The sequence below is a fragment of the Mobula hypostoma genome, chromosome 16, assembly GCF_963921235.1.
Source record: "Mobula hypostoma chromosome 16, sMobHyp1.1, whole genome shotgun sequence".
In the NCBI taxonomy this organism is placed as follows: domain Eukaryota; kingdom Metazoa; phylum Chordata; class Chondrichthyes; order Myliobatiformes; family Myliobatidae; genus Mobula; species Mobula hypostoma.
The window spans coordinates 27,862,053-28,006,231 of NC_086112.1; positions in this window are offsets into that span (position 1 = coordinate 27,862,053).

The following is a 144,179-nucleotide window of genomic DNA, read 5'->3' on the forward strand; positions in this document are numbered from 1 at the left end:
TAACCCTCCTGAGCAACTCTAGCAAACCTATACACAAGAATATTGGTCCCCCTTGGAGTTCAGTTGTAACCCGTCCCTTTTGTATGGGCCATGCCTTCCCCAGAAGTGATCTCAATGATCCATAAATCTGAACCCCTGCCCACTGCACTATTTCCTCAGCCACGTATTAGCCTGCCAAAACATCCTATTCTTACCCTCACTGGCACGTGGCATGATCCCCAATCCAGAGTTTACTACCTTAGAGGTCCTGTTTTTCAGCTTTCTACCTAGCTTCCTAAAATCTGTGTTCAAGACCTCCTTACCTTGTCTATCTATATCATTGAAATGTATAAAATCCTAAAGGAATTGGACAGGCTAGATGCAGGAAGATTGCTCCCGATGTTGGGGAAGTCCAGAACGTGGGGTCACAGTTTGAGGATAAAGGCGAAGCCTTTTAGGACCGAGATTAGGAAAAACTTCTTCACACAGAGAGTGGTGAATCTGTGGAATTTTCTGCCACAGGAAACAGTTGAGGCCAGTTCATTGGCTATATTTAAGAGGGAGTTAGATATGGCCCTTGTGGCTAAAGGGATCAGGGGGTATGGAGGGAAGGCTGCTATAGGGTTCTGAGTTGGATGATCAGCCATGATCGTACTGAATGGCGGTGCAGGCTCGAAGGGCCGAATGGCCTACTCCTGCACCTATTTTCTATGTTTCTATGTCATTGGTGCCAATATGTACCAAGACTTCTGACTGCTCGCCCTTCCCCCTTGAGAATGCGAAGGGCCCGATCCGAGACGTAGGCACATACGAGATTTAGGAGGCAAGGTGGTTTTTAACATACAGAGAAGAGTTGATGCCTGGAATGGCAGAATTAGATATGATAGCAACATTAAAGAGGCATTTGGACAAGCACCTGAACAGGTAATGGATGGAGGTGTATAGACCATCTGCAGGTAGATGGGATAGTTTAAGATGGCATCAGAGTTGACACAGACATTGAGCACTGAAATGTCTACATAAGATAAAGAAAGAGGAGGCATTAGCAATGGTCAGGGAGTAACTCCGTGAAAAGGTAGCACTGTTAAAGAAATCTGGAGAGAGCGGGAAGAAGTTAATAATTATAACAGACTTAGAAAACATGTTTCTAGCGTATTGAAACCTTAATATCTGTTGTAGAGAGCTTAATTTTTTCTTTATTATATTCAAGTTCATTTAATTTCATTAAACAAAACTCTGAATTTACTAATACTAGAAGATAAACAATATAACATGACTGTTATTGTTGAAAGGTGTTCATTCTTATATAGTGGAGAAGATTGTTTGAGTTCAGCAATATCGCTATCGTAATGATGAAGCTTTCCTACATTTTTAAATAGTGATTAAAGGAAATTATTACATAGTACTGTAATATAAGCTATCTAGTTGTCTCTTTATCACCAAGTGTCAAGGACCACCTGGATACAGTTCACAAAAATATCTGATGGAAGGATTAGAGAGTGGATTTACCTTCTTCGATTTAAAGAGAAGGAAAATCTGGCAAACCCATACAGGCATGAGGTCCACCACATTAAATTTCACCTTCTGTACTCTGCCCAAGTGAAAATTAATACCCATGGTGTAAAGCAGAAGATTTATCACATATCAGGGAATTGTTTCATAGAATATTATTTGTGTTTTTGAAGTGACAACGCAGATTATGATCTACCTGTGGTTTGGCTCAATGGTTAGGAAATCAGACCCGTTTTGGACTTATAGTATGACTTGTTATGCTCCAGATGCTCTTTTCATTTTACAGAGTGCTCAAGGTTTATTGGATTTATTCCCATTCTAAATTGTATTCAACAAATACTAATCCTTCCAGCCGACACATAAAGCTGTGCAGCTTAGTCCAATGGACAACTGTTAAGTCACACATGCCATCTTGTATGAATGTCATTTGTTTATGAACTTTTAAATATGTCAAACACCAAAGGGGATTGGTCATTATTTTTGGAAAAAGGCATCTGTCAGCTTGTGTTGCAGCTGGAAGATAAACAATTTAAAAAGAAACAAGTTGATAAATTTGTGGAGGAATGACAGTAAACAATAGTGTTGAGATAAAAGATTTCAACAGCATTTTGAAGTTTGTGATGAAAGAATCTGCCCTAGCACTAGTATCAACCATGCATGTCAGATAGAAAAATAATACTTCAAGAAAATTGTTCATATTTATCTTCAAAATGATGAACTCATAATTAAAATCATACGTGTTCACTTTCTTTTTAACTAAATAAATTTAATTTTAATGCTACAGAGCAACATGTCAATGTAGAATGCATGAGAATATGAATTTTTTGACTGAACATTTTTAAGTAATTTCTTTCACAAAATATTTTAAACCCTACTTTGAGATTATTTTCACAAAATTAATTCCTTTAAGGTTTTGTTGAGATAGGTTTCATACCCAAGCATTACTACAAGATGTTAAAAATTAGTCCAGAATAATGCCTGTTTTTTTATTCCCTTCAGCCTCTCTAAGTAAATATTAAACTATGCATCAGCATTTCCATTATGGTTAGAATCAGATTAGGAATGTACCAGAGACATAATCAGTAGTTCAAGTCCATATTTTGACAAGTACCAACTAGAATTTCACTGTACTTTAGATTTTGACCAAATATTAAAGCATATTTGTATGCTTTATATGTATCAAACTTCAAATTCCTTGGTGTCCACATTTCCGAGGATCTCACCTGGTCCCTGAACTCCTCCATCCTGGTCAAAAAGGCACAACAGCACCTTTATTTCCTGCGGAGCATCAAGAGAGCTTACCTCTGTCCTAGGATACTGATGAACTTTTACCGCTGTACCACTGAGAGCATACTCACCAACTGCATCTCAGTGTGGTATGGCAATTGTCCCGTATTGGACCGCAAAGCACTCCAACATGTGGTGAAAACTGCCCAGCAGATTATCGGCACCCAATTGCCCACCATTGAGAACATCTACCATAAACGCTGCCTGGGCAGGGCAAAAAGCATTATCAAGGATGCATCTCACCCTAACCATGGACTTTTTACACTCCTCCCATCCGGTAGGCGATACAGGAGCCTCCGCTCCCGCACCAGCAGGCACAGGAAGAGCTTCTTCCCTGAGGCTGTGACACTGCTGAACCTCACATCACAGCGCTAAGCAGTATTGCACCTACATTGTACTGTCTCAGTACTTTTATATTTGTGTGCTGTAGCACTTACTTTTTTTTCACAGTTATTTTGTAAATAATACTATTCTTTGCATTTCTGGACAGATGCTAACTGCATTTCATTGGCTTTGTATCTGTACTCGGCACAATGACAATAAAGTTGAATCTAATCTAATCTAATATTTCAGTATTGCAATAATCTCACTGGAATATTAGTTTATAATACATATTAAAAATATCAAAAATGCAATACTTTAATGTCTTTTTCTCCATCTTCATACAGTATCTTATGTGTTACATTTTTCTCTAATTGGATTTCTAACTTGAACTTAAGAAAAGATTACCATCAAAGATTAGAATTGCCAGTTTTATCCATATTTATTGAGCCTGCAATAATTTCAGTTTTAAGAATTAATTTCAATTTTATTGGAACAGGCAGGGTTATACCTGACTTCAAAGAGTTAAATTATAAGATCTATTACTTTCCAGTGAACTGTATCAAAGACTTCATTAAAATCTCAGTATCACCCTAGCAAAGTTTTTGGTTCGTGTTAAAGGTGTGATAAATCTCAAGTCTTGCTGGCTGGAGTCAGCATTTCCATTCGGAACTACCAACATTGAAACTATAGCATTTCTTAAACTTCCAAAAATACAAATCTGAGATTTGCAAAGTGACAGATGGTACCAAATCAATCACTGCTTAACTGCTGGACTCCCCATGGAATCCAGTGGCAAAGGCCTGTGTTGTCTGTGTTGCTGGTGCTGGTTGCTTGACAAACAGAGAAGGCTGTGGAGAGAGTAGGATTCATTATTGTGGGATAAGTAAATACGTTGTGGACAGGTGAAAGCATTAAAAGGAGCAGAAAGTGACAAGGGTTTTGGAGAGGTCGCAAAAGGAAACAGGGAGAAAATGAGAGCAGATCATGGTGGGTGGTGCTGCAGAGGAGGATTGAAGTTGAACAGACCACTGTGATGGAGAGGGATTTTGTGGGTCTGGACAAAACACACATGCTCTCCTAGCTCATGAGCAGTCTTCAAAGACACTTAACCTTCTACCCAATCTTCATTAAAAATGAAAAAGCTTTTGTTTTATTTGGTTGTCCAGCACATATTGTCATTTATTCTCTACTTGTATTGGCTCCTGAATTGAGAAGGTAGCTATGAATCAACCAACTTCAGAATCAGAATCAGAATCAGGTTTATTATCACCGGCATGCAACATGAAATTTGTTAACTTGGCAGCAGCAGTTCAATGCAATACACAATCTAGCAGAGACAGGAAAAAATAGTAATAATAAATCAAATAAAACATAATAATAAATAAACAAGTAAATTACACATGTTGAATGTCTGTCTGTCTGTCTAGGTACCATATCCGATGTGGACATTGGTGGCCATGGTTTTCCATATAGATCTAGCCCTCGTTCGTTGGGTGACTTCCATTTCCTCAATGTGTAGCCTCCTGGCTAGGCTTTTGATGTACATAAGCCGAGGTCTTCCTCTCAGTTTGCTCCCCTCGATCTTTCCAGACAGTATGAGTTTTTCTTGTTCATCTTTCCGCATGATGTGTCCTAGGAATCTGAGTTGTCTTTCTCTTATTGTTGGTATGAGTGATCTAACTGCTTGGGCTCTTCTGAGAACTTCTTCATTTAATGTGCGTGTGGTCCATGATATTTTTAACATTCTCCTGTAGAACCATACTTCAGCTGCTTCTAGTCTCTTTTCCATTGCTGAGGAAATGGTCCAGCATGCACTTCCATAAGTCAGGATAGAATAAATATAGCACTGCAGTATTCTGTTTTTAGTGTACATGCTCATCTTTCTGTCTCCAAGAAGACAGAAAGCATGGTCATCTCCAGAAAGACAAACATCCCACAATGTGTGATCAAGATCGGAAATACAAACATCAAACAAGTCAACAAATTCAGATATCTTGGCAGCCTAATAACAAGTGATGGCAGGTGCGACACAGATATCAAATACAGAATAGCAATGGTGAAAGAAGCTTTCCAAAAAATGAAGACCATATTAACTGACATATTGAATAGATTATTAAAAAACATGCAAAAACAGAAATACTGTATATTAAAAAAGTGAGGTAGTGTCCAAAGCTTCGAAGTCCATTCAGGAATCAGATGGCAGAGGGGAAGAAGCTGTTCCTGAATCGCTAAGTGTGTATGTTCAGGCTTCTGTATCTCCTACCTGATAGTAACAGTGAGAAAAGGGCATGCCCTGGGTGCTGAAGGTCCTCAATAATGGATGCTGCCTTTCTGAGACACCGCTACCTAAAGAAGATCCTGGGTACTTTGTAGGCTAGTGCCCAAGATGAAGCTGACCAGATTTACAGCCTTCCGCAGCTTCTTTCGGTCCTGTGCACTAGCCCCTCCATACCAGACAGTGATGCAGCCTGTCAAAATGCTCTCCACGATTTTTGAGTGTATTTGTTGACATGCCAAATCTCTTCAAACTCCTAGTAAAGTATAGCCGCTGTCTTGTCTGCTTCATAACTACATCAATGTGTTGGGACCAGGTTAGATCCTGAGATCTTGACACCCAGGAACTTGAAACTGCTCACCCTCTCCACTTCTGATCCCTCTATGAGGATTGGCATGTGTTCCTTCGTTTTAGCCTTTCTGAAGTCCACAATCAGCTCTTTCATCTTACTGACATTGAGTGCCAGCTTGATGCTGAAACACCACTCCACTAGTTGGCATATCTCACTCCTGCAAAGCCCTCTCGTCACAACCTGAGATTCTACCAACAAAGGTTGTAACGTCAGCAAATTTGTAGATGGTATTTGAGTTATGCCTAGCCGCAAGTCATGTATATACAAAGAATAGAGCAGTGGGCTAAGCACACACCCCTGAGGTGCGCCAGTGTTGATCGTCAACGAAGAGGATATGTTATCACCAATCTGCACAGACTGTGTTCTTCCGGTTAGGAAGTTGAGGATCCAATTATAGAGGGAGGTACAGAGGCCCAGGCTCTGCAACTTCTCAATCAGGATTATGGGAATGATGGTATTAACTGCTGAGCTATAGTTGATAAACAGCATCTTCACCTAGGTGTTTGTGTTGTCTAGGTGGTCTAAAGCCGTGCGAAGAGCCATGGAGATTATGTCTGCCTTTGTAGGCACCCAGCTTTCCAAAAATGGATTTATCAACCCCTTTCCACAGAGAAGTTTTGTCTCCCAGCCTATCCCTGGCCTCTGTTCAAATAAGCAATGACTAGGTCTGACACAGGTTTCATATGATACAATCGCATCTCACTTTCTCCAAAACGCATTTGTTTGGTAATGGATAAGATTCCTTGCACATTTTATTTGACAAAAAAGCAGGTTGGGAGACAAGCAGAATTCTTTTTTAGCTACCTGTAGTTAAGTTCTTCAATATTACGAAAGAAAAATGAATGCAAATTTCTGTTAATTCTTACAGGGGAAAAAGATATAACAACTGTTATAACAGTATTCTGTTTACAGGGAGAGAAGGGTGGTGATATTTAGCCATGAGGCAGTGTTCTCTGCTGTGGGTTGGTTGAATGTCATTGATGTGGTGGGCAACAGTTTGGAGGAGGTAGAGGATGATGGCTTGAAAAGGGTGTTTAGAGAAGCCTGTGGCAATTTTTGCCACTTTTCTTCATACGACTCCCACAGGTCAGTTCCACACATAACCTCTGCACTACATTCCACTTTGGGTTTTATTCCATTTTGTGATTATTATATCCATAAATCAAAAAAGCCTTGCCTGTTTTAGAAAATATTTTTAACAGTTTCACACTAATATTTCTTAAAGTTTTCTGACTTTCATATTTTAACCCAGCTGCTGTCAGTTCCTTTGTTAGCTCCAGTATTCTCTTATTTGTTGGTTCTTCAGTCCCTGACAATAAAAACTTCCTTTATTCCTTCCACATCGGCACCATCATTTGCGAAAGAAACAATGACATTCTGGATGCTGCCTTCACGAGGGAAGCCTTTGAAACCATCCACTGCTTCAGGCCAGAATTTCTTCAAAACACCATCCATCACTTCTTTCCTTATTTCATCCCAACCATCTGATACAGTGTCAATTATATCCTTTGTGGTTCACTTCTTCCATGGAACAATGAGTGATAGCAAATCATCTTCCTCAGTTTCTCTAATATGAAAACACAGCATATCATACAAATTATAATCCTTGAACGCTGAAAGGGCATCTTGGTCCATAGGCTCAATATGCTGTTGGGAAGCATAAATATCACAGATTTTTCTATATATATCAACAATGGACTCCAGGTAACCAATAACCTTTCTCCTTCATCTATTGTATAATCACACATTTAATGCATCCCTTCATGTAGTATTAGCATGTGCTTGTTATTATCAAGTCCTCTGTATCAAGATTTATAGTATACTGGCAAAGCTCCCTTCAATGAGACTTTAATCTTGCCAAGCTTTTCCAAATGATAAATAAAGCACCTGAATATCATCCCTTCTCATGTATGATGCTAGAGGAGAGAGCAGAAATGTGGACATTTTGATTCATCCAGCTGAGGGCAAATCAGAAGCCATGGTTTACTGCAGAGGTCCGTACATTGCTGAGAGATTGGGATATGTGAATGCTCTCAGGGAAGCAAGGACTGTGCTTTCCCGCTCCATCAGAAAGGCAAAATGCAGACATTCTCAGAGAATTTACAGCCACTTCTACAATGCCAGGGACACAAAGCGCTTGTGCAAGGAATTCAGAGGATTACAGACTACAAGTCTCTCCTGCATGTCAGTGACAAGGATGCCTCACTCCCTGACAGAATGAATGTCTTTTACACCTAGTTTGATGCACAGAATAAAGTGCTGATGAGAAAGGCATCTTTCCCCCCACCCTCCCCCAGGGGGCAGACACTCCATCTCGCTGAAGGTGAGGTGAAAAAAATCCCTGGCCGGAGTCAACCCATGCACAGCTGCAGGGCCCAGTAATATACCAGGTTGGGTTCTGAAAGACTGCACAGCCCAGCTAACAGTGGTGCTGACAGATATATTCAACGTCTCTCTGGAACAGTCAAAGTGGTAACCATCATTCCAGTGCCAAAGAAGGAGACAGTAATCTGCCTAAATAATTATCGTCCAGAGGCATTAACAACAGCAATTATGAAGTGATTTGAGCAGCTAGTCATGGAGCACACTAAAGCCTTTCTCCCGGCTACATTGGACCTTTTCCAGTTCACTTATTGCTCAAATCGATCCACTGACGATGCAATAGCCTCTGCCCTATTCAACCTGGAAAATGGGGTCTTAGATGCCAGATTTCTGTTCATAGACTTCAGTTCAATGTTTATCACATTAATAACCCAGAAACTGGTGGGGAAATTGTCCTCACTAGGACTAAACACATCCCTCTGCTGCTAGATATTGGACTTGTTAACAGAAAGGCCACAGTCAATCAATGTGAGCAGCAACGTTTCCCATCCCATTACGCTGAGCACTGGTGCTCCCCCGGGGCTGTGTGCTCAGCCCACTGCTGTCCATCTATGCCTGTATCACAGGATTCCCCTCAAACCGTGTTATCAAGTTCTCCCGAATGACACAACAGTGGTTAGCGTCATCAAGAACGATGACAAAACGGAGAACAGAGAGCAAGTGGAGCGGCTGGTGGATTGGTGTGAGAAAAACAACCTAAGCCTGAACATGGAGAAGGCCAAGGAAATCATTGTGGACTTCAGGAAGGTGCAAATGAACAATCCTCCTCTGCGAATACGTGGCTCCTCTACAGAGAGAGTTAAGTGCACCAAGTTCCTGGGAGTTCACATCACAGATGATCTCACCTGGTCCCTTAATATCATCTCCGTGAACAAGAAGGCACAACAGCACCTCCAGTTCCTAAGCAGATTGAGGCAAGCAAGGCTCCCCCTACCCACACATACCCGACACTTTAACTGGATTTTATAGAAGCATCATTGAGAACGTCCTGACAAACTATATTTCAATGTGGTATGGGAGTAGCCAGGCATCAGATCAGAAGTCCCCTAAAGGACTGTGAGAACAGTGGAGAGGATCATAGGGGTCTCCCTACCATCCATCGGGGACATTTATCAAGAGGGACCTTAGTATTATTAAGGATCCCACCCATCCATCCAGCATCCTCTTTGACTTTCTACCATCAGGCAGGAGGCTCCAATGTATAAAAAACAAGAACAGTGAGGAAGGAGAACAGTTTCTTCCCTCAGGCCATTGGACTTCTGAACTCCCTGCTGTATTGCATTCAAAGTGTCACTGGTTAATCTGTTCTGTACCTTACAGTATTTAAGTTTTGCACTTTAGTTTGTTATTTATGCATGTTTCATCTGTAGGTTCTATCCTTGTCTTCATAAGTTATCATGTGTTATATGTACTTCTGGGCTTTACACCCTGGTTAGGAAAAGCATAGTCTCGTTTCTATATACATTATATGGTTATATATGTTATATACATGTATATAGTTAAATGATAATAAACTTGACTTGAGATGATTTAACATTTGGTCAATTTCTTCTCCATCACCCAATTTCTATCATCTGCGATACTTTTCAGTAGTCAAAGTCTCGTACCTTCCTCATCATTTTGTTTTCTTCAATAGGCATAGTCATTAACTCTGCTGTGCCAAATGCCTGGGCAGTAGCGTATATCTTCCTTAGAACGTGGAACAATGCAGCGCAGTACAGGCTAGTCATCCGACAATGTTATGCCAACCTTTTAACCTATTCAAAAATCAATCTAAATGTACCTTCCCACATACCTCTGCATTTCTCCTTCACCTATGTGCCTAGTCTCTTAAATGTCCTTAATGTATCCCACACAAGATGCTAGACTCTGCATGTCGGACAGCATCTATGGAGTGGAATAAATGTTTCATAATGTTAATAAATGTCAACATTTCAGTCCTTGATCAGGGCTGGCGAAGGTTCTTGATCCAAAACCTCAATTATTATTCTTCTTCATAGATGCTGCCTGACTTGTTAAGTTCCTCCAGCATTTTGTGTATATTACTCTGGATTTTCAGCATCTGCAGGATCTCTTGTGTTTCTATCTTCTACCAACGTCCCCGGCAGCATATTCCATGCACCCGCCACTCTATGTGGGGGAAAAATCTACCAATTACATTCTCCTGATACTTTCCTCCAATTACCTTAAAATGATGCCTTCTGGTATTAGCCATTTCTGCCCTGGGGAAAAAGTCTTTGGCTGTCCACTCTATCTATGTCTCATATCTATCAAGTCAGCTCTCATCGTCCTTTACTCCAAAGAGAAAAACCCTAGTTGCTCAAGCTATGCTCATAAGATATGCACACACTTTCTTCATTTCCTTACTTTTCAAAATATCTGGTGTCATCTCTAATATAACAGCATTTTTTTCTGAGGTCGGGACAAATATTGAAGTTGATGCCATCTAGCTGCCATACATATTAGATGGGATTGCAAAAATTCATCAGCACGCTGCTTATCTTGAGAAGCTAATGCATGCAGAACACCGATATCTCATAGACAGCTGCTTTCACTTTATTTTGCAAGATGTAAAATGAGTTTCTTCCCCCCTCGTTGTAGCAATTGGAATATTCATGTAGTGATGAGTTACATAAAACTCTTTGTGGTAGCAAATGTTCATTTTGTGAATATATGCTAACTAGAGTAGACAAGTGTCTAATGAAAAAGGTGGAATCTGCTGAACTATGAGTTGAATACAGAGGTTAAATGGATTTATTTTGAGGAGCTAGCAATGACAAGATGATCTGAAGGGCCATCTACTTTGTATGATTTTGGGATTTTTATGGCAGAATAATGTAGTTTAACACTGGGGTACTGTTTTTGAGTATGTGACAATTGTACCAATGTTCAATACATCCGGCCCAGTGAATATTATCAAGAAATTCTAATGTTAATTTGCAAAAGATTGTGACAAAATTGAGCACAATGAAACTGTTGTCTCCATTGAACTTCTCAGGAGAATGAAAAGGGTAATGAAAATGTGGCAGCTATTAACTTTGTCTTCAGAGAAAGAATTTTAATTATTCTTGATTATGCATCAAATTGTAATGAAAATGTCGTTATCAGGCTGAACAGGCAAATTATAAATGACATTTTCATTCAAACTTTACACTTCCCAGAGAAGCATGAGGCAAAACAATCAGACTGACATGCTTCTGAAATATTTATTACACTTTCTCAGCTGCTTGCTTCAATCACATGCTAAATAAATGATATCCTTCAAAAGGGAGGGCTGTTAAACTCAGAACCTTAATGCTATTGAAAGTCAAAAGCTGAGTTCATTACAGTATTTAGTTACTAATATCTGGAATGTCTATATTATTCAAAGGCATATGCTTTCTGCTAAAACGCTCTTCAGTTTTCTCTTTTTAAGTGTATTTACAGAATTTGATGACATAGGCATTACTGAATCCAGCAGTAACTGCCATGATTAACTGCCCTCTGGTAAGTAAGGATAATCTGCTTTCTTTAACTGCTGCAGACCTTCTGATGAAGATTCTCCTGCACTGCTCTTGGAAGAGATTTCCAGGGATTCAGATGTAGCACACAGCAAGGAATGGCGCCATATTCTACGATGTGGAGGGGAACACGGAGACTCTGATTTCCACATCCACCTGCTGCTCTTGTCCTTCCTGCAGTAGAAATTGCATTTAGGAATACTGATCAGAATGGCCAGCAAGTGACTGATTAGATGGATGGGTCCCTGATCAAATTGTCCTTCCTGGAATGCTGGGCAAGTTTCACCATTACTGTTAGAAATACACACACACAATGTTCCATCAGTGATTGTAGATAGCAGAAGGCTCTGGGTAGACGTTAATTTCAGGATAGCCAACTTCTGTCCAGCTCTCATTAATGCAGTAGTAATATGGCTGGGGCTGTTAAATCTCTTAGTCAATGGTAATCCATAAAACAGGGAGGTGCCAAACTTGCCAGTTGTAATATTGTTCAATGGCAAGGTTGGTAAGAGAACTCTGTCATTCTGAGGATGGTCTTTGCTCAGGATGAATGCTACTTATAAGCAGTCACCAAATTTAGCCTCCTCTTCATTGGTGAGACCAAGGGCAGAATAGGTAACAGCTCTATCTGTCTGTCTGTCTCTCATGCTCTCTCACACACCCTTCTTTCCAATCCTCACCAGTTGTCCATCACTCACCCACTCCTCCCACCGAGTCCCCTTCACCACTCTGCCCATCTACTCATCCTACCTCCTTTAATTGGTTCCATGTTCCGTCTTCCTCTTCTAACAGATTCCAATACCTGCGGCCCTTTATTGCCTCCACCTATCACCATTGGCCACTGACACTATTTCCACTCTTCAACTTACATGTCCCCCGCAGCCAACTCCACCTGCAAATCAATGTTCTTCACCTAGATCCACCTACGACTTGCCAGCTCCTGCCCCAATCCTTCCCATCATCTCTCCTCTCTTCTGCTCTTTCTTTCCAGATGAAGGGTCTCAACTTGAAATTTCCACTGCCCATTTCTCTCTACAGATTTTATCTGATCTGCTGATTTCTGCCAGTGGCTCTTCCTTTTCTCCAGAGTCCAACACCTTCAGTCTTTCATGTCCCCTGCTTACAACTCATGCACACTACACTGTCAGAAACTTCCCTGATGTCATGAATAATGATACCTACCTTCCAAGAAGCTCTTTGGGATCTTTTCTTTGGAATTAGTGCCCAAGGACTCAATGATCTCATCTATATTTCAGAACAATTTGTCCATTTTTGACCAAGTCGCTATATAATTTAAGATGATTTTGTCATTTCTCAGGTGGCTGGTGGTGAGAGTCACATATGTAAATATCATCTTTTTGAGTATTCATTATCAACCGAAACCAAGTCAAGGTGTGAGCCACTGGTCCCTATCATATTTCAAACCATGTCAAATGTAATATTTGATGTCTGCTCGATATAGGCCTCAAAGCCTAAATGTTATCAATGGAAATATTCCTACAAGATATTCTGACAGTGCCTGTGTACAGACAATTTCCTTTCATGGGAAAGCAAGGAGCAGGCAGTCCTTGCTAACATAAATGAACGATGGAATCCAAAGCTCTTCTTGGACAAGGCTGCACACACGAATGAATTGTCATGCTAAATAGTTCATGTTCATGAATAATTATTTCAATAGTGGCTCCATGAAACTGAATCCTATAGCTCAACAAGAGCATTGACAATTATGATATCTGCATACAGTACATCCAGCAACAACTACCTCTTCTTTACTGATTACTTCTGCCCTTTTCATGTCCAGTATCAGTGTCTAATCCCATATTTGTATCTTTCTGCACCTTCACAGACACTTGCATTCATTGATTTGGGTGAGTTGGTGGTTTGACGTAATTGTTCTGCAGAACCAATTTTCACTTTTATTTTTAAAAGTGATGTTGCATGAGCAGGTGATATTAATGCTATCTGAATCATTGGTCTAAGATAATTTTCTGCTGTTGCACCAGGAGTCGGAAGTCCTATCAATCAACAGTGTACACTGGGAATGCTGACACCCAATGTCTACAGTTTTATAACTGGCATAAACATACATAAATCTCCAAAAGAGAGCACCAACTGGTGAAACGCTTCACTGGCAGTGATAAATTGGAAAATGATCTCTCGTCTATCAGCACCACTACAGAGTGTCTTTGATTCATGGCATCTGACTCTAGCTAACTGCACTCTACAATCTACATATCTGTTTCATGTAGCCTACAAGCTTCAAGATTGCAGTCAGCACATTGTTGCAGTTTCTCAAATGTATGTCAGTGTGGGCCATCTCATTGCTTGGTATTGTGTTAGCAATACTTCCACTATTTACAGAACAAATTCCAGACAAGCATTCCCTACCAGTCTGGATTTCACACAGAGAGCAATTCCTTTTTATTTTAGTAAAGAAGAATGACTGTAGACAAATAAGCTGATACAAGTTTAGTTTGACACTTGTTCAGCTTGTTTTCTACTGGTTAGGCATGCTAATAAAATTCTTGAAGTATTTAAACTTTTTTTTATCTTTAGATAATAGTCTATATATGTTTCTGAATGTGTTGAAATGTCAAAACTGTTCAGGGCTTGACAGCTTGGGCAACCATTGGAGTCAGCAGGTATTGCTTGTCAAAAAATAATTCCGTGATTTTACGAGAAGCAGGCAGTGGGATTATTCTGGCCTTGTCAACCCCTACATGATCCAAATATGGTGCAGAAGTGCCTCCCCACCAGGGTTATGACGACCTCCTGAGCACAATGTGCAGCTGTCTGAACCATTCTAGAAGTCAGCATAAACCTTTTATGTGGGCATCAATTCAGTGTTCCTTACCCACGCTTCCAGGTACCTCCTAAAAATTCCAGTGGACTTGTTAATTTAAGCAATACTTATTTTGATGACTACTGATTTTAGACTTACTGGTCTGCACTTCCCTATTTTTAAACTATTCCTCTTTTGGTTCGAAAAAGGTGTCCCACTTACCACCCTCGAATCTGCAAAATCCACCATTTCCAGACCATTTGGTTTAATCCATTGGGAAATACGTTATGCCATAAAACCTGTTTGCTTTTTGCCTCATTCATTTATCTAGCACTAAGTTTTTACTAATACTGATTTCTTTCAGTTGCTTCTCTCTAAACTCTTGGCTCCCTCATTTATATAGAAAAATAAAACATTCCTGCAGGTTTTTAATCTATAATTTTTATAGATTATAGCTATGCAGCAGGGAAACAGGACCTTTGAACCAACCCATCCATGCGAACCAACTTGCTCAACTGAGCTTGTCTCATTTGCCAGTGTTTGGCCTATATCCCTCTAAACATATCCTGTCCAACTGTCTTTTAGATTTCATTAGTGTATCCATCTCTGCTACTGGCAACATGTTCTATATACTCAGCCACCTCTGTGCAAAAACCTCAGCTCTCCTTTAACTTTTTCTCTTCTCACTTTCAACCTATGCCTCTAGTTTTGGTCTCCTCTAACCTGAGGAAGACTGTGGCTATTCGTCTTATCTATGCACCTCGTGATTTTTAGAAATATCAATTGAATTGTGTTTAATTATTCTACATTTTTTAAAATCCTACCTCTTCCCCCCCACATAATTTCAGCTATTTCTGACTGTAATGGCTAATATTTGTCTTCATTAACTTTTTTGTCTTCACACATTTATAAACTCTGTCAGCTTTTAGGTTTCCTGTGAATATATCCTCATATTTGATCATCCTCCTTTTAATCAATCTTCCTACCCTCCTATACTGAATGCTGAACTATTGCCAATTCTCAGGCCAGCTGCTATTTTATTTCTCTGGCAGCTGCACATGCCTCCTCTTTCACTCTCCCACTAGCCCAAATTTCCTTTGTAAGCCACAGCTGAGCCCTCTTTCCTGACTTATGTATTCAATCAGAATGAGTAATTTAAAATTGTATAGACATATTTTAAATACTATCCATTTCCTATCCACCATTAACCCATTTAGTAAAGTTCTGTAAGCTGCCATAATCAATTCATGCTTCATACCTTTGCAGTTTCCTTCATTCACTTTCAGGACCCTGATTTCTGATTCTGCTCTCCACTTTAATGAAGAATTGCTTCTTGGTCTGCAAATACATAGGCAGATTGGATGTGAATAAGCATTAAGTCATGGGAAATTACGAAGAGTTTCAACCTGTTTTATGGACGTAACTGAAGAATGGGTAGCCAAGGCATTCCAGGAGATGGCTTGGCAATTATGAAGCAGCACTGATTTCACCTGCTTTGTTAATTTACCATAGCCATATGAGTTTATCAAGTCTGGAAAATCTCACTGCTGAAGCAAATTGAGGATAGCTAGACAGAAAATGCCACCACCTTCCTCACCTTACCCAGTCCCTTGTTTGAACTTACTTGATGCTACAGCCTTGTCATAGTTGGCTCCTCCTCTGGCTGGAAACCACGACTAGGCTGAATTTTAGATGGGGAAACTGTCAGAATATAGTATTACCAACAAATATGTCAATGTTGTTGTTATGTTTTTAATCGGTACCTAATTACCAAATAACTAATTCAATGCATTACGTAGAACGATTTAGCCTTTATTCAGAGGCAACAGAAGTGATTAGATGGGCCAAGGTACTAATATTTTAAAAAATTATCTGCAAGTAGGCCATCAAGTTCATTAAAAGAATTATTGAATCTCCTTAGTATGTGAGCTCCATCCAAATCCTCTGCTGAAAAATCCAGGTCTAATATTCATAATATAAGCATCTTTTGGACATGAGTGTCTCTCGTGCAGCAAAAAAACAAGGATATGAGAAGTAATTAAGTTTTTTTTTGTAGCTTGAAACAGACTTCCACATCCATCCTAACCTACCACTCATGTCCATAGTTAAGTCCCAGGTACTTGGAACGTTTGATCAGCTCTTCCTTTCAAATCTACACATGAAAGGCAGTGATGCAACTGAGTCATTCTCTTAAACAAATGTCCCTCAGATAACTAACCTGGTGTGTAGTACAGCCAAAAATGTTTACATAAGCAAAATTATTTAAGTAAATAGAAAGAAATATGGATCCAGTAAAACCAGGTTCTTATCTACCAAAGCATATTTTATACTGTCTATGGAAAGCAGCCAGTGAGAATCATTCCAAGTTGCCCTTAGAAAAGGATTCCCCCAGTTTCAGCATGAACATAATGTGAGTCAATATTCCCAGAGGCAGGAACAGGTTTTTCATTAATGAGTGGATTTAATGGGTTCAAGTTTGTACAGAGAGATGAAAAATATGTAGTTACATACCTGATTAGATTTATGAAGGCAGGAGAAGCCCTAGAAGAGGTCTTCTTGGAGAAAAAACATGGTGTTCATAATTGTTGGGCACGTGGCCAAGTGGTTAAGGCGTTCGTCTAGTTATCTCAAGGTCGCTAGTTCGAGCCTCAGCTGTGGCAGCATGTTTGTGCCCTTGAGCAAGGCACTTAATCACACACATTGCTCTAGTCTGTGCGAGGAGTGGCGCCCCACACAGACTTCCAATCTGCGCCTTGTAAGGCATGAAAATGCCCAACGCAGGCCTCTCATGGTCTGAATCGATGTTCCCTCCCTCCCCTCATAATTGGTTCTCAACCTTTGGTAAATATCTGAATAAGAACAAAACTGATATAATGAGGTACAAGCTCACAGGGGACATGCCATCAGAAATTTGAAAAGGGAACAGACAGTGTTAGGACATTTCAGGGAGGCATTTTCAAGGTCTCAAAAATCAGTGGGAATCCAAGTTAGTATCACTGTGTCGAAGGAAGCACAGCTGCAATCAGTCGCAGAGTCAGTGCCTGAAGAAATACATGACAACCACATTTGCAGACTGGATGAGTCACAAAGCAGTCTCTAATCAATAAAACTGTCATAGTGAAGATTAGGCTGAGGAAGCCAGATAGAGGAGTAACTTGTACTGAGAAATGAGAAACGAAATTCAATTTTGACTGGAGCAACACAGTCAGACTGGAGAAGGACAATGATCATTAGAATTAAACATCTAATTATACAGTTATAGGATAGCGCAAGGCAAGGCAGGCTATGAAAAGTATCTATTGGCTTTCAGGTCTTTTTTTTTCTGAAAATCAGACATGAAGATATGAATTAAAAGCAGGAACTGGTCACATGGCCCCTCTAGCATGTTTCTCTGTTCAATAATATTGTGGCTGATTTGACTGAATCGTCAGCCACCATGGCAGCAGCCACTCTACTCCTTCACCCGTGCCCCACTCCTCCACGCCAGGGCTTAAACATGCACAAAGAGCTCTGCTTTAGTGTCATAGTCATACAAAGTGGAAATTAATGGATCAGTATCCAGCCGCCTGGACCATTGATCTGAACGTATATTCAAATTCCACCAAGGCAACTGAGGAGTTTCAATCCAAGACCTTAAATATAAACTAGACTAAAAAGTTAAATTATATGGTGATCATAACATTATAAGAAATTAGTTTTATCTGTCACATGTACATTGAAACATACAATGAAGCATGTCATTTATGTCAACAACCAACACAGTCTGAGGATGCGCTGGAGGCACCCAGCAGGTGTCACCAAGCTTCTGACACCAACATAGCATGCCCACAACTTACTAACCCTAATCCGTACATCTTTGGAATGTGAGAAGACACTGGAGCACCCAGGGGAAATCTATGCAGTCATGGGGAGAACGTACAAACTCTCTGCAAACTGCTGGGTGAATTGAACTCCAATGGATGGTCCTGTAAAGCATTATGCTAAACATTGTGCTACCATGCTGATAGTATTATCGTAATGTCCCACCTATTTCACTGTTGAATTTCAAGACAGGGACTCTGTCAAACTCTCTATCCCATCAATACATCTAATGCTTTCTACAATAGCATGGCACTCATTTCAATGAAGAAGTATTTTTTATGTAAAGAATCATGTGATCTCCTCTACATCCTTTCTAAACTCTCATTGTCCCACTCCATTACAATGGACAGTGTACTCTAACTAATAAAAGAGGAAAGTTCTGAAAAAAAATAATGAAAGAGAGTTCTGCCAAAAGGACAATGGCCTGTTATGTTCATTCTTGTCTTGATATGCCGTTTGATCTGCTACGTGGTTCAAGCCACTTTTGTTTTCTATGCAAATTCCTGTATCCATCATTTAATGCATTGTTTACAGTATTGTAACGAGTGCTTCAGCTGGGCCTAGTGTAGATGAAAATGGTATGGTTTGTTTTGCAGTGAACTGTACTATAAACATAACTGAATCTCGGTTTCATTGTTTCCTATATTGCCTTCCAGCATCAACTTTTTACTTCCCCTCACCCCTCCACCAAAAGATATACAACTGGTTAGTAACCAAGTTACAATGGCCCATTGTGATGGTATTGAGTTTGCTTACCGCAAAGTTCTGAACTCAAGCAAAGACCTTAAGCCCTATCGGATATAAACAGGCAGGAGGTCTCTCATTAAAGGGAGATTACACTGTAACCATCCAATCTTCAAAGACTAGTTTACTTCCCTGTTTATTCTCCACAGTGAGTTTAACTGCCAATACCTACGATTTGAGCAGTGGGCCCACTCTCCCACCAAGGAGAAGATACTTTCAGCTAACAAAACAGCTCAAGACACAGTTCATTTATTTTCAGTGATATGCATTTAAATCCAAACTATATTCTTAAAATACATTTAAAACTTATCAAGGGTTTTTATCTTAAATATTTCCAAATCACAAACCATTTCTGAATCACAAAGCATTTATAAAACTCAAAGTACAGAAGGATTTCCAAAGCACAGGTACAATTCCTGTAAATTAAAAAAAAAACATGCCAATGCAGATGAACAAATCATCTGTCACAGGAATCAAAGCCAGAGGAATGGATTCTAGTTCACCACGTTTCTCTAATGTTGCCGGATGTTCCTTTACCTCTGCCCTAATAAAGCTGAACTGCTCTCTACATTTATACTCTTTTTGTACCACTTGGGAGACTTCACACTTATATGTTATTTCTTCAGAAATCCTTTTAACACAAATGGTCTAAAAATACTTGGAGAAACAGTTCTATAATTAATGCTGTCAAGTTAACTTCCTCGAGTGCATAGAACTCTCAACTATAAACAAATGAATTATTTGACATGCCACCTGTTCTGCAAACTTCCTTGAACTAAACAATTTAGATTCAGCTTGTCTGTTTTGAAACAAGCCATTGTCTGATACTACATTCTCAAGCAGTAATAAATCAGGTGTAGTGACCTTCCACAGACAGAGCATCTTCTATATACAGAGCTTGTGTGCAAAGCAGTCTTTTTAAACTGCAAGCTGATTATTGCTTTCCATTTACATTTGAAGAACTGGCTCCCATTTATGACCAAAAATTACACAAACTGTTGTTGGAAGTTTAATTACAACTGTTTGATCATACATGCGGCAGCTACAGTGCTTAGAAAATGAACTTTGCTCAAAACTAAGAAGTGAGTCCATCACACATCTCTCTGCAGGCATTCCTTTGATGCATGGGGTCTGCTAGACAGAAACATTAGATATTCTGCAGATGCTGGAAATCCAGGGCAACACATACAAAATTCTGAAGGAACTCAACAAGTCAGGCAGCATCTATGGAGTGACAGAAACTTCAACAGTTTATTCCTCGCCATAGATGCTGCTTGATCTGTTGAATTCCTGCAGCATTCTGTGTGTTAACCTCTGCTTGCGCTGGTCAAACATCATCCACGTTCTCAGCATTTTCCATATATATGCAAACTTGGAATCATTGAAGGGTGCTTCTTTTGTTTTTGATTTTTGATATAAGACATGTGACTGATTATCCTTTCAATAGCATCTTTCATGTTAGCTAACCAGCACTGGAAAGAACACTTCCTCACTTCATTTCAGAAACTGTGAGTGAAATGCAGAGTGAATGCCACACAATCAAACATGCTTCCTTTTGTATGAGAATTAAACCAAGATCTGTATTAGTTTAAATAGAACATCGTTAATACATCTTCATTATTAATGCTACATTATGGCTTAGCTGGAAGGAATATAGTTAGAAACATTGAGCTGTTTGTTGCCCGAATAATTTTTAATATTAATGTTACAGCAGAATAATACATTAAAGGAGGAAATCGCAAAGAAAGTAAAACAAGAAATGCTGAGACCGCTGTTCTTTAACTTAAAATCTTCAACGGTTTTTGTTTTGAAAGCACTATTCTAACAATAGGTTTGTGCCCTACATAAGGGCAGAGCACATTTCTAGGTGCTAACCGGAAAGCAGATAGGGAAATGAGGCCCCAGTTATTTCCCCTTTATTCCAAGCTAGACAGGTAGATGACTCCAGTCTCAGCGTAGCTGTAGTTGAAGGTGGTTTTATTATTCACCAACATGCTACAGTACTCAAGGTGCTTGTATGAAAAGACAATGCTTCTCAGTGGTCTAACAAAAGACAGATTCAAACACTGATCAAAGCTTCCTTGACTTTCAACAAATTGCTTCTAACAAATAAATGAATGAATATACAAGCAATTAAAAATGGCTGAACTGATGGCAAAAGCTAATATGCCCGCTTCGCTGCCGCTGCTACTGTGTGGTAACCGGAACCTCCGGAGCAGAAGGCCCCGAATCCTTGGCTTTGCTTGTTTCGGCGGCCGGGGGTTAGGTCAAAGGTGCTTGGCAGAGGATGGCGCTCGGGAGGCTGTATCGAAGGGGTTGGTCGGAGGCTCGAAGTTTCCCAATGGACGGAGTCAGTGTCGGCTGTGGTCAGCTGCTTCCAATGCATCGGCAATTGTCGGTGCCTGGAGGTTTATGGCAGGGATTTTCTCCCTTTTGCCGCCTGCTATCGGGGACTCGGGAGTCGATCAGGACTTGAGACTTTTTTTTACCGTGCCCATGGCCTGTTCTTTATCAAATTATGATATTGTTTTGCACTGCTGGATCTATATGTTATAATTATGTGGTTCTGTCAGTGTTAGTCTTTGGTTTGTCCTGTTTTCTGTGATATCACTCTGGAGGAACATTGTATCATTTCTTAATGTATGTATGCATTTCTAAATGACAATAAAGAGGACTGAGTGTTCTCATAATCTAATCTAATGCGATAATGAGTAATCAACAACAGCTGTGAATTTACAATTTAGCAGTGAAATCTAATAATTAGAAAATAAAATAACAACCCAAATCAGGAAAGACAGAACATTAGTATTGCTCGCATTTTGACAGTTGAAACTATTTCCACTGGATTGACTTATCTGAAATAGAGGTCCAAAGAATTAAAGCAGACACAATGATCATTTTCTCACTACCTAATAAAGAATATGGTTGGTGTCTGTGGTGGCCAGTGCTATCATGTTTGCTATTGCGTGCTGGGGCAGCAGGCTGAGGGTAGCAGACACCAACAGAATCAATAAACTCATTCGTAAGGCCAGTGATGTTGTGGGGATGGAACTGGACTCTCTCACGGTGGTGTCTGAAAAGAGGATGCTGTCTAAGTTGCATGCCATCTTGGTCAGTGTCTCCCATCCACTACATAATGTACTGGGTGGGCACAGGAGTACATTCAGCCAAAGACTCATTCCACCGAGATGCAACACAGAGCGTCATAGGAAGTCATTTCTGCCTGTGGCCATCAAACTTTACAACTCCTCCCTTGGAGGGTCAGACACCCTGAGCCAATAGGCTAGTCCTGGACTTATTTCATAATTTACTGGCATAATTTACATATTACTATTGAACTATTTATGGTTCTATTACTATTTATTATTTATGGGCAACTGTAATGAAAACCAATTTCCCCCAGGATCAATAAAGTATGACTATGACTATGTATCATCAGATAATTTGTGATTAGCTTTTTTAATGTGGTGGAGTAATGTTGGAATGTGATGCTTTTGATCCAGTGTTCTTTTGGAAGTCAGGAAAGAGACACAAAACTCAGTGCTTCATGATCATTTTACAAAGAATTGATAGAACAAAGAAAACAGGAACAGGACAGCAATGGAGCTTTACTAGTTGAAGAGTAAAAGTAAAACTACAATTGAAGAAGAAGACTAAGATGCACTGCTTTACATTTAGCTATTATGTATCTACAGAGATAAGGGAAAATCCATTCAAATTTATAGATAAGAATTAACCAATTAGAAAGCTATTGTCAAATTCTGTAGTTAACAAATGAGAAAGCATGTATTTAAATGAAGTAGAACAAAGAAACTTCCAGAGCTTTCCAGAATTATACTTTGTGTTGCCACCAGAGGCAGAGTAAACTGTTATTCAAGATTCAAGTACATTTATTATCAAAGAATATATAAATCATACAACCTTGAGATTTGCATGCTCACAGGTAGCCACAAAACAAGAAACCCAAAAGAACCCAATTAAAAAAAACAAAAAGGATAAAAGTAAAAATAAAGTACCAACACTTAATGAGTAAGAGAAAGAAAGAAAAATACAAATCATGCAAACAATTGAAGCAAACAACAGCATTCTGAACCAAAATTAGTCCTCAGATTCGAACACCAGAGCAGCCCAGAGTAGGCCCAAAGCCTCACTTATCAGTACATCATACTAGTAGCACGGAGTACAGTAGCCAGGGCAGTCTTCATAGCTTCAGCATCATGGAGATTACCATAACGGAGAACCAGTGAAATCCGCTCTTATCCCAACTGACATGTTGCCTTTTCAGTCTATCTGGACCAACGTTTAAATTGACCAAACAACGTAACAGCGAGAGGCTCCAGTGACCTGGAGAGCGGAGTGAAGATTGTGGAGAGTGAGTGAAATCACCTCTCACCTCAGATCTAGGCCGGCGTTTAAATTTTCTAAACAGCGTATGGTACCTTGCATTAGGACTCAGCTGCTGTGAAAGGCTCCAGGCTTGGACCACGCCATCCAGCAACTCGCTCTGGGCCCAGATTTCATCACCCTGCCTGAAGCCGCTCTCAAGCTCTTCAGATCAGCTCGGTGTCCAGGATGATCCAACCTCGTACCCAGGCCAGTTGTATAGGCATTGGAACTCCATCTACAACGATTCTGCAACACACCATTTCAGCTCATCCTCCAAACTCGCCTCACAATCACTTTCCCCTTCGTTGTTTGTGGTGATAATTTAACACAGTTTATCTCAGAAAATGTATTTTTAGTGATGTCTTAAGTCAGATTTCTTAGCTCTTTGACTACCAGAAAGCTGCCATACACTTTCGGTAGTGCCATCTAATACGCATATTAAAATACAAGCTGATAATTAATTGTTAAACACAAAAAAAACAACTATACAGTCTAATCTAAGAATTAAACAGCCAGATCCAACAGTAATTATGAAGTGATAGACAACAAGCATTTGCAAAGTTCTTGGAAAATTGTATTTGATTTTGTGTGTAAAGGATAAAAGGCAGCCAGTGAACTGATAGGTCTTCGTGATGTAACAAATTGATTAGCTGGAGAAGGTGAAGATTAAGAATAAAAACAAGAGGTTTGTTGCTGCCCATGGCTGACGTTGAGATATTGTTCTACTTACTCTTTGACCGAACAATTCACCACTAGATGATGCACACATCTGTTACAAATCAAATATCAGTTGTGATCACTACAATGATAGTCATTTCTTTCCGAATCGATAAAACGTCTCTGTTCCTCAATCCTTTGAGTAACTTAAGATCTTTCAGAAAAGTTCCCATTTGACTTTTCATGTAGATTAAAAACTTTTTTTGAAGAGGAACATCAGTTATCCCCCATGTTTAAGAGAGCATTCTGTGTACAAATTACTGTCATGTTACACATCTTACAACTGTTCAAAAGTTGCTTCATTGGATGTACTGTAAAGCATTTTGAAATTCTATATGTCTATCCTTCTTTTCAATACTAATGATTTCAAAACTTTATTTATATGTTAGAAATGCAATAATTCCAGCTAACACTGTGATGTCATTGCATTTTCACAATTATACCTTTGTTCTCAAAAATTCAGGTAATCATTGGCTTACGTACAAAGTGCTGGAGGAAATCAGCAACTGAGGCAGCTTCTCTGGAGGGGAATAAAGAGCACATTTTAGGCCAAGGTCTTTCAACAGGACTAGAAAGAAACCATCAATAAACATTGACTATTTATTCCCCTCCATCGATGCTGTCTGACTTGCTGAATTCCTCCAGCACCTGGTGTATGTTGCTCAAGATCTCCAGCAACTGCAGAATCGCTTCTGTTTATAATTATTGGTTTATCTTAATAATTTAATTTAACACAGAGGCAATATCATCATGTTTATCTTATGAGCTTTGTGTTAAATTCCAAAATCAAACCATTCCAAATACGTACGCTTTGTTCGTCAAATATGTATATGCAGACATGAAAACCGCTTTCAATTTTCAAGCTTCAGGTGTCTGGATGAATTTCTGATGGACTGAAATTGTTATGCAACAGCATACAGAGACTAATTCATGAAATTAAACATCCAGACCAGTATAATGAAAAAAGGCAAAAAGATTTTCCCAAATTAATTTCCTACCCACTGAACATGGAAGAAAAACATTGTAAAATACTGAGTGAATATAAGAACAGGACGATAAGAACAGGATAGGCTCCTTGAACCTATTCCTACAACTGATAAGTTTTTTTTAGTTCTATTTATCCATATCCCCAATTATCTTTCATTTAGAAAAATATTCATTATGTTCAAACTTGAAATGAATAATTTAACTTTTTTAAATCAACCTTAAAGAACTCCCTTTAGCATATTTAAAAAGATGATCAAATCAGGCTTAGCTGCCAAATTCAAGAGAGTACAATCCTACTTCATGTATATCGTTGTTGATTGCCATCGAGTCATCGTTGACTCATCGTGACCCAGTGGATAGTGTAGTTGTCCATAGGGCTTTCATGGCAAGATATGGAAGTAGATTGCCTGGCCTTTCTTCTGCTCAGATACTGCCTCTGCCCAGGTTGGGACCTGGCCAGATTTTAACTCAGAACCATTCACTTTGAAGTGCAGTGCTGATGCCACTACACCACCGGCATATACACCACCATATATACTGTCCTCTATATTCATCCTTTGGACTCAATTTACCATCTGGTAAATAGTCTTCCAAAATAATCTTTCCTAAAAGAACTCCTGAAAGTTCTTTAGAAGCAAGCTAAACCAGACTTTAGAGTATTTCTTAAAATGTGTTGTCCCAAGGCTTTTAAGATTAAAAGGCCAATATTCCATTAGCCTTTTGACTGCTTTCTGCACCTTCTGTAGATTTTTAATTATCAATGTCCTCCTATATATGTACCTCCACAGTATGCCCATTCTTCATCTACTATTACTAAGCTAATTTCCTAAACTTGTTTTCAATAACTAGTCTTCAGTTCCACATGGGTCAATTTTAGCTGTTTCATAATAAAGGACTTTATTTGCAATTCTTATGTATTTTCATGAGGTTTTTACTGAGATTCCTCAATGCACTACATAAGTCACTTCTTCAAAGATTTTGGTTGCTTGTCAGGCATGAATTAGATTTTCACAAACCTTTTATCTTATCCAAGGCCATGCTGGCTCCTTCTGATTAACTAAAAATTTCCAAACTGTTCAGTCGCATTATGCACCCTTTTTAAAAACTATCACCTACTAGCTAACATCTGTGCTAGCTTTTGTGTTAACACTGCCCTTTATTTCTTTTGTCACTTTTGGCTACTTTTTTGGCAAGTTATGCTTTCAGCTCTTTAGTGGTGTAAACTAATTCAGTAACACATTAAATTAAGCCTGGTAAAAGTGTAATGAGAACACCTTTAATATCATGTAATTTTCAGGCAAAGCCAAACTATCTTGTGAAGTGAATACTTCTTCCATGTTGCGAGTCATCAGGGTTTCTCTGGAAAATGCTCACCAGATACATTCCAAAAACTTCTTCACATACCAGAAACATGAACAATTCTGATAAAACAGCACAGTTTTGAATACAATTGTTGCCAGATGAACATTTACAATCACTGATTAAGGATATAAAGAGACCAAAAGGGTTACTGTTGTCTTGGTAACATTTTTCTAAAATGGGAGCCGTTTTGCTATATTCACTTTTTTTGACAAGCTTGCTACTTATTGAAGTGAAGTCTGCACGGGTGAAGATGGTATTTGGATGGAGCTGAAAATTTTCCCCTAAACTACCTTATTTAATTCTGCTTCGAATTTCAATGTGTATGCTATCCTTATTACAGATCTAAATCCACATCAGATAAACAATCTCACTTCTGGGATGTACTTCAACCACATACACAAAATTACCTACAGGAGCAAATTTGACATGACAAAGAAATCTACAGACAAAATCACAGTCATAGGTTAGTTAACCTTTAAAAACAGTCCGTTTGGCTGAATTCCTAATTTATCATAGACTTTTCTGAGGAATCATACACACCTATATTGAAGATCTAGCTCCGGAAGAATGACTTACTAATTCTCCTTCCCTGTTTTTCCCCTAACACCCTGCGAGCAATGCATTGCCCCATAATTTGCAGGTCAACAGGAGATTTTCTTGGTGGCTGCTTGTAATAATTGTTGTGGTGCTCAGTGAGCACAAATCCCACCGATAAGTTAAGTAGGACTTGAACAGAGCTCCTATTTTAGGACGGCTTGCAATAGTAGCAGTTAGTCTTTTGAAAGAGAGAGGAATTCAGCTTTCAAGAAATGGCAAGATTGTGGCTTTCAGGCTAAAGATAGAAGGCTAAAGACTTGCAGGCTGCCCCTGGTACATCCTCCGGTGTGTTAGTTGTTAATGCAAACACAAACTGTTGTTCCACTGCATGTTTTGATGTACATGTGATAAATAAATCAGAATCTGTATCTAATGTGAGATCATTGTATGATGCTTTATGAAGCTCGTCAGGACAAGTAGAAAATATGGCCTGAATAATCACCTTCCTGGAGAATAAAGTTCCATGCAAGCTCAACTGGAAATATTGCAGGTGAGGCAGCCCACCACAGCAGGCCAGTGAGCATGTCTGTTCAATTGCTCAGAACTTCATCAGGCCAAGTCAAAATTCAAGAAGTAGAGTAATGCCATACCAACTTGGCACACTATATGGCTTGTGTCAATCCTGACCAGAATTGAAGTGATTGGTGGCAACTTCATTTATCATACTTACAATTCAACCAGACTGTAATATTTGATAGCTGATGTTCCAATCTCACTTCTAGCACAAGCTGCAGACACCCATTTCTGACTACTGTCAAGCAAGGTCACTTAATCAACAAAGTTGTGACAACAGGCAATGGTTTTTGCAGGGTACTCCAGCAGATTACTAGGATAAGTGAGAGATCAGAATCAGCTTTATTATCCTAGTCTTATATGACGCGACATTTGTTGTCATGTGGCAGCAGTACGGTAGAAAGACATAAAATTATGTTAACTTACAAGTGAACAGTGCAAAAAGAACAATGAATTCATTGATTCATGGGCCGCTCAGAAATCTGACAATGGAAGGGAATATGCGGCTCCTAAAATGTTGGGTGTAGATCATAGACCATAGACATAGGAGCAGAATAAGGCCATTCAGCCCATTAAGTCTCCTCCGCCATTCCATTATAGCTAATTTATTATCCCTCTCAACTCCACTCTCCTGCATTAGAACATAGAGCATAGAACAGTACAGCACAGTACAGGCCCTTCGGCCCACAATGTTGTGCCGACCCTTAAACCCTGCCTCCCATATAACCCCCCACCTTAAATTCCTCCGTATACCTGTCCAGTAGTCTCTTAAATTTCACTAGTGTATCTGCCTTCACTAGTGTATGGCAGTGCACCTTAATCTCACCTTAATCTTTGGTGCCCTAACTAATCAAGAACCTATCAACTTCAACTTTAATTATACCTAATGACTTGGCCTCCACAGCCATCTTGGGCAATGAATTCCACAGATTCACCACCATCTAGCTAAAGAAGTTCCTCCTCGTCTCTGTTCTAAAGGATAATCTTTTTATTGGTACCTTCATTACTACCTGCAGGGAGGGGGTAAAGGAGCCTGATCTCTTCAAGCTCTGTATATCATCCCTAAAGGTAGTTACGAGAAGAGGGCACGTTCCAGATAGTGACGGTCCTCAGTAAATGGATGCCGTCTTATTGAGGCACTGCTTCCTGAAGATGTCCTTGACAGTGGGGAGGGCCAAATCCACAAACCTCTGCCGCCTCTTTCAATCCGGTGCATGGGAGCCTTCACATCAGGTGGTAATGCAATCAATCAGAATACTGCCCCTAATTTGCAAGAGTTTTTGGTGACATATCAAATCTTCTCAGAGTCCTAACGAGGTAGAGCTACTGACAACCACTAAAACTGATTGGAAATGGCTCCATAAAACATAAACCTATTAATCTCCCTCAGGACAGCACTTCGTTATTCTATCCGTGAACTTGCCATGGATCTTGCAAGCAGATCAGATTCAAGTCACACAGACCAAGATGATGCAAGCCCACAGCCAGGCATTCCAGACCAGTCATACACCAAGATCTACTATAGTCTCGCCCAGAGGTCATACAATAAACGGATATTAAAGGAACAGTCACACTTTAAGAGTTGTAACGCAGTCTGCACAATATGGTATACCTGCAGCTAATGGCACCTCCACCAAGGTCAAAGCCAGCATTTCTATTGAAGTCACTTGATGGCGAAATACCTAGACTCAACCTCTGAATAGAAAACACAAGCTGTCTGCCTTATGTAGGAGAAGACAGCAACTCTCCAGCTCTCACCCAGAAAGACACAAGCACGTAAAACTCACCACAAGCGCCACTCTAGTGCAATTGCTGCCCAGCTCTGCAGTTCCAAATTGATGGTACAGCAGATGAGAAGTTTCAGTGAGTATGCCATCTGTGATGTATAGATATCTCTTACATTATTTCATTCAAGGTTTGGGTTGGAGAAAAGCTCTCTGAACACATGGAAAAGATGAGGCCTCTTGAGATCTCTGGCAACTTCTCCACCTGCTTTCAGAATCTTATTTTGCTTTTCATCTTCTGGTCTTGTAGGGAAATGTTACTAACAGACAATGTCTGAAAGCATCCCAATTCATGCAAAGCTTTGCAGTCAGCACCTGCCACTCCCCGCAGACTTTTGAAACATAAAACAACTACAGAAAGCTGCAAGTTGTTTTAGAGCTATGGAAACCTCAAATTAACTACTTATCAATCTATAGACAGAAAATACATCTTTAAGTAGCTGTGGATTGAGGTCTTCCTTCTTGCCTTTCAGGGCAAGAAGAAGCAAAGTGTTTCAAAAGGGCAACAATGGTTTAAATTAGCATTGCAGCATAATTACTCGATATCCATACTTACCACAGATTGACTCTGTATACCTACCAATGTCTTCAGCAATGAGAAAATTGGCATGGTTTGCCCTGCAAAGGGAGTGGCCATGATATAACTGCTATTTTGAGATATATTTTGGAAGCTCATTTTCAGTGCAAGTGACAGCTCAAAAGAAAACAGATGCTCTCAAACCCAGTTTCTCACAATCCATTTTAGTTTGGACAAAGCTTCCTTTATGCATTGCTTGGAATATATTGTTCCCTTTTCATTCCCTCACTTGTCAAGTAATATTAAGGCTTTGGAAAAGTACACTCAGTGGCCACTTTATTAGGTACACCTGTAATGCAAATATCTAATCAGCCAAACTTGTGGCACCATTTCTATGCACAAAAGCATGCAGACATGGCCAAAAGGTTCAGTTGTTGTGCAGACCAAACACAGGAACAGGGAAGAAACACGATCTATGAGACATTGACTGTGGAATGATTTTTGGTGCTAGATGGGGTGGTTTGAGTATCTCAGGAAACTGCTGATCTCCTGCGATTTTCAGGCACAACTGTCTCTAAAATTTACAGAGAATGGTGTTGCAAACAAAAAAAAAAACATCCAATGAGCGACATTTCTCTGGACAAAAAAAATCTTGTTAATGAGAGAAGCAAGAGGAGAATAGCCAGCTGGTTCAGGCTGACAGAAAGGTGACAGTAACTCAAGCAACCACGTATTACAACAGTAGTGTGCAGAAGAGCATCTTTGAATGTTCGACATGTTGTGCCTTGAAGTGGATGGGCTACAGCAGCAGAAGACCACAAACAAACACTCAGCAGCTGCAACACTAGGTACATCGTGTACCTGATTAATCAGCAACTGAGTGTATAAGGAGAGCCAGAGAGGTGTTTAAAATAGCAGTCTTAAAGAATACTATTAATTTCAGTAATGTGTTGAGCTAATGTCACTTTAACTAACAAAGAAAAGAGTCAATTGTGTTTAATGTAATTTCAAGTATATGGTTGATAAAAGTTTAGAGATCTTTTCTTTCAAAAAGAGATCATTTAAGTGCAGAACTTGGTTGAAACTCAGACATATTTCTTTTTTCCAGAAGACAGCAAACATGTAATTATAGTCATAGCAAATGATGAATGCTGATCTATTTGCACGCATCTCAATGTGAGCTGAGATGAAGCTCCTACAGCAACAGCCAGGATCAGTTTGATCTCCTAAACTCATTTTTGGTCATTTAAAAGAGCTCAGAAAAGAATTTAATATGGTTGTTACTTTAATTGTATGGATTATATACCAGATTTTATTTTTGCCTCTCCTGATGTGGTAGTTAACATGATTAATCCTGTGCCACTCAGCCAGCCACTCCCACTCAGCTAGCCACTCCCACATGGAAGGAGGTCACATATTGTACAAGCAGTGTTATCAATAAAGTTCAGTTGAAGATCCTGCAGGCTGGCCTCCTGCTATGTGCTCTCTGCACTCTCCCTCAATATCGGACACAGCATGTTGTCAGAAGTGATTGATTATCGATGAATCTGGGCTACACACCAAAGGAGATCCACAACAAGAAAGAATTTTCAGTAAGACTATTCTTGTTTGCATATATTTATGACAGGTGGCCAGATATTTATCAACCTAAATTCCTTATGCTGGTTTGCTAAATGAGCTGAGAATCAGCCAGGGTTGCCAGGCAATACCTTCGAGCTGCACCCAAAACACAAGAAAATCTGCAGATGCTGAAATTCCAAAAAAAGTATCTTCTTTCTAACTGCCCTACTTTCTAAGCAACACACACAAAATCTTGGAGGAAACTCAGTGAGCCAGGCAGCATCAATGGAAAAGAGTAAACATTCGACATTTCAGGCCGAGACACTTCATCAGGACTGCAAAGAAAAGGGAGGAGTCAGAATAATAAAGTGGGGGGGGAGGGGAGGAAGACGTGTAAGGTGGCAGGTGATAGGTAAAAGCAGGAGAGGGGGAGGGGTGAAGTGATAAGCTGGGAAGTTGATTGGTGAAAGAGATAAAGGGCTGGGGTGAGCTGATTCTGATAGGAGAGTTCAGAAGACCATGGAAGAAAGGGAAGAGGGAGGGGCCACCAGAGGTAGGTGATGGGCAGGTAAGAAGAGAAGGTGTAAGTGGGAAATGGTGAAGGGGGGGGCAATTACAGGAAGTTCAAGAAATGACCCTATTAACTACCATAACATCTCTCCTTCTTGAAAAAAAAAGAAAAACTAGGTATGTACTTCCTGTCTATAGAACTGCATTGAATTTATAATCACTGAAATTAAGCATTTCAGTTCACTTTACCCACTTTAAGTATGTAACTTATGCCCCTTACATAAACATGAAAACGAATTGTGAACACTTTTTGTTGTATTTTTAATCGGTCTCTCTCTGTTTCCCTCCATTTTTCCCACCAATTCCATTTTTTTTAAAAACAGTCTCCTCTCCTTGACCTTTCCCAGCCACCTGGCTTCACCTATTACCTTTCAGCTAGCCTCTTTCCCCTCCCTCCACCTGTTAATTCTGGTATCTTCCCCCTTCCTTCTCCATCCTGAAGAAGGGTCTTGACCCAAAATGTTGTCTGTTTATTCATTTCCACAGATGCTGTGTTCCACCAGCATTTTGTGTGTGCTGCAAGGGACACAGAAGCTGTTGCTACTTTAATGAGTTACTACCCACCTGAAACTCAGTCAGGCTTTCCATTTGACAAGCAGACAACTGAGTTGGAAAATGGGGTTGAGGGAGGCACCACAGAAGTAGTGTCTCACCATCAAGAGTACTGGAGAGGAAGGCCAGAGATTGCTACAAAAAGGGGTGAGCCTTCTCCAGCCCCAACTGTTCTTCAAGAATTGCTTTTAAAAAAGGACGACATATTTTGTGGACTCAGCAGCTTCTTCTTCCTTGTGCCTAATGTTTCTTGATCATTTGGAAATAAGTAACTCTTGATAACTTGAAATCTGGTTCTAATTGCACCGGAGCAGCCTAATTTAAATATTTTATCCTGGCTCTATGTGGGAAGACATTTGGATGTAAAGTATCTGCCACTGTCAAAGATGTTGGCTGTGTGTACGTCAAAGTTGCTGGTGAACGCAGCAGGCCAGGCAGCATCTCTAGGAAGAGGTACAGTCGACATTTCAGGCCAAGACCCTTCGTTAGTCCTGACGAAGGGTCTTGGCCTGAAATGTCGACTGTACCTCTTCCTAGAGATGCTGCCTGGCCTGCTGCATTCACCAGCAACGTTGATGTGTGTTGCTTGAATTTCCAGCATCTGCAGAATTCCTGTTGCTGGCAGTGTGTATGTGTTGTGCTGGAATCAGTGTGCATGGATTTCATGTGATTATCTTAAATTCTTCAACATTGCCACTATTTATTGAGTAGAACTAATTGGATAACACATTGGAGGCTTTGTATGTTTCCAATACATTATGTATGCTGTTCCAATGCTGAAAATGAAAATTATTGGTGGTCCTTTAGATGATGGATTTGTGAAACAACTTTATGCCATCACAGTGGTACAGGTTGCTACTCTCTGGTTTTTTGCATGTTTCCCACATGAAACCTAGTTAGGAAATTTTGATGAATTGTTTAATAATATACTTGCACCAATATTTGCATGAACATATGTACCTACTTTCTGATAAACACATCTACTTCAGTCAGAACAGTCTTAGGAAGAACATCTGTTTGAAGTACATTAAACTCCAACAGAATGAATTATACACAGTTGTACTACAGGGTATTTCTCAGAGAATAAGTAATGTACGAGATGCATTTGTAAAAGAGGAATTGATAGATTGGACTTAACTAATGGCATAGTTTTGGTTTCTTGTAGAGGAACCTTCTGTAGAGCTAACGAGCCATGTTTTTTTTCAACTGATGAATCTTGAGGACACATTGGACATTAATGTTATGCCATGTTATTCCTTTTATATCCTGGAATTGCTCTGCAAACCCCACGTTTGGATTCTCATTCATAACATCCCTGGAATTCACTGGCATCTGGCCAAAGGTTAATGTTCTGTTAAGTTTTTTTTTACCAATGCAATATTCTCACAAATTAAGAATCTAAAAATTAGTGGAGGCAGTAAACATTGAATTTTGTCAGTTCTGTTCGATTCCTTGATGAACAATAGGATACAAGAAGCATGTAATCTGTCATTTTAAAATATGAGCATTGTGTATCTGCTTAAAAATCAAATGTATTCTTATCAATTAAAAATACTTTCAAACCAGATCCAGCAGAACGGGCTGAGCACTATGCTGCATTTTCTAAAGAAAAATCCAATTTTCTCTCCTCTTCATCAGACATTGTTAAGGAAGTAAGGGTAAGAATTTGCATTTAAATAACATTTTTCTCTCTCAGTTTCATGTGGTTTTGCGGTGTTTGGTAATAATTGGATTACTTTAGTATGCAGAACCTGTATCAACATATGCAAGTCAATTGCATTCATTAAGGATCTGATATGGCAAATGTCAAAAATGACCAGCTGGTGTGTACTTCATGCTACTTGTTGAGGGAGGAATGCAAGCCAGAAAATGTTTCCACAGGTACCATAATATTGCCTTTCCATCATCTGTGAATTTGACAATAAGACTTGGATTTTTTTTTTCAGTTCTGAAACAAAACAAAGCTGGGGCATAACTGCCAAAATATTATGAGAAGTAATGGAATGCTTACCTTGATAAGACATTCAGAACAGAAAGATAATGAGGTTTTGCCAAAGCTATACAAAAGCCTAGTTAAGCCTGTTCTTGATTATGGTACACAGAACTAGGAACCGCATCTTACAAGAAAGAAAAAAAAGAATGGTAGACATCACCTCAAAATGAGACAGGACTCAGTCTATGATTTGCCTGCTACAGAAATTATATCACTCTATAAACGCAGGAGTTTCTGCAGTTGCTGTATACCTTAAGTAACACACTCAAAATATTGGAGGAACTCAGCAAGTCAGGCAGCATCTATGAAGAGGAATATGAAGGACTAGATGAAGGGTCTTGGCCTGATACATCGACTGTTTATTCCACTTTTTAGATACTGTCTGACTTGCTGCATTTTGTGTGTGTGTGTGTGTGTGTGTGTGTGTGTGTGTGTGTCTGTCTGTCTGTCTGTGTCTGCTGTCTGTCTGTCTTTCTCTCACTCTCTCTCTGTCTCAATATGTCACTCCAGACAAGTCTGAGCTAGCTAACAATATACAGATCTAGGTCTGCATTTCTTAAAAGGTTAATGTCTTGAATTCATGACCACAGAGGGTTGGCCAAGCTAGGTCATTGGATGTATTTATAGTGGAGGGAATTGAAAACTCTGTGAAACTGGCACAGAAGAGGAGTTGAGGTTAGAATAGATAAGTGATATTCATATTGAACAGTGAGGTAGGTGTAAGGAACCAGGCAAGTATTCTCTTGCTCCTGATTTCTTTTGTTCTTGTGTAAAGCAAAATAAAATGTAGAAGTAATTATCTCATCCCTTTACCTTACCCTTTTGATTGAAATAGATAGAATAAGACAGGTGCTTCACCAGCAAACTGCACAAGAGCCTCAACAAGACTAGGCACCACCACTGCAATGAAGTCTTCCAAAACTGTTGCTCAGTCTCCAACTTTCATGTTTGGTGTTGTGGCTATATCTGCAGTAAGAGTGTGACAAACATTAAAAGGCTCATTTCAGTAGTATAGTAAAGGCTGCTGGTAGCCCATATACCAGAAAAATAACCAGAAGGGAGAACTGCATTTGAGAAGATCCCAAACAACAGGAATTCTGCAGATGCTGGAAATTCAAGCAACACACATAAAAGTTGCTGGTGAGCGCAGCAGGCCAGGCAGCATCTCTAGGAAGAGGTGCAGTCGACATTTCAGGCCGAGACCCTTCGTCAGGACTGGAGGGTCTCGGCCTGAAACGTCGACTGCACCTCTTCCTAGAGATGCTGCCTGGCCTGCTGCGCTCACCAGCAACTTTTATGTGTGTTGTTTGAGAAGATCCCCTTCCTTCTGATGACCGTTGATTAGAAGAATAAGAAAATTGTTTATTGTCATTCATCAGTGCATGAGCAGAAAGGAGAACAAAATGACAAGCCACATGAACTACAAGATTCATAAGACCGTAATCACCAGGGATCCAAAATATCTGGATTTATGCTCAAATCCATTGGAAAGGCTAAATATTTTGATCATTGCTGAGCTTTTAAAAAAACGCATTTGGACAGTATTTCAGAACAAACAAATCAGCAAGATATTCCAAGTGTAATGTTGCCTTGTCCAAGGACTTCTGTCACATTTAACACAGGCTATCACAACAAGCAAATGAAGAAAGAGAGAGAGAGAGATTAGCTTTAAATAAAACCTACGATAGAGAATAAAAGGGGTGGAAAGAGATTAGATATCTAGGAATGTATATTGTCCTCACTTGGCACATCAGTTCATTACAAATGTGTTTTTATTGTAACTATTGGGAATGTGTAAATCTGACCTAGAGTGTAATTTAAACTTTGAATGTGACAAACTGAAATTATATGAAATCCCTGGATTAGTTTCTTGAACAGTCACCTCATTTTAAACATTGATAGGTTATCGGTGTTAGAGAAGTGCAAACATGGAAGTCCAGGGATTACAGTAGTTTCAATTCTTGAAAGTGGAACCATTTTCAACAGGCAGAAAGATGCATTCCACTGAGTTATTACTTAATAAACTAGTGCAATCCTAAAAGGGATCTGGTATAAATTACAAGACCTTGAGGGGAGTTTTAATAAAGTAAACTCACTTCTCCATTCACTGTTTACAACTTCAGTATAATCACCCAAATTTATCAACTTCAGACTGTTAAATTTTATCAGTTATTAAATGTACTGAGAAGGATAGCTTCGGGCAAGGCGGCAGAAGTTGATATTTATAACTCAGGCTCTAGCACAGTCAAACCTCCTGTTGACTAAGCACAGCAAATTTATGGCAGTTAAATAATTACTCATTCAGCCAGTCTTTCCACTGGAATGGGCTTATAGGCTTAATGTATAAGAAAACACTGGGGGAAAACATGAGGTCAGAGTGACCAGACAGCTGGCATTGATAATCAATTTTAAAAATAATTAAATCATCAACTGATATATAATCTGTTTGTTTCTCAATAATCAAGTCAATCCAAATGTGTCAATGTTTTTCAGTTAAAAATACCAAATTCAGAGGGAAGGTTTTGTTCCCTAAGCTTTCCACAAGGATTTTCTTGCTTCAAGTTTATAAATCGGGCACCTAGACTGGATTAAAGATATGAGGTAACATACATCAAAGTTGCTGGTGAACGCAGCAGGCCAAGCAGCATATATAGGAAGAGGCACAGTCGACGTTTCAGGCCGAGACCCTTCGCTGAGGCAGTGCCCTCGAGTCCTAGACGCTCCCGCTACAGGAAACATCCTCTCCATGTCCACTCATTCCAGATGCTATCTTATTGGATATCTGGTAGAATCACAACATTTTCCAGTTTCTCTTTTTAACTAAAGCCCTGATGATAGGAAATCAGCATCAGTCAAGTGGTGATTGCAATCTTGCATTTCAAGTTAATCTTTGTTTTAACTTGAGTCCTGACGAAGGGTCTCGGCCTGAAACGTCGACTATGCCTCTTCCTATAGATGCTGCTTGGCCTGCTGCGTTCACCAGCAACTTTGATGTATGTTGCTTGAATTTCCAGCATCTGCAGAATTCCTGTTGTTAAAGATATGAGGTTCTGTTTTTCATTGGATATTGTTTCTGTTGCCAAACGGTTTCAGACAACAGTTTACTTGGCATCACACACAAAATGCTGGAGGAACTCAGCAGGCCAGGCATCATCTATGGAAAAGAGTAAACGGGCAACACTTCAGGGCCGAGACCCTTCATCAGGACCGGAGAAGTCAGGGTTCTCCAATTCCGATGAAGGGTCTTGTCCTGAAACGTCGACTGTTTACTCTTTTCCATTGATGTTACCTGGCCTGCTGAATTCCTCCAACATTTTGTGTGTATTGCTTTGGATTTCCAGCATCTGCAGATTTTCTCGTGTTTGTGTTTACTTGGTGTGCTCTTTATGACCATTTTAAATGCAGCTGAATGTTTACCTCTTTCCGTTACATAAATATCTCAAATTTCTTTGTGCCAAATCTTTGCAAACTCCAAAGGAAGTAGAGGCGCGGCAGTGATTTGTTTGCAATTAAACGTGTGCTGGGCCCAGGCCAGGTCCTCCAAGATAATTACACCAAGGAATTCAAAGTTGCTGATGTTCTCCACCTCTGATGAGGCTTGACTCATGGACCTCTGGTTCTCAACAGAGGGCAAGATATTCTTTTCCTTTCACCTATAAGACATAGGAGCAGAATTAGGCTACTCAACCCATTCAGTCTGCTTCACCCTTCCATCGTGGTGATTGATTAAACTTTTCAGCCTCATTCTTTTACCTTCTCCCCATAAACTTTGATGCCTTTACTAATCAAGAACCTATCACCCTCCACTTTAAATATACTCAGTGACTTGGCCTCCACAGCTGTCTATAGCAATGAGTTCCCCAGATTCACCACCCTCTGATATGTCCGTTCAAAGGGGATGTCTTTCTATTCTGAGGCAGTGCCCTCGAGTCCTAGACGCTCCCGCTACAGGAAACATCCTCTCCATGTCCACTCATTCCAGATGCTATCTTATTGGATATCTGGTAGAATCACAACATTTTCCAGTTTCTCTTTTTAACTAAAGCCCTGATGATAGGAAATCAGCATCAGTCAAGTGGTGATTGCAATCTTGCATTTCAAGTTAATCTTTGTTTTAACTTGAGCCAAATGGAGATGGACTTAAAATTTCCAGATTTTTTTTTGAGAAATTTTCAATCTGTTTCTTTGATTTGACATTAACCTTGATTATTAGAAAATTCACTACACCACAAGCTGCTTTTTTTTCTGATACAAGGTTGTTAAGTCAGAATCCCCTTGATTCCAATTTTTGTTTTTGTATCCGTTAGGATAACTTTACTGAAAAGAATCTCAAAGCTTATTATTCCAGAGACTTCAGGAGTCCCTAGTAAGGCCAGAATTTGTGGTCCAACCCTACACATCCATGAACTAAAGATGCAGATAGGTCCTGTTAGCAATGGCAGAGCCAGAGATTTTTTCTTGCTGGTGCTACAGTGGGGCTGAATTATTCAGTGATGGTGCTGAGGGATGTACCCTATGGTAATATGTATTCGGAAGGCCAGACGCATGGCGTTCAAAAGTTAGTTTCAAGCATTATGTGCCTACTATAAATGCCTCTGTTGATTCACAATCAACAGCAATTGATAAATATAATATAGAAGTGAACTGTGAAAGTGTCAACAGCATTGGAGACAACCCGGGCTACACAGAGCATAAACAAACAAACCAACAGAGCATCCGACCCACAGCACACAACATGAATCACGCACCAATCCCGCAATCAGCGTCAAATGTGTGCTTTTCAACTGAAAAACACAACACTAACCCACAATGTCCACTGCTATTCACATCACCTCGACAGACAATGCCAAAAGATACACCTTTATTAAAGTCAAATAAGACAAACAACAGATGCAGGGCTTTACCAGGAGTTGGACAAATCGTACTCTGACCATACAATACCTCAATTAATTCGGCTACTGAATTTAAAACAAAAATCAACAGCATCATCGCTTGGAAGTCTAAGCAAAACTAGTAGGCTTATTAGCAGTAAATGTAATAGTTTAGGATTTGCAGGAGACATAAGGACTATGGGGTATACACCACAAAATAATAATAATAATCAGCATTAGTCTTGGCCCAAATTTTTAAAAAATCAACTGCACTCACCTTTGGTGTTTTCAGAGAAGCACAATCCATCTGTTGTCGTGATTGGTGGTGAAAGCATCAATGATTTTCTGGATGTTAAGTGCTTTGGTCCTCCAGTTGTTTATGGCCAACAGGGCCAAGTTGCTGTTCCAAGCATCGCCGCTGCTATTCCTTAGGTAGTTTTTGAGGCCTCAGGCAAGAGAAACTCCGTTTGCATGAGGCAGATGTCACAGGTAGAGTCAGTGATATGCAGATTAGTTTGTATAAATCTATAAATACATCGCGGTAGGGTCTCATTAGAGCCAGAAATTCCATTGTGTCATTCATTGTCTGTCCTTGCCAGAGACTCAACCACAGCTCTCATATACTCACGATTTTCTTGGACAATCTTTGCATGTCCTTTGTCAAGCATATTTCCTATTCTTAAAATGTCTTGTTTTCTCAGTCTGAATTCGGCCCATGTCTCCATAGCAAACTTATGAGCCGCACTTACATGGTGGGTTTTGAAAGCTGTTGTAGCTTTCCGCCAGTTGCGGTAACCGGTGATAGTGAAGGTAGACTCAGAATGGAACCCATGTCCTCCACACGGGAAGTGCCTGCATGTGAAGCAGAACATAGTATCTTCCATGATCGAATATTCCAGTCAGTCAAACCAGCCACGAATAAAACTCCTTTGCTCATTGCCAAACTTTGCGGGCAGCGAAGGGTACATTTTCAACGCTGGCCGACGGGGTCCTTCCTCAGGTTGCTGGCTAACATCGCTAACAGTATTCCCACTAGCACTAAGAGCAGCTTCATCCATGTTCTCTTCCGAATCCCGCTCCATTTCTTGTTCCTCTACTTCGCCCTCACACTCCTTCGATGAACTGCTGTCGTCCTCATCCCCACTTGCTTCTTTCTGCATGTCACTTTCAATTAAGACAGACTCAGGCTGAGACACCACTGATTCCTCTTGATGAGGTCGTTTTCTCACTAAAAATCGATCCATTTTTCACGCCGGCCAAAATAATGCACATGCCAGGCCCACGCTAGCTTACAAAAGCACAATGTGTGTGTGTGGGGGGCATCGGGTAGTCTCACGAGACCATGGATCTGCAGCTGGTTGTATACTATCAATCTCTCACGTGAGTGAGAGTGAGTGACATCACCACCTTCAGTGATCTTAGGTCAGCTTAAGTGATCTGAGGACAGCAATGGCAAGACATTGACAATGAACGAATAAGCAGAAGTGTAGAGTGGATCTGACAGAGTTTACAACTTTATTGCTGTGTGGGTGCTATAGTAATTGGGGGCGCTGTTTCACTAGATCAACTGGAGAAACAAGCTGTATTCAAAACGATACAGAGAAAGCAAAACAGCTGCAATTTGTATGTGAGATTTCAGTAAATTTCTTGGTGGTGCTACGCTGGTGCTATTGCAATTACTGCTGGGGCTATAGCACCAGCTAGCACCACCTTAGTGCCACCCCTGCCTGTTAGAAGAAGAAAGGAATTCACCAAGGAGTCAGTGGGCAATTTGGAATAGGAGAGCAGGTTTATTTCCTTTTTTTTAATTTTATTTTTATTTGGATAAGGAATTCACAAATATCATGTACTTTTTTCACACATATAACCTTTTCCATTTTTTTATATGTATAAAACTACAATTATTTATACATTCTTAAGTACACATTGAGATGATATAAAAGGAAAATAAACACTTAAATAGATAATTATGTACTGTGGTAAATCTAACCTATTAGGCTAAGTAATGGAATTAGTTGTTAAGAAAAACGGTAATAATAGTTTCCATATAACCCTTCTGGACCATTTCCACTGGTCCAAAATGTGGTATATAAGCCTATGTAACAACCATTGTAGGTGTTTATATCCTAATTTGTTCATGCTTGCTCCTGCCCGCAGACATAATTATCCAATCCCTATGTACTTACTTACTTAATTTTTTCATTTTTTATCCCTTTCCCAAATCTTTCCCTTTACTTGTGTTAATTCTCTATTTTCCAAAAGAAAACAAAAAAAAAAAACAGACATTTAGACTGGGCGTGCTTACATTAGCAATATTACTGTGTTGATGAGAAGAGCAGTATAAATCATTAGGAGAGTCATCTAAAGTCTGCTCGCATTGCAGGTTTATTTCCATTGTACAGAAAAGAGATACAAATGCTTATGGCATGGTTGAGAGCAGCAGCCTTTCCCTTAACATCAGCAAAACAAAAGATCTGGTCATTGACCTCAGGAAGTCGGGTGAGCACATGCTCCACTATATATCAATGGTGCTGATATGGAAATGGTTAATCGTCTCAAGTTCCTAGATGTGAACATCACCAATAACTTGTCCTGGTCCAATCATGCAAATGCTATGGTCAAGAGAGCACACAGCATCTCTACTTCCTCAGACGGTTACTGAAATTCGACATGTCCCTGTGTCAATTTTCAATCGATGTGCCATTGAAAGTATCCTCTCTGGACATATCAGTTTAGAATGCTCCGTTCAAGACTGCAAGAATTTACAGAGAGTCATGGACACATTCAATTCAACACAAAACCAGCCTCCCCTTCACAGGCTTAGTCGATACTTCTCACTTCCTTCATAAAGCAGCTAACATAATCAGAAGTAACACGCACAAAATGTTGGAGTCAGCTCTGCCAATTGCTTCCCAGCTTCTTACTTCATACCCACTCCCCCACCCACCCACCCCCTCACCTGGTTTCACCTGTCACATGCCAGCTCGTACTCCTTCCCCTTTTCCACACCTTGTTATTCTGGCTTCTGCCTCCTTGCATTCTGGTCCTCAGCCCAAAACATCAACCTCTCCATAGGTGCTGCCTGACTTGCTGAGTTCCTCCAGAATTTTGTGTGTGTTGCTCAGGACTTCTTACGTCTGTAGAATCTCTTGTGTTTATAAACTGCAGTATGATCAAAGATTCCTCCTACTCCAGATATTCTCTCTTATACACTCCCTCCACCTTCCATCAAGCAGAAGAGTCAAAAACCTGAAAACATGTACCACCATTTTCACTGTTGAAAGACTCTTAAATGGAACTCCTCTACATCAAAGATGAACTCTTGACCTCACAATCTATCTTGTCATAGCCATGCAGCTAAGTCTACCTACACGACACACTCTGTAACTAATTATAACACTCTATTCTGCATTCTGTTATTGCTTTTCCCTTGTACTACCCTATTGTACTTCTGGTTTGAAATTATTTGTATGGATGGCTTGCAAAATTAAGTTTTTCCCACTATATGCGTGACAGTAATAAACAAATTCCAATACCATTATTGAAACCGATGTGTTTTTTTAACCAACAGTTGCATTCTTTCACACTAATCATGACTGCTCTTAAAACTTGACTTTAGAATTACTTAATTAAATTAACTTAAATTTCCAAAATCCAGTATCAAGATTTGAATTATGTCTCTAGATTCCAGCCTTCTGAGTCACCAATCCAGTAACAAAACCATTTTGCCACCATATATGATATCTGTTTTTAAGCAGATCAAATAACCAAATGAAGATTGTGCTCAAATATTAGTATCAATCAATCATATTTGCCAGTCCTTCAATGAGAGCATCTTGCATTATATATCATGCACACAGTTGATCAAATAAACCCATTTGGACATCATGAACAAAGAAAGACCGCAATAAATCTCTCATAAAATAAATCCTTTTGCATTTATAAATGTTCAGAGGATCTTCTAGTTATTTCCTCAAGATTTAGATGGGTATTAACACTTCAACTTTTATAATTTATTTCAGCTACACTCCATTATTTATTTTAAATAATCCTTTATCATTCTTTTCCCTCATTAATTTGTGATGAAAACATATTTACCTGCATATATTCAGATTGAACACTTTGCCTTCGCGTTGGTGTCCAGATGCAGGAGTGCCAGTACAAAGTACATTTATTATCACAGAATGTATACATTATACATTATACAACCTTGAGATTCATCTCCTTACAGGCAGCCACAAAGCAAAGAAACCTCAAAAGAACTCATTTTTTAAAAAAAGACCGTCAAACACCCAGTGCGCAAAGAGAGATAAAAGCATGCAAAAAGTAACAGTAAATCAATAGCATTCAAAACTGAAGCTTTACAATAGACACAAAGCCAGGCACCACTGCAGCCGGAGCAAGCCACAGCCTCACTTCAGTGCAGAGCTGAGTAAACATTGTGGAGCATCGAGCAGAACTGACCCGTCCCTCACCTCCAGTCCCAACAGCCTAACCTTTTCAATCTGGCCTGTCACTTGGTGTGATATACTGTGTCCGGTGCTCCAGGTGCGGTCTTCTATATATTGGTGAGATCCGACGCAGACTGGGAGATCGTTTCGATGAACGCCTACGCTCTGTCTGCCAGAGAAAGCAGGATCTCCCAGTGGCCACACATTTTAATTCCACGTCCCATTCGCGTTCTGATATGTCTCTCCACGGCCTCCTCTACTGTAAAGATGAAGCCACACTCTGGTTGGAGGAACAACACCTTATATTCCATCTGGGTAGCCTCCAACATGATGGCATGAACATTGACTTCTCTAACTTCCATTAATGCCCCTCCTCCCCTTCTTACCCCATCCCTTATTTATTTATTTATTTTCCCTTTTTTTTTCTCTCTCTCTCTCTCTGTCCCTCTCACAATAACTCCTTGCCTGCTCTCCATCTTCATCTGATGCTCCCTCCCCCTCTCTTTCTCCCCTGGCCTCCTGTTCCATGATCCTCTCCCTTCTCCAGTCTTGTATCCCTTTTGCCAATCAACTGTCCAGCTCTTGGCTCCATCCCTCCCCCTCCTGTCTTCTCCTATCATTTTGTATCTCCCCCTCCCCCTCCCACTTTCAAATCTCTTACTATCTCTTCTTTTAGTTAGTCCTGACGAAGGGTCTCGGCCTGAAACGTCGACTGTACTTCTTCCTAGAGATGCTGCCTGGCCTGCTGCATTCCACCAGCATCTTGTGTGTGTTGCTGTCACTTAAATCCCTTGTACTTAATGGGTTCGTAAATCTCTGACCTAAAGCTGGCCTCAATTCACCACATTGGTCTCAATTTTACACCGCCCAGGTACACAAAATCAACTAAAATATTTGAGACTATTTATTTTATACACTGTGCATCTACTAATGTAGAACCAAGGTGGGTAAATGGCGATAACACGCAGATCAGCTAATGATTACCCACATTTTAAAATGTAAATTTAGAAGATTTACATTTAGAGATGTAAATCTTCTAAATACAGATTCAGAAGAAGCTCCAGAGACCGACTAACCTAACGGGCTAATGCAAATGATACATTTCACTCTCTGTTTTAATGTAGAGTACTGTGCAAAAGTATTAAGCACCCTAGATTTTTTTAATATGGCTCCAGTTGGTATGCCATCCACAGAGCCTTGATCTCAACCTCATTGTGGCTGTCTGGGATTGCCTGGAAAGGCAGAAGCAAATGAGACAGCCAAAGTCTGCAGAAGAACTATGGCAAATTCTCCAAGATACTTGGAACAACCTACCAGCCAATTTTCTTATTAACTGCACGACAATGTAATTAAGAGAACCGATGCTGTTTTAAAGGCAAAGAATGGTCACACCAAATATTGACTTGATTTAGTTTTTTTTTCTTTTACTGCTCTTTATAGTATTTATTTTGATATTTAGCAACTTTTCATCTTATTATTTTTGAAAGCAGCTTTGCTTTGTAGAACTTTTTTACATGTGCCTATGACTTTTGCACAGTACTGTACATGTGATAAATAAATTAATCTGCATCTCATCTATAAATTACTCTCGTTGAAGTCAAAGGCAAAATTGAGGAACATTAACCTACACTGTGAAGGCAAGCAGGGAAGTAGATTATAAAATTCACTAGGTTCCAGTCTCACCTCTGATCTGGCATCTAATCAACTGACTACTCTTTAGTTGCCAAAGACTATGAGAAGGAAGATGCTGAGCTACATCCTAGGATGCGCTGGGGCACATCATCAGTGATATAACCTGGGTTCATTGGATGTTTTGGGTCTTTCAACATCAGACACCCTCACGCAGACAACCCAGCCAGGATTGATTAAGCCTTAGTTTGTCTCCCAGCAGCACTGGTCCACAGGTCACACCTCTTGATCCATAGCCACCTGGAGGCTCACTCAGCAGCCTCTGTGTCGGTTCTGATGGTTGTCCTCTTTGCAGCCCTTGTAATGCCAAGGAGAGAGTAAGCTCTGCAGTGTGAAGAACCAGCAAAACCTCTACACCCCACCTCTGTAAGCTCGTATCATGCCCTTCATCCCTGTCTCTGGCACTGCTCTACCAGCTCCTGGTATTTGGCCTTCTTACACTATCAAATGTCGAGGTTTCTGACAGAGTGACCATGTCAGGCTTCAGTGATGAAGATGATGTGATGAAGTCAGTGAATTTTATCTGCTTGTGAAAATTGACTTTTAGTTGCCAGTCAGATGCTGTGGTGAGCAAGCCTACTGGTGATCTGGGCTGAGGCTGTGGCTAGTCTCCAACTTTGACAAAGTCTATGGGTTTTCTAGGTTGGCGGAGGTGCTTACTGTTATTAATGGCTGAGAAGATACTTTCTGCCACTGCCTTCAGCACCTGGTCATGATGTCAGTGGTAGCAGCCTTCTCCAAAAGCTTTTTGGGCTTTTGGATGAGCTTCAAAAAAAAACTGACTAAGAGAATCCTTGCATGTCAAAACAAATAGCATTTGTTTCTCTGTGCATATGGCTAGAAAAAGCTGCTAAGGTCTAAGTCCGAAAAGAATGATACTGGTAAATTTATAAAAAGAAACAATCAAAGAGTAGCTATGCTGGCTCACTTTTACCATTAGTCTTCACCATGGAGGATGCGAAAAAATATCGCTAAGATAATTGAAGTGCTAATCATAACTAACAAAGAGGAAGTTATAAAACTCCTAATCACGAGGGATAAAATATTAGATAAAGTTCTGGAGGTGAAGGAATAGCCAGAACACGATGAACTATAGCCAAGAGTTTCAAAGGAAGTGGTTGCAGAAACAATGAACCTTTGTTTAACATCTTTCAAAATTCATTAAATTCCAGGAGGGTATTAAAAGACAGGAAATCAGGCAAAATTACCCACATGTTCAAAAAAGAAGGCAGAAAGCAGGGAACTATAGGCCAGTTTAACATCTGTTTTTGTCAAGATGTTAGAGTCAATCAAAGAGGAAATAACTGAAAATTTAGGAAAGCCAGATATAATTCGACTTAACCAATATGGATTTATGAAAGTGAATCATGTGACATTCTCATGAAATCTTTGTGAAGTGACAAGGAAAGCTTACAGAGGGGAAACTATAGATTTTTAGATTTAGATTTCCCAAAGGCATTTGACAAGGTGCCACTTATGAGGCTAGCGTATAAATTAAAAACCCAACGTATTTGGGGAAGTAGTTGGCATGGATTAAAAGCTGGCTGTCACATAGGTTGGAATAAGTATATCCTTTACACTCTGAAGGTAAACATGCAACTAATGGAATACCTCCGGGATTAGTTCTTGGACCTCATGTTTTTAATATTTACATTATGGACCTGGAGGAGGGAAGGTTTCCAAGTTTGCCACAGCTAGGAAATAGGTGGGAGCAATCTGTGGTTCTACAACAGTATATGGGCTGATTGAATGATGGGACAAAAACCTGACAAATAGAGTTTAACGTGGGAAACTGTGAGGTCACACACTTTGATAAGAGGAACCAAAAGTCCCATTATAGATTGAAAAGAAACTTTGAATTACTGATGTTCAGGGAGATCAGTGTTCTAGTGTTTGAATAATAAGTTAGCAAGCAGGTCCAACTAAAGGCCAAATGGAGTGATGGCAATTAATGGCAAGGAGTTGGAGTTTAATAGGGAGTCTTTGTTTCATGTGTATGTATGTTTTATTTTGTAGGACTGTATTTTACTGCTATCTTGTATGTGCTTGCTATCTTATAGGTGCTATGTGCATCGTACTGTGTATGACTGTTGATGCTATGTATAGCACCCTGGTCCCGGAGTAATGCTGTATCATTTGGCTGTATTCATGGGTATTCACGTATGGTTGAATGACAATTAAACTTGAACTTGAATGGGTGGATGGTGAGGCCTCATCTGTAATACTGTGCACGGTTCTAGTTCCATGATCTATAAAAATGGGATGCAATGGCATTTGAGGCAATCTAAAGGAGATATACAAGGTGAATGCCTGGGGTGGGAAGTTTGCCCATCTAAGAGAGGCCAAGCATTTGGTCCTGTTTTCAATGGAAATTTAAAAAATGAGGGGAGGCCTTATTTAAACATATAAGGTCCTAAGGGGACATGACCTGCCCTTTCCACTTTACTTAAGAAATGAAATGACGATTTCTAGTAAGGTCACAAATTTGACTCATTATTTTGGCTTTTCAAAAAAAAAATTATGTCAGTGAGATTCTTTCCTATAAGCTTCAGCAGAGATGGAGATAACTTGCTAAGAAATGTACTGTCTGTTTGGGTGTGGGGGGAAAGAGAGAACATGTCCTTACCATTATCACACCCATGGTTCTACAATTCATCAGTCCCACAGGCTGGAAGATGAGAATGAGAAGATAAATGCCATTACCCATCAGTCCATTTACCCGGTACATCAGCCCCTCCAGAGTAAAGCAGTCCTGGGAGCCCAGAGCTACAGAATCAGCACTTGAACTAGGAGAAGACTGGTGTAATGCATGTAGACACCATTGAGACAAGGCAGTACTTTAGAAATGAGTCTCTGTAATATCCATTTTAATATCAAAAGTTTAAACTGTCTGTAACATCGTTCGATTGTTCAAAAGGCTGATGTCCAAGACATTTTGGTATAAAAATACAAGGATACAGAGACAGTAGCATATTTTGTATTTTAGTATCTGCAAATGCATTACCAAGTAGTTTCAAGTACTCCAGCAGAGGGTACAGAGTGCAATATGCTGCAGATATTTTCAGTCTTTGTCATATATTGGGAGACAGTTTCCAAGCCATAGTAGAGTTGATGAGTAGACCACTAACTTCAGAACATAAATAAAATGCTAGCACGTGTTGCGCATTAATACCTGTGCAAGAATTTAATGTCACACATACAATTAATATTCATACTTCTGCATCATATACAAGCTCCTTAAATATACTTCTCAGATCTTCCATTGCATAACACACTGGTGTGTTGTAAAGATCCATTTCTGGCTTCCAGGAGTCCATCACTGGCCAGCAAATCAGTACAAGAGTAAGATCCCAAATTTCAACAAGTCTTCTGCCTGGCCATGGCTGTCATTGATGAACCTGTTCACTTACTGTGTTTCACTACAGACTTTTCTTTAACTTATCACTCCCATTTGTTACTTCAAGTCCATATCCATATGTCTTCCTAGACATTAATATACAATTATTCTTACAGGAGTTTAAATATTTTTATTTTTCAAAAGAATGATATCACAGAGCATTGGATTCAATATCTACTTCACACTGAAGTATCAATATCAAGGATTAGCCAGTTGTTCAGCAAAGTTTTCCTTTCTACTGAGGAAAGTCTGTTGTACTGTAAAGCATGCTACCAACTCACAACCACTCAAAACAAACTTTACTCTGACATTTATGCTGTCAAACAACTGAAATCTGAGAGGCAGCATCATGTTAAGGGAATGTGTTCAAAAAGACAGATAAACTGGTTTCAAACAGACCTAATGATCATCCAGAAGATATATTGCAGATTTAACAACCTAACAGGTGTTTCAGGCAGTTTAGAGGGAAGCAAAACTCCACAGAGAATACATGTTGTATTAGAATTCTGCTTCAGTGTGTGAAGAACGTTTACGGTTGTGCAACACTGACAGGGAAATGTCCATAGTTACATATTTTATGCACCATTGCAAATCAGAAAGCAACTTGGTATTCTCACACTGCAGACACTCTCCTGAGATGGCTGATTTATGGCCACTGTCAAGATTTGTACTGCAGCCAATAAAAATGTTTCGAGGCTTTGCACCAATAAATAAATTACTTATCTTCATATAGTGTGGTATGCAAAAGTTTGGGCACCCCTGGTCAAACTTTCAGTAACTGAATAGCTAAACGAGTAAAAGATGACCTGATTTCCAAAAGGCATAAAGTTAAAGATGGCACATTTCTTTAATATGTTAAGCAAGAATACTTTTTTATTTCCATCTTTTACAGTTTCAAAGTAACAAAAAAGGAAAAGGCCCCGAAGCAAAAGTTTGGGCACCTGCATGGTCAGTACTTAGTAACACCCCCTTTGGCAAGTATCACAGCTTGTAAACGCATTCTGTAGCCAGCTAAGAGTTTTTCAATTCTTGTCTGGGGAATTTTTGCCTATTCTTCCTTGCAAAAGGCTTCTAGTTCTGTGAGATTCTTGAGCCGTTTTGCATGCACTGCTCTTTTGCAGTCGATCCACAGATTTTTGATGATGTTTAGGACAGGGGATGTGATGGCCATGGCAAAACCTTCAGCTTGCGCCTCTTGAGGTAGTCCATTGTGGATTTTGAGGTGTGCTTAGGATCATTATCCTGTTGTAGAAGCCATCCTCTTTTCATCTTCAGCTTTTTTACAGATGGTGAGATGTTCGCTTCCAGAATTTGCTGGTATTTAATTGAATTCATTCTTCCCTCTACCAGAGAAATGTCCCCCATGGCACTGGCTGCAACACAAGCCCAAAGCATGATCGATCCACCCCCGTGCTTAACAGTTGGAGAGTGTTCTTTTCATGAAATTCTGCACCCTTTTTTCTCCAAACATACCTTTGCTCATTGCAGCCAAAAAGTTCTATTTTAACTTCATCAGTCCACAGGACTTGTTTCCAAAATGCATCAGACTTGTTTAGATGTTCCTTTGCAAACTTCTGATGCTGAATTTTTTGGTGAGGACACAGGAAAGGTTTTCTTCTGATGACTCTTCCATGAAGATCATATTTGTGCAGGTGTCACTGCACAGTAGAACAGTGCACCACGACTCCAGAGTCTGCTAAATCTTCCTGAAGGTCTTTTGTAGTCAAACAGGGGTTTTGATTTGCCTTTCTAGCAATTCTATGAGCAGTTCTCTCTGAAAGTTTTCTTGATCTTCCAGACCTCAACTTGACCTCTACTGTTCCTGTTAACTGCCGTTTCTTAATTACATTACAAACTGAGGGAACGGCTAGCTGAAAATGCTTTATTATCTTCTTATAGCCTTCTCCTACTTTGTGGACATCATTTATTTTAATTTTTAGAGTGCTCAGCAGCTGCTTAGAGGAGCCCATGGCTGCTGTTTGTTGGGACAAGGTTTGAAGAGTCAGGGTATTTAAAAAGCTTTGGAATTTGCATCACCTGGCCTTTCCTAACGATGACTGTGAACAAGCCATAGCCCTAACAAGCTAATTTAGGTCTGAGACCTTGGTAAAAGTTATCTGACAGCTCAAATCTCTTGGGGTGCCCAAACTTTTGCATGGTGCTCCTCTCCTTTTTTTCACTTTAAAATTGTACAAAACAAAAATAATACACTAATCTTGCTTAAAATGTTGAAAAGAATGTTTCATCTATAACTTTATGACTTTTGGAGATCAGTTCATCTTCTACTCACTTAACTATTCACAGTAACAGAAATTTTGACCGGGGTGCCCAAGCTTTTGCATACCACTGTATGATAGCAGAAGAAAAAAATCTTTTCCATTCCAATTTCCTGAATGCAAAGGATCTGTGAAATACATGGACCTTCTCCTTGACCATTCTCTGAATTGGGTTTCATTAAACATTTATTCTTGAATAAAATTTATATATGTTTTGCTTTTTCACAGTATAAAAAGTAAATAAGGGTGGTGCTTTTGGGCGAATCTCTTCTGCAGTGGAATTTTTTTCTTAACAAGATAAAATGAGTAGAAATAATTCACACAATTTACCTTTATTAAATGTTATTCCCATGTACTTGCTCAAGTGCACTGATCTGAAATTTCAGCTGCACTTCTGTAATGCACTCCGTGTAGTATGATGTGGTTATTCAGCATGGATTTCTCGTTATGAGCATGCTAAACAAGTATATACTTATTTCAGAAAATTTACGACTAAAAATAGTTTGCTTTCATGAGATAGCTAATATTACGTACAATTAAATGATACGAAACATTTAGACTGTATCATGCTAGGATTGACATGTGAGAGTTTCAATATGCAAGTCACGATGAAGGGTTCCATTGTGACTGTGATTGAAGTCACTGGAGAAATACTGAAGCTAGTGATATAGACGTCTTTATTCTGCACAACAAGCAGACACTTTTGGTAGAGGCCCCCTGACCCGACATCACATTACATTTTTATATGCTAAAGATCAAAGGCAACCATGCAATTCTACAGTTACAATGCATTCATACTGCTTCCTTTAAGTTGCACACAATTTTGAAACACCTTAATCTTCACACCAACACTCAAGGCACCCTAAATTGAATGTTAATCACCACTTTCTCTGAGCTGCATTCATGCGTATGCAGACATCCCACATCAGTGGGGTTTCCTTGATTTGCAACCAATCTGCAGCTCCAAGAACACCTTGCTCAGGGCTTCATTTTACATTCAATACAGCATCCACATTCAGATCTGAACACTGGTTGCTGTTGAAATTAATATTTGCTATATTCCATAACTCCAGTATAAATACTAACAGCCCAAAATGTCAACTGTTTATTCCTCTCCATAGATGTTGTCTGCCCCACTGAGTTCCTCCAGCATTTTGTGTGTGTGTGTGTGTGTGTGTGTGTGTGTGTTGCCTGCAATACGTAATATTTGCTTTCCATTCAAAACAGAATTACCCAACCCATAATGATATTAAGGCCATAAGACATATGAGCAGAATCAGGCCATTCTGCCCATCGAGTCATTCCATATAGCTGACTTATCATCTCTCTCAACTCCATTCTCTTGCCTTCTCCCCATAACCTTTGACGCTCATACTAGTCAAGAAGCTGTCAACCTCCATTTTAAATATACCCAGTGACTTGGCCTTCACAGACATCTGTGGCAATGAATTCCACCAATTCACCACCTTTTGGCTAAAGAAATTCCTCATTTCTGTTCAAAAGGGCCAAGCTTGTATTCTGAGGCTGAACAACTCCTCTCTCATTGATTCACATCACAGAATCACATGGCATGGAAACCAGATGCTTGGCCCATCCAGTTCACATCCAGTAAAACTCCTTTATGCTCCCTATACTATGTGACTCTGTTGCTCATTGACGTTCTAGGGACAATTTACAGTAGCCAGTTAACCTATCAGCTTGCGTGTCTTTGCAACATGGGGCAAACTTGGAGTTCCTGGAGAAACTTACCCAACCACAGGGCAAACAAGCAAATCTCACATGGATGTCACTAAAATCCATGATTCAATGTAAATCTATTGTGCCTTAATTAGGAAAAATGAACCAGGCATAGCCTGCCATTCAGAATCAGAATGAGGTATAATATCACTGACGTATGTCACGAAATTTGTTGTTATGCTTCAGCAGTACATTGCAATACATAATAAAAACTGTAAATTACTAGGCAGTTTCTAGAGTAGTGGGTCAAAGGGCCTATAATGTGCTGTAGATTTCTATGTTCCATTATTGTGAGATATATATGTTAAATTAAATATGTAGGAAAAAAGTCATAAGGTAATGCTCATGGATTCAATGTCCATTCAGAAATCTGATGCAGAGGGGAAGAAGCTATTCCTGAATCATTGACTGTGTGCCTTTGAACTCCTGTACCTTCTCCCAGATGATCAATACTCTTAACAACCAGATGCATTCTCCATAGCAAGGATTCAGTTGTGCTTTGTACAATGTTGCATTTGAAGTATTAAACAGGAAACTAAGATGTAATGCTGAGCCTTTGGTCACATCACACTTGGAGTATTGAGAGCAATTTTGAGCTTCATTTTTTCTTGGTGTGGGGGAGGGTATCTCATTAAAACCTGTTGAATATTGAAAGACCTAGATAGAGCTGATGTGAAGAGGATGTTTCCGGGGCGGGGGCGGGGGGGTGGTGTTCAAGGACCTGAAGGCACTGCACATTATTCCTCACCTAACCTGACTTCATTTTTCACCTACCAGACCCATGTCACGCATGCCCTCTCTTCCCTCACTTCTACATACTGACTATCTTCCCGATATATTCAGTCGCAATGTAAGGTCTGGACCTGAAGAGTTGACTATCCTTTTGCTTCTGCAAATGTTGTTTGACCCATTGAGTTCCTGCAGCAGCTTTTGGACCCCAGGTCTTTTGATGATGCTATTATTGGTCTAATGGAGAGAATTAATGGGTTTAGTGATCTGAAATGCCTGAGTGTGACAGGTGAATTCATTGAATATTTGGAGAAGTGCGGCTGCGATAATACGCTACATAAAACTGTAGGCAACTGAAGGAAGGACTTTATTCTTCAGGGCTGAACAGAAAGTTCTCTGCTCAAGAAGTTATGATCAGCTTTAAAACGTAGTGTAGTTAAAATATACTTTAAAAATGGCTATCCCCAGTAGTTCTTTTCTGCCCTACCAGCGGTACAGGTTGATGCTTGCTCTGAAATGTTTAAGAAAGCACACACTAAATTGTCCTTGTATTTACAGATAAACATTCTACTGTCTTACTTTGACAACTACAAGTTCTCCTCTGCTTCCCCCAACTCTCTCCTTCTCTCTTTTCCCATTCCTCACTCTGGTTATCCTCTCAGCCTTTTTTCTTCCTTACATGCCCATCACCTTCCTCTGGTTTGACCTTCCTCTTTTTTTCATGGTCTACTATCCTCTCCCCTTAGATTCCATCTTCTCAGCCTTTTACCTCTTCTAACTATCCCCTCCCAGCTTCTTACTTTATTCCCCCTCCACCACCTACCTACCTTCCCCTCCATATAGTTTCACCTATCCCTTGCCAATTTCTATTTCTTCCCCTCCCTCCTCCTCCTTATTCTGGCCTCTGCTCCCTTCGTTTCCAGACCGGATGAAGGATCTTGGTCTGAAGTTTTGACTGTTTATGCCCCTCCATAGATACTGCCTAAGAAAATTAATTGCAAGAAAAATATGGAACAGGGAGAAAATGTGTACGATAGTTTTTACTTTAAGCGAGGCATGTATGCATCATGTAGTAGCAGCATGACGTATACAATTCACATATTTTTACATATAACCTGTAATGATTTATTTAAACAAATAAAGAATGCTTACTCAAACAATATATTTATATTATTTGAACATTATTGAAGTATTACAGTAAATACACAGTACTGCAAGACTTGTTGAGTTCCTCCTTCATTTTGTTTGCTGTATGAGGGATGACCACAGAAAATCTTTGTTGTTTTTTTGCTATTATTGAAACAAGAAAATTCTATCTCAATGCCATTTTGGAATTATTGGCAAACTTTGAGTTTTTGTCATTCCCTTCAAAACAAAGCATTTTGAGATGCTTTGTGAATCAGACATGGGAATCAGATGATTTGTTTCAAACATCAAAACACAGCTGTATCTTCACCACAGGCACAGACAATCTAACAGTCAACAGAATAGTCCCTGCATTCTCAATGGCCAACCAAAATAACCCATTGCTTTAGGCAGTCCCTGCCCCATTCACTTCCAGATTTTGCTATGCAATTAGAATAGCTTACAGTTGATCTTATAACTGGATACCAATCTTTGCAAAGTGCAACATAACATGAACGTAGTAGTTGGTGCTATAGCGACAGTAGTACATGCTCAATTCCCAGTGTACTCTGTAAGGAGGTTGTACATTCTCCCTGTGATTGCGTGGGTTTCTTCCAACTGCTCCATTTTCCTCCCACATTTCATAGACGTACAGGTTAGGGTTAGTAAGTTATGGGCGTGTTACTTTGGTGCCAGAAGCATAGTGACAATTGAGGTCTGCCCTCCCAGCACGTCTTTAGACTGTGTTGGTCATTGAGCACTGTTCCTCTAAGCTGCACAATAACAAAAAATGCTCCCATGCACATAGCCTTTGTGCCACGCAGCTAGAATTTTCTTTTACATAATGTTAACATAATGTTGAAATTATGCTAATATAATTTTGAAAGCTATGTTAATATAATTGTGAAATACTCTGCAATTATGTATTATATAATCCTTACATTTTCTAAATAATAAACATACCACAACCTTTACTTTGAAACATTTCAGAGCTTCAATGTATTTATATTGACAGTGTTTCAAGTTACAACATTGTTACAAATTGTAACAATAAATACAGAATGGAAGCCAGTGGCTCATTTTAATAAACTGCTGACCGGCTGAATACCAACAAAGAAATACTCAGCTATTATTACTATCTACAATGTAAGTGTTGCCTCAAAAATATTGCAGCAATACTGTGATTTCAAATTTGTCATTTCTGAGAAAGTTAAGACTGGTTCAATTAACACATTCACTGATTTGTTGAACTACATGCTTAGAAACAACGAATTTGAAGATCTCTCAATTCTTGTTGACATCAGTAGAACATTTCAACCTTCTACTGCTGGCTGCGAATGTGGATTCAATCTTAGGAATTCAATCAAATGCAAATCGAGAAACAGACTAGAAGTGAAACAGTTGGATAATCTAATGCGGATTAAGATGTCTTTCATCTGGACGTAAAATTAATCTGGACAATGTTTGTAGACAATGGTTTTGTAATAAAGACAGACAAGAAAATGTTTACGAAACGTGAAAAATTTTCTTTGTTATGCTGGATTTCATCATACCCTTCAATTAATATAATTAAAAGTATGTGATTTTTTAATTTTCATTCTAAATATTCATAAAACCTATATTGCAAAAAAAGCATTTAAAGTGCTGTGCAATTTTCAGGCCGTGTTTTAAATTTTCCTGCTCAGAGCAGTGGCTGGTCCATGGAGATGTAAAAAAAAAAATCAGAGGAAATGTTACCATTGACACAAATGACACATGTACATAAAGCGAATCATTTCTGAACTAAATCTCTCAATCGTCTATATGATCCTGATCACCAGCCTGCCTTGAAATTGGAAGTTAACTGTTTATATTGGGAAGTATAATAGTGCATAAAGTCCAAGTCAGAAACAATCAAAAGTCTTTCCTTCTTATGTTTTGCCACTGTAGATACTGTAAAGTTCCCGGGAATAGGACTGAACAATTCTCCAGTAATGAGTCCCATGATTGCAAAGAAAACTGAGAGGGCTGTTAAAGGATTAGGTTGGTAGAAACCATGCTGGGTGGATGGCTGAGTTACCATGGCAAAGTTTAGTGACTGCGTGTATTTGACATGGTTAGATATTTGTACTCTGAAGTGGGAAGAAGAAAAAAAAAGGTGGGAATAAGAAAAAACTAAAATGGTTGGCAGAGATGGAAGGTATACAGTGGCAGTGGGCCCTTAGATCAGTGATCATGGACAATCTAAAGAGGTTGCAAGCTTGACATGGTATATGGAAAGCCAGAGGGAAACCAAGGATCCATCTTGTGCTTGGAGGAACAGCAGAAGGTGGGTACAATAAAGAAAAGATCCTGGAGGATGGAGAAAGAAGAGCCTACAAAGGATTTCTAGGGAAAAGGTGCTTGGAGAGGAAAGAAGATTGGGGTAGAAATTTGGCAACCACAGGTTTCTTAGTAGGGAATGATCAGGTTGACTAATATAGTTTGGGAAATCAGTAACCAAGAGAGCGATAATGATCAGTGTGTGCAACATTGGAGGGTAAGTGGGGGGGGGGGTTATAACAAACTGCAGGTAAATCAGATTGTAGATGATGATCTCAGGAGAAATTTGCTGAACTGTTGGAAGATTGGAAATCAGAGAGATCAAAGAGGAGGGATGTTGGACATGGGAGGGAGAAATAGGTAAGCTTCCACTTCCAATATCCCAACTCTCCTGCTGCTGGCAGGCTTCCAAAAACCTTGGGTTTGCTCAGCCTCATTTTGCCTGGTCTCACCTGCCAGATTTTTAAGCCAGAGAAACTCAGAAACCTCCTTAATGGTGACAAGGTCATACATGGGAGTACTTGCTGATGAATGCACAGTATTCTATTCGATTCACAAACCCTCAGAGAATGCAACAGTTCACACCTGCAAGAAGCAAGAGCTAAAGAGATTTGAGCTGGTAAATGACAAGTGACATTCACAAGAGTCAAATAAAAATCACTTCTAAAAAGAGAAAGTCACATAATTTTCCCTTGACATTTTCATTTTCTTTAATTTGTGTTTCCTTAGAACATCCAAAACAGAGTCTATGCCAGCTCTCGGATCACTATTAGTCCCATTCCCTCATGTTATTCTCTGCGATTTACTCCCTCAGATGTCTATTCTTAATTCTTATGCCACCTTTGTACATCAGTAGTAACTTACAATTGTTGTGGCGTGAATGAAATCACCAGAGAGACGGAGTCACTGGTAGATACAAAGCACTTTCTTTATTCAAGGTACAGCAGGCAGCATACGGATGGAGACGCTTTCGGTGGGAAGGTCTGCTAACCCAATGTGGGCTCGATATTTATATGCTAAACACAAAAGGCAATCGCTACTTACAAAGTCATAGATAATGTTTCCTTTTGAAGCTACATACAAAACATCACACCTTCCTCCTTTCCTCCTGATGCCAACATGTCTGGGTTGGTACTCACAGCCTTTAGGAGTGCAAGTTCAATCCACAATACATTTATTTGGTATTTTACGTGCTAACATAGAGGACAATTAATATTATAAAGTATAGATAATACTGTCACACTTCCATCCACAGCGTCTGGCTAGTATCCCGATATTCACAGCTTTTAGGAACTGCATTGTTGTGAACTCAATCCACAATACTTTGTCAAACAGAAGACTGGTGGCCAGAGTCATTTAAGTGTAAATGAATCATCTACCCAAAAACTCTCTCTTAACACAATAGACAATTAACCCTCCAATCCAGACATCCTTGGAATCTGGGAAGAAACTGCAGAACTTGGAGGAAATCTGATCACAAGGAGAATGCGCATCTGAGGTCAGGATTGTATTCTGGTCATCAGAGCCCTGAGGAGGAACATTAATTATTGCCCCACTACATTACCATCCAATAGCATTAGTCATACCAGGTTTCCTGGAGTCCCTAGCTAAAACCTTAACTCTCTAATCAATACATACCATTGCTCAGCAGTAGGCCAGAATCTAGGTGTGCTGTAAGAGTACCTCACCTCTAATGTCCAAATACTTTCCACCATCCATGAGTTCAGTGGATATTTTCCCCTTGTCTGGACTGCAGCTTCAACAATTCAAGAAATTTAACAGCTTTCTGGGAAAGCAGCCTGCTGCTAGCATCTGTACACCTTCTAAATTATGTCCCTGTCCTCCACCATCTTACAATGGCTGCTTTGCATTCCATTTCAAAAGTGCAGCTTCATGTACCCAACAGCACCTTGCATACACACATGTTAGTTAAATGCACTCAGCTTATCCATTACTAAAATTTCCCCATCTGTAGTGGTTAGCAGAGCTGTTGTGAATTTCTGTGAGAGTGCCATTAATTCTTACATAATTTATAAATATGTTTACTCTTTTCAGAAAATCTTAAATGTTTTCCCACTTTTTTTGATAGTGGCTTCAAAAGGTGATAAGATGAAATACTGGCAAACAGAAGTGTGTCTTGATACACTTCATTGGCAAAGTCTTTCAGGGGCACCCTTTTAAAAAGCCTTTCTCTCAGAATTATGACAATTCACTGAAGACAGTTAAAACTAATCGATTCGTTTGAAGTCGATTCCTGCCAATTTCTCAAAGCTGTTGTCACCTGCAGTTATCCACAGATAGCTTTATGGGTTCCTAAAATAAATAGCTCTGCTAACCATTGACATTGAGACCATAAAAAAAAGTTTCAGAGAGAGAGAGACATTAGAAACTGAAATGCGAGCAAAATTCAGAGGGATTTCAAAGCAAAGCAAGGGCAAATTGCCCAAATTATCAGTGATTGTGGGGGAAGAAAAAACAAAATTTCGAGTCAATCCTGTCGCTTTTGGACACGTGTCACAGTTAAATGCTTATAATTGTTTTCTGTGGCTGCCCTCTGTTCAAACAAAATTGGGTCAGCCACACTTCCAATCAGCAGCGATCTGACCCTCATACAGGCTTGAGACCACGCAAGAACTAGTCATTGCGAATCCATTGCTGATTATGTATGAGACTGAACATCAACAGACAACACGTAGGACAGTGCATGCCTTTTATCAGTCCCTATTGAATAGAACTGAGCAATAGAATAGCAAAATGTTCAAGGGTTGAATTGAAAATAACTTTTAAAAAATCATACAAAAGAACCCTTGATTATTGATACAACACCTCTATAAAGCACAGGAGAAAAAATTTGTTTTATACAGCAGAAAGAAGAGAATAGCTAAATGTACTGTGATGTTTCGTTGAAACACAAATAAGGAGTTTTGAAAAATCGAATACGTTGATTGTGCTTTGTAAATTCTCACAATGAAGTGACAACTGTAATTATTCCCATGAGAATAAGTGCTTTCCTTTTATGTATTTTTCCACCAACGTTGTTACACCTGTTTATTGCACTTTCCGTACCTGAGATAGAGAGCAGATTGCATCTCCCTGAAGCTTGGCTAATTGTGTGAAGAATTTCAAGACCAAACCCGTATCCTAGCATTTCATTACACTCCTGTTTGTTCAGCAAGGTGGTAAGATCAATACACAGTCTCCATTATCCGCTGCTCCACATCTCATTCTGAAACTAAAGCCATCCTAACTCATACTCACTGATTCATCACTCAATTGCCCTGCCCACTGGTACTTAGAAACTTCAAAGATTGGTTTAAAAAACTAAATATTTTACTCAAAGCTATTTAAAGCCATTAAAATACATAAATAAAGCCTTGAAAGTAACAGAAATAAATGAATTATTAAACTTGCCTTTAGTTTCCAAAATCTCCAAGGCAGGTATCCAAATCAAGACCCAGGTAATTTGGTGTAGAATTGCACAAACAGATTCCCTATTAAAGAATCCCCTCATAATCAGAATTTACTTGGTTGTCTTTCTCTTCTGATCGATGATGGTTTCCACTCCAACTACTGAGGTGATGGAGGAAACTAATGAGGAATCTGCAGATGGGGCAAGAGGTGGCACACGGAGCCAAAGTTCTGAGTGACATTCCAAATGTCCCACTTCAATGGGTCAGAGAATCCCAGAAGTTTATGGGGATGTTGCATTCCACCCTACCCCCACTTCTAGGAGTCAGTGAGTGCATCTTTGAATCTCCTCTTGGCATTTCGTTGACATATTTAAATATTTAAATTATAGTACAGAAAGTCAATTTAACCTTTACCATCGAGAAGAAACAAAAAACTCAGTGCAGCTACTGGCAAATGTGCAACTGTAATTTATTATTTGTTTTAAATAGTTTGGGGCAGCATCAGTTTTGGAGCAGTCACTCGCCACCTTTGCTTGTTCAAATGTCTCCAACATGACTCAATAGGAGTCAACAACATATTACAACATATAATCTTAATTTCAGAGCAAGTAGGATCAGAGACACAAAAAAAAATGTAACCTTCATAGCTCTAAAGGTAAATACAAGTTTAAAAAGAATCTTCCTACCCTGATCTTTTTCCGCATGTTCACCTGGCTTTTCTTCACAGATTAGAGCTACAACTAAAGTCGTACATGGTGTGGCGTGTGGCCAAGTGATTAGGGTGTTGGACTAGCTATCTGAAGGTCGTGGGTTCGAGCCTCGACTGAGGCAGATGTGTCCTTGAGCAAGGCAACCACACAATGCTCCAGTCTACCCAGCTGAGAATGGTACTGAGAATGGCAAAAATGCTGGGGGTTAACCTCGCGATAGACTGACGTCCTATCCAGGTGGGGGGAGTGGGGGGGAGTCTTGTACTCTCAGTTGCTTCATGCCACAGAAACCGGCATGATCACCGGCCTGATGGGCCACAAGGCTCGTGACAGACTTTAACTTTAACTAAAATCATATATGATGGAAGAAGGCCCTTCGATCCAAAGTCTCATTGCCTATGATTTAGAGCGGTGCCATTTTTAAAATTTCTTCTCCCCCCACATTTCCATCAGCTACCTACAGATTGTACCACTCAGCTATAATAGGGGCAATCCACAATGTCCAAATAAACTCCCAGTCAGCAGATCTTTAGTATGCACGAAGAAACAAGAGCAAATGCACACAGTCACAAGAAGAAAATGTAAACTTCCCATTGATATAAAACGGTGATGCTCCCTCCAGTTCCTGGCAAACCCAAACACATAAGCACTCAAAGGGCCTTTTGGGATCGTGAATCTTTGCTCCATGTTCAGAGTAGGTAGAAATCCAATGTAAATGGTAAGAGGAATATACCACTTCACAAATTACAAACCCATCCTGTCCAACATCCCTAGTCTCAGAGTCTGCAGGTCCATTTCTGGCCCAATCAGTTTTTCAAGATTCCATAGCGACTTATTTTCTGTCTTGGGGGACAGCCAAAGAAACTGTAGCCTACATTGGTTGGAGAATATCACAGGCATTAGAAATAATCACTGCGGAAATCATCAAGAATAAAGCTACTGTTTTTTTTGTGATCATAAAACAGACGTACAGTACTGTGCAAAAATCCTAGGTACATTTATATAACTAGGGTGCCTAAGACTTTTACACAGTAGTAGAGTAATTTGCACTGTGCTTCTCTCTCAAAAAGTGATGATAAACCTGATTCTTATATGGGTCTTCCTTGCGTACTGAGAGTGGGAAGGGGGCAGGGAGAGGGAATCATGGTTGGGAAAAGGGGAAGGGAGAAGACAGGGAGTGGGAAGCACCAGAGATACATGCTGTAATGATCAATAAACCAATTATCTGGAATCAAATGACCTTGCCTGGTATCTCAGGGTTGTATGTGTCTACTCCCATGCCAACCCCCGGCCCTGGCTCTCCTCCTTTGCCACCTGTCCTAGACTCCTCCCTTGGCACTTCAATCTCTCTATTCCCAACATCCTTTGCTCCCATCAGATTTACAAAATCACTCTCTACTCCACATTGACAAATACAGTACTGTGCAAAAGACTAAAGGCTGATTTATACTCGTGCGTACCAGCTTGCACCATAGCCTACACAAGTGGGCTACGCCGTTGTGAGTATTTATACTTGTGTGTTGGTGTGTCTGCGTCACTCTGCAATTCGGGCACGTACACACATGTGCACGTCACGTATTTGCACGTCACGCATGCGCACACACCTGCCTGTGCAAGGCTTCATGGTCATGGTAGTCTTTCTCGGGATAAACAAGTTTAAAGCGAGCGTCTTTTTTCGTAAAAGGGAAATGTGTCCTCCATAATTTTGGAGGTCTGTAAAGCTTTATGGAAAGCATTGCAGCCAGAGCCCTGCCCTTCCGTCGTCCAATGGGAAGCTATTCCAGTATAGGAGGAAATGCGATGCTACCAAGCGGACCAATCACAGTTGTTGCGGTCTGCATTGCCCCAATGCGTAGTTACATTTTGGGAGAGATGCGTGTCAGGCTACAGCATAGGGATCCGCATAGGCACTGCGTAGGGTTCGCAGCTACTCCTTACCTACGGCGTCGATCTGACGCACAAGTATAAATCAGCCTTTAGGCACTCTAGCTATATATATGCACCTAAGACTTTTGCACAGTACTGTACATGGGCTCTGGAATCAAATGTATGCTTTGTTCCATGGGTTTATATGATGGTCAGTATATTATCAGTCCTGGGCCATTACTGCCTTCTGTATGGGTCTCTCTTGTGTACTGAGAAACAAGAGAAAATCTGCAGATGCTGGAAATCCAAGCAACACACACAGACAGAGTGTTGGAGGAACTCAGCAGGCCAGGCAGCATCGATGGAAAAGAGTAAACAGTCAACGTTTCGGGCCAAGACCCTTTATCTGGACCTTCTGACCAGTCTCTACAAATAGAGTAAGGAGGAGCTCAATAAGTGGAGAATAGCTTTAGAATTTCTATGATTCTCCTCTCCCATATGGGCAATTACACACCATTGTCGGAAAGGGGTGATCAATTCTACCATAGTCCTAATAACCCCCAAATATTGGCAATAAGTGGGATGATGACAACCTCTTTTGGCATTGCTTGATATTCCCAAGTCTTATCTTCTGGGAGCTTGGAACTGGTTGAGACCTCGGACCAAACACCAGCCTCATTAAGCTTCATCTAAACCTCAACTCCCAGCTGCTTGTCTGTCTGCAGTGAAACAACAGGTAGTTCTGCTGGAGGAAGAGAGCTCCTGCTGGGTGACTGCCCTACGGGGTTAAATGTTTATGAGCTGAGAAAATTGGAACAGCTATATAAAGTCATTTGGCTGATGCAAAACTCACTACCACAATTACGAAAATATAGGAAGAGAAGAGATACCTCGGTTGTTGAGAGTAATGTTGATAGCTTTAAAAGTGCCACATTTTAAGAAAGAATCTAATATGGAGTGTGTAAGTGGTGGTGGGGAAATTAAGGAGTGGTATTGGTGGTGAGCAGTGGGATACGATGATGTGAACAGAGTCAAGTGATCCACAGCAAAACAAAAAAAAAAGATTCTGGAGGAACTCAGTGGGTCAGGCAGCATCTGTGGAGTGAAATGGACAGTTGAAGTTTTGAATCAAGACCCAGTCCAGATGAAGGGTCTCCACTCAAAATGTTTACAGTGTGTTTTCCTCCAAAGATGTTGCCTTACTTGCTGAGTTCCTCAGGCATTTTATTTCTCTTTGCTCCAGATTCTAGCAGCTGCAGTCGCCTGTGTCTCAAATCATCCACATTCTGGCTGCAGAACAGTCTGAATATGAATAGCTCAGACACACAGTACAGAACACCCATCAAGAGAGGAACAACATGAAATTAGACATTCAGTCACAAAGCCTATAACTTCAGATACTTCACTCTACCATTTGCAAAAGTTGTGAGATATCACATGCAAAGAGGTTGCTGAAGACACACAAGATGTTTAAGGAACAAATGTGAGCATTACGGTTCCAACTCGACAAGAATCGTTGCATTACTGACAGAAACATCAGATGGATATGTGGTTCACCCAGTTTCTTCAGTATGACCAGTCTGAGCATCAGAGAGAAAAAATTCAGCAACTACATATTTTCCAGCCGGAAGGCAAGAATAGGAATCTGCAGCTCATTTTAATAGTTAGGTGTTGTTTACTGCTTCCTGCAGCTGCTGAGAGGGCAGCACATTCAGCAAGATTAAAAATTAGAAATTCAGAGTCACACAGCCCATAATTTCAGATATTTCACTTTACCATCTGCAAAAATGTGAGAAATCACGTACAAGAATACTTAATATAGCTTCCATGGAAGAAGTTATGCAGCAGTGCAAACTTGCAAAATTTTCAATTATTGCTGAGTATTTCAGACATCTGTCAATGTAAGTGACATTGTGTTCAATTCTAAAAACCTGATAGGCTAGAATCAGGCTAAGAAATACCTTTGAACTTCACAAGCTGCAGCTGAACTGCAGCCACAGTTTTGAATTCTTGGAATGTATGATCAACTAATATTGATATCTTTAACATTCATTGTTTGGAGTGTATCTACAAAGATTTATAAAAATCCATCTGGAAGAGCAATGCCAAAAGCAGTCAGTCTGAAGCTGACCACAAGATAAGAACGAAATCACTCGGAATCTTAGTCACAACATATTCATCCATCTGGATGTCATTATTTTGCAAAAGGTGTAATGTGATTAGAAAGTGCTGTTGACATGGGAAAAATATCTGGAGCCTATGTAACATAGAGCTGGAGTATAATATTGCTGAAGTACTTTGAAGATAAGAACAAAGAGCAATACTAAACATGGAATGAGATGAAGAGAGAATCTGTTATGTATCAAGCTGATGCAATTTTTAATGAACATATGTGGATAATTGTCTTATTATTTTCTCATTCTAATTTAACTAATTGTTTGAAAGTATGTTTCTATCTGCCAACTAACTAATCAAGTGAAACTCCAGAATGTTCATCTACTTGTACATCATTATTGCCTCTACTTCATAGCAGTGTATCGCCCCATCCTGTTAACTCAGGAACCATCATGTCACATGAAGTATTTGACCAGTTTATCACTCTAACAATCTGATTACCAAAAAGTCCAAACAAAATTCAAAGTATTGAGCAACATCTATGGTAAGAGAAATCACGTCAATATTTCAATCCGAATTCAACAATCGAGAAAAGAAGCATGTCTTAGGTCGCAAGAAAGGGGAAGGAATGAGGGAAAATGAAAGGGAGTGTTTGTGATAAGTTTCAGACCACAGCTGGCAAATGTTGGTACCAGAAAAACAGAGAAGAAAGAACAAATTGGCATTGAAGTAGGCATCTGCTGAAAGAGAAAAAGAGGTAACCTGAAATTTGTCAAATTCAATATAGAGATTGAAGGGTTGTTACCTAAGGGATGGAAGATGAAGACCTGTTTATTGAGCTTACATTAACTTCCTGCACATTCAAAGATGCCTAAAGACAGAAGTCAGAATAGGAGTGAGATATATAGCATAAATTATAGACAGATAGCTAATGTAAGAACAGTGCAGAGATCAACAGAATAGGAAACATTCAGCCTGCTCATAAACCTTCAAATCGTGTGCCCACATTGCCAGTATTGCCTTGTATGGACAAATCCTTTCCCAACTCACCCTATCTCTAATGAGAGTACTCCCAAGGCAAAGAATCTCAGCTGCTGGAGTTCCTAAACCTAATCCCCCAACAAGTGAATGACATTACATTGCCAAATGAAGCAATTTGAAGTCCTATGGTAGGTTCCCTATTCATTCACTGTCACTCTGGAAGTTGCAAAACCTCCGAGATTCATTCCGAGTCAGGTCCCAGCAACCCTACTCGAGCAAGTGGTGAAATTATACTGAAGATTTCTGGTTAGAGTTACCAACGAGGATGAGGCATGAACAAGAGTGTTTTCAAATTGTTGATGCTATTCTTAACACAGAGTTACAGCACAAGATGTAATTGGAGAGTTTACAGTAAACAGGACCCAGAACAGGATAAGACTCGGGGGGTAAGCAAGAAACAGAAGTAGTTTATCACAAGCACGCAGGGTAGATACTTGCTGTCCAAAGTCCTAAAGAAAATAAAACATAGTCAGAATATTGTGGCTTATTGCCATTTGATGAGATGCTGTTCACTCTGCCTATATTTGTCCTATGTGTTGGTGCTTTATACTCCTATTGACTCACATATGGGAGCTCTACACTGAGAGTTCATGGCAATGAGACAGATGATTTTAACAGATTATACCAGTAACCTTAATACTGAAAAATATTCGTAATAGAACACATTTTAATGTTAATAGCTCTATTTAATTTCCACAACACGGACGTTCTGGTCCAGACAAGTCCCCAGTCTGGTGTGTTGTGGTGTGGATTAAATCACCGGAGAGACAGAGTCACTGGTAGATACAAAGCAGCTTCTTTATTTGACACAACAAGGTACAGCAGGCGTCATATGAACTGAGATGCTTTCAGTAGCAAGGTCTGCTAGCCCAATGTGGGCTCGATATTTATATGCTAAACACAAAGGTAATCGCTATTAAAAAGTTATAGACAATGCTTCCTTTTGAAGCTACATACAAGACATCACACCGTCTGACTTCATCCTTTCCTTCTGACGCCAGTATGTCTGGGTTGGTATCCACAGCCTTTAGAAAGCTGGGGAATGGGGCTGAGGAGGGGAAAAATAGATCAGCCATGATTGAACGGCGGAGCAGACTCAACGGGCCAAATGACTGATCTGCTCCTACGTCTTAAATCTGTATGTAAATTTTAAGCTTTCTATAGGTGCCAGAAGAATTTACTGTCAAGTGTGAAAGTGATACAGTTGAATAGCTCATGATCCTTTCTAGCAGCCCTTAACGATGAATAGAGAATGATATCCTTCCCATGGTAGATGCCAAACCAGGTATTCAAATGCAATGAAGCAGGTCAGTAATGGCTGAGAAATACATATGAAGTTATATATACTTCTGTATTGTGTAATGATAGATTTTACTTTTCAAATGGACTTGGCTGATATTGAATTTTTGTGCCTAAAAATATACAAAATAGTGCTCAATGTTATGTCAACTAAATTCAGAAATACAGACACTAAAAATGCTTGGAATAATCTTCAGCTTTCTATCAACAGAAATGGCTGGCAATGCTTCCTATTGAATAAGCTTTTAGAAACACTTGCATTTCAAACATAGTGCATACTTGATCCATGTTTACAAGTAAATATACATTTTATTCAAAAAGCACATCTGTGCAAATATAAAGTGTTTTTTATTCTTAATGTTTGATAAATTTATTGATTCTTTAATCATTTTAAATCTGACATCCAGGAAGTGTTGGAAATAAAAGCAGTGGCTTTCACAAACTACAAAGCTGTGATCACAGATTTCCATCTGCCACAGGCTTTCATGGCCTAAACTTGGCTGTCTCCCTGTGTTATCTGATTATATATTGGAGACCAATGCAGCAACACAAGGCCTCATTGCTCAACTTCAGGAAGGTCACAGCTAGCAAAGTGTTCCATACTAAAGCAACACACACAAAATGCTGGAGGAACTCAGCAGGCCAGGCAGCATCTAGGACAAGAGTACAGTCGACACTTCAGTTCTGCTGAAGGGTTTCAGCCCGAAACATTGACTGTACTCTTTTCCTAGATGCTGCCTGGCCTGCTGAGTTCCTCCAGCATTTTGTGTGTGTTGCTTGGATTTCCAGCATCTGCAGATTTTCTCTTGTTTGTATCCCATACTAATGGTAAATATGGAGCGAAGGGGAATGCAAGAGGTGACTGTGGGTACAAGCCCCCAACAGTAAACTCCAGACCGATATCTAATTCAAAAGAGTTCACTTCTGATGGTTCTAACTTGCTTCTAAACCTTTCTGTATATTCTTTTGCATGCAGAGATATTATTTGGAATTATCAGGCCCAAAACATATTATTGGCTGGGTACTGTTGACACATTTCCCCAAATCTCTATTCAATTGCTCATAAGCACCCAACATACTGAATCTGTTATTGAAGATAGTCCTTATTTCATTGGAACTGCTCTAGTTGCAGTAGGAGACAGTGTTTAGGAATTAGTTATGTAATTGCTTGTGTAAGTTAGATGGATGTAACATCCTTTGTACTAAAATACTTCAATGTCTCTTCACCTCCAAACCACAAATGCAAAGCCCAAGATTCTGATGGATAATCATGTAATTATATAAGGCCCTGTTTAGAACATGCTTGGAATATTGTCCACAACTCTGGCCTCCTTACCCACGGTAGGATACACCTGCAAATAGGGCATGTGAAACATGAGATCCGCCATTTTGACTCCTGGGCAGGAAAAGAGACTGTGTCACAAGAATAACCTTGTACTCAACATCAAGTCCAAGGAATTGATAACAGGAAGGGAAAGTTGGGAGAACACACACAAATACTCCTTGAGAATCCAATGGTGGAAAGGGTGAGCTGCTTTGAGTTTCTGAATGCCAACATCTCGGAGGATCTATCCTGGTCCCAAATCATGAAGAAGACACAACAGTGGTTATATTTCATTGGGCGTTTGATGAGATTTGGTACAGCAAATTTCTACCAATGTACCATGGAAAGCATTCTCACCAGTTGCTTTACCACCTGGTATGGAGGCTTCATTGCACAGGATCAAAAGTGCCTGCAGGGAATTGTAGACTCAGCCAACTCCATCAGGGACACAAGATGTCCCCCATCAAGGACATCCTCAAAAGGCAGTGCTTCAAGAAGGCAGCATCCATCATTTAAGACCCTCACTACCCAGGATATGCCTTCTTTTCATTACTACCATTAGTCCAGGAGCCTTGGGATCCACACTCAGCAATTTGGAACAGTTTCTTCTCCTCTGCCATCAGATTTCTGAACTGTCCATGAACATGACCTCACCCTTTCCTTTTCTGCACCAATTTATTGCAACTTATTCTAATTTACTGTGATTTGCAGTTTGGAGATTGTTTAGGTGTTTCAGCACTCTGCAGCCTCCGAGGGGACTCCGGGAGGCAGAGGGAACATATGGGAAATTCGTGGCGAGAAGGCTGTGAGCCAATGTTCGACTCCATTTCGCAGATCAAAGCTTTCATTTTTTGCTAATTAAAGCGACGAGGGAGATGGAAGCACCGGCTGCCTGCCTTTTTAAATCGCTCTGCTGCCAAAGAGAGGAGACGGCCTTTTTTTTTTATCACTGTTGAGATCACTCGGCTACGGAGAGGGGAGACTGTCTTTTTAATCGCTGGTGAGATTGCTCTGCGACAGATAGGGGAGACTGCCTTTTTATCACTGGTGAGATCACTCTTCTACAGATGTGGACTTGGACTGTGGACTTTTTTTTCAGTCTTATGGTTTTTTTGCATTCTGTGTTTCTTGCCCAATCTTTCTCGTTGGAGAGGGGGATTTGGGGGTTGATGTTCGTGCTGCCGTTCTTTTCTTTCTTGGTTTTGTGGCTCTCTGGAGCAGAAAAATTACCGAGTTGTATACTTTGATAATAAATAAACCTTTGAACCTTTTGACTTCTAGATTTTTTTACATTTTGTACAGTACTCCTTCCACAAAACAAGAATTTTCATGACATGTCCTAATAATAATCAACTTGATTCTCATTCTAAAGAGAATTTAAGCAAAATGGCCATTTGCTATCTCGAGTTTAAAAGAATGGAGTTTTTAAAATATTGTTATTATTTACTTATTTAGAGATACAACATAAAACAGGTCCCTCTGGGGAATACAGCCCATCCCGCCTAATGACACCCATGTGATCAATATACCTGCTGATCTATACGTCTTTGGAAGGTGAGAGAAAACCGGCTCACCAGGAAGAAACCCACATGGTCATGGGCTGAGTGTATAAACATCTTACTGACGGTGGAAATGAATGTGGGTCACTGGTGCTGTAATATCATTGTGCTAACTGCTATGCTAAATTCTACAGGGGCTCACTAAGGTAAATACTCCAGAGCCAGATACCAGTCTCAAAATGAGGGAATGGCCATTCAGCAATGAAATGAGAAAAAACTCTTTCACTCAAAGGGAACTGTTGGCATTCTCTAATAAAAGAATAGAAAATGCTAGAAAGACTCATCAGGCCAGGAAGCATTTGTGTATGGAGAAACAGTTAACATTTCAGGTCAGAGATCTTTTGTCACAACTGGAAAATATTTTTCATTGGGAACAGTCTCTTCAAGACCGCAATGGAGGTTCTGTTGTTTACTAGACCCTTGGCAGAGATTGATAGAATATGAAGTAAAATAACATGGAAGGGGTTACTCAGGAACTTTGAGGCATGAGGTTAATCTTGACCTTATCCCATGGCAAAGCAAGCATGAGGGACTGCATTTTCTATTCGAGCAACACACACAAAATGCTGGAGGAACTCAGCAGGCCTGGCAGCTTCAATGGAAAAAAAGTGCAGTTGACATTTTGGGCCGAAACCCTTAGGGTGTAATTATTTTCCATAGATGCTGCCTGGCCTGCAGAGTTCCTTCAGCATTTTGTGTGTGCTGTTTGGATTTCCAGCATCTATGGATTTTCTCTTGTTTGTATTTTCCATTTCTGCTTCTGTTTCTTATACTCCCTTTATATTGCACAGAATCTGCATAATGATGTAAGTTGCTGAGAGGTTTTATATAATGAAATCTCAACAGCTGGATGTGGAAACAACATACACCGTGTTAAATTGAGACAAAGCTTTGTTAACTGCCCACATAACTAACAGCATAGTGTGTCAGAGATTGGATCAGTTCTGACAACAAGTGTGACCTAGTTTCCAATAACTCAACTGAAACATTGGATTCTTCCCAAAGGATGATGGAAAAATGACCCTGACATTTCTTTTTGGTTTGCAGTAAATTATAAGTGTGTTAATATGCTGGCTATGTTTTACAAGTAAAGAGCATGTCTATACCTTGATACTAAGAAGAATCACAATCATGTACAGTGGTTAATTGGGACACATCGGGACCGCAATGTTTTGGCACAATTGAATGACTGCCCATTTAGTTGAAATTTCAGGGAAGTAGTTAAAAGGTATAAAAGGACAAACTGCCATTCAACTGAGGAACAATTTATATATATATATATAATTCAGAACAAATTAGAACAGTACTAATACCTCTGCAGTATTATAAAACTGTGTATTAGTTCCTAATAGTTATCAATGAAGGAATTCATCTGCATATTCTTTCGATTGAATGTAAACGAACGAAATCAATGCAGACACCTGGTCCATTTATTGGACTTCCTTTATACAATGCTTTCAATGATTACATCATCCAAATCTTCATTTTCATTGTAACGTTCAAAACAATTGTTGATACCTTCAAATTCTTCGTAGGTCCTAGCTTGCCAAAATAGTGAAATCATTTTATTTTCACTGCCGGTCGTTTCTGGCTTTCCAAATCCGGACGCTTAAAACTGAAGAGAGAAAAGCAGTTCTCAGTCGTCTTGCTGCTTATTTCTTGCCAACTCTCAGTGACAAAAATCACTATTTTTAAAATAAGCACATGCAACAGATGCTATTTAAAAACTGTTCACTCTAAGCACTGTGTAGTGTCTAACAGCCACGCAAATGCACGCAATTGACATTAGAACATAGAAACATTGAAAACCTACAGCACAATACAGGCCCTTCGGCCCACAAAGCTGGGCCAAACATGTCCCTACCCTAGAACTACCTAGGCTTACCCATAATCCTCTATTTTTCTAAGCTCCATGTATCCATCCAGGAGTCTCTTAAAAGACCCTATCGTTTCTGCCTCCACCAACGCCGGCAGCTCATTCCACGTACTCACCACTCTCTGCGTAAAAAAATTACCCCTGACATCTCCATTGTACCTACTTCCAAGCACCTTAAAACTATGCCCTCTCATGCTAGCCATTTCAGCCCTGGTAAAAAGCCTCTGACTATCCACACGATCAATGCCTCTCATTATCCTGTACACCTCTTTCAAGTCACCTCTCATCCTCTGACGCTCCGAGGAGAAAATGCCGAGTTCATTCAACCTATTGCCATAAGGCATGCTCCCCAATCCAGGCAACATCCTTGTAAATCTCCTCTGCACCCTTTCTATGGTTTCCACATCCTTCCTTAGTTAGAAATAATTCATCAACAGTCTCCTACCCCAATTAAGTGGCATCTTATCCAAACAAATGAAGAGAATCCTGGCTATTTGCTCAATTTAGTTTTTGTTCTTTAAAAGTTGCTCAAATAAACAGCTGCCCTTATTAAACAATGGCTAATTAACTGTATTTTGGATGTCTTTATCTAAAATTATTTTATTACCTGTCACTTTGAAGTTATGTACATCTGTTCTAATTAGCAAATGAAGAATGCCCCTGTATTCAGTTTGAATTTACATCAGAGACTGAATCGATTGCTCCCATAAAATCCAAATATACTACAGAGAAATGAAAAATATGAAGCAAAAAATGAAGTTTAAAATCCTACTGTATATTTTAAAGTAGACTTTGGACCTAACACAATTGGAATGAAATATTTGTGGAATTCTGCCATAACTTTCTAAACAGACCACTGGAATCACAGCAATTTGGCATTATTGAAAAACCTTAAAATTTTTCCAAAATAAATCAGCATAGTTAAATAGCAGGTTAACCTAGGGTCAAGCAAGATATATAATTTTTTTTTTTCGATGGCTACTGTACCCATCAAGAAACTCATTATTTTCTCTTTTTGGACAGAACTTTACCATTCTCCTTAATACCTATTTTTCCTTGTGTAAAGCTCCTCCAAATGATGTCAGCATAATTTCAACACACGCATATTTAATTCCAGTGAGATTCACGACTTCACTGGTCTTAATTACTTACCAAACCAAACCTTTCAATTAGATTCCTCTAAAACTGCACTAAGAAATAACACAAACTACGTTTTAATACACAACAAATGCTGGAGGAACTCAGCAGGCCAGGCAACGTCTATGGAAAAGAGTAAACAATCAATGTTTCGGACTGAAAACCTTCATCAGGACTCTTGTCTGTGGCCAAACTACATTTTGACTTCACTAAGATGTCCAGTCTCCACACTTGAATATGCAGCCTCCTAAATGTTTTTCAATGGTTTCACCCGTGGTTATCAGGTTTCCTCAGGACAAGTCCAGGAACTTGTTTGACAATCTGTTCCAGAAGTCAGAGATCGCTGTTCACTTCTGCATTTTGGCAGGTCACCGTTTCATGCATCCACCCATTACCACTCTCCATAGTCTATAGATTTCATAAACTTTCTTCAGCCCACAAGCAAAGGCAGGAGTAGGTAAAGGCCTTTGTAAGCATTGCAAGCTTCCCAAAGTACATGTTCATAAAGACTGCATCCTTGGCAGCCTGCTACCGGAAGTGGCCAGATGTAATGCAGGAGAATCTCCACAACTCTCATAAACACAAACAACTCTCCTGCAGTTGATGATTTTCTAGAGCATATCTTAGCCCTCTGAAAGCCAGGAGTAGCCTCCCACCATTGCAGCATCATAGCATATACTGTGTTCAACCAGCCCACCTCCCACCCTCGGAAATGATAGTGTGAGGCAATAGTTTTATTAACTTGTCACTGAGCTTCCAATACATTACCATAATATTTAGGATGACACATGGGAAATGGAAATCAAACTCCACATTTCACCTTTGCTATTTTCTTATTTTACTGGAGCTTCCTGCAACAATATACTCCCTTTCTAGACTGCCAGGAAAGAGCAAGCAGTTGGCCGTGTCAAGCTGCTGAAGTGACAGAGTCTAAAGGCCAAGGCTGAAGTTTCTTTTCAACACTCTGGGTCATTTCCTTAGCCTCTTGTCATGAAAGCTTCTAAAAAAAACTACTTGAAATTTAATGTTACCTTGATACAATTTCTTTCCTTTCTGTGCAAATTACAGGGCCCATATTTTAGATTTTATGTGTTGTTAATATTGATTTCATAACTCACTGGCATTACTTAGTGTTTCTCCTCAAACACACTCTCTCTGCCACAAATACCAGCTGTAATGGAACGCTTGCAACTGTCTTTCATTACAAATAATGCTAGGCAACTGTAAAATTTCATAATTTACTGGCATTATTGGGAAATCAACCAAACACGTCCAACTGACCACATTGTCTAAAAGAGATGTCATCAATTTCTTCACACTGTTAATTGATTCCCAGATAATGTGATCAGGAAGTTCTAAATATGAAACACCATTTCATTAAAGTTACATATATCGCTTCTTTTTAACAGCGTTAGTCGAGGCAGAAATGGAAAGAATAAGTGGTTGAAAAGTCAGTAGATCTACTCACCACTTTGTCATGAACTGAATAACCCTAGAAAGCTGTATAGCAAGACGGATGTCCATGTGTGTTTGATGAAAATATTTATAAGCACAAGATGATTGGGCCATTGAAGCTAGGTACAAGAGGAATTCAGGTAGTCTCACTCTCTCCATAGACCTACAGTACTGTGCAAAAAACTTGGGTACATATATATAGCTAGGTTGTATAAGACATTTGCAGAGTACTGTGGTAATTTTATGTATTGCATTGTACTGCTGTCACAAAAAACACACACACAGACATTTCATAACATATGACTGAGAGTGGGAAGGGGGCAGGGAAAGGGGACTCATGGTTTGAAAAAGGGGAAGGGAGAGGGGAGGGAATGGGAAGTACAAGAAAGATACCTTTCCTGGTGTCTCAGGGCTGGGTGTGTCTATATACAAGGGGTTTGCGTGTATGTAAGACTTTGCGCAGTACTGTATACGTATTCCTACAGTCCAAGTATCTAACTTCCTCTGAACACCTCCATTATGACTTTCCCAGTGCATATCCACACTCCAACCATTAAGTTCAGAAGTGGTTTTCCCACACACCTTCACCCAGCTTCCCACAGTTGCTGATCCTCCTGCCACAGGACAGGTTTACTCTATTTACTCAGTACTTTACATGATTTTAATTACCTTTATGAAATCTCTTTGCTTCCTCTGCTAAGGTAAGTTAAGGTCTATAAAGTTTACAAGAGCCGAGATATGGTGAAGAGAAAGAGTCTATTTATCTTGTTCAGAGGGGTTGATAATCGGAGAATTCGGATTTAAGTGAATTTGTAAATAATTAGAGGGGAGTTGTGAAACACAAGTTCCCAGTCCGACCCCCAACCCCCTTTTCAGAGTAACAAGTAATTTGGAATATACACTCGCAAAACAACTGTTGTTACGAGAATACACATAAAATTAAGATGTTTGCTGGCCTGGGCTAGCATCAGTGGCATCAGCAGTTGGTCTGCCACCTGCCCTCAGGGGAAGGAGAGATAAGGAACAATGGAGCAGCGTCTGGAGATGTGTAATGAAGGGATGTGGGAGAGGGAGCTGTCTGGAGCGGCTCCCCCCTTTGAACCCTGAACTGTTTGAAGTGATGGACAGGCGATACCCCAGCAGGGGGATAAAAAGGGACAGGTTCGCTAAGACAGACACACACGCCACCCGAGGTAACGAGACCCTGGAAGCGGTGCGCCTCTCACGAGTGGTGAGAAGTACCGGACAACGCACAGGGTGGAAAGGTACGATCAGCGGGAACCCGGTGTGTGTCCGCCCTTGCCTGGGTGCCGGGTTCACTGCAGAGGATCGACCGCATCTGGAGGAGGGGTCACAGTCGGTGACCTCAGGTGACATCACCAAGGACCCGCCCAAAAGCTGTTTGTGAGCCATCTCGCTGGTCTGTGAGCCATCTTGCTGGTCTGTGAGTGAAGCCGTTCTGAATGATGAGTTGTTCCTATTCTATCTCTCTCTTCCCCCACGTTGTCCACCGCCATGGCAACGATTACTGCGAACTGAACTATTAAACTGGACTGAACTTTGAGTCATTTTGAAATTGGTCATTTACCCCTAGACAACGATAGAGCTTGATTGATGCTGTTATCTTAATTCTGTGCACATGTGTGTTTATCATCACTGAACTGTTGCATTTATTATCCTTTCGATTACTGTGTTGCTTGTTTCTTTAATAAAACTTTCTTAGTTCTAGTACTCCAGACTCCAACTGAGTGATCCATTTCTGCTGGTTTGGCAACCCAGTTACGGGGTACGTAACACTGTCTCCTTTAAGAGGCACCTAGTTGAATACCCACAAGGCTATTGTTAGGAAGCTGGCAAAAGAGTATAAACTTAATAATTCCACTTCGGGGCCAAATCTACTCAACAAATCTAATGGCCTTCTCATTAGATTCCACGACTTCCATGAAACTAGACATTTTTAGAAAAAAGTGGTTTATAGGACCTTTGAAGTATTTGTACAACAGAGCAAGATAGACAATCCCCTGGTTTCAATGCTTGTAGCCGTTGATTCTCAGGAAGAGAAAACATGAGAGAAGATGCATAGTATTTAACATCCTTAATCTCCTGAAACCATTAAAATAATCCTTGTTCTTTACCCAGATTTTAGGATCACATTCCAAGAAAGAATGAACTCTTAAATTCCTTATTTGTCTTGTGGGTCAAATGCTTGGAAACCATCTTATTTCTTCTGGGGAATAAATGTTCCTTCTCAGCGTCACCTCTCCCACAAGAGAGCTTCTAAAACTTTGTGGGCAAAATTATCTTAGTTAATTAGTATTCTTAGTTTCTTCTTATGACATCCTTGATAGCAAAGAAGCTGAAAACAAATTCAACCTTCACTCAAGATTCACAATTTAAATAGGAAGAGCTTTGCTGACCAACCTGAAATTTGTTCACTGAGGTGAAGAAGCTTTGAGGCAGCTCGACCAATTAAGTGCTGAGTCTTAAATCATATTTGAAAGTTAAATAGCAGCACTTTGCTTAAACTGGGAAGAGTTTAAGTCAAAACAAAAAATCACCAATACAAAAGCAATGGGGATTTAAACTTGACATGCTTCCTTTTTGGAAATGTGTGAAAAGCTATTACCAAGGCAACAGACATCTAAAGTGTACTCATAGATCAACACAACAAATGTTTTGTGTCAGTCTGTGACTAAATAAGGATCAATGATGTTATAAATTGTAACACAGTCGAAACTATTTGACCATAAACATTATTTATACTGTATATGCTATTGAACTTGCAATACAACTGATGGATTGGGAAAAATGACTCATATCCAATAAATGTAAATTTAAGGTCTTACGTCAATAGATCTGTAGCTTTCTTTTTCAGTTTGTCTGCAGTTTTTAAAAAAATATCATGAACAAATTCTGGAGGAAATCAAGTGTTTGGGTCACATTTGGGGTGAACAACATGTACCGCAAGAATAGATTTTTATTACAACTTTAATGATTGCAATATTTTACAATTAGTATGGTAAACCTATTCTATTTACTAGTCCATTGTGCCCCATTTATTTAGCTGCTGGATCCTTTGGCATAACTATTTCATAACTAATCATCCCCTGTTTTAAAAATCTGGCACAAGCAACACATATGCAGATGAATTTATTCAACTTACTTTTCATTCTCTTACACATATAGACAGATTTTATCATAAATGACTCTCCACTGACAAAACAGCACCCATTGTCGACTATAGCAGCTTTTGCTGAAGAGTACCTTGAATAACTCCATCAACAATGCAATAGTGCATACCTTTGAAAGATGAGAAGGTTAATCTCTGAGTATAGCACAGTACATATTACACTTCTGAGAGCTACCAAGATTCCCTGATTCGAACAGTTTTAGCAGCAAGATAAGCCAAAAAGTAATTAGATCTTGGCCAAAAAAAAATCATAGTGCTATAAATACTCTGCAGGTTGGACAACATTTGCAGAGAAAGAGATGGAGTTAAAATTGTCATCAAAACTTTAAAGTTAGAGGTAAAAAAATATATAATTATTACATCACACAATGTAAGTGGAGAGGAGTGTATGGTATCAAAAGAAATGTGTGTGATAGGATGAAGACCAAGGTTGATTTGGCACCATTGTCATCAATGATATGGGTGTTGATTCTAGCCAAGATTTTGCGGATAGAAGTTAGTAAACAGTAATAGCCTCCTCTGGGGTTGATGTAAATATGAAATGACATAGGAAAACAGATCTTCCTGTCTCTGTCTCTAGAGACAGCTTATCCACTGATGTCTACTATAAGCCTACTGACTCTCACAGCTATCTGGACTATTCCTCTTCTCACCCTGTCTCTTACAAAAACGCCATCCCCTTCTCGCAATTCCTCCGTCTCCACCGCTTCTGCTCTCAGGATGAGGCTTTTCATTCTAGGACGAGGGAGATGTCTTCCTCTTTTAAAGAAAGGGGCTTCCCTTCCTCCACTATCAACTCTGCTCTTAAACGCATCTCCCCCATTTCACGTACATCTGCTCTCACTCCATCCTCCCGCCACCCCACTAGGAATAGGGTTCCCCTGGTCCTCACCTACCACCCCACCAGCCTCCGGGTCCAACATATTATTCTCCATAACTTCCGCCACCTCCAACGGGATCCCACCACTAAGCACATCTTTCTCTCCCCCCCCCCGCATTCCGCAGGGATCGCTCCCTACAAAACTCCCTTGTCCATTCGTCCCCCCCATCCCTCCCCACTGATCTCCCTCCTGGCACTTATCCGTGTAAGCGGAACAAGCGCTACACATGCCCTTACACTTCCTCCCTTACCACCATTCAGGGCCCCAAACAGTCCTTCCAGGTGAGGCATCACTTCACCTGTGAGTCGACTGGGGTGATATACTGCATCCGGTGCTCCCAATGTGGCCTTTTATATAATGGTGAGACCCGACGCAGACTGGGAGACCGCTTTGCTGAACATCTACGCTCTGTCCGCCAGAGAAAGCAGGATCTCCCAGTGGCCACACATTTTAATTCCACATCCCATTCCCATTCTGACATGTCTATCCACGGCCTCCTCTACTGTAAAGATGAAGCCACACTCAGGTTGGAGGAACAACACCTTATATTCCGTCTGGGTAGCCTCCAACCTGATGGCATGAACATCGACTTCTCTAACTTCCGCTAAGGCCCCACCTCCCCCTCGTACCCCATCTGTTACTCATTTTTATGCACACATTCTTTCTCTCACTCTCCTTTTTCTCCCTCTGTCCCTCTGAATATACCTCTTGCCCATCTTCTGGGTCACCCCCCCCCCCTTGTCTTTCTTCCCGGACCTCCTGTCCCATGATCCTCTCGTATCCCCTTTTGCCTATCACCTGTCCAGCTCTCGGCTCTATCCCTCCCCCTCCTGTCTTCTCCTATCATTTTGCATCTCCCCCTCCCCCTTTCAAATCCCTTACTCACTCTTCCTTCAGTTAGTCCTGACGAAGGGTCTCGGCCTGAAACGTCGACTACACCTCTTCCTACAGATGCTGCTTGGCCTGCTGCGTTCACCAGCAACTTTGATGTATGTTGCTTGAATTTCCAGCATCTGCAGAATTCCTGTTGTTTAGGAAAACAGAAATTGTTTGACGAGGAGAAAGAAAGAGTGGAATTATCTTGAAAGCCAAGGACAGAATCACATAGTATTTGATGGAGAACTGGCAAGTAGAAACTCAAGGAAAGCCCAGGAAGTTAAAAAGGGGTAAACGAAGTGGTCACCCAATCTATGGTTGGTTTCATAAAAACATTAGGAAGAGCAACAATAGGCTGTATTCCACGTGATAGATCCACCATTCAATAAGATAAAACCTACTACAAAGGAAGAGCCATAGGAGACACACATTTAACGTTTTAGGAGCAGTTTCCTCCCCTCTGTCATCAGATTTCTGAATGAATACCACCTCACTAGTTTGCTCTCTTTTTGCAATATTTATTTATTGTAGTTCTTATTGTAAATTATGGTATTTTTATGCATTGCACTGTGCTGCTCCTGCAAAACAATACATTTCACAACAGCCAGTATGTCAATGATAATAATCCTGATTCTGTTTTGTCACTTCTGCCTTTACGCCAATCTCCTTGGTCAGCAAACTTTATCCCAAACTGTGAAGCCTTCATCCAATCACCAGAGTCCATGAAACACCTGACCCCTCCTTCTATTCACTTACCCGCTCCCAGTCACTTCATTATTGACTGGTGATGTGACATTTTCTGGCTCATACTTTCCACCAACTTGGAGCTTTCAGCACCCCACTCACCAAGGACCAACTCTGACACTGTCATCAGATAGATTGACAAGTGCGGTGCTGTTGTGGTTTGCACACTGATCTTTACCTCGCTGAAAATGTATTTCACCCCTCTACACTTTCTGCTCCTCCTTCTGGACCGTGACCTCACTACTGCATATCAGTTTGTTGTCTCCAAGCCAGCAACTGACCTCATTGAAAAGCTGGATATTGTTGAGGTGGAAAGGATGTTTCAAATAGTGGGGAATTGCCGGGGGGGGGCGGGTTAGGACCAGAGGACACAGTCTCAAAATACAGAACTTTCATTTAGTTCAGAGATGAGGAGCAGTTCACTTGGCCAGAGGATGGTGGAACTATGGAATTCATTGCCACAGATGGCTGTGGAGGCTCTGTCATTGGATATATTTAAATCAAGGGTTGATAGGCACTTGGTTAGTCAGGGCATCAAAGTTTATGGGGAGAAGGGCTGAGAGGGATAATAAATCAGCTATGATCAAATGGCGGAGCAGACTCAATGGCTGAATGCCCCAGTTCTGCTCTTATGTCACATAATCTATGGTCTATCCTGAAAGGCAACCCTTTAATCCAAGAACTCAACCCAACGAACCTTCTCAAAAACTACCCTCAATTCCGATCTAGTCCTCCCAAAATATGCAGAGCAAAACTGAATTCTGCATTCAGAGCAAAAAGGGGTTGCAGGTCTACAGCTTCAAATTCACTCCTAAAAGCTGCCTCTAATAGATACCTCCAATCCCAATGGTGCCAATAGATACCTCTAATACATACCTCCAATAGATACAGTTGGCCCGCTGTATCCGCAGGTTCCACATCTGTGGATTTAACCAACCACGGATAGGGATCGGAAAAGAAACCCGGAAGTACTCTCTCCAGCACTCGTTGTTTGAGGACAGATCCTGAGATTAGTATTACTGAGCCTCCTCCAAAGCATCCTTATTCCCTAAACAATACAGTGTAACAACTATTTACATAGCATTTCCATTGCATTAGGTATTATAAGTACTGTGATCTAGAGATGATTAAAAGTATTACTCGTTGTTTGAGCATTGTTCACCTGGCAACTCGTTTGTTCGCTACATTTGTTGTGAGCAAGAGGAAGGAGTTTAAGGCTAGTAAGGGTTGGCTGGCTAGCTATGTGAAGCGCTACAGCCTCAAGAACTTAAAGATCACGGGAGAATCGGGATCGGCTGATGCCGAGGCAGCATCAGCGTTCCCAGAAGAGCTACGATGGTTGCGTCTGTACTGAACATGTGCAGACTTTTTTTTCTTGTCGTTATTCCCTAAACAATACGGTAAAACAACTATTTACATAGAATTTACATTGTATTAGGTATTATAAGTAATCTAGAGATGATTTAAAGTATACAGGAGGATGTGCGTAGGTTAAATGCAAATACTACGCTATTTTATATACGGGACTTGAGCATCCGTGGAATTTGGTTTTGGGGGGTCCCGGAACCAAACCTCCGCGGATACAGAGGGCCGACTGTAGTTCCAATCCCAATGATGCCAATAAGTGAGATTAATATTTTTAATTCATCTGCGCGGAGCTTCATTCCAAATTCAAGTTGTATGAAGTAGATCATGAGTGAAACAAATGCCACATATTATGTTCATCATGCCTCCATTGTATTCATTTGTACTACTGTGAATGCGCAAAAGAAAATGAAACTCGGGGTAGTATACAGTGACATACTTTATTAATAAATTTACTTCGAAACGTTACACCATAAAGCTGGAGTCTGCTTTATTTTGGATGTTTTTGTCCATACTCTCCCTTCTATATTTAGTCAATGCTGTTGAGTAAGATATTGGGCTGTGAAAATATATTTACCAATGGCAAATCCTTTATTCCTATGCGTAGAAGGGAGGTGGCAGAATAAGGAACTGAAAATACTCAATTTGTCAAAGCATATTAAACGTTTAGGGAGAATTGTCTGCAATCAGTTTCCAAACTCCACAAGTTTGGTAAAAGTCATTTATCATTTCACACATGAGTGAGAAGAGTTACATTTTCTCCATCTTCACATATCTCTTAACTAAATAAGTTTGGTCAACACTTATAAGTAGACAAGCATCAGGAGTGGTTGACTCCAAACTAATTACACAAATGCTGCTTTAAATGGATTCCGAAGATCATTTTAAATGTTATGAATATACACAAGTTAGTACCCAAGAATAAAAGATTCAAAAGCTTGTACAGGTTGACATTCAATAATCCGAACTACCTGTAATCCAGTTCCTTCGATAATCCACACTGATTTCAAATTTTCCGGGCCACCGTACCAATCTGCTGCACATTGTTTTGGTTGCACTAGATCTGTTCACGTGTTGGCGCGCTCTTGTAAGCACAGACAGGCGATTCGTGCTTGCTTTCCTGCATTTATTAATACCATTTGCATGAGGCGCGGCCGCCCGACACCCGCCCGTCTCACCCGCCAACGGCAATCGCGCACTGTCCTCCGGCATCACCCGGCCGGTGCTCTGTTCTTTTCTGCCTACGACCTCAGATCAGACGTGGTGACCCATTGAATTTAAGCATATTACTAAGCAGAGGAAAAGAAACTAGCGAGGATTCCCTCAGTAACTGCGAGTGCAATGTAGTCTTTGGGGTATCTGCAAGTCTGTGTCTTTGCTATTGCTTAGCTCACGCCTGAGTGCTGGTAGTGGGTGCGCTTTATTTTTTGCCGGTGGGGGGGGGGGATTGTTGCTCGCTATCCCTTACGCGCAGGAGGGAGGAGAGCCGGGGAGAGGACTTAGGGGTTCTAACATTTAACTGTCGTTCATTCTTTGGGGCACTCCTCTGTTTTTGTAGATGGTTGAGAAGAAAAAGCATTTCAGGATGTATATTGTATACATTTCTCTGACATTAAATGAACCTTTGAATCTTTTGATATTTTGAAGGTAAGTTGAGGCGGTTAGCTATTGCTTAATGTGATCCTTCTGTAATTCGGCATTTTCACTAATCCTGCACTCCTCGGGTCCCAATGGTGCCGGATTATAAAAGATCGACATGTACAATCATTCTGTGATTTTGTTTCAGTAATTCTTTCCAGGGATTCATGTGTCTCCAATCAATCTACCAGGTTTCTAGATACTACTCTAGATATTTTGCTGTCAATGGGAATTTTACACAAAATATTTGAACTTTTCCAACCCATGTCTTTTCAAATGTGTCTTTTCAGTCAATTAATTATTCATTTTGAAAACAGTGCTAAGGGTGTTTGGGTCAGTGATGTGCATCATAGAAAAAAGGAAAAGCTGGAGCAAGAAGAACGTTGAAAATAGAAAGAGAAAAAATTCTTTATCACTTTGTGCCTCCTTCACCATTCAACAGGACACACGTGTTCAATCAAGATAGGTGTTTGTAGCACATCTTTCCTGCACTAACTCCATTTCCCTGGATTCCCTTAATATCCAAAAGTCTATCAATCTCTGCCTTGAATACTCACAAAAATAGTGTCCCTACCAGACCCCAGCTTAACCTGCTGCCCAGCCTTGGGTGAATATTCCAAAGATTCACCAATATTAAAATGAAGAAATATTTTACAGTACGAGAAAATAAAGAATGATCCATTGCACTACTGCTGTAGCTGGCTGTTTGAAGGCAAGAAATAAATTGCACTAACAAAAACTATTAAAACAGGTAGATACAACTTTTTGGATCTTTTATTCTTTCATAACTTGAGGCACACTTGTATTTTTTTTAAAAACAAAACTTATTCAGCAGGTATCCAAAGAAATAAAGACACAGAATATAATGAACACTCATCAAACGGGTTTTAAATTGTAGGTGTTTGAATAAAATGATCAAGTATAATTATAAAAATCCCTCCAAAAATATTAATTAGCTCAAGTTTTCTAGGCAGAGTCCCTGGGATATCAAAAAGCAGTAGGTCGTAATGCCCTGAGAGTGGGTTCCATTCCCACAAAGAACCAAAGTCAAAGTGTAACTCCAGGCACGAGAAAATCTGCAGATGCTGGAAATTCAAGCAACACACCCAAAATGCTGGTGCAACACAGCAGGCCAGGCAGCATCAATAGGGAGAAGTACAGTCGACATTTCGGGTCGAGACCCTTCGTCAGGACTAACGGAGAAAAGAGATAGTAAGAGATTTGAAAGTGGACGTGGGAGGAGGAGACTCAAAATGATAGGAGAAGACAGGAGGGGGAGGGATGAAGCCAAGAGCTGGGAAATTGATTGGCAAAAGGGATACAAGGCTGGAGAAGGGGGAAGTAGCATGGGACGGAAGGCCTTGGAAGAAAGAAAGGGGGAGGGGAGCACCAGAGGAAGATGGGGAACAGGCAAGGAGTTATTGTGAGAGGGAAAGAGAGATAGATAAATAAATAAGTGATGGGGTAAGAAGGGGAGGAGGGGCATTAATAGAAGTTAGAGAAATCAATGTTCATGCCATCAGGTTGGAGGCTACCCAGGCGGAATATAAGGTGTTGTTCCTCCAACCTGAGTGTGGCTTAATCTTGACAGTAGAGGAGGCCCTGGATTGACATATCTTCTTTCTTTAAGGAGCGAGATCGGTGGGAAGGAATGGGGGGTGGGGGGTGGGGGATGAATGGACAAGGGAGTCACATAGGGAGCGATCCCTGCGGAAAGCAGAAAGTGGGGGGGGGAGGGAAAGATGTGCTTCATGGTGGGATCCCATTGGAGATGGCGGAAGTTACAGAGAATTATATGTTTGGACACAGAGGCTTGTGGGGTGGAAGGTGAGGACAAGAGGAAACCTATCCCTAGTGGGGTGGCAGGAGGATGGGGTGAGAGCAGATGTGTGTGAAATGGGAAAGATGCGTTTGAGGGCAGAGTTGATGATGGAGGAAGGGAAGCCCCTTTCTTTAAGAAGACATCTCCTTCATCCTGGAATGAAAAGCTTCATTCTGAGAGCAGATGCGGCAGAGATGGAGGAATTGAGAGAAGGGGATGGCATTTTTACAAGCAACAGGTTGGGAAGAGGAATAGTCCAGGTAGCTGTGAGAGTCCGTGGGCTTATAGTAGACATCAGTAGATAAGCTGTCTCCAGAGATAGAGACAGAAAGATCAAGAAAGAGGAGGGAGGTGATGGAAATGGACCAGGTAAATCTGAGGGCAGGAAAGAAGTTGGAGGCAAAGTTATGAAGTCAACGAGCTCAGCATGCATGCAGGAAGCAGCGCCAATGCAGTCGTCGATGTAACGAAGGAAAGATGGGGGACCAATACCAGTATAGGCTTGGAACATGGGCTGTTCCACATAGCCAACAAAAAGGCAGGCATAGCTGGGACCTATACGGGTGCCCATAGCTACATCTTTAGTTTGAAGGTCATTGATGTAGCGAAGGAAAAGTGGGGGGACAGATTCCAGTACAGGCTTGGAATATGGACTGTTCTGAATTATTATTTTATCTAATTTATTTATTTTTCTCTCTGTCCCTCTCACAATAACTCCTTGCCTATTCTCCATCTTCCTATGGTGCTCCCCTCCCCCTTTCCTTCTTCCAAGGCCTTCCATCCCATGATACTCCCGCTTCTCCAGGCTTGTATCCCCTTTCCAATCAACTTCCCAGCTCTTGGCTTCATCCCGCCCCCTCCTGTCTTCTCCTATCATTTCCAGTCTCCCCCTCCCACTTTCAAATCTCTTACCATCTCTTTTTTCCGTTAGTCCTGACGAAGAGTCTCGACCCGAAACGTCGACTGTACTTCTTCCCATAGATGCTGCCTGGCCTGCTGTGTTCCATCAGCATTTTGTGTGTGTTGCGTGTAACTCCAGGTCAGGTCTTCAAAAAAAACCTTGAAAAAGGGGGAAAAAAGAGATATCAGAGATAGAAATTGAGCTGTTTCTGAAGATGCACGCAAAGGAGTCGCCGTTTAGCACCATCTTGACTTTGCTCCGCCCTCCATGTATTAGCAATACCTGTGACTGTGTCACCAGATATTTTTAATATCAGATCACTGTTGTTAGAACTATCTCAAAATTTCATTTACGACATGTTCATCGTTACTTCAAAATTACGGTAGTTATCAGAGCTGTTATTAAATTGAATGTGATTGCAGTCTTCCTATCTGCAGATGCTCATCCGATGTAGCTGACCAACTACTGGGCAGCCCTGCACCTGGTCGTCGTTCAGCAACCAAGTGGTGAAGTTGCGTGTTCTCTCATCTGTGACCCAGACATCCACATTGCCCTCTATTATTCCCCCTCTACAATTTTGCTTGTTGATCAGTGCAGAGAAGGAGGTGAGTCATTTTTATTGTTTGTTAAAGTTTTGCAAGATTGGACAGTTCAAATGAGAATTCTTAATTTTCCATAAGGCTGTGTGGCCTTTAGTAATACCACACAACTCCATGCAAACAAGAGCCGAATTCTACAGCTACTTCTGTAATCCTTGTGTCTATCTGAGTATCTAAAAACTATTAAAAGTGTTAAAACTTTGGATAAATTGAAAAACCTGCCTTTCTTTACATATTTGAATGCATTATTCTGAGAGGGCTCTGTAGGCTTCACTGATCTACCAAGGGGGTCAATGGCATAAAAACGGTTAAGAACCCCTGCTCTAATGAAATCTACTGCTACCCAGTAATCCCCAGTTAGATCTTTGGGACTACACATTCAGAAAAGATCTGAATGCTTAAAGTGATCAAATTGTTCAATCAGATACAATGTTCATCATAATTGATTTCCGATGCAGAGTATTTAGTATATTTCAATCCATAACCCCTTCCTAGATTCTTGAAATGTACATTAAGTAAAACTGGCACATCATTTTTCTTTTTATTTGATTCCCTGCAATTACTTCAATCTTGGAGTCCATAAATTACAATCTTCAATGATTCAAAAATCATTCATTTCAACAAAGGAAAAACAAACAGTAATTTTCTTCCTTTTCATTTTTGGCTAATTATTCAAATGTCATCTGTTCCTATTTTTCCTTTGAACACTGAGGTCATTCAAGGATAGATTCAGTGTCAGAAATGATTGACAGTCAATCTTCTTTGACACTGATGAATGCCAGTCATCTGGGATTAAGGTCAGACAGAGTCTAAGACCTCCATTGACCCCAATTTGAAGTTGGCTCTTCTAAACATACCAGGAAAAAATCTCCTATAGTAATTCTGTGTCACGAAAAAGAGTGAAAATATTGATACAAGCAATTATTAGTCACTTTTTAAAAAGATCTCAGACTCTATTAAGCAAAGCATGCTGCCTACAGAAATGTTACCAATTTCCAATCCAGTGTAACAGTTTCTCTACTAAAACTGTATTTTCTCTAACAGTCAATATTTAACATACTACAAAGACCTTTTTGAAATCCAAGCAGATAACATCAACAATTCCTCATCCATACAACTTCCTAAGAAAACTTTAATCAACATGAATCCCTACCCAGTAATGATGTTGCCTGTGACAAGATCTACACTATGCATGTGATCATTGAATAAATATTATGAAGCCTTTAAGCACTTTATCCATTATTAACAGCAGATTCATTGACCCATGATTCAATACATCTTACCCGTCATCATTTTTGACAAATCAGTACCAAATAAGCATTTTTCTAATCTGTCAGAATAATTCTAGATTCCATCATAAATTTAAAGGGAAAACTCCTTTCAAACCATATATCCAGGTTCCTGATACATCCTTGGAGTTTAGGTATCATCCAGACACAGAATGTAACCGCTTTTTCATTGGAACATTTCTAGTTATGAAGCATTATGCACTATTAGATTAATATTTGAATATGTCAGCAGAGCAGTTGAATTAGCTCTTAATTTCCCTTTTCAAAGAAAAAAATCTTCGCCATTACACTCAATTTTCATTGATAATCATCCTTACTAATCTCTTAACTGGTCTATTACCTTTAATTGTGCATAGTTTATTACTACTTACCAGAGAGTCAGTGCACTGTGATCTGTAGACATATTCCTCTTCCAGCTAATACCAGTTCGACACTTTGATTTAAGTTTGTTGATATTCTTTTTGCAACCTTGACCAAAACCTGTGAATTCTATTTAATGCTACAAATGCATTCTTAGTGTCTGTTACATTTTTCAGTAGGATCACCCAATCAACTCTTTTCTGGATCTCTAGCCTGTTTATTGAGCACACCTGAATTCAGGAACAAGGATTAAATTGTCAACAGGCTTTGCTTGGCTAATGAGGATAAATCCAATTATGTTATGATCACTAGCCAGGTGTTTCCCACAGAGAGTTCAGATCCAGCTGCAAGGTCATTCCGGAAAGTTAGGTCAAACATCTGAGAACCACTTCTCTTGTTACAAACGTATTAACATCAGTTACTCATTGTATTCTCAAATCTCTGTTAATTTACTTCATAGCTCAGTGTTGGTTCATTTTTTACATGAGGAAATTTTACACCATAATACAGTTTCATTCTTTATTCTAATTCTAAACCTGCCAGCTCCTGACTGTCATAGACATGGCCTAATATAGACACTGAAACAATATCTGGTTTCAAACAGAATAGTTTCCAACTGGGCATCAACAACAGGCATCAAATGATACATTAGACCAAGCATCCTGAAATAACTTTCTAATTTACTGCAACGATGTAGCAATATTGGGAAAATTCTTGACTGGAGGTGATAGTTTCACTACACTTGAAATTAAAAGATAATTGATTAACACCTGAAAATGATGACCCCTCAACCAACAGGAATTCTGCAGATGCTGGAAATTCAAGCAACACACATCAAAGTTGCTGGTGAACGCAGCAGGCCAGGCAGCATCTCTAGGAAGCGGTGCAGTCAACCCCTCAACCATCAGACTCTTCAATAAAACTACACTCATTTAGAATTTATTTAAATCTTACCTGCATCCCACAGCATGAGGGAGTAAAAATCTTTGTGTTAGGACTCTGTTGCAATGTACAGACATGTGAATTTAAAAGTCTAATGGCTTGTAGAAATAAGCTGACCTGTCACTTGCTGGTCCTGGCTTTAAAACTGCAGTAGCGTTTGGCCTCATCTATTGAGATGTTCCCACAACCAATTACCTCATTTTAAGGACACTTTATCTTGTTTTTTATTTTGTATTCTCATTATTTATTGCTATTTATTTATACTTGCATTTGCACAGGTTATTGTCTTTTACACTCTAACGATCGGTCATGATCCTGCTATAGTTACTATTCTCTAGATTTGCTGAGTATGCCCGCAGGAAAAAGAATCTCAGAGTTGCATGTGGTGACATATACGTACTCTGATAATAAAAGTTACTTTGATGTCTGAACTTTGAAAATTGGCAGTTCAAGGACATTATCCTTTTATCTACTATCGCTCAGAGAAACATAGCGCTATCATCTTTCACCATTGTGCTTACACTTGCTTCAGCAAACAGACCATGCTATTTCCTTTCTGATTATCCAGATTATCCTTCGTGAAGTCGTAGCGCAGCCAAATGGGGATAGAATTAGGGTGTGCAATACCTTGGCTGTTTCAAAATTAACTTAGACAAAGACTGCAAATACATACACTCAGTGGCTACTTTATTAGGTACGCCTGCTCATTCATGCAAATCTCTGAACAGCCAATCATGTGGCAGCAACTCAATTAATAAAAGCATGCAGACATGGTCAGGAGGTTCAGTTTTTGTTCAGATCCAACATCAGAATGGGAAGAAGTGCGATCTAAGTGACTTTGACCAATGAATGATTGTTGGTGCCAGAAGGGTTGTTTGAGTATCTCAGAAGCCACTGATCTCCTAGGTTTTCACACATGGCAATCTCTAGAGTTCACAGAGAATGGTGTGAAAAACAAAGAAACATCCAGTACGTAAAAGTTATGTGGGTGAAAATGCCTTGTTAATTGGAGAGGTCGTAGGAAATGGCCAGACTAGTTCAAGTTGACAGGAAGGTGACAGTAACTCAAATAAACACAAATTACAACACAGGTCTGCAGAACAACTTCTCTGAATGCAGAACATGCCAAACCTTGAAGTGGATGGGCTACAGCAGCAGAAGGCTATAAACATACACTCAGTGACCACTTTATTAACTACAGGAGGTACCTAATAAATGAGTGGATTCCTCATTCCAATTAGGATAGCCAGTAGAACAATGCCAATCAAACCTGTTTTATAGCAAAGAAAGACGATGGGTGGGGATGAAGTGGGTTATGCTGGGAAGTCCAGGTGATGCCAGGTGAGGCCCTGAGAAGAGTACTCTCCGGGACAGCATGGTTGACATCCTCTTGCAGGAGATTTTCCTGGACAATGATGTCATTCTGTGCACGAGGTGCATGGGTGCAATAGAGACGCTTGCTGAATTTCTGGAATAATTCAAGATTTACAAGGTCAGCCTACCATAGGCCTGGATCAAGAGATGGAAATAGTAAGTTCATAGCACACCTATGCTGAGGTTCTGGGAGATGGACCCCTAAATGAAGTTTGCACCCAGAGCTATGATGAAAAATAAACAGCCAGGTGAAATGGACAGTGATATTTAGTTCCTTTTATATTTGAATGCACTGGCTGAACATTAGCAATCACTTTGTTTGAAATAAATGATGAAGATAAAGTTATGTCAAGTGATCATTTTCCCTCCAATATAAAGCCATAAACATAAGACTTTATGATATGTCTACTTAATAGACTTCTTGTCCGAGAGTCCTTTCTCCATGTCCATTCTATATAGACTTTTCAATATCCAGTAGGTTTCAATTAGATCCCCCGTCCCTCTCATTCTTCTAAACTCCAGGCCCAAAGCCATCAAAAATTCCTCGTACCTTAACCCTTTCATTCCCAGGATGATTCTCATAAACCTCTTCTGGACCCTCTCTAATACCGGTGCATCCTTTCTCAGATATGGTGTCCAAGACTGCTCACAATACTCCACATATGGTCTGATTATTAAGTCTCGGCATTAAATCCTTGCCTTTATATTCTAATCCTCTTGAAATACATGCTAACATTGTATTTGCCTTCCTTACTACTGACTCCACTTACAAGTTAACCTTTTGGGAATCCTACACCAGAACTCCCAATTCCCTTTGCACCTCCATTTCTGAATTCACACCCAATAGTCCAAACTCCAACTAACGGATGACAGGAGCTTTGGACTCAAAACCGCACATTAATGATATCATCACTACTACATCCTATTTTTATGTCTATGAAATCCACATGGGTTAATTGCAACCAGTTAACCATGGAAGGAGTCATGTCTGCAAGAGAACAGAAGTTGAAGGGATATGAACAAGAAGTCATGCAGAAAATTGTGGATATTTTTGCTAAGACTCTAGAGTTTCCAGCATAGTAATTTTCATTCATCTAACACAAGACTGGGTCAGAAACTTCAAATCTTGATCCACATTAGCCACTTGACATTTTCCTTAGCATCCAAAGACACCAAATTATGTCAATTAATGTGCACTTTTCAATCTTTTGTAATATTACTTGAAGCTTCCAGGTCCAGAGAACTTGTGTTTTTAAACAATGATAGAAGTACCATTAAGTGCCATTTAAAATGATACTCTGCTGACTTCAGGCCCTTCACAAGGCAATTGTAAAACTTACTACAGATGGCTCCTATAAAATTCAGTGTGCCCAGTCTGTGCTCAAAACAATAGATTAGATTATTAGATTATGAGGACACTCAGCCCTCATTTATTATCATTTAGAAATGCATACATGTATTAAGAAATGATACAATGTTCCTCCAGAGTGATATCACAAAAAAAAAGGACAAACCAAAGACTAACACTGACAAGACCACATTATTATAACATATAGTTACAGCAGTGCAAAGCAATACCATAATTTGATAAAGAGCAGACCATGGGCACGGTTAAAAAAAAGTCTCAAAATTCCAATCGACTCCCGATAGTCCCGATAGCAGGCGGCAGAAGGAGAAACTCTCCCTGCCATAAACCTCCAGGGACCGACAACTGTCAATGCATTGGAAGCACCCGACCACAGCCGACTCAGAGTCCGTCCAAAAACTTTGAGCCTCCGACCAGCCCTTCGACACCAAGCACCGAGCACCATCTCTGCCGAGCGCCTCGACCCCATCCCGGCCACCGAGCAACAAGCAAAGCCGAGGACTTGGGGCCTTCCCCTCCGGAGATTCTGGATCACACAGTAACAGCGGCAGCGAAGAAGGCATTTCAGAAGTTTCTCCAGATGTTCCTGCGTTCTCTCACGTCTGTCTCCATCAAATCAGGATTACGCACGGCAACCTACTTGACAGATTACAGATATTATTCACCGGAGTGGCCACACAAGCTACGTCGCGCCGCCATCTTCTCCTCCTCCTTTTGTGGGGAATGGGATGAATGAGAAACTGATGTAATGGTTGGTTCAGTGTTAATCCCACCAGTGGTTGAGTATGGGGTTGAGTGCTTAGCTGATCAGTCTAGCATGGGAGCTGAACCACGGAATGGAAAGACAGAAATGCAAAATTCTGAAGACCTTTTCCGCCAAAGTCTCCCTCATACATAGCAGCATATCTTCTGCCAGAGTTTGGCCACCTAGGGGATTGTGTCTTTAAGTGTGGATGATACTGGAGTGGCCAGATAGAGATACGTCTCTACCAAAGGAGATGTAAAGCGTTCCTTCCCTCTGCTGGCCTGCAGGTCACCCTTGGGCAAGGTGTAGCACCTGCTTAGCCCCCTGATCAGGGTCACTTGAAGTCATGAGAGTAGATGGTGGATGTTCAGTGGGTGCATATCACAAGTCCTGCTTTTGCAACCACTGACACCAGGCAGACAATCTTTGAAGAGTATTGGTAATGGCTGGGGTCACCCATCTTGTGAAGACACTGCCTAGGAGAAGGAAATGACAAACCACTTCTAGAGAAATATTTACCAAGAACAATCATGGTCATGGAAAGACCATGATCTCCCATGTCAAACAACATGGCACATAATGAACGAACGATATTTTCTGAGTATCACACAGAGGCTGTTTTAGAATGGCCGTGCTCTCATATTGGTACACACAGGAGATTCTGCAGATGCTGTAAATCTTGGGCCACACATATAAAATGCTGGAGGAACTCAGCAAGTCAGGCAACATCTATGGAGGGGAATAAGCAGTTGAAGTTTTGGGCCAAGACCCTTCATCAAAACTAGAAAGGAGGGAGATAGAAGTCAGAATAAGAAGGAAGAGGAGAGGAGGAGGAGATGAAGCTGGCTGGTGATAGGGAAGGTAGGTGGGTGATGTAGGGGGAATGAAGTAAGAAGCTGGAAGGTGATAGGTGGAAGTGTAAAAGGCAGAAGAAGAAGGAATCTGTAAGGAGAGGACAGTGGACCATGGGAGAAAGGGAAGGAGGAGGGAAACTGGAGGAAATTGATATTCATGTTCTTAGGTTGGAGGTGACCCAGGCGGAATATGAAGTTTTACTCCACCAGCCTGAGTTTGGCCTCAGTGTTGCAGTAGAGGAGACCATGGACAGACATTTTGATATAGTAATGAGATGTCAAATTGAAATGAGTGGCCACCGGGAGACCCTTCTTTTTGCGCTGGATGGAGGAAAGGTGCTCGATGAAGCGGTGCCCCATCTGTGTTGGGCCTCACCAATGTGGAGGACCCCGTATCTGCGTTGGGTCTCACTGACGTAGAGGAACATGTCCTGATGAGTGCCAGCATTTGATTGTGCCTGTGACGTCTTTCACGGGGCATAGGCTCACACATGATAACTGGGCACGTGCATAAGAAGTCAAACAGCAGTCAATGCTTGCAAATTTGTACCTCGACAGATTGAAGCCAAGGAGAGAGAGATGACTGAAGGAGGAAATAATAACAATTTCATAAACAAATGGATCCATAACTATTCCTTCTGATGAATTTGTATTTTAATTGCAGGAAGTCCCTCATCTGAGCTATCAACTAAACAAACAGAAATCATTGTCCTCTGCTCCCATCAATAGCCTTCAGTCAAATACATTTAGAAGGAATCCTACTAATAAATGATTGCCATTGTGAATATGAAATTGCTAGCATATGCATTCAGTTGAATAGAAAGTGGTTGTGAAATAGATGAACGTCTTTTTCATTGGCGCAAAGCAAAGTGTTTAATAAATATAATCAGGGGATCTGGCCTGTAGATTATACTGGCTTTAGAGTAATGGACACCATGCCAAAGGATCCAATTTTGTTAGCCAGCTGTATACGTGTTGCATTTCACTTCAGCAGAGCTTCCCAAACCAGGACAAAAGTAATCATTGGTGCATTCTGATCAACTTGTGAACAATGTTTGAGCACGTTGCAGTAAATGATTATTGCCTGGTATTTCACAACCAGGGCCATATCACCAGCAGCTGGGGATCCTACTACTACCTCATGAGGAGGCAGCTAACCTTAATTTCTTAACTCATAGAGTGATGCATATTTACAATTCTCCATTAGGGTAGGGCTATGGACACTTACTTGTTGACTAAAACCAAAACTGATATCAAAAAGTCTGGATAGTGGAGGATAGAGGCATATGGGGAAGAGCTAGAAATATGTTTTGCAGTGAGACAATCAGACATGATCTTGCTGAATGGCAGAACAGTCTCAAGGGGCTGAATAGACTGCTCCTACTCCTGTTCTTTCACTTATCTTCTTATATTCTATGTTCAAAGGATTTTGGAAATGAATTCTGTCCTGGTGGAACCAAGGTTCCTAATTTTTTGTGATTTTTATTATGTTTTCTGACAGCCGGCCACAGGAGTTCAAACAAGAAAACTAGGCTTTAATCTTCAGCAAATATTCAACGGATCTTTTAATATTCCCTTCAACTCACAGCTTATCTTTAAACTTTCATTATTACTACTCTTAGTTCAACACAGCAAGCTTTCACAGCAAGGTGAAAGGTAGGAGGAGGAGAAGATGGCGGCACGACACAGCACGCAGCGGCCACTCCGGTGAATGATATCTGTTATCTGTCAAGTAGGAGGCCGTGCACAATCCTGATTTGATGGAGACAGAAATGAGAGCATGGAGGAACATCTGGTGAAACTTCTGAAATGCCTTCTTCGCTGCCGCTGCTACTGTGTAATCCAGAATCTCCGGAGGAGAAGGCCCCGAGTCCTCAGCTTTGCTTGTTGTTCGGCGGCCAGGGCGGGGTCGAAGCGCTCGGCAGAGATGGCGCTCGGTGCTCTGTGTCGGAGGGCTGGTCGGAGACTCGAAGTTTTCAGACAGACTCATAGTCAGCTGTGTTCGGGTGCTCCAATACATCGGCAGTTGTCGGCGCCTGGAGGTTTATGGCAGGGAGAGTTTCTCCCTTTTGCCGCCTGCTATCGGGGACTATCGGGAATCGATCGGAACTTTGAGACTTTTTTTTACCGTGCCCATGGTCTGCTCTTTATCAAATTATGGTATTGCTTTGCACTGCTGTAACTATATGTTGTAATTATGTGGTCCTGTCAGTGTTAGTCTTTGGTTTTGTCCTTTTTTTTGTGATATCACTCTGGAGGAACATTGTATCATTTCTTAATGCATGTATTTCTAAATGACAATAAACGAGGACTGAGTGTCCTCATAATCTAAAAAGCTGGAACATTAAGTACACTAAATTTTTATATGTGATGGTCAAAAAGTATCTTTACAGTACAGCCAACTGACTCCTTTTAACTAAGTTTATTAAAATTTACAGTGTCGTTCTGAAGTCTGCCCTCCAGGGTAACTCAGCTGGCATCAGTAACTGACCCAAAAGCAAAGGGAGCAGCAGAGAATTTAATTTACCTTTTAAATTGCAGACATTCATCTCTTCAGAAATTTGTGTCTACCTTTGATGGTCTAAATGAAATGCTTTTGCAGATCTTCAAACATTTTCACAAACCTTGAGTTCTGCCAAAGAATCCTAGTCCTGGAACACTGTCCCTTATATTATACAAACATTATTTTATTCTCTCAACAGATTTAAAACAGGATGCCTGAATAAAGCTTTGTGCCGGTATTACAGTCTTCATAATTAGTTGTAATTAAAGGAATGACAGTGGATAATTAATCCCTGGCTTTTAATTCCTCTTATTTTCCTTAAGAATGTCACCTACTTTTTCTCTGTAAAGGCTGGAAATGTAAAACTACAAGACAGTAAAAGAAGAGAAAGTTTATTAAGTTCATCTAATTCATCCATCCAGAAGATAATCTGCAATCTCTTGATGAAAGTATCCAACTGTTTTTTAATGCTTGCAGAATTGTAATAGATTTGTAACCAGCTTTACACCTTAGTTAGCTTTTGTGCAAAGAATAAATTCCCAGGTCCTTTCTGGTGATGCATAGGCTTGAGCTGAACTGAAAGTTGATCCCAAGTCATGTATAGTATGAACAGATTTATCTGGTCCAGAATTCAAGATACAAAATAGTTCCAACAGTTCTGAAATTAACAACGTTATACATGTCATTTTTGTTCAGTTTCTATGTGCAGTATAGATACATTTGAATCAGATATACAATGTGTGTAACTACTGAAATCACGGATGCTATTCGTGTCACTGAATTGTTACAAAGAGAAAATGGAATAGTGATTTGTGAAATCCTACTCATGATACCATTCCTATAAAGCAGAGAAGTATGGAGAGAGAAGAGTAATGAATGACGGCCAGCTCAAGATGTGCAAGTAGCTGAAGCAGACAATCAATTGGTAAAGATGACATTAAAAGGTAAAAACAATGGAATCAATTTTAGCAACTGAGATAACAAAGCAAGGATATCTGGAAAGATGAGTTAAAAATGAACATGTCATGAGGACAGTCAGTACTTTGCACCAAACATGATATGGTGTTCTGGATAAATGCATAATGTTTTATTATTTATGGTTGATCTTTCTCGCCATTTGAATATGTGATCATTTTTGTTAACAATAAGTATAATGGCTTCTGAAACAAGTAACAGTAAAACTGTGTAATGGAGAGTCTCTAAAGGACTTATCCCCACTTAATTAACGCAAGATGACTCACTCATGTTTGACAAAAGCTATGGTTTACACATTCACTGGAGTAAGCGATATCATTAAGCGCACATACACGTTAGCACAGTCAAGTCAATTTCTAGCAATGAAAAAGAGTGAAATAGGAGGAGGGATTGCAGGCCTGAAGCAAAATCCGAACAATTTCAGTGTGAGTGAAAGTTCACTCTGCACCCCTCTAAATTTCATTAATCATCTTGAGCAACTGGTCAACGTGCTTGTTTAGGAGCTAAGTTGTAGAGTGTGACACAGAGAGGGAACATTTCTGAATACCATCCAAAGGTGGTTGTCCTTAGGGTTGACAGTCACAAAGTCTCCCAGCGAGGGGAGTCTTTTGTCAATCAACATAGAATGGATTTAAGAAGTCCAAAGTAATTGGATACCAAAGAAGAAGCAAAATGGGGAACACCACAACACAGGGAATAAGCGAATATGTTTCTCAGACATTCCAGAACATACTAATAAGTGTTTCCTTGAGCAAATCTGCTTATTATCAGGATCAAACCCTCTCAGCCTGCAGGTAATATCTTTCAACAGCTCATACAAAATCCCAGATCTTTTTTTTGAAATTTTATAGTAGCCATCTATTGGCATTATGATGAAAGTACTTTATAAATCAAAGAGTGATGAAGCAGACTACTTGATGTTCCACAAATCCAATTTCAATGCATTTTGGCAGGCTTACCTGTCTTCATAAGGCCCTTAGAACTAAAGGAATATAAGCACGATCTGGCTGTTTGCCTTCCACATGCCTACTCTGTCATTCAATAAGATGATGGCTAATCTTTTATCTCAATGTTATTTTCTTGAAATAACCACATATAGTATCCATTGAGTCTTTCAATATCAAGAGTCTATTGATTTCTGCTTTAACTACATTCGGCCTTTGTTAGGCTCTGAATAAAAAAAGATCCTCCTCACCATTTGTCCTGAATATTTATTGTACAGTTTTGAGAATTTGAGCCTTGGTATGGACACTCCAGTCAGCAGAAATTATCTACCCTGTCAAACTCTAAAAGTATATTGAACATTTAATGTCAACCAACTCTCTTCCTTTTTAACTCAAGAGAGCATAGTCCCAGCCTACTTAATCTCCTGGGAATTAGAGAAAATGCCATCCCACCAATCAGTCTGATGAACCGTCTGCGTACTCCCCCCTTTCACAAGTAATCTTTCCTCCAGCTAGCTGACAAGACCAACACTCAGTGGCCACTTTATGGGGTACAGCTGTACACCTTCTGTTTAATGCAAATATCTAATTAGCCAATCACCTGGGAGCAACTCAATGCATAAAAGCATGCAGACATGGTCAGGATGTTCAATTGCTGCCTAGACCAAACATCAGAATGGGGAGGAAACATGATTTAAGTGACTTTGACTGTAGAATAATTATTAGTGCCATACAGGGTAGTTTGAGTATCTCAGAAATTGCTGATCCTTGTGATTATCATGCACAACAGTCTCTAGTGTTTACAGAGAACGGTATGACAAATAAAACAAAATAAAAAACATCCAGTGAGCAAAAGTTCTGTGTGCCTTTTTACTGAGAGGTCAGAGGAGAATGGCCAGACTAGTTCAAACTGACAGAAAGGTGACAGTGACTCAAATAACCTTGCATCACAGCAGTGGTTTGCAGAAGAGCGTCCCTGAATGCAGAACACATTGAACCTTGATGTGGATGGGCTACAGCAGCAGAAAACCACAAACATACACTCAGTGGCCACTTTATTAGATACAGAAGGTGCCTAATAAAGTGGCCACTGAATGTATAAAGAATATTCCGGATACAACCTTACCAAGGCCCCAGAAAATTGGAGCCAGATCTCTTTACTCTTATACGAAAATCCTCTTACAATAAAAGCCAGCATATTATTTGCTGCCTAACCTGCTGAGTTCCCAGCATTTATGTGTGTTACTCGGTATATTATTGCCCTTTATAATTGCTTGCTGCATCTGCACATTGACTTCTGGTGGTTTGTTTTGAAGGGCACCCATTTCCTCTGAAATCTAACACCTTTCCATCTCTCGCCACTTAATAAATAATCTGCTTTCTATATCTCTACAAAAGTTGAAGTTTTAATGTTTTCCATATTTTAGTCCAACCAACATGCTTTAACCCTGTTTATAATCCCTCTCATGTCACTTTTAATCCTCTTACACAGCCAATACACTGCCACAAAACCCTGTATCATCAGCAAGTTTGGGATCTCTTCTTCCAATTTATTGATACAAATTGTACAAGGCTGGGGCCCCTGCATCAATTCCTGTAGCAGCTCAGTAGTCTCAACCTGTCAATGCCAGATTGATTCATTTAGATTTCTATCGATTAACCAATATTTAATGTACACCAGAGTATATTCTCCAATAAAATGCAAACCAACTTAATTTACAAATCTCTTAAGGTCACAGGATCCTACAGCATGGAAAGAAGTTCATTGGCCCATCATTGGCCAGCCGTCATCTCCGTCTACTCAAATCCCATTATATAGCAGTCAGTTCATAGATTTTTGTAGATTTTCGAGCACTCATCTAAATATTTCTTGAACATCATAGAGTACCTCCCTCCACCAGCCTTCAAGAAGTACATTCCTGATTTCAAACATTTTCTGACGAAAATATTCTTCCTCAAATCCTCAATAAATTCCTTATCCCTTAAAGCTATCTCCTCTTTATAGGCATTGCTGCCAAGTGAAATGTCTCCCTACATTCTATATGTATGCTCATTATGATACTGCATACTTCATCAGATTCCTACCCAGTGTTCAAGGAAAACAACTTAGCCTGTCCAATCTCTCCTCATAGCTGAAAATGTCAATTGTCTATTCAGAATTTTTTTTTTATACTTCTAATTGTAATTTATGGTTTTTATTATTGTGCATCCAGTCAAGATGTCACCTGTGTACAACACTCCTTTGGTCGACATCTTCTGGATGATCATGAAACCATATATTTCACGTCTTTTATGTCTTTTACATTTGTTTTTCATCTTGAACGTGATTCTGGAACCATTGGAGCCTGTGATTTGCAATTCGGAGATTGTTTGGGTGTTTCAGCACTCTGTTGTCTCCGAGAGGATTCCGGGAGGGAGAGGCAGTATGTGTGAACCTCATGGCAGGAAGGCTGCCGGACAGGGCACGAGATGATGTTCAACTCCATTTTGCCGATTAAAGCTTCCATTGTTCACTGATTAGGTGATGAGGGAGATTGAAACATTGAGGCGAGTGTGGAAGGTGAGTGCCAGCTGCCTGCCTTTTGATCACTGGGGAATCGCTCTGCTACCGGAGAGGGGCGACTGTCCTTTGATTTTTGGTGAATCACTCTGCTGCCCACAGAGGGAAAGGCCTGTCACTCTACCTGGAGGATGTTACCCAGGTTTTCTGCGTTTGGATATCGACTTGGACTATAGATTTGTTTTCAGTCTTATAGTTTTTTATATTCTGTGTTTTTCACCTGATCTTTCTCATTTCCTGTGTGCAGGGCAGGAGGATTTGGAGGTCGATGAACCTGTTTGTTTTTGTTCATTTTTTTGTGTGGGAAGGAGGGATTTGGGGGTTGATGATCGCGCTCCTGTTATTTACTTTTTTGGTTTCGTGGCTATCTGAAGAAGAAGTATTTCAGGATTGTATACTTTGATAATAAATGGACCTTTGAACCTTTGAAACTTTGCCAAGTGTTGCTGCCACAAAACATCAAATCTGAATGGACATTGAGCCCATGAATACTAGCTCACTTTTTTTTAAAATTTCAAACATTAACAAACCTCACGATATATGCCGGTGATACTAAATCTGATTCTGATTCTAAAATGCTTTGTTCCATATAACATCCCCATGAATCTCTTAGAGCCATGGAGCCATAGGATACTACAGTACTGAAACAGGTCATTCCGCCCATCTATTCCATGCTGAACTATTAATCTGCCTAGTCACATTGACCTGCACAGACTATAGTCCTCCATACTCCTCCCATCCACGTAGCTATCCAAATTTCTCTTAAATATTGAAATCAAACCCGAATCCATCACTTACTGGCAACTCATTCCACATTTTCACCACCTTCCCCCTCATGTTCCCCTTAAACAGTTCATCTTTCACCCCTAACCTATGACCTCCAGTTCTAGTGTCACCCAACCTCAGTGGAAAAAGCCTGCTTGCATTTACCCTATTTATGCTCCTCCTAGTTTTGCATGCTTCTATCAAATCTCTCCTCATTCTTGTACACTCTAGGGAATAAATTCCTAACCTATTCAACCTTTCCCCATAACTCATGTCCTCAAATCCTGCTGATGTACTTGTAAATTTTTTTCTGCACTCTTTCTATCTTGTTGATATCTATCCTGTAGTAAATTAACAGAACTGCAAACAAAACTCCAATTTAGGTCTCACAACTATCTCATACATCTTCAACATAACATCCAAACCTTGTACTCAATAATTTGATTTATGACGGCCAACGGGCCAAAAGCTCTCTTATGACCCTATCTACTTGTGATGCTAATTTCAAAAAAATATGAATCTGTATTCCCGTTCTACCACACATCTCAGTGCCCTACCACTCACTATGTAAGTTCTACCCAGGTTTATCCTCCTAAAGTGTAACAACTCACAATTGCCGTCATTAAATTCCATCTACTATTTTTCAACTAATTTTTCCATTTGGTCCAGATCCCACTGCAAGCTTTGATAGCCTTTTTACTGACTACTACACCAATCATGGTGTCGTTCTGTAAGTTTTCTGATCTATCTTACCACATTATCATCTAGATCATTCAGAATCTATCGAACTTTGTAAGATGGCATGCAGTGAATTATTTATCAATCTTCAGGGGATCTACTTCTCCTGGGGTTCTCCAATTCTTTTTCCTTCAATCTAATCTATATCTTTGGTTCCTTTAGGCTGTCATAGCTGAGGGAGGTAGTGGGGATAAGCTTCCACTAACTGATAAATACTCTCAATGGCGTGCACCTCAAATAGCCTCTGAAAACCAAGTCAAATTCCTGGCCTGCACATGAAGCTTAGCTACTAAACTTGGCAGAACCATTTCTACTGACAGGAGAAGGTGCAAAGGTGGGTTATGGCACTTTAAAACCAGTCACTTTGGCCAGATGTTTTGCAGCTAATCTGGGAGGAGGAAAATTCTGATCTGAGAGCTTCACTGCCACACAGCTATACCCACTCATGGAGAAGGCTTTGGGAGTAAACCCCAAGGGAAAAATCCAGAGCTGGATTACCTAAGGCAGTCCAACATTGAGATCAATGCTGACTGTCAATTCCTGCGACCATGGAGCCAAACTGTGTTGGTCTCTGCCGTCCCTTTGGATTCCTCAGCTGTATAGAAAGGGGGAAACCTGCTGCATGATCAGCAGCTTGCTCTCCATATTGTACTGCCCTGGCCTGCACACCAGCTTGCATATCATGTAGACTGCTAGGATGCATTATCCATGTTAACCCTGACCAACAGAAGGTCTCAGTGTGGCTCTTTATCTTTACATGCTGGCAATGGACAAAGCACATTTGCCCCATCCTTCTATTCCAGCCCTGGATTACAAATGGCATAGGGAGTAATGCTGAGATCACAACCCAGGATGTCTACTTTTTTTTAAATCTTCTACCTAACTCCCTAAATTCTCTTTGCAGGACCTCATTCTCTTCCATCTTATGTTGTTACTACCAATATGGACCACAATCTGCTTTCCCTCCCTATTCAGAATGCCCTGCATCACTCAGAGATCCTGGCACAAGGAAGCCCACACCTTAGTACAAATGCTCACTCTCAGCTACTGAAATGCCTGTCTGTGCCCTGACTCTGGAGTCTCCTATCACAATCACTCATCATTCAGTATTTGACCTGCCTTGCTCTCCACAGACCAGCCACAGTGTGAGCAAACCCCCTGAGAGGCTAACAGTATTCAAAACAACTTGTGTGCTAGAGAGGGGAACAGCCACGGGGGACTCCTACTCAACCTACTTTCCTCTCTTTCTAGTTACTCATCTGCCTGTCTGCAGCTGATGTGTCATCACTTCCCTTTAGCTCCTATCTCCATCCTGTATGCTCCTCATTAGCTCCGACCAATCCATGCATTTTGAGAGGAGCTGCAGTTGGACATACTGCCTGCAAGTAAAGACACAGAAGTCCAAATAAAGACCCTTGGCTTCTCCCTAATCTGCCACATTTCACAGGAGGAACATAACCATTCTCATTCATGCATTCATTATGTGCTGTGTCATATGACTTGGGCAATCATGGCCTTGACCATGATTGATCTTGGCAAATTTTTCTGCAAAAGTGGTTTGCCATTGCCTTTTTTTTCTGGACAGTGTCTTTACATGATGGGTAACCCCAGCCATTATCAAAACTTCAGAGATTATCTGCTTGGCATCAGTGGTTGCATAACAAGCACTTGTGATGTGCACCATCTGCTCCCATGGCTTCACATGACCCCGATCGCGGGGGCTAATCAGGTGCTACACCTTGCCCAAGGGTGACCTGCAGGCAAGTGGAGTGAAGGAGCACCTTACACCTCCTTTGGTAGAGATGTATTTCCACCCCACCATCCAAATAACATTCTACATGTGTCATTTCTACCTGTTTAACCAAAATCAATATCCTTGCTGGTAGCATTGCTAGAGCCATTCTTTGCTTACTATCCATACGCAGCAATGAAGGTCCTCCATCTCGGTCCGTCCTTGACCACTCAGATGTAAGATGATTCTTCATTGCTGTTTCCACAAGAGTTTTGCTTTACCAGTCAGGGTTGTTAGCAGTGAGCTGAACCCCCAAACCTGGAGGATTGGTGGCTCATTTTTAGTCTGGCCTGTACCCTTTGAGCTGTTTGTCATTGGTGACTCTACCAAGAGCCAAAGGAGAAAGCCCTGACTCCAGCCAACATAGCTCTCTGGGCCATCGAGGCATGCAAGCCTTCAAACCATGATAAGCAACACACATCAATGTTGCTGGTGAACGCAGCAGGCTTAAAAACCATGACAAGGTTGTGGTCCTCAAGGAAGGGACCTCTGTTTAACACTGGGATGAAAGAAGAATAAAGCAAAACCTTTCCCTTTCTTGTAAAATGAGGGAGCTACCTGAGAAAGTACGGTGGTTGCTGACAACTTGTGAATTGTTTGCAAAGAAGTGTATTGGTTGAACTTCAACGTTATCTTGACCTGTGTCAAACAGCTATGAATATTACACTGGCCAGTCTACCAAATCAAAGAAACTGACTACTGGCTTCTTCACAATTTTACTTTGCCTCAGGAAAAGCTGGCATTTTCTACTTTCAAGAAGAAATTGCTTATTAGATTTGAGAAGTAACAGTGGAACTAATCCAGAACTATCATGTGGTTACTAATTATAGACTCTTGGTTAACCCTGTGACATTACTTTCTGTTGGTAGGTGGCTTCAGTCATTGACCTCATAATCTAAGATTTTCTGTGGGAAGGAATGCATTGTGCTTAATTTGTTAATGGGATAAGGTAACTGAAATCCCTAAAGAGGGAGTTACATGAATCATCAGTTCCAACAGACCACCCTGTCTTTAACACATTCAATACAATCCTGTGAATCATAGAACACATCCTTACAGCTTTTGTATCTGTTAAAAAAGGTATATAATGAATGCTAATTGTTCACAGTTTAAATTCCCCTTGTCAAATTCTGTGGAACAGCTTTGGCTATTGTACAAAATACTCTACTTTGCACATTTTACCCTCAAGTACTGGTTACTGGGAAATAACTTGGTAACAGGGGAAGAAAGATAAAAGCTAAAACAAATTATTACTGAGTACATACTGAAGTTGGGAGGCTGGAAATTGTCATCTGAATGGGTGGGCCAAGACCATGAAGTCATTTGATGAATACGTGCAGCACCGTGTCTTTCTGACTTCAATGATCTTACTCCCCCAGGTGCAGCGAGTTATAATCAACCCTACCTTCTCTCACAAACCTTTACAGCTGAAAGGTGCATCTGGGACTTCCTACTTTGAGAGCAGCATCTGTCATCAGATTCATAAGCTTGGCCTGTATGCTCAGACAAAAATAGGCTGTTTGCATTCTGATTTGTGAAGAAACCAGCTTTGAGGCAGGCCTGTGGGAAAAGCCCAACATCAGTCCAAAAGCTTTGACAGGCAATAAAGAATTAGAAGCAAAAAGTTTGAAGGCAGCTGTCTGTTATATTTTCACCATTAATTTCCACTCCATCAGAAAGAAACACTGAAAGCATCAATCTTCTATGAGAATAATCATTCTTTATTGCTCAGTTAACAAGAGTAGTAACTTTCCATTTTTCTTGCAGGATCTGCTATAAGCAGCTAATTAAGTACTCATGATGATAATGTAAGAACAGCCATTTTGCCCACGAAAAGCTCACAAGAGCAGCAAACTAGAGGCTTTGGATGCTAGACGGGAGGATATTACATTGAGAAATACACAAAGGAGGGGGCTTCAGGGAGAAATGTAACATCTGTCCCTTCATCTAACCATTGAGATTCCAATCACCTCGATGAAATGAAGATAAACTAACAGGTTAGCTGAAAAGACGGTAGGCTTCCTCAAAGACCATTTTACATGAGTAAAAGCATTTCAAGGCAACTCTGTATCATGCAGAGTATCCTATTTTGCCAGTTGGGTGCTAGTATCTGCAGCCTGTGTTTCTGAAACAGGATCTGCACTTTGAATTGTATGTCATTGATCAGTTTCAAAGTCCTTGATCCATCACTGTAGCGTTTGTGAATGACTCAGAAATTAGCATAATAACGGAGTTCATTCCTCACGAAATATCCGCTGGTCTGTAGCTGTTAACTTGACATTGATGTATACTTAAAACAGTGTTGCAGAGCAAACAGTAATGGAAAAGATCAGGCAGAAGGTGACCCCAAACAGCTGTCTGAACTGCTGGAAATAGCTGCCTTGCTTAAGTACAGCTTAAGTGGTGCTTTTATTACTTCACCTCAGAGAACAACAAATGTTCAACACAATAAGCAACTACCTGGAATAAACATAGACTGTGCAAGTGGAGGAGATAATTCTGTATGTATGATACAATACTCGAATTTTCAGATTTCTATTTTTAGGTTCTACCACTATTAAAACCCTAAATCTATCTGAAACAAGACACGAATGGATAGTGACTCCCGTGATATTCATGTCCCCAGAGGACTTATGATTGGACATAAAAAATATTGATTGATAGCTACCAGCTGATTTCAGTTAAATTACGTATCTGGTATTTATTCCAATGAGTTACTACCTTCTTTAGTTTCTGTTGTATGCTGCACAAACGAGAATAATTCATACTTAAAGCATAGCAAAACCAATTGAATATCATAACATGTTGGTGAAGGCACTGTCGGCAGCAATATTCTACAGGCCAATTAAGAGATTACCTGCAAACAATGGATATAATTGTTCCTTTTGCTCACAACGGCATCAGGTTTCAAAAGCATCCTTGTTTGGTGCACATGAAAGTGTGCTCAGCTGTGTCCTTAGGACCAGTGTGATGAAAAGCATTGTCATATAATTATCAGCATCTCCAGTTAACTATCTTTGATGTTACTTCATGGTTGCCAGTGAAACCTATAAGCAATCTTTTCCGATAAGTTCCTAGATAATGAGTAACTTTGCTGAAGCTCGCCCATATCTGAATGGCTAGCCAGATTTCTTACTGCACTCTTAAACAACACCCCGCACCCCCGGAAAACAAAATCAGGAAAATTGTTGATACTTCAAGCTGATGAATGGCACAATGATAGAAATGGAGCACCTGGGAGGGAAAAGAACATCAGGCAACTCTAACTTCCCCTTAACCAATGAGACCGAAGGGGCATGAATATACAGCGCAAGGAGGTGTGTTAAAGGAGATGGATTCAAAATCAAGTGAAACACAACATTAAAGATAAAGAAAGGATAAGAGCAATTTGAAAGACCAATGAAGCAGAACACAAATATTTTTTTAAAAAGTCATTTTAAGCTTGCCACTTTCAAACTGTTCCTGGAAAAGTCAAAACTTGAAGGAATGAGATTCCTCACTGGAAGAATATTAATCTTCAGTGCTAATAAAATTGATTGGCTTAACTTCACCATGATGAAAGTAAATAATATTTACTGCCCTTAAATATGCAGTAAGCGCTGTCAGTAAGTTCAGAACCTCCTGATTCACAGTATATTTTCTGGAGAAATTTGGAAGGTGCAGAATAGATACATCCCCATGATGAAGAAATATTCAGAAGGGAGGGTGAGGCAACTGTGGCCGACCAGGCAAGTCAAGAACAGCACAGAAGCAAAAAAGAAGGCATATAATATAGCAATAACTAGTGAGAAGTTAGAGGATTGGGAAGCTTTTAAAAGCTACCAGAAGGCAACTAAAAAAGCCATAAAGAGATAAAAGATGAAATATAAAGGAAAGCCAGCTATTAATATAGAAGAAGATACAAAAAGTTATTCCAGAAATATAAACAGCAAAAGATAGGTGAGGGTGGATATTGAACCTCTGGAATATAATACTGAACAAGTAGTAATGGGACAAAGAAATGGCAGGTGAACAAAGTATTTTCCATCAGTCTTCACTGTGGAAGACACAAGATTAAAGTCTGTCACGAGCCTTGTGGCCCATCAGGCTGGTGTTTATGCCGGTTTCCGTGGCGTGAAGTGACCGACAGTGTGAGACTCCCCCCCCACCGCCGGATAGGATGCCAGTCTATCGTGAGGTTAACCCCCAGCATTTTTGCCAGTACCCATTCTCAGCTGGGTAGACTGGAGCATTGTGTGGTTAAGTGCCTTGCTCAAGGACACACATGTTGCCTCGGCTGAGGCTCGAACCCACGACCTTCAGATTGCTAGTCCACCACCTTAACCACTTGGCCACACGCCACACGGAAGACACAAACAGTACGTCAAAAAATCGAGAATGTCAGTTGGCAGAAGTGACTGTGGTTGCTATTACTAAGCAGAATGTGCTTGGGAAACTGAAAGTTCTGAAGGTAGGTAAGCCAACTAGACCAGAAGGGCTACACCCCATGGTTCTGAAAGAGGTAGCTGAAGAGACTGTGGAGGCATTAATAATGATCTTTCAAGAATCACTAGATCCTGGAACAGTTCCAGGGGACTGGAAGATTAAAAATGTCACTCCACTCTTTAAGAATGAAGAGGGACAAAAGAAAGGAAATTATAGGCCAGTTAACCTGACTTCAGAGGTTGGGAAGATGTTGGAGTCTATTATTAAGGATGAGGTTTCAGGGTATCTGGAGGCACATGATAAAGTAGGCTAAAGTCAACATGATTTTCTAAAGGGGAAGTCTTGCCTGACAAATCCGTTGGAATTCTTTGAGGAAATAACAAGCGGGGTAGACAAAGGAGAATCAGTAGATGATATTTACTTGGATTTTCAGAAGGCCTTTGATAAGGTGCCACACATGAGGGTGTTTAACAAGATAAGAGAACATTACAGGAAAAATAGTAGCATGGATAGAGCATTGGCTGATCGGCAGGAGGCAAGAGTGGGAATAAGGGGCCTTTCATGGTTAGCTGCTGGTGACTATGGGTATTCCACAGGAGTTGGTGTTGGGACCGTTTCTTTTCATGTTATATGCCAATGATTTGGCTGACAGAGTTGATGGCATTGAGGCCAAATATGCAGACAATACGAAGGTAGATACATTGGCAGGTAGTGTTGAGGAAGCAGGGAGTTTGCAGAAGGACTTAGACAGATTGGGAGAATAGGCAAAAAAGTGGCAGATGGAATATAGTGTAGGGAAGAGTACGGTGATGCACTTTGGTTGCAGGAATAAAGGCATAGAGTATTTTCTAAATGGTGAGAAATTCTTTTTTAAAAAGAGGTGCAAAGGGACTTGTGAGTCCTTGTGCGGGATTCCCTAAATATTAACTTGCAGGTTGAGTTGGTGGTAAGGAAGGCAAATACAATACTAATATTCATTTCAAGAGGACTAGAATATAAGAGCAGGATGTGATGCTGAGACTTTATAAGGCATTGGTCAGACTGCATGTTGAGTACTGTGAACAGCTTTGGGCCTCTTATCTAAGAAAAGATGTGCTGGCATTGGAGAAGGTCCAGAGGAGGTTCACAAGAATGATTCCGAGAATGAAAAGGTTAATGTCTGAGGAGCATCTGATAGCTCTGGGCCTGTGCTCACTGGAGGTTAAGAAGAATGAGGGAGATCTCAGTGAAATCTATACTTACTGAATGGCCTAGATAGAATTGGATGTGAACTAGGGTTGCCAACTTTCTCACTCCCAAATAAGGGACAAAAGTAGTAGTCAAATATGGGACACTTGTGTTTACCCCGAGAAAGACTACCATGACCATGAAGCCTTGCACGGGCACCTGTGTGCGCACGCGTGATGTGCACATACGTGACATGGGTATGCGTGTATGTGCCAATTTTTTTCTACAGATCGGGTTTGGCTTAATCTTCCCGATTCTGTCTGAGTGAAACTACACTGTACATATATTATTTCTACTTTATATAGGCTGTGTATTTATCATATCATTCCTGCTTTTACTATATGTTAGTGTTATTTTAGGTTTTATGTGTTATTTGGTATGATTTGGTAGGTTATTTTTTGAGTCTGGGAAAGCTCAAAAATTTTTCCCATGTAAATTAACGGTAATTGCTTCTTCGTTTTATGCCATTTCGGCTTATGAATGGTTTCATAGGAACGCTCTACCTTAGTGGAGGAAATATGGGACAAGGGCGGTCCAGTATGGGACAAACCAATTTAGCCCAATATACGGGATGTCCCGGCTAATTCAGGACAGTTGGCAACCCTAATGTGAACAGAATGTTCCCTATAGTGGGTGGGTTAGGATCAGAGGGCACAGCCTCAGAATAGAGGGATGTGTATTTAGAACAGAAATGAGGAGGAATTTTTTTCGCCAAAGAGTGTTGAATCTGTGGAATTCATTACCAAGGATGGCTGTGGAGGCCTGATCATTGAGCATATTTAAAGCAGAGGTTGATGCGTTCTTGAATAGTCAAGGTGTCAAAGGCAGGAGAATGGGATTGAAAGGGATAATAAATCAGCCAAAATAGAATGGTGGATCAGACCGAAAGGCCTAATTCTGCTCCTATGTCTTATGGTCATATGCTCTTATATTGCATAAAGACCAAAACTGGGTACCTATCTCTATAGGGGTGCAGCAAGAACTCAGCTCTGGATCCCTGACTGGTCACAATCTGCAGCATTCATTTTGTGAATGAACTGTATGCAATGTGTCTAACTGTATTGGTGAAAACAAGCTGGGTGGCAGTCTGGCTTGTGAGGAAGATGAAAACAGGCTTTAAGAGCTTACAGACAGTTTAAGTAAATGGACTAGAACATGCCAGAGGAAATTTAATGCGGCAAGTGGAATATAAAGTAGAAAAATATGAGGTCTTCCTTCAATTTTAGTAGAAAAACATAGGAACACTGAGTAAATTTTAAATGTAGAGAATTGAAAGGTACAGGTATTTGGAGACACCTGGATGTCACTGAATCACTGCATATTAATAAGCAATTAAGAAGGTAAACAGTATAATAGCTTTATTACAAGAAAACCAGAGTATAACACTTACAGCAATTATATTGGAACCTGGTGATAATACACCTGGAATATTGTGTGCAGGTGTTGTCTAACTACCTAAGGGCAAGAGGTCAACTTGTTGCAACATACAATTTCTTCCAGTGCTTGGCAGAGTAATGAATGGAGTATTGTTTCCCCTGGAAGGCTGCAGTTCTCTATCCAAGAGGGTCATGGAGGCATAGCCACTGAGCATATTTAAGGCAGAGATTTTTCAAGGTGAGGAGAATCAAGGAATATGGAGTTGGTGTGGGATAGTTGCGCTGAGATAGAAGTTGATTATTATGTATCAACTTGCAACATCGTATTTGAATGGATATGTATTAAGTGATGAAAGGCCTCAGACTATGTGATAACTGAGAGAGCATTTTCACTTTAATAATTTGAATAAGACTCAATCAAATATTTTGGGCTTTGTGTGGTGGGATTAGACTGAGCATGGGGAGTGTTGAAGAGAGAGACAAGTAGATGGCATTACAGGTAGACAGAGTGGTGAAGAAGGCTTTCAGCATAATGGCCTTTATCAGTCAGTGTACTGTGTATATAAGCTAGGATGTTATGTTACAGTTGTACAAAATGCTGATGAGGCTTAATTTGGAATATTGTGTTCAGGTTTGGTCACTCTGCTGTGGGAAATATACAATTAAGCTGGAAAGTGTGCAGAAAAGATTTATATGGATTTTGCCAAGGACTTAAGCAACTGAATTATAGAGAGAAGTTGACTAAGCTAGGACTTCATTCTTTGGAAGACAGGAGAATGAAGGGTAATGTTATAGGAGTCTATCAAATCATGAGGGGCATAGATAGGGTGAATGCATTCATGCAATCTTTTCCCCAGGGTTGGGGAATGAAGAACTAGAGAGCATAGGTTTGAGGTGAGAAGGGAGAGATTTAATGGGAAAATGAGGGGCAATATCTTCTCTCAAAGGGTAGTCTGTATATGGAATAAGCTGCCAAAAGACGTGACTGAGGCAGGTATATTAACAACAGTTAAAACACTTGGACATCCACATAAATTGGAAAGTTTGAGTGTGATATGGGCCAGGTAAATGAGATGAACAAAGATGGCCAAGGGGCTGGTTTCCATGCTGTTTGATTCTGTGCCTCTGTCGCTTTGAGGCAATATTCAGAGCTGATACTAGATGACTGCAGTGAAATTCAGATAGTTTTTTCTTGCTGGTGAGTAATTTAGTTCTTATTCAGACCAGATATCTTGTAAAAGGAGGTCAGCAGTTAACAAAAATGTGGTTGTGTGGATCAATTTTAATTGTCTGAAGGAGCTGGAGGAGAACTTCAGTATTTTTGCCCCCTTTCTGTTTGTGACATCTTTAGAAAAGTTGTGTCACCCCTGGGAGATTTCATGGCTGGTAAAGGAAGGAATTATTTTATCTTAATGAAACAAACATCATTAAAGTAGGCATGATAGTTGCTTTTTTGTTTCTTCCCATTTTTATAAGTTCCTATATCTTATTTAAAACTTTTCATCTGAGTGCAACTGTTTTCTACTTAAAAGTTAATAGTTTATTTTCCCATAATTTTTGTGTCAGCTTTTCCAATTATTAATTTCTATTTGCACAGTCACATTTGAGTGTTCCTGTATCAACTGCTTCTCACTGACAGTGGGTTTACGTATGACTTCCATTCAGATCTCAGTGGGGATGAACCTTGAAATCTGGGTGCTATTTTTTAAATACACTGAGTTAGTCCTCATCCTTTCCTTATAATGGCATTACGCGCTATTTAATCATTTATTGTTGAGGAAGTGGAGGAAACAGATGTTCGAGCAGAGTACCAAAGGACGACAGCGTGTTGTTCCTCCGGATGACCATGTGAACTCAACTGTTAAACGCAGACTTTTTCGAGAGGTCACATTGATGCATTTTCATATATACAAACAAAAAATAAATGCTTTATTATCTGTGTAAAAATGAATATTTGACCTATGTTCTATTGGCCACGAAACTTAAATCCTAAAATGCGGTCATTCGGGTTCAACTTCATCAGAGCAAGCAGTGAATAAAAGACAATATGAAGAGAAGGATATGCTGTCCTGAACATGGGTATCTTCCAGCTGCTCTTCGTCAATGCTTTCTTCCTTCTCTTGACTGTAAACTTGATTCAGTTCCAACTGCATTCCCATCTAATCCTCTGAAATTATATAAGAACGAATAGGAAGCAGTTTGTTGTTTTAAAATTCACCGTGAACCTCTTAAAATTTCAAACGTTAAAAGATTCCCGGAAGAGCTGGGCTGTTCACGGATGAAACACAATGATATGTCCTTTCCACCCTTGGTTTTAGGATGCCAGTAACTACCTTTCATGAGTTGGTTAATGTTGATGTTTTCCTTTTCTACCATTGGGAATTACCATTTCCTTTATATCTGCAAAGATGGGAATCTCATTAATTCTTATGAGCCTTTGATAATGCTGGTTTCAATTATAAACTTCTAAGTATGCCAAATACTGAAAAACTAAAAGCATTGAGTACTGCTCTTTTACAGACATTGGGTTTGTATTAACAACCTGAGACCCATAATGCATCCTTTTTGTATTTTCTTTTGTCCTCTACCCCTCTCTTAGTCCAGGCAACCCTAGTTTTAGGGGTCTTATCTCTCCTCAAGATGGAATCTCCATATGGAATGAACCTAATACCATTCATGCTCTCGCTCAAGTAAATTCAAGTTCAAGTAAAGGACCTGCCCTCTTCTCATTGTTACTAACAGGAAGGAGGTACAGAAGTTTAAAAGCACATGCTCTGCGATTCAGGAACGGCTTCTTCCCCTCTGCCATCCGATTCCAAAATGGACTTTGAACCCATGAACACTACCTCTCTGCTTTATTTATTTCTGTGTTTTTTTGCACTACTTTTTTTTAACTTAACCACTTAATAGAAGTATTAAATGGAGGCAACTGTGGAGGCCAGGTTGTTGGGTGTATTTGAGGCAGAGCTTGATAGGTTCTTGATTGGACATGGCATCAAAGGTTACCGGGAGAAGTACAGCAAGTGTGTCTGGCCCAATGGCCCAATTCTGCTCCTATGTCTTATGGTCTATATACTTAATGTAACTCCATTTTTTTTCTCTATATTTATTTATCATGTCCTGCTGCCGTAAAGTTAACAAATTTCACACCATAAGCCAGTGATATTATACTTGATTCTAATTCTGATTTATAACTGAAGTACATATATGTCACCTTATGCTACACTGAAATTCACTTTCTTGTGGACATTCACAGTAGATATAATGAAACACAATAGAATTAATGATAAACTGTCCACAAACAAAGATGGACAAACAACCAATATATAAAAGATGACAAATCGTGACAAAAAGAAAAATAATAGTAACTTATTAAGTAATAAATATTATTGAGAACATGAGTTGTAGAGTCTTTGGAAGTGAGTCAGTAGGTTGTGGACTTCCTCAATATGCAACACCACCATCCCCATAGCTCACTCCCAGTGCTTTTGCTCTGCAGCAGAATTAAATCACGATTAGAGGTTTATGAAGTATATGTTTATTATTCTGTCTGGAAGTTAATTTCTGTCACAACTTGCAAGATGCTTGAAGAAAATGTTTAAAGAATCAGGATGTAATTGGCAACAGAATATCAACATAGAACAGACAAGATTTAAATAATTGTTAAGAAGAAAGGTCACATATTCCAAATAAGAATCTAAATGAGGGAGAGCGAAAATGATCCACAATAAATGTACTGAGATTTCCAGAAGACATTTAATATGATGCCACATCAAAGGTTATCATGGAAAATAAGAGCTAATGATGTCAGAGCTGACATTTTGTTCTGGATAAAAGGTTGTCTGGCTCGCAGAAAACAGAGACAAAATGTTTTGTTTTCTTGTTGGCAAAATGTAATGAGTGATGTTCGACAGGGAACAGTGCGGACACTTCAATACTTTACATATACATATGTACAAATGATTTAGAAGACTCCTTTAAACATATGGTTGCTAAATTTGATGACACAAAGATAGTGCATGCAGGAAAGTAAGATGTAAATAGGATATAAGGAAACCACAAAGAGATTTAGGTCATTAAATGAGTAGGCAAAAATCCAGCAAATGGAGAAGAATGTGGGAAAATGTAAGGTTGCCGTTTTGACAGGAAAAATAAAAATTACAAAGGACCATTACATAATATTAAGACACATATTTTAAGACTCCAGTCCTTGGAGATGCAAAAGTTTCAGGGTTTCCTTCTACTTGAGTCACAATAGGCTAGGTTGCTGATACAGCAAATGGAAAAGCTACCAAAATGTTAATTGAGAGAAGATCTGAATACAAATATAGGGAGGTTATGATTATTTATCTAAGACACTGATGAGATCACATTTGGGGTTTAGTACTGGTTGTCTTACTTTAAGAGACGGTGTTAATGCTTTGGAAGCAGTTCAGAGAAGAACGTTTGAATTAAAACCTGGAATGGACAATCAAGAGGTTGTGCCCAATAGAACTTGGATGAGTGAGAGGTGATGTTTGAAATATGTAAGATCTCAAGGGATCTTGCCAAGGTGAATGTGGAACAGATGCCCCTTCTTGTGGAACAATCTAGGCTATGGGTTACAGAAATGTAGAGAATATTTTTTTCTCACAGACGGCTGTGAATCTTTAGAAGTCTCTTCTCCAAAATATGATGGAAGCAAAAGCAAAAACACAAGGGCTTCTGGGTAAATGCTGAGGAACTACAGAGTACAAAGTTAATTTATTATTGAAGTACATATATGTCACCTGGGATTCATTTTCTTATGAGCATTCTCAATAAAAGCAAGAAACATAAGATATCATGATAAGATATAGAACATAGAATAGTACAGCACAGTACAGGCCCTTTGGCCCACAATGTTGTGCCGACCCTTAAACACTGTCTTCCATATAACCCCCCACCTTAAATTCCTCCATATACCTGTCTAGTAGTTTCTTAAATTTCACCAGTGTATCTGCCTCCACCACTGACTCAGGCAATGCATTCCACGCACCAACCACTATCTGAGTAAAAAATCTTCCTCTAATATCCCCCTTGAACTTCCCACCCCTTGCCTTAAAGCCATCTCCTCTTGTATTGAGCAGTGGTGCCCTGGGGAAGAGGCGCTGGCTATCCACTCTATCTATTCCTCTTATTATCTTGTACACCTCTATCATGTCTCCTCTCCTCTCATACTCATTCTCTCCAAAGAGTAAAGCCCTAGCTACCTTAATCTCTGATCATAATCCACACTCTCTAAACCAGGCAGCATCCTGGTAAATCTCCTCTGTACCCTTTCCAATGCGTCCACATCCTTCCTATAGTGAGGAGACCAGAACTGGACACAGTACTCCAAGTGAGGCCTAACCAGAGTTTTATAGAGCCGCATCATTACCTCGCAATTCTTAAACTCTATCCCTCGATTTATGAAAGCTAACACCCCATAAGCTTTCTTAACTACCCTATCTACATGTGAGGCAACTTTCAGGGATCTGTGGACATGTACCCCCAGATCCCTCTGCTCCTCCACACTACCAAGTATCCTGCCATTTACTTTGTACTCTGCCTTGGAGTTTGTCCTTCCAAAGTGTACCACCTCACACCTCTCCGGGTTGAACTCCATCTGGCATATCTCAGCCCACTTCTGAGATGTCAGTGTCTCTCTGCAATCTACGACAATCCTCTACACTATCTACAACATCATCAACCTTTGTGTCATCTGCAAACTTGCCAACCCACCCTTCTACCCCCACATCCAGGTAGTTAATAAAAATCACGAAAAGTAGAGGTCCCAGAACCGATCCTTGTTGGACACCAGTAGTCACAACCCTCCAATCCGACTATAATCCCTCCATCACGACTCTCTGCCTTCTGCAGGTAAGCCAATTCTGAATCCACCTGGCCAAACGTCCCTGGATCCCACGCCTTCTGACTTTCTGAATAAGTCTACCGTGTGGAACCTTGTCAAATGCCTTACTAAAATCCATATAGATCACATCCACTGCACAACCCTCATCTATATGCCTGGTCACATCCTCAAAGAACTCTATCAGGCTTGTCAGACACAATCTGCCCTTCACAAAGCCATGCTGACTGTCGCTGATCAGACCATGATTCTCTAAATGCCCAGAGATCCTATCTCTAAGAATCTTTTCCAACAGATTTCCCACCACAGACGTAAGGCTGACTGGTCTATAATTACCCGGACTACCCCTACTACCTTTTTTGAACAAGGGGACAACATTCGCCTCCCTCCAATCCTCCGGTACCATTCCCGTGGACAACAAGGACATGAAGATCCTAGCCCAGAGGCTCAGCAATCTCTTCCCTTGCCTCGTGGAGCAGCCTGGGGAATAGTCCATCAGGCCCCAGGGACTTATCGGTCCTAATGTATTTTAACAACTCCAACACCTCCTCTCCCTTAATATCAACATGCTCCAGAACATCAACCTCACTCATATTGTCCTCACCGTCATCAAGTTCCCTCTCACTGGTGAATACCAAAGAGAAGTATTCATTGAGGACCTCATTCACTTCCACAGCCTCCAGGCACATCTTCCCACCTTTATCTCTGATCGGTCCTACCTTCACTCCTGTCATCCTTTTGTTCTTCACATAATTGAAGAATGTCTTCGGGTTTTCCTTTACCCTACTCGCCAAGACCTTCTCATGCCCCCCTCTTGCTCTTCTCAGCCCCTTTTTAAGCTCCTTTCTTGCTACCCTATATTCCTCAATAGACCCATCTGATCCTTGCTTCCTAAACCTCATGTATGCTGCCTTCTTCCACCTGACTAGATTTTCCACCTCACTTGTCACCCATGGTTCCTTCACCCTACCATTCTTTATCTTCCCCACCGGGACAAATTTACCCCTAACATCCTGCAAGAGATCCCTAAACATCGACCACATGTCCTTAGTACATTTCCCTGCAAAAACATCATCCCAATTCACATCCGCAAGTTCTAGCCTTATAGCCTCATAATTTGCCCTTCCCCAATGAAAAAATTTCCTGTCCTCTCTGATTCTATCCTTTTCCATGATAATGCTAAAGGCCAGGGAGCAGTGGTCACTGAACCCGAGATGCTCACCCACTGAGAGGTCTGTGACCTGTCCCGGTTTGTTACCTAATACTAGATCTAGTATGGCATTCCCCCTAGTCGGCCTGTCAACATACTGTGACAGGAATCCATCCTGGATATACTTAACAAACTCTGCCCCGTCCAAACCCTTGGAACTAATCAGGTGCCAATCAATATTGGCGAAGTTAAAGTCAGCCATGATAACAACCCTGTTATTTTTGCACCTTTCCAAAATCTGCCTCCCAATCTGCTTCTCAGTATCTCTGCTGCTACCAGGGGGCCTATAGAAAACTCCCAATAGAGTAACTGCTCCCTTCCTGTTCCTGACTTCCACCCATATTGACTCAAAAGAGGATCCTGCTACATTACCCCCCCCGCACTTTCTGTAGCTGTAATAGTATCTCTGACCAGTAATGCCACCCCTCCTCCCCTTTTTCCGCCCTCTCTATCCCTTTTAAAGCACTGAAATCCAGGAATATTGAGAATCCATTCCTGCCCTGGTGCCAGCCAAGTCTCTGTAATAGCCACTACATCATAATTCCATGTATGTATCATTTAGATATCATGAAAGACCATACCCAACAGTCCGGACAGGCAAACAATATACAAAAGACCAGTAACTGTGAAAATGGAAAAGAAAAAGAAAATAAATAATAATAAAAATAAATAAATGAGCAATAAATATTGAGAACCTGAGAGGAAGAGTACTTGAAAGTGAGCCCATCATTTGTGGGAACAGTTCAGTGATGGGGCAAGTGAAGTTGAGTGAAGTTAACATTGTTCAAAAGCCTTATGGTTGAGGGGTAATACCTATTCCTGATCCTCGTAGTGTGAGTCCTGAGGCTCCTACCTTCTTCCTGATGGCAGCAGTGAGATGAGAGCATGGTCTTTGTGGTGGGGGTCCCTGATGATGGATGCTGCTTTCCTGCGATAGCGCTCCATGTAAATGTACCCATTAGTTGGGAGGGCATTATCTGTGATGGAGTGGGCGGTGTCCATTACTTTTCGTAAGATGTTCCATCCCAGGGCATTGGTCTTTCCATACCACCCCATGATGCAACTGGTCAAAATACTCTCCTTCACACATCTATAGAAGTTTGTCAAAGTTTTAGATATCATGCTGAATCTTCACAAACTTCTAAGAAAGGAGAGCTTTTACCATGTTTTCTTTATAATTGCACTTAAGTGCTGGATAGATCTTCTGGAAGGATTACACCAAGGAACTTAAAAGTTGAAACCCTCTCCACCTCTGATTCCCCAATAAAAGACTGGAGATGGATCTCCTGAAGTCAATAATCAACTCCTTGGTCTTGTTTGACATTAAGTGAGAGGTTGTTGTTGTGGCACAGCTCAGCCAGATTTTCAATCTCCATTCTATATGCTGCTTTATCATCACCTTCGTTTCAGCCAACAACCGTGGTGTCATTCCCAAGCATGAATATAGCATTGGAGCTGTGCTTAGCCTCTGTCATAAGTATAAAGTGAGTAGAGCAGGTGGCTGAGCAGACAGCCTTGTGGTGTATCTGTGCTGATGGAGATTGGGGAGCAGATGTTGTCGGGGTCTGACTGGGGTCTGCAAGTGATGAAATCGAGAATCCAATTACACAAGGAGGTATTGAGGTCAAGGTCTCGAAGCTTATTGATTAGGTTTGAAGAGTTAATAGTATCAAATATCAAGGTATAGTCAATAAAGAGCATCTTTGCTGTCCAAATATTCCAGGGTTGAGTGAAGAGCCAATGAAATGGCATCTGGTGTTGACCAGTTATGACAGCAGGCAAATTGGTGTGAATCCAAGTCACTTATCAAGCAGGAGATGATCTGTTTCATTACCAACCTCTCAAAGCACTTCAACACAGTGGATGGAAGTGCTACTGGACGTTAGTCATTGAAGTAAGTTACCACAGTATTAGACATCGGTATCATTGAAGTCTGCTTGAGCAAGTTAGTACCTCAAACTGCCGAAGTGAGAGGTTAAAGATATCAGTGAACATTCCAGCCAGTTGATCAGCACAGGCCTTTAGTTCTTGACCAAGTATTCCATCTGGGCCCGATGCTTTCCATAGGTTCATCCTCACATTAGTCTCAGAGACTGAAATCCATGTTTTGATGGTCAAAGTGAGCATAGAAGAGAATGTGCTCATCTAGTAGTGAAGTCTTCTTGCCAACTATGTCGCTTGGTTTCACTTTGTAAGAGGTAATAGCATTCAAGCCCTCACACTGGTGATAAGCATCCTTCAATAATTCAAGTTTAGATTAGAATTGCCACTTGACCCATAAGATGGCTTTCTGGAGATTACACCCAGACCTCTTGTATCTTACTTGGACTTGAGCAACACAAACAAAATGCTGGGGGAACTCAGCAAGTCCCTGCTGACACCTGCCAGGTGATTAGTAAGACCAGCTGAGTTCAGCAGGACTCACTCTTCCTCCTGCCCCCACCTTCTTATTTTGGCTTCTGCCCCCTCCTTTTCTAGTCCTGATGAAGGGTCTCAGTCCAAAACAGCAGCTGTTTATTTCTCTCCATGGATGCTGCCTAACCTGGTGAGAACCATTTGTGTGTATCATGATGGAAGCGGTCTTTGAATATTTTTAAGGCGGACCAGATTAAAAACTTGATAACGTTGGGAGTGAGAGGATTCTATCAAAAGATAGAAATGCAGAGTTGAAATTACAATCAGATTCCTGCTGATGGGGCAAAGTAGCCTTATAGTGGCCCTAATTTGTATGTTCTTATATATGTAATAAAACTGCTTTAATTAAAACAGGCCAGGCACTACTCTTCTAAGGAGGTGGAATTGATAAGTAGGAAAGTTATACGAAGAACATCTAATCTGCATGAGACCAGACATTGAACGTGATTGCATGTACAGATGTGAGTTCCAATTCAAAAGAGGATGCAGTGAGGCTGAAGAGGGTGCAAAGATAATTTACAATATTGAAAGCAGAACAATGAAAAATTATGACTAGGAAAGGATGAGCAAGCTGTTGTAATCAAGCCTTCAGCAAGATTGCCTATCCCAAGGTTCTGTAGAAAATCCAATGCCCATACTAAACCTTTTAAACAGGCATCAAGATGGAAAGGGAACCGGGAAGTATTTGTTTATACAAACACAAGATTTTCTCCTGGATGCCTGCTGTGTGACAATGTCACCAAAGTGACAAGTCATTTTATAGATAATAAGACGGATTTGATGAGGATCAGCCTGCCTTCAAAGTACTTGCAAATGCATTTTTACCCCGGGAAACACTCTTAACAATTTAAGGATTGCAGATAAGCTCAAACTTTACTCCATCAATGCTTACTCCATAAGCATTCCAATATCGGATAAATACAGTCAAAAGGAAAAGTTGCAGGTGTAACTTTTAGATTATAATTAGGCTCAGAGAGAGAGAGAGAGAAAAGGCAACATGCAAAGAGATGTGGAAAGAAAAAAACCCTCAGTAGCTGGAAGGAAAGTTCTGAATAAAATCAGAAAGATAATTAACATTTGGAGATGAAGTATAGCTTCATGGAAACTCACCACCTGTAGAGAGAGGAGGAGATGCCAGGTGTTACAGTTTGATGTTAAAGCTGTGTAAGATGCAGAATTCTAGGGTCCTATTAAAAAATGAAAGTATGTGATATTTTATATTGTACCTTCATAAAGTATCTTATGTCACATTCTTTGTAAGCAGTGGAGCAGCAGACCAGATACCATTGTTTCTACATAGTTCAAGGCACTTGGTTCAATTCTGTTTGGCATTTCCACTTTCTTTCCATGCCTCTGTATATTTGCCCGAGTGCTCCAGTTAACTCCTGCATTTCATTGATGTGTGTGACTTCTGTAAATTGCCCTTTCTGTAGGTGGGTGACAGGAGAATTGGGGAATTGATAGACAAGTGAGAGAGAAATAGGTTACAGGAAAATAAATCGGGAAATGAGACTGATGGAAAAAAGTAAGAGCTAGCATAACTTGATGGGCCAAACGATCTCCTAAAATATGAAAAAATAAGAAAGCTTATTTTATATAAGATGCTGTTTTTAGGTTTTTAGTCTGTCTTGAAAGCAGTTAGGCTTTGAGTATCACTGGATATATACTCCCCAGATAAACAGAAAGTATTCCATCACAATGGGTGCCACAGTGGCATGGCAATTGCTTACTTACTACTTACTTAAACTATTCACCCCTACTGGAGCGTAGGATGCCAACAGTAGCTTACCAGAGTCCTTTGGCCTGGGCCAGTCTTTCAAGTTGTCCCCAGACGTAGCCTATCCTCGAAGATCATTCCTTTCCCAGCGATGAAGTCTTTGAAGCTTCTGTTGGCATTTCTGAAGCTCTAGCATTTTATAAGATGGGGTTGCTAGCCCCATGCCTAAATCTCTACCTTTAGTAGTTGGGTTTCGGGCCACCCAAGGCAGATTTGGCATTGCGATTAGCACAACGCTATTACGCCTGGGGGAATTCTGGAGTTTTGGAGTTCATTTCCAGAGGCACTTAAGGAGATTGTGCATTCTCCATGTGAACCATACAGGTTTCCTCTGGGTGCTGTGGTTTCCTCCCACAGTCCAAAGACACACTGGTTCTTAGGTTAATCAGAATCATAATCAGGTTTATTATCACAGGCATGTGCTGTGAAATCGTTAACTTAGCAGCAGCAGTTCAATGAAATGCACAATAGTTAAGAAAAAAACATAATATAATAATAATAAATAAATAAATAAATCCATTACAGTATACATATATTGAATAGATTAAACATCGTGCAAAAACAGAAATAATATATATTTTAAAAAGTGAGGTAGTGTCCGAGGGTTCACTGTCCATTTAGGAATCGGATGGCAGAGGGGAAGAAGCTGTTCCTGAATTGCTGAGTGTGTGCCTTCAGGCTTCCGTATCTCCTACCTGATGGTAACAGTGAGAAAAGGGCATGCCCTGGGTGCTGGGGGTCCTTAGCAATGGATTCTGCCTTTCTGAGACACAATTGCTCATTGTAAATTGTCCTGTGATTGGGCTAGCGTTAAATAGGTGGGTTGCTGGGTAGTGCGGTTCGTTGAGCCAGAAGGACATATTCAGTGCTGTATCTCTAAATAAGTACACTAAATTTCTGACCAGAGCCTTGTAAAAGGTGGAAAGGATGAAGAATCAAAAGTATTTTCCTTATATGTTTACATGTATCAAGAATTTGCTGTACTGTGTTGGTCAGGCTGTGACATGCAAAAAAACATTCAATAATACAAATGTAATAAAGAATTATATAAAATAAAGTTAGAGGATAAAGTACGGACCTGGAGTAAAATATACATAAATACCAGCATGTGTTTACAATGTAAGTAGCATCTACAAAGTGGCTTTAAAGTGTTTTCAGTGCAGTACAGTAACAGGGTAGTAGATAGATGGAATGGGATTGGAGTCTAACTCAAATAGTTGATCAGATTAACTACCAGGGGGATCAAACATTTAAGATGGAGTGAAGGTTTTGTTTCAATTACCCTATAGCAAAGAACATAGAATAGTACAGCACAGTACAGGCCCTTCGGCCCAAAATGTTGTGCCGACCCTCAAACCCTGCCTCCCATATAACCCCCCACCTTAAATTCCTCCATATACCTGTCTAGTAGTCTCTTAAACTTCACTAGTGTATCTGCCTCCACCACTGACTCAGGCAGTGCATTCCACGCACCAACCACTCTCTGAGTAAAAAACCTTCCTCTAATATCCCTCTTGAACTTCCCACCCCTTACCTTAAAGCCATGTCCTCTTGTACTGAGCAGTGGTGCCCTGGGAAAGAGGCGCTGGCTGTCCACTCTATCTTGTATACCTCTATCATGTCTCCTCTCATCCTCCTCTCCAAAGAGTAAAGCCCTAGCTCCCTTAATCTCTGATCATAATGCATACTCTCTAAACCAGGCAGCATCCTGGTAAATCTCCTCTGTACCCTTTCCAATGCGTCCATATCCTTCCTATAGTAAGGCGACCAGAACTGGACACAGTACTCCAAATTTCGTATATTGTAAGATGTTGCTGCACCAGACCAGAGAGTAGTGACTGATGCGAGGATGCTCTCTATAATAGTGTTATGGAATTGCACCAGTATGTTCTGGAAATATGGAATTTCATCAGCTGCCACAAGAAATATATCCGCTGCCCAGCTTTATTTGTTAATGAAGGATATATGGTTCTTCTACATGAGATTCTGTGCAATATTGATGCCCAGGAAACTGAATATTGAATCGGTACTGACTGTAGAGCTGTTGATGATGAGTGGGTGGAGAGGAGACACATCTCTCCCGAAGTCATTTTCTAATTAAGGATTTATTAATGTCTGAAGTAAGTGACTTCCCACCAATTGTATACAAGGGGTGATTGATAAGTTCGTGGCCTAAGGTAGGAGTCAATTTTAGAAAACCTAGCACATTTATTTTTCAACATAGTCCCCTTCTGCATGTACACACTTAGTCCAGCGGTCGTGGAGCATACGGATCCCTTCTTTGTAGAAGTGGTCCACAGCAGGGGTGATTGATAAGTTCGTGGCCTACAGTAGAAAGAGATGAGTTATTAACTTCAAACCTTCTACATTATCACTCAGAGTTGAACTGCACGTGCATGTAATGAGAGCATCTTGGACCTCCAAGTGGTCCATACCAGGGGCGATTAATAAGTTCATGACCTAAGGTAGAAGGAGATGAGTTATACCGCTCTCGTTACATGCACGTACAGTTCAACTCTTTGAGTGAAAATGCAGAAAGTTTGAAGCTAATAACTCAAGTAGAGTTATTACCCTCTATCTTAGGCCAAGAACTTATCAATCACCCCCGCTGTGGACCACTTTCTGGAGGTCCAAGACGCCGACTTCTACAAAGAAGGGATCTGTATGCTCCATGAGCGCTGGACTAAGTGTGTAAATGTAGGAGGTGACTATGTGCTAGGTTTTCTAAAATTGACTCCTTCTACCTCAGGCCACGAACTTATCAATCACCCCTTGTAGATTATATCCAGCACCTGCTAGTGCCCTGTAAATGTAGCTACAGTTTTTATGCAGACACAGGAAAATTCAGACGCTGGAAGGCCAGAGCAATACACAAAGAGTCTAGAGGAGCTCGTGGGTAAGGCAGCATTTATGGATTTGGACAGGTCAAGGCCCTTCATCTGAACTAGAAAGAGAGAGGGGAGAGGGCTAGTATGAACAGGAGGAGGGAAGGGGTCGAGCAAGAACTGACATATGATACATGGATTCATCTGCAGGGTGGTGTTAGGTGAATGAGGGAGGGGAGAGCAGGAATAATGTTAGAAGATGGGAAGTGACAAAGCATTGAAATCTGACAGGAGAGGATAGTGGAGTACGCAATAAAGGGAGGGAGTACGGAGGGGAACCAATATGAGGAGAAAGGGTGATGGAAACAAGGGATCAGAAAAGAAAAAAGGAAAAAAGAGACTGAGAGGAACTGTTACTAGAAGTTTGAGATTTTGATGCTCATGACGTTAGAATGGAGACTGCCCAGGTGGAATATGATGTGTTCTAATTTGTATTTAGCCTCATCCTGGCAGTAGCGGAGGCTGTGAACAGATGTATCAATGTGGAAGTGGAAAGTGAAATTAAAATGGCTAGCCTGCAGGAGATCCTGGCAGGCATGGCGGATGGAGCAAAATTACTTAATATTTATGTGTCTGCTGCAATTTGATCAGTAGACGTTCGCAATCCAAAGAATGTGATGCTGCAGGATTTGCCAACATTAATACCGTTGACTGTCAAGGAAAAACCATTAGGCTCTCTCATGTTGGAAATAATTATTGTTTTATATTCAGACAATGTGAATCTTACTTGTCACCTAACAATCGAAACCAAAGGTTATTATGGTCTTTTTCACATGCAGGCATAAAGTGCTTCATTATCTGGGAAAATAATTAAATTAATCTAATAAATCTGAAATAGGTCTTTAAAATGGATAAATGGAAAGTGTCTTTGTTTGCAGGGAAGAGGAAGAGAAAAACTAAGACCAATAATGTCAAAGAGTCACCATACTGAAATGAGGAATTCAGACTGATCATTTCCACGGATGCTGCCCGACCTGCTGAGATCCTCCAGTGTGTTGTGAGTGTTGCTTTGACCTCAGCATCTGCAGATTATTTTGTGTTTTTAATTGAAGAGTAGTGAGAATGTGGAATTTGCTGCCAGAGAACTGTTGAGTAAGTAGTTATAGATGTTCTTAATAGGAATCTCAAAAATGATGCAAAGGTGAAGAAAACAAATGCCCATGTTGACAGAACTAGGTATGGAAGGATACTGACATATGTGCAGACTTGTGACCTGAATGACCAGTGTCTCTACTGTGTGTTCCAGGTAATTCTGCGTAAAATTACTCCATTTCATAAAATTCATACACCAGAGAAGACTGCCCTTTAACCCAACAAATTCACTGTCTTAAACAATGTCCCCTTGATCTCCTTTATTCTTCCTGATGTTTTCTAAAATAGACACCCAATCAGTGAAAAAATGAAAAATAAAGAAAGAAAGAAAAATCACAGTGCTTTGGTCAGTCTCAGGAAATAGAAGGAAAATGTAATTTTTTTTTTGTGAAGTTCTTTTTAACAGAGCAAAATTGTCCTAAGATGCTTCAGGTAAGTGTTATGAACATAATTATTGATAGCAAGTCATTTATGGCAGCTGGAAGTGATTCAGGCCTTGGACGCAGAGCAGCCTACTGAAGGAAAGAGAATCAGAGAGTCAAAGCTGCTGAAGGAGGGCATTCCCTGGCTGAGAGTTATGACAACTGAAGGCTGGACCTCCTCTCTGCTTTGGAGACTAAACACAGGGATGCTCGGAAGGCGAGATCTGGAGGCACAAAAACATCAATGAGAACTAGAAGTCTGGAAGGGATTAGGGAGAAATAATGGAGTGATTTGAATAAAAGGATGAAAATTCTAAAATAGAGGCAGGCAAGGTGAGAAGCTGTTTCCTTTCTCATCTTGAACTACTGAATAGAGAACATGATTCAATTGTAATTGATTTCATATCATTTATGTTTAAAGCTGTTTTTATAAGAGCTCTTCAGTTCCAATGGTTATTGTTATTGATAGTAAAGAAAACCTACAATCTATACTTCTCAAAATGCCTAAATATAGTAAAGAGATGAAAAGAAATCATGCACCTTTGCAATCAAATCCGTGGGGATTGCTACTGAAATAAAGCCCCATGAAATAGAGGTGAAGTTCTAAGTATTCTTGAACGTTATCATATCAAACATAAATTTTGCCATAAAAGGAAGCTTATATGTTGAACCAGCATGAATATGAAAGCACATCATATAACATCATAAATGAACACAACATTCTGCAGAAAAAAATTACAAAATGACAAAGAAATTCATTTCAGTAATATTCTGTATATTCATTTCTATGAATCACATTATAATATTAGCTTCCATCTTTTAATATCCACTAGGAAACCAATCCAATTCAATGCATCTTAAGTTTAAAAAATGTCATAATATGAGCATATAAATGCACATGTATTTATAGAAAATGCCAAAAGGTATTTACTCAGATGATAAAATACAAACATTTGGTATTCTAATAGGAGTGGAGATCCAAAGTTAAACTCTCATATTTTTCTAAGCTTGACTGATACGTATTTCAAGAGCTTGGATTCGTTTTTAATGATAATCTGCAGTGTGGCAAAGACTAGGCTCAAGTACCTGTGCTCTTGAAGATCAAATTAAAAATTGTCAATTGCCAGTTTGTCTCATTCTTACAAGTACTATTTTTTCAAAACTTTGGAGATTTTTTTGTTTAAATGAATATCCCCCTTTATCTGAGAGGCTTTCGGATTAAGCTAAAAAGAGAGCCAAAGCAACATATTTGCCCCTTCCTGATCATTTTAATTAGCACAAAATACTGAGGACCTTAAATAGGTGAATTGAAAAGAGAAAGAGTAGAAAATTTATTTTTTATTTTATTTATTTATTGAGCTGCAGCGTGGAATAGGCCTTTCTGGCCCTTCGAGCCACACTGCCCAGCAATTACCCAGTTTAAATCCAGCCTAATCACAGGATAATTCACAATGACCAATTAACCTACCAACTGGTACATCTGAAACTGTGTGAGGAAACGCCCATGCGGTCACTGGGAGAACGTACAGACTTCTTCCAGGCAGTGGCGAGAATAGACCCCGCATCACCTGCACCGTAAAGCATTGAGCTAACCATCGCGCTACCATGCCTCCCAATTCTTCTTCTCCATGGCTCCACAATTGTTGGCTGGTTTACTGGGCATTCCCAGAAATGGTATCCTTATTGTAAGAAACTTTGCACTGAGGAAAATAAAATATACTAACAGTTTGCAGTTTTGTTTCACTTAAAGCTTGATTTCATCCTGGCTTGATAATCTTTAAATTCTAACCTAAGTACCTCTGCAACTCAGCTTATCCAATTTTAGCCTTGAAAGGAAATAATCAGTCAATTAAGCATATTTAATAGGTCAGTTGTTGCTTTTTTCATGTTGCTTGTTATAAGACCATGAGACATAGGGGCTGAATTAGGTCATTCAGTGCATTAAGACTTCTCCCACATTCCATTACGGGGGATTTATTATCCCTTTCAACCCCATTCTCCTGCTTTCTCCCCATAACATTTGACTCCCTTACCAATCAAGTACCTTCTGCTTTAAATATACCCAATGACTGGGCCTCTGCTGCTATCTGTAGCAATGAATTCCACATATTCACCACCCTCTGACTGAAGAAATCTCCCCTCATCTCTTTTCTAAAGAACTGTTATTCTATCATCTTCACAATCTTTTTTTTAAATTTTTAAACCTTTGTTGAATTTTTTTTTAAACATTAAGGTGATTGATCCACGGGCCAATGTGGCACAGATGAATGATTTTCAATATAACATTGTTATATTATTTCTCAACATAAGAAACAATTCTCCCAGCAAATAACTGTATGGTACTTGGAAGGAAAAATCCAGAAAATGTATTAAAATTTTCTGAGCAATAGAGCAAGGGCGCAAGTGAAGTAGGGCATTGCATGTAACAGGATTCAGAAACAAATTAACGTGGTTATATAACTACATTTAACAGAAATGCTTACCATCAATCCAAATGGACTGAATTGCTTTATGCACCCATTGTTTTTATGTGTGTTGATTGAAGTTGTAATGTTATTTGAGAAAGGATTATTAACAACAATTTATAACCATGTTACGTAGCGTCTGAGAGCCAGGTTCAAACCTGACATCCGGTGTTATCTCTGTGTGGTTTGCTCAATGTCCCCGTGACTTTGTAGGTTTCTTCTACGTGCTCCGTTCTCCTCCCACATCAGAGCCAGGTTTGGGTTGGGAGACTAATTGGCTGTTGTTAATAGCTCCTAGTATTTAGGTGAGTGGTGGAACATGGGAGAAGATGCCGAGAATGTGGGGGAAATAAAAATGGATTAGTGTGAATTGGGGTAAAGTAGTTCGTTGATAGGCAATGCAGATTCAATGGGCCTAAGAGCCTTACTTAATGTTGTACCTTTTTATGAACCCATCCCTCTGAACCAATGAAGTACTTGTGTTTTCTTTAAATTAACAAATGAAGTTACTCACTGCCATTATCACTAATTACATACAAACTTATTTCAAGGTTTAAATGTGATAAGAACCCTTTTCAGTATTAATATTTTTTTCTTTTTCAAGGCATGTTAAGGACAAATTTGTTCAAAATTGTTTCTATATGATTTTAAATGGAAAGGATTCAGTTGCCACTTCTTCAAGGTTTAGATAATGCAAAAATAAAGATACCTTTTATAAAGCCACAACCGGGGATGTGAGAGAAACTAGTGAAAATGTATGGACTATCAAGGCGAATGTCATTAAAACTCAGATATCTACGTGACACAATACCATCCTCAACACAAGGCTTTTGCAATGTGATGCACTTATCTTTATGTCAAAATACAGAGGTGAAAAATGCTAACATTAAGTTCAATAAAATTCATTGCATTTTGAATAATTATACATGAAAAGCATATTAGAAGTTCCAGCATTTACTTCAGCTGCCAGACATCCTGATATCTGTTGATATATTATGCTTGAATTTTGCTCTTTCATACAATATAGTCTTTTTAAAAAAACTGGTGCCTAAAAGGATGCCTGACGTTGATAAATGCCCAATCATTGCTATGCTTCAGTTTAATCTTTCTAATCTGCATGGAGGCAAAATTCACTGATACAGTAAGTTTAAGAATAATTGTGTACTTGGTTACTTCCATAGAACTTGCACACATCATCCAACAGTTGCAAAGAATTACTAAGCCAATTAAAACACAAAGCTGTTAAGTCACTGGAGCTGTTAGGATTACTGAACTTTAGGAGGTCTGAGTCCATTGTGGATATAATTCAAATGAAAAGGAGGCTCAGCAACATAATTTAGGTATGTTGGTGTTTTTTCTGTCTGTGCAATTGTTACAATGCTACTAATTGCATTGTAATACAATTGTGTACTCAGAATAATTTGATAAAATCAGAAAAAGTAATCAGTTTGTAATGACTGGTTCCTCCATTTGTTAATATTACACAAAGACTTTCACAACAAAGAGAGGATGTAAACTGATGACGTAGGCACATATTTGATCACGTAAATTCAGTTTAGTGGTGAAGCTATGAGACTAGCTAGATAAATCTGCTTTCTTTTCCATTCAGCTTGAATAATTAATGCAGAATAACATCATCATCTGCAGAAAAGTATACAACTTCTTAACACCCTGCAATAAAAGTAGACCCTAGACTTTGGATGGAATTGGAATTGCATTTCTTGCAATTTCACATTATAACTTACCAGAAGGAAAATTAATGTGACGAATGGCTGAAAATTACTTACTAGACCATATCTAAAGGTTCTTCTCACCTGCTGGTGTGTGAATCCCTCAAGATATCAGTCTATAATGCCGTTGAACAGTTTCCCAGTTATAAAGTTAAGATGGTTTTATATTTGGAAACACAATTTTTGATATACTTTCATCTCTTTCATGGAATGTATTCTGCATTCAAGGACAAGGCCACATCAGCTTTTTCGGAGAGAGGGAGATCAAGGGCACAGGAATCCAACTTGGAACGGCATAAATTTAGAGCAGCAAACTCCACTCAGTTGTATTATACCTGAGTAAATCGCAACCCCTCGCAAGATAAATACCAGATCCCTTAACAGTTCTTTTGCATACATGCCCTACCATTCAACCAGCAAAGTTTCACAGTGACACACCATCAGGCATATGTTATTTTTTTTTCTTATGACATATGAAGATATTCAGATCTTCAGTATACGCCAGCCTTCAGAGGGCCCCCATCAACCATATTCCACTACTTATCCCCCTGCTATCTCTTCTTCCATTTATTGATCAACTCCATCCTAAGTGTCCTTACTTACTTACGCTGGGGGTACTTTATATCTGTTAATTAACCTATAAACAGTATATCCTTGGGACGTGGGAGGAAACTGGAGGTCTGGGGAAAATCCGCAATGTACAAACTCCATACGAATGACAACCAAGGTCAGGATCAAACCCAGGTTGCTGGAACTGTGCAATGGCTAAGCTAGCCATTGTGCCACTTTATTGACAGGCTTGCTGGGACATACAGGGTTGATATTTTCTCTGGCTGGGGTGTCTGGAACTAGGACTCAACTGCTCAGATATAAAGGGTTGATCATTCAAATATTTTAATTCTCTAGCCAAGAGGACTGTGGACTCAGTTACTATGTCCACTCAAGATAGCAATTGATAAAGATTTGAGTGTGAGGGATCAGTGCTATGAGGTTCATGCAGGAAAATGGCGATGAAGTTAAATGTGAGCTATTTTATGACAAATCAGGCATGAAGGGCCAAATAACCGGCTCCTGCTTCTGTTTCTTACATCAGTATTGTGTACTTAATATATCAGTAATATTTGACTAATATTGTAACTATATTGTTTGATTAAGCATGCTTTGTTGTTTCCATAATGCATTGGGGGTTATATGTAAAAGTATGTAAATGGCATACGTCATTACACCACCACGTGATGCATGCGCACCTCGCTTAAGGTAAAAGCTAAATTAGACTTGCTTTCCTGACTTTCTTCTTTCTTCCAATTAGTTTTATGTTTTGAGCTACAAAACATAACAGTTAGCTTTTAAGTTGAGGGAACCAGATTTTTAAAATAAATCTTGAACCGGAGGCAAATGTCAGCAGTAAAAAAATCATAAGCTTTAGGGAACTATGGTAAGTGTTACATTTTAAGTAAATATTTATTTTACATTCATTAATAGTTACCATAATTTCATATGTGGGCAAATGAGGAGAAAATGTGTTGCACTTATATCCCACTTTTGCAATTGCCTCAGCAGCAGATATTTTGTTCGCAATGTGAATATGCCCCCAAAATGAGATTTAGATAGCTCTTTCAACATTTTACTAACCTCTCAGAATTTCCCTTATGAATGAATCAATTTATTGTGTGAATAATCAGAATAGGAGATCCCAGTTATGAGAGAGAAACAATATGCTGCATTTCTCAGGGATGAAATTTAGAAGGAATAAACACAAGAAAGTCTGCAGATGCTGGAAATCCAAAGCAACACAAACAAAATGCTGGAGGAACTCAGAATCTATGGAAATGAATAAGCAGTTGACGTTTCGGGATGAGACCCTTCTTCAGGACTGCAGAAGAAATTTAGAAGGATGTTGTTGTTTATTTATAGTTATATGCATGGAAACAAGCTCCTTAATCCAGCTCATCCAAACTGACTGTGTTGTCCAGTGAACTAGTCCCTCCTGCCTGTGCCTGGCCCATAGCCTACTAAACTGTTTGATCCATCTACTAACTGTATCTAGATGGCTTTTAAGTGTAACGAATGTGCCCATCTCATTCAAAATACACACCACTCCTTCCTTTTAAATCTCTCACCTCTCAATTCTGATCTTAAGCATATTCCCTCTTGTTTTTAGGTAGCTCTTGTACCTAACAGGGTAGCCACTGAGTGCATGTTCATAGCTTTATGCTAATCTAGCTCATCCACTTCAAGGTTTTATGTGGTGTGTGGTCAGAGATGTTTTTCTGATGGTTATTTGAGTTACTGTCACTTTCCTGTCAGCTTGAACCAGTCTGGCCATTCTATTCTGACCTCTCTCATTAACAAGGCATTTCTGCCCACAGAACTGCAGCTCACTAGACTTTTTTTTTTGCACTATTCTCTATAATCTCTAGAGACTGTTATGTGTGAAAATCCCAGCATTCTGCAGATTCTAAGATAATCAAACCACCTCATCAGGCACCAACAATCAATCCACTTTCAAAGTCACTTAGATCACATTTCTTCCCCATTCTGATGTTTGATCTGAATAACAACTGAACCTCTTGACAACATCTGCATGTGTAACACACTGGGAAAGGTTTCACTGCTAATGTAATGGTCTTTCTGTAGAAGCACTGCTAATGTAATGGTTTTTCTGTAGCAGCAGTGTTTGGGTTATGGCTAGAGATAGCAGGGGCTTTGATATGTGTGCCATCTAATGAAGGGAGCATATTTTTCTTGTTGTATGCCAGAGACCGAGGTGACTTGGGTCTTTTGTTCATTGGAAGATGGGGAGAGAAGATGCCAGAAAGGGGTGGTTGTGGACACCAGAAGGGAGTGGACTTGGAGTGGGGCTGGGAGTTGACAAAGCCTGGGGAAATCGATGGAGGATGAGCGGAAGGGAAACCGTGAGCTCCAACTTGTGCACACTAGACTGTTCCATTAAAATGGGCCCTTTTCATTATGTTTTCTTTACATTTTTTAGTCACATTAAGAATTATAAAGCTAATTTGTTTAATTGCATATGGTGTACCGTCTGTTATTTTGTGGTACTGATTTGTAACAGGGGAACACATGACACAGCATCCACACAAACAGGAGGATTTGCACCTCAATCTCACATGTTTAGTGGGGCCTGAGATTGTCTTCCCTAGACTTACGCTGCCGACAGAACCGGAGGGCTACACGTTGCTGCCACATGATTGGTTGATTGGTTTATTAGATATTTGCATTAACAACCAGGTGTACAGGTGTACCTAATAAAGTGGCTCATCACGTCACAGTACAAGAACTTTTAACATGGAGTTCTTTCTCATTACTGAAGCTTGGAAGAAGATGATAAAAGCGCTATTCTTTTTTTTAGTTAATTTTTGGGATTCAAAGGCCAGTATTCATTTCTCATCCATAATTGTCCCAAAGAAAGTTCAGGGATTCCCATGCTATTGGTGGGGTGGCAGTTCCAGGATTTAGACTCAGGAATTGCAAAGGAATGGGGATCTATTTCCAAGTGAAATTAAAACTACTTTCCAAGAGTACAATTTCACACCCTATTCCTGTCATGGTCCGGTCTGTGAAGTCTGCATTCTGGTTCATGGTCTGGTCCATGGACTCAGCTGTCCCTTGTTTTGGTTGAGTTAATTATAGGCACCTGATTCCCATCTCGGGGCTTGTAATATAAGTGGCCTTGGAGACGACTGTGAGCTGCTGGTTTGTCTTGTCAAGATCCCCTGGGAGCAACCTGCCAGTGGAAGGCTAGAATGGCCACTTGCCATCTTTAGGCCATGTTGGAGAATCATCGCTTCATGGATCCTTGCTGTCGGTAGTTGGAGCTGTCTTTGCGGTATGGATTCAGCTGACTCCCGGGCCAGCTGAGTGGCTGCCTGTAACTGCGACTCAGAGCAACCCTGATGCAGAGATGGAACTGTCTGTTGTTCTTCGGTGTTTGTCTTGTCTTGTCCTTGCCTCCGTGGGGTAAGTCAGGCCGTTCTGCCATTGCCCTGCAGGGGGATCTGTCTTGTCTTGTCCTTGCCTCTGTGGGGTAAGTCAGGCCATTCTGCCGTTGCCCTGCAGGGGGATCTGTCTTGTCTTGGCCTCACCTCCATGGGGTAAGTCAGGCCGTTCTGCCGTTGCCCTGTGGGGGGGTGGTCCTGTCTTGTCTTGTCTTTGCCTCTGTCGGGTAAGTCCAACCATTCTGCCGTTACCAGACTGATGGACCTGTCCCACCTTGGTGTGGAGATAAAGTTGAGTCCCAGCTTGTCTAAGTACAAGTCCCGGCTCTATGTCTATGTACTGTCCAGTCTCGTGTTAGTGTCGTGTTAAAGATGAGTCCTGGCTTTTCGATGGATAAGTCCCGGCTCTATGTTGATGTACCGTTCCCAGTCTGTCTCTGAGCTCCAGCCTCTGAGTTATCAGCCTCCGCATTCCAAGACCCAAGACCCCAGCCCCGTCCTGTCCTGTAGCCATGTCATGTCCTTGCCTAGTTCTGGGGTCCGAGCCCGAGGCAAGACCCAGCTCCTGGGTCCTTGTCCAGTCTCTGGCTCGGAATCCAAGCCCAGACTCCTTGTTCATAGTTCCTTGTCCGGGTTCCCTGTGTCTAGTCCATGTCCTAGCCCAAGTCAGCATTCTTGTCCCTGCTCCTTGTCTGTATCCTGTCAGGTCCCTACTTTGGTTGAGTCCTGTTCCTTGTACTTCAGTGTCTGTGTCTTGCACTTGGGCCCGCTACCAGCACCCCCCATTGTGACATTTCCTGAGTTTTGAATGGATCAATTAGGTCATAATATTTAGAAATACCCAATAACAAAATTTTCATCTCCCTTTAAGGTTTTAGCTAGCAGACTCTACATTTAGGTTTCTGATGCCACTCCTTGTTTTAATTCACTGCTACAAATTTGGATCAACACTGAATTCAAAATCAAAAGCTGCCTGAGCATTATATTCAAGCCACACTTGTGTTATAATTTTGGACCTGTAACAATAACTTAGAGCTTTTACAATTTATTGTAAAACTGGACCAGATCAGTGACTAAAATACAGCCTTGAACATTATTTTAAAATATATTGCTATGCAATCAAAAATAAAAAAAAGACCTTAAGAGGCTCTAATAGAATATTTTTTTAAATCATTGCCCTTGAATATACTAGTTTTTTCTCAATTATTTTGTGGCAGTAAATAACCATATTTTAAGGCTGCAAAATAATATTCTTGGTAGACAGTTCAAGCAATTTCTCCTTAACTTATTGACCAAAGTAAATAGTTATTTTACTCTTGGAAATATTCATTGTGTGTTTAATAGACATAGTTTAAAAGTAACATTCATCTTGGATGACAGCATATGACCAGCAAACCTGGCAGTATATCCCTAGAAAAGTATAACATATCCCCTACTGTTTAGATTCTGAAATGGAATTTACCATAATTTACTGCTCACTCATTGTGGAAGGTTCTCATAAAACCTACTTCATTTTCTGTTAATGAGTTGCAGGCACATGCACAGGTGCTTTCATCTTATGGGTAATGTGTTTTTATCGATTATCACTCATTGTACAGATCAGTCCTTTGGAGTGAAGAATAATTTAATTGCAGAATATTAGGAGGGAATTCTTTTATGAGGATTGACAGTGTAACCAGACTAAAACTCTCTGTCATGTTAAATCCATCATTTTTCACTTTATCGCTGATGTTTAATTGCTATAGCTGTCTTGACCGTCAGTTTTCTCTAGATTACTTGTTTAATTTGTGATCTCAAGCGTGGAGAACTCATTTCCTTTTTTAAAGCAGCCAATGATCAGGGAATATCTGCCAAGCAACATTTATATACAAGCACATCAGTATTAAGATACTAAAGTTCCGATATATTTTCAAAATGATTCAAATAACTATTGTTTGTTAAAAATGATGCGCCACTGAAAGATTTGCAAAAATGTGTATTTCCTGGTGATATAATTTTATTAACAGTAACAAAACATTCTGTAGCACAGGCAATAATAATCTATTCAAACTTCTCAAGTACTGTAAATGACATGCACCCTACTGTTGTTATGGATGTCTGGAAGTTCATTCATTCAGCTGTGATTGCAAATTTCTGTTTTGAATGCTCATAAAAGCTAATCATTAAATAATGATTTATTTCTCAGAGTCATTGTCTTGTTTTTCTAGACAAAAGCAGTGTGAAATATAGACCAGGAATGGATGTTGACTTCAAAAATTTATGGAGCTGCCTGCTATGAATCTGTTGGGATTGGAGCAAGATTCCAAGGAATTAGGTCTGGAGCTGAATATATCATTTTCCAATTCTCATTGCAACTTTCTCTGAAAGCTCCATCTGCAGTTAACATTGGAATTAGAGGGTCCTTGGGAAATGAATACCTCAAGACAGCTTTGTCTTTAATTCCACCATGGATTCATCCAGATAGCCACTACTCTCAGGAGTATGTAAATCAGTCTGGGTTCCAGCTTAGATCATGGTTTAGACTCCAAGGTAAATCAGAAGCTTCTGGTGACAGAGAAGCATTTTTGTAACAAACATTCTATTTTAACAACAAATATGGAAACATTTTCAAAACAGTTTAACAACCAGATTAAATACATTGAAACATGAAAATAGCTTACAACTTATGCTGAAGAAATGCCATGATTTTAACTGATCTTATCTTTTCAAATTCCTCCAAAGTCTCAGAGATGTCTCCTGTTTTAATCACAGTTACTTGTTTGCCATCCACCCCCATCTTGCCTCTCACAACATCTGATTGTAATACCACTATTGGCAATACTTCCATTTGCTAACACCCTAAGCTCTGGAATTTCCTCTCTAAATATCAACACATACTCAATTTCTTTTTTGTTCTTAAAGTACCTTCTTAGAACACCCTGTTTGAACCAAAAATTTAGACCATAAGACCATGAGGTTATAGGAGCAGAATTAAGCCATTTGGTTCATGGAGTCTGCTCTGCCATTTCATCAGGGCTGATCCATTTTTCCTCTCAGCGCCGATCTCCTGCCTTCTCTCCATATTCTTTCATGCCCTGACTAATCAAGAATCTATCAGTCTCTGCCTTAAATATACCCCATTACTTGGACTCCACAGCCACCTGTAGCAATGAATTCCACAGATTCACCACTCTCGGGCTAAAGAAATTCCTCCTCAACTCCATTCTAAAAGGACCGCCCCACACCGCACCAGCCCCCCCCCCCCCCCGTTCTGAGGCTGTGTCCTCTGGTCTTAGACTCCTGCACCATAGGAAACATCCTCTCCATATCCACTCTATCGAGGCCTTTCAAAGTTCAATAGATTTCTATGAGGTCACCCCTCATTCTTCTGAATTCCAGAGAGTACAGGCCCAGAGCCATCAAACACTCTTCACATGAAAAGACTTTCAATCCCAAAATCCGTTTCATAAACCTCCTTTGCACTCTCTCCAATGTCAGCACATCCTTTCTTAGATAAGGGACCCAAAACTGCTGACAATGTTTTTAAATTTATAGCTCTGATAGCTTAAGTAAACTTTGTTCAAAGTAATCTTTAATGATAGATGAAAAGTTATATAACAGGGAACATTGAATGCCTTTAAATTCTGTAGCAGAGTTTCTCTCTAGTGGCAATAGTCTTTGACTGTTTCATGTGGCTTGTCTGAAAAGCAAGCTAAAAGGGAGCAAGTTCTTAAAGGAAACTAGTCGTTACTTACAATGATACTGTATATGCTATATGCATAATAGATAGACTCTCTCACGCTGATAATAAGTTTAGATTAAAGCTAAATGCTATCGCTCCTTCCCGAGACGGCATTTTGGTAAGTAGGATCATTCGGCTGAACTCCTGCTGCCTGCATACAGACAGAGCCTGAAGGAGCAAGGCTCCAGAGATCAAGACAACTTAGAGTTGATAGCGGGAGATGGAGGAACAGATGCAGGATTGCCCTGAGGCAGTGGAGTGGGCTGTTTTCAAGAACTCATCTGAGAACCCAAATGACTACACCAGGGTCATTATAGACTTTATTAAAACAGCTGTGGATGAGTGTGTCCCCACAAAATCGTTCAGTGTTTTCCCCAGTCAGAAGCACTGGATGAACAATGCAATCTGGAGCCTGCTGAGAGCCAGAGCAGAGGCATTCAAGTCTGATGATGAAGCATGCTACAAGAGGTGCAGGTACAATCTCTGGAAAGCCGTCTGTTGGGCAAAGTGGAGATTCTGGATTAGACTGGAATAAGCGGGGGATGCTCGACAGCTGTGGCAGGGGTTGAATGCCATAACCCCCTACGCAGCTATATCTTGCGACATTGGGGACAGCACAGCTTCATTTCCAGATGAGTTCGCTTTGACCACCAGAACAGGGAGGAACCATCACGTACCCCCATGTCTCCCAATGATCCTTCGGACTTGGTATCTGAAGATGACGTGTGGGCTGCCTTCAAGAGAGTGAATCCAAGGAAAGCATCCAGTCCTCATGGAGTACCTGGCTGAGTCCTGAAGACCTGTGCTGACCAACAGGCTGGTTTATTCAGAGATATCTTCAATTTCTCGCTCCAGCAGTGTGTGGTACATACCTGTTTCAAGCAGGCTTCAATCATACCCTGCCCAGGAGGAGTGTGGCAACCTGTCTAAATGACTATCACTCTCAGTGGCACTTACATCCACAGTGACAAAGTGTTTTGAAGCATATCAGCTTCTGTCTGAATGGTAACTTGAATCTACTCCATTTCACCTGCCAAAGCAACAGGTCTACAGCAGATGCCATCTCATTGGCTCTTCACACAACCCTGGAACATCTGAACAGCAAAGATGCATACAACAGGATGCTCTTTATCGATTACAGCTTGGCATTTAACACCATCATCCCCGTAAAACTAATCAGTAAACTCCCAAGATCTGGGCCTCAATACCTTCTTGTGCAATTGGATCCTGGATTTCCTCACTTGTAGACCCCAGTCAGCTTGGATTGGCAAAAACATCGACTCTATAATCTCTATCAGCACAGGAGCACCACAGTGACGTGTATGTACCCCTTGCTCTTCTCACTTCACACCTATGACTGTGTGGCTGGGTACAGCTCCAACATCATTTACATATTTGCTGATGACACCACTGTTGTGGACTGTTTCAAAGATGGTGATGAATCAGCATACAGGAGAAAGATTGGAAACTTGGCTGAGTGGTGTAATAACAACAACCTCTTACTCAATGTCAGGAAGACCAAGGAGCTGACTGTAGACTTCAGGAGAGGGAAACCAAAGGTCCATGAGCCAGTAATCATGGGAGGAGAAGAGATGAAGACAGTCATAACTTTAATTTCCTGGGTGTCACTATTTTGGAGGACTTGTCCTGAACCCATCATATAAATATTAATGCAAATAAAAAAGTATAGCACCTCTACTTTCTCAAAAGTCTTTGGAGGTTCAGAATGTCATTGAAAACCTTGGCAAACTTCTATAGATGTGTGGTGGAAAGTGTGCTGACTGTCAGCATTGTGGCCTGGTATGGGAACACCAATGCCTTTGAGTGGAAAATCCTACAAAATATAGTGGATTCAGCCCAGTACAGCACGGGCAAAGCCCTCCCGACCATTGAGCACATCTATTTGAAACGTTGCCATAGAAAAACAGCATCTGCGTCAAAGATGTTCAGCACCCAGGCCATGCCATCAGGTAGAAGGTACAGGCATCTCAGGACTCACACCGCCAGGTTCAAGAACAGTTACTACCCCTCAACCATCAGGTTCTTGAACAAAAGGGGATAGCTACACTCATTTAAGGACTCTGTTATATTGTAATTTCATGCTCATTATTTATTGCTATTTATTGTTATCTGCATTTGCATAGTTTGTTTACAGTTAACAGTTCCTGATGTTTACAGTTGCTGTTCTATAGATTTGCTAAGTATACCTACAGAAAAAGAATCTCAGGATTATATGTAGTGACATGTATGCACTCTGATAATAAATTTTACTTTGAACTTTGAACTTTAAATGACACGGCATGTTACCCTGCTCTACCAGTTTAAACAGATTAGCATTGAAACCGTGGTACTGTAGGTCGTTGACAGAATCACGCAGCAATCACCAACTGATCACTAAATGCTGAAACCTGCCTGCCTTTTGATCACTGGTGGGATCGCTCTGCTGCTGGAGAGGGAAAGGCTTGCCACTGTGCCCAGAGAATATAACCTAAGTTTTCTGTGTTTTGAATATGATCTTGGACTACAGAGTTTTTTTCCCTAGTTTTTTTTAAATATATTCTGTGTTTTTTGCCTGATCTTTCTCGTGTTTTTTGTATGTGGGGGAGGGGGATTTGGGCGTCAATGTGCCTGTTCCATTTTTGTTTGTTCTTTGTGCAGGGAGGAGGGATTTGGGGTTTGATGATTGTGCTGCAGTTCTTTTCTTTCTTGGTTTCGTGACTATCTGGAGAAGAAGAATTTCAGAGTTATATACCTTGATAATAAATGAACATTTGACCCTTTGAAACCAATGTGCACATTTTGCAATGCCTGTGCTGAGCAAGAGTGTGGATTAATGGCAAACTGCTGGTCAAACAAGTATTGTTTGTGGGTTATCTCTGCAGCAGTGAAACCTATAACAATTTATGAAAAAAGGGTAACAATTTCAAACTTTGTGCTTCAGGGATACCTCTGTACCATCTGGCACAAGAAGGTCACCAACTTGGATATTGAGGATTTTAAAAAAATATTCCAACTCTTGTTGCTTGCCTCTAAATGTCCTTGCAAAAGTGAAAGTAAGCCACCTTCTTGAACCCTTCTTAAGCCCCTTCTGTTGAAGGTACTCGCACAGAATAATTCCAGTATCTCTTTACAGCCCTTGCTGAAAGATTGTTTAGGTCTTACTGCTTGCAGGGATAGTCTGCTTCATTTGCAAAGGAACTTGCAAATGGAATGTAATCATGATTAAGTATCCCCACATGTGACATTATGAGGGAAGGATGGTCATTGGTAAAACAAAAACATAGCTGGTTTTAAGACACTGCCTCAGGGAGTGTAGAAATCAAAGAGCTAACTTTTGGTTCTGAGCCAATAACATTTACATGGATTTCCCACACTTACTGCATTCATAATGGACATCTCCCCTTGGTGATGAAGGGGTAATTGATAACACATAATCTGGTGGAAAGCCATACACTCAGTGGCCACTTTATTTGGTACAGGAGATGGCCACTGAGTGTATGTTCATGCTTCGTAGCACTGGTCTTATAAACCACAAACCATGACTTCACGTCTGACTGGAGCCTCAACAGCAGAGCAGACTCGATGGGCCAAATGGCCTGCTTCTGCTCCTATATCTTATGGTCTTCTGTATGTTCGCAGTCCATAGTTCAATGCGTTGTGCATACAGTGATGCTACTCTGCACGCCACAGTTTTAACGCATGGTTATTTGAGTTATTGTCGCCTTCCTGTCAGCTTGAACCGGACTGGCCATTCTCTTCTGATCTCTTCATTAACAAGGCATTTTTACCCACAGAAGTGCTGCTCACTGGATATTTTGTGTTGCACCATTCTTTGTAAACTCTGGAGACTGCTGTGCATGAAAATCCCAGGAGATCATTGTTTTCTGAGATACTCCCAAATCACCCCATCTGGCACCAGCAATCGTTCCACAGTCAAAGTCACTTAGATCACACTTCTTCCCCATTCTGATGTTTGGTCTGAACATCAACTGGACCTCTTGACCATGACTGCATGCTTTTATGCATTAAGTTGCTGCCACATGATTGGCTGATTATATATTTGCATTAACGGGCAGGTGTATAGGTGTACCTAATAAAGTGGCCACTGAGTGTACTCCTGAGACAAAATGAAGATGGCATGCATCAACACACATTGATTTTGCAGGTTGGCTCTTCAACAGGGCATCAGGAGAGGCAAGAAGGTACAGCCAGCTCAGCCATCTGGGAAGAGGGAGCAGAGAAAAAGAGCCAACAATTCATGTGCTCCTTCATCCATCACTTCCAACAGCAGCAGCCAGAGAATGTCAGATCAGAGAGTGGCTCTTCTGCCACAACATTTGCAATACCAGGGTATTTAGTAATATTAAACATATGAGACTATGCACTAACAAGATGCACTCTGTTCAAATCTAAATGTAAAGTCACCATCCAACAGTGAGTTAATTGCAACTAGAACAGAAATCACACAGAAGAAACGTCCTCCTGTTTTGCCTTGCTGGTTCCACATGACCTTGCTCAATGTTTAAATTCTATTAGATTGTGACTTAGGCTGTAAAGTGCTAGATTTATTAAATCGTAAATGGATCAGTGAATACCAGCAATGCACGTTGTAAATTTGCAATTGTTATAGGTTTCTTGGAGGATAGAAAATAACAGCCACATCTGCCTGCTCGTCTTCAATATGTGTTGGACTTGCACAAAGTCATTGAATATTAATTATCCATTGTGGTTTTGAATTGACCTTCCATGCAGTTTTCATGACCAATTTCACTTTTGCCTGATAGCTTCTCAGATGAAACGAGGCAGGTTGACCTATTTGTCAGATTCTCCTCCCAGTGGTGTTGTTCTGAACTTCTACCCGGTCTTCTGGCTCTTTCTGAATAGTCACTCTCATTTCCTGGATCAACCCTCATTCAGTGTTAATGAAGGATTTCATTACACTACAGTATCTGCAGAGATGGGAATGCTTTAAAGATAGAATTGCCTTCAAGATCATTTGCCTCAAATTCCAATAATCCACATTGGTTGTAAGGATTTTCTGCTAGCGTGGCAGTTATTGCAATCCCTTTGCAGTGCCACTGATCACCGATCTGGGTTCATTGCCTGCCACAGCCTGTAAGGAGTTTGTACATTCTCCCTGTGACCATGTGGGTTTCCTTCCGGTGCTCCGCTTTCTGCCCATATTCCAAAGACATATCAGTTACGAATAGTAAGTTGTGGGCATACTATGTTAGTTCCAGAAGTGTGCCCACACTTGCAGGCTGCACCCCGCACAATCCTTGCTGATTTGATTTGACACAAACAACACATCTTACTATATGCGTCACTGTACAAGCAACATAAAAAGCTAGTCTCTCATTTATCTTACAAAAACTGGAGACCGAAACCGGATGCCAATGACAAACCTGGTGATTCATCCTCTGCTGAAAACTTCAGCTGCACCCAAGAACCAAGGCATTGAAACTATGCCACCCTATGCCGT